Source organism: Schistocerca gregaria, chromosome X (genome assembly GCF_023897955.1).
Source record: "Schistocerca gregaria isolate iqSchGreg1 chromosome X, iqSchGreg1.2, whole genome shotgun sequence".
Lineage (NCBI taxonomy): Eukaryota > Metazoa > Arthropoda > Insecta > Orthoptera > Acrididae > Schistocerca > Schistocerca gregaria.
Genome location: NC_064931.1, coordinates 402,525,479 through 402,669,657, shown reverse-complemented (window position 1 = coordinate 402,669,657; position 144,179 = coordinate 402,525,479). Strand labels below are relative to the sequence as shown.

General features: G+C 41.9%; 1 pseudogene; it reads right to left on the bottom strand.

The window, feature by feature from the left end:
• Positions 1-87,546: 87,546 nt before the first annotated feature.
• LOC126299630 (5S ribosomal RNA) lies at positions 87,547-87,664 on the bottom strand (annotated as a pseudogene).
• Between the last annotated feature and the right edge of the window lie 56,515 nt (positions 87,665-144,179).

The following is a 144,179-nucleotide window of genomic DNA, read 5'->3' as shown; positions in this document are numbered from 1 at the left end:
CATTTGTTTTTGAGAAATAATATGAAACAGTCTTTTTCTATTTCCTTTTTTGTAAAGTAATTAGGTTAGTTTTATTAAACTGATTAAAATACGTTTTACGGACAGCATTATTCAAATGCGTTAAAATACTTGTACATTCAGCTTTAGGAACAAGATTCTTTAACTCATTTACTTAATATTGTTTCTTCACTGCATCTCTTACATCAATTGCATCATTTATATTCACAATTCTTGTACTTTTAAAAGTAATATACATTTTTGAATCTTCAAAAATTTTATTTAATTCTTTCTGAAATTGTTTAATTGCCTTATCTATTTTTGAATCTGCAGATGATTGAATAACTTTTAATTTTGTTTCAAATGACTATAATGTTAGTTATATAATTTTTTACTCTGATACTAATTCTTTCTGAATTTTTGAATGTATTGTTGCTGAATAATTATGATTTTTAACTGAAACTCTCTGATTTTTTATTGAAAACCTTCAAATTTGGAATTAATTCAATATTAACTTTAGGTTCTAATGATTGAAAATCTTTAATTTTCAGAATCGTTATTGAGTTTAGCAAATAACTTATTTCTTAAATGTCCATTTTAAACTTTAAAATATCATTAAACTTTTAATTCATATGTAATACTTTTAAAACAACTAAAAATGACCACAAAAAATTCGTTAAAATTTTGAATCCTTTCAGTGTTAAAAATTAATTTTTCCCTTTATAGTTTATATTTCTTTTGAAATATTTCATCCAAATGAATTAAAAATATATTTAAATTTTTATTCTGTTAATAACAAATCCAGCGAGTACCCACATGAACAGATGTATTAAAATTTACTATTTCACATTCTACATTTTTTACCTTTTCAGGTAATTCATCAATCATAATAACACCAAATATATATATATAATTTTTAATTGTTTAACTATTTCTTCTCAACCAAAATTAGTTAAAGGATTATTAAATTTTTTGATTATTTCTTTAAAATGTTTTTCTTCATAACTACATTCCCACCCATTGTTAAATTATATCTTTGTTGTTCTAATTCTTTATCAGTTTTTTTCTTGTTTAAGACTGCATTTTCAATTGGTACATATCCACAACTGAGTGAACCAATACTTGCTCGATGTGGTAATGCAGTGAATAATACTGGTAAAAATCCAACTTCGAGTTTTGTTTCTTTTCATTCATTAAATGTTCAACAATTTTTTCACAAGATGAATACCAAAGTAATAAAAAAGTTTCCACCATTTTTCCTATTCGTGAATCACTCAGAAATGGTCCAATAGCAAACAATTTTTTGGTATTGAACTTAACTTGTATTGTCTTACACCATTTTTAAGTTTAGTATAATCAGTTGTAAACTTATTCGTTTATATAGATTATGAAATAATGAAGAACGTTTTATGATCCCCATCCATTTTTATCAACATATATTCCCTTTCCTAATTTTCGTTTTCGATACATTTTTCCAATAACTGCACTTGCAGCGAATTTTACACCAACTGAAGGATCTTAAGCATGCTTTCTTTCTTTTGCACCAAACTGAAGTTTGTTATCAGCTTCAAGCCTTTCTTCTGATTTTTTACTGTCTCTATAAGAATTATCATGTATTTTACATTCTTCATCGAGTGGATTTATTCCTTTATCTCCTTGTGCTAATCATTCATTTTCTTCAGTAAAAGGTCCATAATAATCAAAAGCAGAGAGATGTGTCTCAGGCATTGATAAATTATTTAAAGACCAACTAACAATTCTTTTTCCATCTTTTTCACTTTTACAAAATCTATGTCATGTATTACTCAAAACTTTAATAAACTGTCCTATATTTTTTGGATCACTGACAATGAAGACACTGAATTCGTCACCATTTTTGTTATTTATACTTCTTCACTGAAATAATTTTTGCTAGCGATTTCTGCTTCATGAATAACTGTTAATCTATCAATCAGTGATGAGGATGTTTTACTGATTTCCAAAATAGCTTTGGTAAATTATTCAAAAATCATATAAGAAAGGTACACAATTTGTATGGCTGAAGACAGAGTCACAAAATATCTGTGAACATTAAGAGTTATTCCAACTTTTTGATTATTGTAACTTTTATTTCCAGCTAATTCTTCACTATAGATAATTGGCACTCTGTCAGCTAACTAACAAACATCAGCCATCACAAAATATTTAACTGGTTTTTTCTGAAACTTTTTTACTGAATTTTCACCAACATACTGAAATGGATCATTAAGATTTTTTTCTGAAAAATTAGGTAAATATTCTTCAATACTTTTCATCAACTTATTAGATTTATTTTAGTGACTTGACTTTATTTGGATTAGTATCAGAATATACAGTGTTTAAGCCGAATAAAATTCTAGTTAAATTTTTTTAATCAAAAGAATAAAATTCCTTAATTAAATAATCCACAGTAAAATGTCTTTCAGTTAAAAGATCCATAAATCCATCAGTACCGTCCCACTTTCTTTTGCTAATTTTCGTTTCAACAGCAAAACATTCAGCTGGATATTCATGTAGCAATAGGTCTTAATCCAAAAACAGTATCTTCACTATGACTGATAAATTTAAACATTGTTCAACTTATATTTATTTTTTAACATTCTTTAGTTGTTGCCTTTTTCAATTTTTTTCTGTTTCCTAATTCTCTAACAACTTATTGATTTCTGCTTCACTTGACATATAATCTCTTTTATCACTATCATATTGTATAACAGTTGGAATATCATTAAAGTTTTATGAACAATGTTGATAATAAGAAACCACTTTTTCAACTTTTCTGTTTTCATCAATAGCTCTCAAAACATGACATAAAATTCCAATTTCTTGTTTAACTTGTATAATTACATCGAAAAGTGGTTGGTGTCCTTTCTTAAATTTTTCTCTTACTCCTTCCTTTTCCATTTTTCAACTCTTGTTTTCAATTCTTCTTTTATCTTTTTCTTGTTTCATATAGCTTTCCTAACAATTTCTGGGTTATATTACAAAAACATTTATTAAGGATAAAACACAATATTCATTTTTTATTTTACATTCACCATTTATGTTCAACATTTTTATGTTAAATATATTTGTGTTTAAAGTTTAATGTTTAAAATTTCTTTAATCTTCTCTCTGTAATTCAAGTTATTAATTTTTCCTTTTTTATCTATTGTTATTAAACCAAATATAACTTTATTCCACATTCACTACTCCATTCTTTAAAATAGAAAAATTCAAATTATCCCTAAAATACCTATGATAAATATGAATTAAGTCTGTATCAGCTTGTGTGAAAAATGTGAAAAATTGACATTATCTCCAACTAATTGCCTTGGTATTTCTGAATAAGACTGAGCTAAATAAAAAGGATCAATTCCTTTATGTCCACATATAGTAAAATATTCTCTAACTACATCTTTATTCTTAAAAATGAAATCACCCAAAACTACAACTGCATTATTTTCACATTCATCTTACAGAATAATTTCACATTATTAACTACAAGGATAGCAATTTTTCGATAATTTTATCTTCAATTTTTTCACATTTTTTTACAATCCCTGATATTTGGTTGATCTACACTTTTAGGATAAACATACAAATGATTACTGAAACTAAAACATAACTGTGAATCATCAATGCTGTTTTCCATTATTGTACATCAAATAGAATATGGTAGAAGTTAACAGTGTTTATTTTTTTGGAATTATTTTTGTTCCCAATCTGTCATTTATTTACATAATTTTTATTAATATAAATGAGTACTAACACATCTATTCTTAAAAATATTAATAGTTGCAGTAAAACAAACTCATAGACATGTTTCACTAGTTGGTTGTTATTAACGAAAAAGTAATAAATTATATACCAGCTAAGAACTGGTAGAAATTTCTGTTGCTCAATACAGTTGAAAAATTTGAAAATATTTATTCAATCAAAAAACCCAAATATACAAATAAAAGAAAAAAACTCTGATCGACTTGTTACTGAAAGTGATATTACACTATTGGTGGTCAAAGAAGATTGTACTGGACAAATTTTAGGATTTAATAATTAAATCATTGAAGCCAATGAATAATGAATTGCTGATAATGTTCCTAAAATTATTCCATTTCAATTAATAAATAAAAATTTAACCTAGCTGACAGAATGTTTTTTTAAACATAGTGATCATTAGACAGAGATAAACTAATATTATTTCTTCATTTAAACCAAATGCTGGATTCGGAGGACCTATAATTTATGAACCACATTATTTTACAAATATCTCAATGTTTTACACTATTCAAAATTTTAGTTTTACTATCACTGGTGGCAATGATAATATAAGTGACTTTAACGGTGCATGTGTAACAGTATTTTAAAAAATGAATTAATAAATTTAATTTTTTACTTAATAAATGTTGAACAAGATCAAGGGTTGTCAATTATATTCACTTCCTGTAAATGAGAACACATAAAATAATTTAAATCTTCCTAACAGAGAAACAGAAATTAATATTAATATTAGTAATTGATGTATTAATCCTAATTGTTCACATCTTTATATCACATTTGATTTTATTGATGTAGATGGAATGAATTTTTTAGTACAGGATGCGAAATCAAATAATAGACTAATTGATAATTATGCATTAAAACTGTCTTATGTTATTATAGTTGAAAAATAAAATAACATTTTATCTAGAAATGAATATCCATTGATTTCTTCATGAACTCTTATTTGATTAACTGCAGCTCTATGAAATGAATTAACTATGTAAGGACAACTATAAAATTGAAAAATAAACAAAATAAAGTACTTTATCCATTATTTGGTGGATTTTTAAGAATTTTATAGAAATAATTTGGTAAGGATATTTAACACTAATTTTCACTTTAATTTCAAGAGATGATTAAAAAGATTCTATTCTTTGATGGACTACAAATAATGATAATAGTACATTTCCAAAAAAGTTAAAATTGTTGAAACGTTATGAAAATTCGTGTTCCTCTTGTTGAATATGAACCAGAATACTTGTTTGAACTCGAAGAAGAAACACTCGAAACTCCAAAAATTCGAATTTCTTTCTTTGAAATACAAGCAACTGAATTTGCAAGATCATTTTGAACTAGATGTTACTCATTATTATAGTTCTGCTAGATATGCCTTACTTGTTGTTTTCCAAACTGATTGAAAAAATTATGTCTATGATTATTCAATACTCAATCATGTTAAATTGCGAAATATAAATGTAAAAAATGGATGAAATGAACTTTTTACTCAAGAATTGTGGAATCTTGACCCAAGGAATAACTTATTAAAAGTTTAAGAACCTATTATAGGTTTTAAGAGAATAATACTGCAAATACCGATTTAATGCAAATCCTTTCCATTTTATTCAAAATTATCCTATCTATGTGATAAATACGTCTAGAAGAATATATAGTTTAACTACACAAAAACAACGATGAAATTATGTGCAGTTTTAAATAAATAATACAATATGATAACATTGGATATACAATTATGCATGGTGAAAAGAATTTAACTTATGATTCACAACATTTAATTACTTTAACTTACAGCAAGAAATAAAGACTAGAAAAAGTTATAGAAGTGTTAACATGATGTTTACGTATACTTATGGAATACTTCCAGGAAGATAGAGGAAAGAAAGTGAAAAATTTGGAAACATAACAATTTTAAAAAATAGTACTTTCAAATTTTTCACATTGAAAGTTAAAAAATTTTAAAATCTAAGTTTTTTCTATACAAATAAAAGCAAAATCAAATGAACATGAATGATAGTGTGGAAAATCTTGTAAGTGAACTTAAAATTTATAGTAATGGTTGTGCAGAAAAGTTAACAAAGATACCTGAGTTGAAGAGAAACTAATCTTACAATATTTCAAAAGTTTTATTTTTGGTAACTAAATATGGATAAAAAGTTTAATTACTCTTAGATGATAAATATAAAGTTACTTTTCCAGATGCATAAAAATAAAAGTTTTCAGACGATGATGATAAATTAGGCAAAATTACTAGATTACATTTTATTTATCCAGGTAAGGAACAAAATTAAAATAAATCACTTCATGTTATTTAACTTGAATAAATTTTAGAGTCATCAAGGATAAATATTTAAATGTGGAATACAGTAAAGCTAAAATCTTGGTTTTCAGTCTGGATTTTTTAAAGATATTCTCATTGAAACAAAATCGACATAAATAAATTGCTGTACCCTCTGAAATAAAATGTTCCTTCTTGTTATTTGGTTAGCAGGATCAGAAACTATCACTATAAATAAATTTTTTTGAATTATACTTGACTAATATGTACAGTAAAAGCTTACATGCACAAAATAGAATATATTCATGATAATAAAAATAACATCCTTATCAGAAACAGCACTACCAACAGCTCAGAGGTGACCTCTACAGGATGTTCCAAGCAAAATGGTGTATCAGCCATTCTCCTAATCATCAAAGCTAAGGGAAATAATCTCATCAATTACCAAAACACTTTTTTCAGCATTATGGGCTGCACACAGACACTTCCTTCCATGAAATCAAAGCGATCCAGGATGGTGTACAGCCGTCACAAAATTTCAGTTCCTACTTCTACCAAAAACGCTTTTGTTAGCTATCCTCTGTTAGAATATTGCTGCGTGCTGTGGGATCCTTACCAGGTGGGATTGGCGGAGATCTATTTACGAAATTTCAGTCACCAACATTCTCTTTCGAATGCAAAAATATTTTGTTAAGCCCAACCTACATAGGTAAGAATGATCATCAAAATAAAATAAGAGAAATCAGAGCTCGAACAGAAAGGTTTAGGTGTTCATTTTTCCCGCACACTGTTCGGGAGTGGAATGGTAGAGAGATAGTATAACTGTGCTCTGCCAAGCACTTAAATGTGAATTGCAGAGTAATCATGTAGATGTAGTTGTCACCCAAGGCACAGCATATAGAGACATTTGACTGACGTGGACAGGTTGATATCTGAGTACGATGTGTCTCTTTTCAATGCTTCACTGGCTGTATTTGTACATGGGCGCAGCAGACCACCAAACAGAACATTTGGCATCAACTGCTCTAGGCGCAGATAGCAGCATCTAAATGGCCCCTTTCTCAATACATATTAATTAATACCTCTGTCGTTTAAAAATTTACAATCTTCATAATTTTTATATTTAGAGTTAGTCTGCTTTAGTTACTGAAAAAGGTTTAGCTTAAATGCATCAAAACTTTGGCAGCTAGGATTTTTAGAATGGAACCAATATTGGATCACGAACACTGAACAGTGTAAAAATTCCTTATAATGATTGTTATTTATAATAAAGGCTTGAAACTTTGTACAACTGTTTCTATTTCATCAATTTAATCAAGTGCCGTAATTAGAATTTTCTGTAAGAAATGCAAGTGATACGTAATCTATTATGGATAGGTGTATTTTCATTCCAAATTTGGTTTTTAGTAAGTAACTCGAAAACAAATAGAGGTTGCTTATTGGTGTCACATACTTTTTTCATAACGAATTGAGGCTACATACGAATTTTTATCTCTCTGAATCTAATATTCAGCGTCTTAAATTTTTTGTAAATGTGCCGATTTGACCAAAATACTGCCCTGATTATGTTGAGATGTGTAACTTTTGATTGTGACATACATTTGCACATTCTGAACAACTTTTAGCTTTCTGGCTTCATTATTTAGTGCTCCTTTTTTCTTAAAATAATATATTTATCATAACTTATTCATCAGATTATTCTGAGATTTCACAATGTTGCCATATAAATACTCAAGCTTAAACTTAAAAAGGTATGGAAATTATTTTAATTTTTAATTTCACTTTTAGGTTAGGGTGCAATCCTTTGTATGGTACACACAGGTGTGTTACATGCCATGGTGCTAGAAGTAGTGAACTGGGTAAGTCCTGGCACACTTGCTCACCTCTGTATCTCTTACAATGTTACAGAGCTCGATTCGCCATGTCACCCTCCATTTACTTTTGTGAAAAAAATTATTTTTGACCAAAATTAAATATTAAAAACAAGTGATGTTTCTGTAGATGACTTGTTTCAAATGAAACTGATTTTAGATAACGTTTTCTTAATATTGCACACACAAGAGAGAGGGGGAGGGAGAGGAAGGGAGGGAGGGAGAGAGAGAGAGAGATAGAGAGAGAGAGAGAGAGAGAGAGAGAGAGAGAGAGAGAGAGAGAGAGAGACATAATGTACTGGATTTTACAAATTATGTTCATAAAATAACATAAAGCCATGAAAGAAAATTTTCGATTATCACAAAATTTATTTTATGATTTAGAATTTTAAATCTTAGCCTGAAAGAGGCACATACAAAAGCACCTTGCTTTTTAATACTTACTCAATTAATCATAGCCATAGGCACTGTTGTGCGTGTCCTTACGAACCGCTTTCCCTAACAGATTAAGGTAGAGTGGGAAGTCATGAAGTATGGCATTCTTCAAAATATGCTACTACAAAAACGGAAATTGGGTGGGGGGTGGGGGAGTCACTGAGGTAGATGTCATCCCTTCTTACTCCATAAGCTTGTAGGTTGCCTTTCATGAAGCCTCCATGTCCCTGAGGAATAGATAATATAGCCTAATAAGCTTCTCTTCTATGGGAGGACAAAACACATTCTATATTCTATTTTCTTTCTATAATTTAAATAAACAACTGAGAATTATCATAAAGAATTTTTCTTATTTAATTTATTATTTTGAAAACTGTTATTAACATTCTCAAAATGATTATTGTCAATCGGCACTTCACAAAATCGTGACATTACTCTAGGTCACTTCTACTAGTTACATCATTATTAAGATTGAGTCACAAACTTTGCAAAATACTTTTTTTATAAACCACGTGAACACAGGTTTTTAAATAGTCACATTTTGGGCTAGTTTGCAATTTATTTCATTGCCTGAGATGTCGATTTCCGTAGAATATCGAATAATCTCTGTAAGTTCTATCTTCATATGGCTCAGTTATCGTACCAATCACTATACTAATGGAGTCATTTGTTTGACAGCAGCTACTTTGGTTTGTTGTAGACATAATTAGAAAGCTGTTTTTGTTATAACTTGCCAAAAGTGTACAATTTGCATTCCTTAACACATTCGTTTATCTGTATTGTTATCTGTAATTATCGATATTTATCTGTTAAATGACCATCGGTCTTATGCAAGATTATGCAGTTCTCAACCTTTTTGTGAGATGTGAGGGAATTACTCACCAATTCTTCATCATTTTACCTTGTATTTCAGCCTACTGACTTCATTACTCCTGCTTTTTCCTATTTTCATTTATCCATATATTTCGACACTTACTCCTCCATTTTATCTTTGTGGGCCTACTGACCTCATTATTTATAAATATCTTTGGTGTGATTCTCACACCACTTCCACACACCTCCTTTAAGTAATATCAAAACGCTTTGGCCTGCCTCTAGTGCACAATATTATTAACCTCTACTACCTACAGGCAACCTTACTCCCAACATGAAAACTATTAATCTATACAGAATTTATACTTCCATAATTTAGAAATTTCCAGCCTTAGTTACTTGCATTAACACAAAGTATCTGTACCTTACTGTTATTAATCCTTTTGTGGATCTCATTTATTACTTGTTTACTTCAGCCATTATTTTTCTATCATTGGTGCTCACATGTGCCCATTGTTAATTCAGCATTTACGATTTACTACTGCAAACTATGTCTCAAATTCTCTTATAAGTCGTCATTTGGATAAAGTTTTTTTTGGGAATCATTCTTACTTACTAGGAAAATAATACAAACTAATAGCACATGTACTACATGAAGACATATATTTCTTACATACTATAGATAGAACAGAAGAAGAAAATAAAACTGGAAAGGGAAATAAAGTTTCATCAAGCTGGGACTACACTGTACGCCAAACTATGTATCTGCAAAAGAGTGGTAGGCTCTTTTCAGAATATGATTACTATCGGTTTTGAAAGGCTTGAAATCTACAGTGTTTCATAGATCTAGTTCTCTCTTACTTTTTTTGTATGTCAAACGATATGCTTTTGCATGCAGCTTACCTATTTCATAAAAGTGCATGGACTTCTTTGTTTCTGCTTAAATTTTTTTAGATTTTTCTAGAGTTTTGAATAACACTAGTTCACCAGTGTTAACACTAGTGAGGAAAGATTTTATGTCATGCCTCCGTTTTGTGTCCAAGGCTCTTTTATGGATGTTTCCTCTACCCTGTGCCTTCTTATCATCTATAGAGGGTTGAGATAGGACTGGAAAATCAGCCATGTTTGAAAGGATGTACTGGAGTTCTTCATTAAACATTAGTTTATGGGGAGCAAAGCCTGTTGCATGATGTTTAAGTTTATTGACGACTTCTCCAAAGCTTTTGATATGATCGGCCCAAGTTGAATTCTTTCTTCTATACAAACTGTTTATCTCAAACATGAACCTCTCACTCATATTTCCCTGTGGAAAATACACCGAGATCCTTATACGGTGAATTCCGGCCTTTTCTAGACATGCTTTAAAATTTCCAGTACCAACTGCCGCCATTATCCGATAAGAGACTCTTAGGCTCGCCAATCTTGACAAAATAGTCCTTTTCTAGCTCGTCTGCCAGCGTTTTGGCATCAGCTCTCTGTACTGGATGGTAGTTGACATACTTGCTAAAACCATCAGTCACCGCGAAAAACGTCGGTGCATCCTCCTTTCGATGTTGGAAGGGGGCCAAAAAGGTCAGCTGCACATAATTCTAAGAGTTCACTTTTTTCTACGTTGTGCACATCTCCCTGCATAATACTATTTACTGCACATACCTTCTGACACATGACACAGGACGCTAGCCTCCTAGTCACTCGACAACGCATGTTGTCGAAAATCACCTTCTATCATAATTTAGCAATATATTTCTTGGCCCACAATGGCTATATCGTAGACGCGCGTAATCTATCAGCAGATCCACATGTCATTCTCCTGAATCTAACTTCCTTCTTCGGAATAAAATTGTATGGAGGCTATAGTACTGCGCTACTTTTAGGTAATTAGGGACCCCTATATGGCTTTTGACTAACCTCAAGCAGCTGTTGTGGCAGAGCACCTGAAAGAAAATTTGGAAAATATTTCGAGTAGATTTGCCGACCATGTTATAGTTCTGGGTAGAGATTTAAATTTGCTGGATACAGACTGGGAGACTCAAACGTTTATAATGGTTGGCAGGGACAAAGAATCCAGTGAAATTTTTTAAAAGTGTATTGTCTGAAAACTACCTTCAGAAGTTAAACAGAGAACCGACTCGTGGCGATAACATATTAGACCTTCTGTTGTCAAACAGACCCGAAATATTTGAAACAATTAACGCAGAACAGCGAATCATAAAGCGGTTACTGCATCGATGATTTCATCCTTAAATAGAAATATTAAAAAAGGGAGGAAGATTTTTCTGTTTAGCAAAAGTGACAAAAAGCAGATTACACAGTACCTGACGGCTCACCACAAAATTTTTGTCTCAGGTACAGATAGTACAATGTGCATTAGATGAGTACGTGCCAAGCAGGATCGTAAGAGATGGAAAAGAGCCACCGTGGTACAACAACCGAGTTAGAAAACTGCTGCAGAAGCAAAGGGAACTTCACAGCAAACATATACTTAGCCAAAGCCTTGCAGGCAAACAGAAATTACGCGAAGCGGAATGTAGCGTGAGGAGAGTTATGCGAGAGGCATTCAATGAATTCGAAAGTAAAGTTCTATGTACTGACTTGGCAGAAAATCCGAAGAAATTTTGGTCTTATGTCAAAGCGGTCGGTGGATCAAAACAAAATGTCCAGACACTCTGTGACCAAAATGGTACTGAAACGATGACAGACTACAGACCGAAATACTAAATGTCTTTTCCCAAAGCTGTTTGAAAGAGGAAGAAAATGGTTCAAATGGCTCTGAGCACTATGGGACTCAACTGCTGTGGTCATTAGTCCCCTAGAACTTAGAACTACTTAAACCTAACTAACCTAAGGACATCACACACATCCATGCCCGAGGCAGAAAGAGGAAGACTGCACTGTAGTTCCTTCTCTAGATTGTCGCACAGATGACAAAATGGTAGATATCGAAATAGATGACAGAGGGATAGAAAAACAATTAAAATCGCTCAAATGCGGAAAGGCCGCTGGACCTGATGAGATACCAATTTCATTTTACACAGAGTACGCGAAGGAACTTGCCCCCCTTCTTGCAGCGGTGTACCGTAGGTCTCTAGAAGAGCGTAGCGTTCCAAAGGATTGGAAAAGGCACAGGTCATCCCCGTTTTCAAGAAGGGACGTCGAACAGATGTGCAGAAATACAGACTTATATCTCTAACGTCGATCAGTTGTAGAGTTTTGGAGCATGTATTGTGTTCTAGTATAATGACTTTTCCGGAGACTAGAAATCTACTCTGCAGGAATCAGCATGCGTTCCGAGACTCAGAGGGCCATAGATACGGGTTCCCAGGCAGGTTCCGTGTTTCTTGACTTCCGCAAGATGTTTGATACAGTTCCCCACAGTCGTTTAATGAACAAAGTAGGAGCATATGGACTATCAGACCAATTGTGTGATCGGATTGAAGAGTTCCTAGATAGCAGAACGCAGCACGTCATTCTCTATGGAGAGAAGTCTTCCGCAGTAAGAGTGATTTCAGGTGTTCCGCAGGGAGTGTCATAGGACCGTTGCTATTCACAATATACATAAATGACCTTGTGGATAACATCGGAATTTCACTGAGGCTTTTAGCGGATGATGCTGTAGTATATCGAGAGGTTGTAACAACGGAAAACTGTACTGAAATGCAGGAGGATCTGCAACAAATTGACGCATGGTGCAGGGAATGGCAATTGAATCTCAATGTAGACAAGTGTAATGTGCTGTGAATACATAGAAAGAAAGATCCTTTATCATTTAGCTACAATATAGCCGGTCAGCAACTGGAAGCAGTTAAATCCATAAATTATCTGGGAGTAGGCATTAGAAGTGATTTAAAATTGACTTACCATATCAAGTTGATTCATTGGAAGAATCCTAAGGAAATGCAGTCCGGAAGCAAAGAAAGTAGGTTACAGTACACTTGTTCGCCAACTGCTTGAGTACTGCTCACCGGTGTGGGATCCGTACCAGATAGGGTTGATAGAAGAGATAGAGAAGATCCAACATAGAGCAGCGCGCTTCGTTGCAGGATCATTTAATAATCGCGAAATGGTTACGGAGATGAGAGATAAACTTCAGTGGAAGACTCTGCAAGAGAGACACTCAGTAGCTCGTTAGTGGCTTTTGTTGAAGTTTCGAAAACATACCTGCACCGAGGATTGAAGCAGTATATTGCTCCCTCCTACGTATATCTTTCGAAGAGACCATGAGGATAAAATCAGATAGAATAGAGCCCACACAGATGCACACCGACAATCTTTCTTTCCACAAACAATACGAGACTGGAATAGAAGGGAAACCGATAGATGTACTCAAAGTACCCTCCGCCACACACCATCAGGTGGCTTGCGGAGTATGGATGTAGATGTAGATTATCAGCATTATGTTTACTTCTGTAGTTATTACATACTTTCCTCAAGGCACTTTCCTCCTTGAGCTCAAGTATGGCCAACATGCACACCTCATTCTTATCTGGTAAAGGAATTTCTTATTCCCCGAATAACTCAGCACTTCTTGATAGCCCGCCTGGTACCAGTTGTTATTCCCCTGTATGTATTTAATCTCGAGATTGAACTGCTGAAGATACATTGCCCACCTGGTTAGGTTTGGATATCTCAATTTGCAAGTTTTAAAAACGTAACTGCCGTGCAACCACTATATATTATCACCTTGTGACCTAACCAACAATAATCAAAGTTTTGCATACCAAACACGACAGCCAGTGCCTCTAATACCAAAATTCTATAATTTCGTTCAGCAGGTTTCAGTGAACGAGTCGATTGGTTTATGTACCTCGTGGTCACCTGTTTCCATCTGAAACACCACTACTGCAGTCCCATAACCACTTGCATCAACTATCATGCAAAAAGAGGTATGAAAAATCTAGATGGCGTAATAGAGGACCGCCCAGCAAATAGTTTTTTCTTCTTCAGAAGCGAACTGGCACTTCTCAGTACAAACCGATAAGGTACTATTCTTCAGAAAGTGTAGTAGACAACGTGCATTAAACAAGTGACTTTAACAAAACGGCGGTAGAATCCTAAAATGCACTGCACATTCACCTGAGCTGCTTTTTATTTGTGGGTGTTTCAAACTTTTCAGTGTCTGATAATTTGGAAGGATCATCTAATATACTTTCCCCGCTAATTTCATGGCCCAAGAAGACACTCAGTCTTCTCTAACTTTCATTTGACACCTCCTTTTCCTATAGCTTCTAGTACCCTGTCTCGTAGACTGATATGTTTTTCCCATGTGGGAGCTGCCAACAGTATATCGTCACCTGATGTAACAATTCCTGCCCCAATACATGAGGTATCACTCTTACAAAGGTACACACAGAAATATTTAATCCAAATGGGACTACTTTATTTTGGTAGCACACGCCTTCATACAAAAAAGCTGTATCTTTACATGATTCTTTTCCCAGGGGCAAATTTCAGTATTCACATGTTATGTCTAATGATGGAAGATACGTAATTCCTCGAAACTTTTGCATCAGTTCGTCCATATTTTGAAGACTGTTGCTGTCTCATATTACAATTTCATTTAGCCAGCGTGCGTCAAGTACTAATCTAACCCTTCTGTCACGCTTAGGCACAATAACAAGAGGGTTATGATATTCACTAATTGTTTGCTCAAAGACACCCCATGCCAACATACTTTGAATTTCTTTCTTAACAGCTTATTTTGTCGCAACATGTATGTGATAATGTTTCTTGAAAAATACCTGCGCAGGCTTTAAATTCAAACAGAATTCATAACCTTTAATTTCACCAAGCGTTTTTTAGAATACATTGCGATGAGTGGTTAATACCTTTACCATACCTAACACCTTTCTACCCTCTGTTTATCACAAATTTGAATTGTTGACTGCACCTTAGCCCCTATGTCTTCCAGGATATAGTTCTTTTCCTTATCAGCATCTTGCACATTATTCCCAAATTCAGTATCTTCCTGAAAGTATCCCTTATTCCTCACTACTGTAATTGGCAGCTCCCATGCTTCATTATTGCTGCCCACATAGCTTCCAAAAAGGCTCTGTAATTACTCGAAAATCAGGTAAAGTTAACACTAAGTGGCTCCGATTAAAGCCAATCTTCCCCTGATATCTCGTTAAAAGATTTGTACCAATTAAGATTTCAACACGTAAACCGAGCATGATTAAAAGAGGATGATATATTACTATGTTGCTATCTGTACCAATAGGTATCAAAGCTTCATACAAAACTTGTCTACAAACTTTTCCAGTAGCACCTATTATTCTTAAATCATTTACTTTCATGACAGTTAGCTCGTTCTTAATAGGAACAGAATCAAAGAAAGCTTGGGACAAAACACTTTCTTCGTCTCCACTGTCAAGAAGACAACGTACTTTTACTCCTGAGATGTTAGTTTCTTATAATAGGGTAAGACATGCTAGTCTGAAAACGTTCCTCATAAAAGTCTTCTAAATAATCCTTTCCAGTCTGTTTCGAGTTAAAGTATTTTTTTTCAGGTGCAAGTACATGTACACTGAGATTAACGTAGTCATCAACTTCTACATCTGCAGCTGCCTTTTCAAACCTGTCTATCAATTTTAAATTGAAGCCCTTGATGACTTCCTCTACTTTCATTTGTTGCACATCAGCGAGACTACTCTCTATTCCTGAGAAACTGCGTCCCTGCCCAACATTGCTATCTATAATACTGTGGTCTGCTTTTACAGATTTTGGCAAGTCATTAGAAATAATACGTTCCCTTACCTCACTGTTGTTGCTACCTCGTTCGTCCAACAACTCCTCATCTCCAAAAACTTGCAAAACTGACTATGCTTCCTCTACCGAAACTTAAGTCTTCAGATTTCCATTATTGTCGAAGATGTAAGCCTTTATTTCATCTTCGTCCTTATCTGAAGCAAACCCGTTAATTTGTTCTTCCCTATTATCTCTAACGTTTTCTTTCTCCTTCCTGGCCCATTTTTCTAATGTGTCCAAAATGCTGTCAGCTAGGTAATGAGAGTTGTTTAGCACATTACTGGTACTGCTTGTTTCTATTTCATCTTCCCTGTTATAAGTTTTCGTGTGCTGACTGACAGTGGTCTGTATTTTTGCTACTGGCTGTGTTTCTGATTCCGCCTGAACGGGTTGCATTCGGCTCTCCGCCTTGTCCCAGTGACACATTAGTTTCATTTCTGCCTTCGTCATAATAATTACTGCGAAAGCGCAGTGGCTATCTACCGCGCCTTCCTCTACCACAGCCCTGACGACGATAATTAGTTCATGTAATATGAATCTCCATAGTTCTAAAATTCACGTTTCCACTGTCATTATTTCGGTTGTTTGTATGACAGTTAGAGGACCTATTGTTATTCTGCACCTCCTCCTCAACAACAGCTACCCTTTCTACTCCTCCAGATATTCAGTGAATGGTGGATACGTAATGTTTATATGTGAAAGTGCTTTATTTCTGCCAATACCAAGGCAGCTTACCTTCTACTCCCAGGATAATCATTTCTGGTTTCACCCTTTCTGTCAGATGAGACAGCCGTGAAGTCCACCTTCTAGAAAACACTTTAACTTATTTACGACCAGGAGTAAACTTTTTACCACTGCAAAACTCTCTCAAAATATCGTTTTGTTTGTTGTGTGACCTGTACTCATTAAGAAATGCAGTTTTAAATTCAGAAAGAGATTTGCATCTAACCATTACGCCAGCTGACCACCACAAAGCATTTCTTGGCAAATGACTTCTTATGAATGAACTTTTCTCACGTTCTAACCATGCATTTGGCCAAACACCCTCAAAATCATTCCAGAACTCTAATGGGTGAATTTGTTTGTCTGGATCAAAACCTAAAAATTGATGACATCCGATGAAACCGGCGTCAACTGAAGCATCATGATGTACTTTAGTACTGCAAGAGCTACCAGAGGTTACTCTATTTTCTATGTTAGTAATACTAGTATTTATTTCTTCTACTTGGAGTTCTATTGCCTGCACTCTGTCAGAAAATTTTTTATCAACATCCTCACATAATTTCACACGCTAAGATTTCACTTTCTTAATATCCTTTTGGAAATGTGTGTGAAATGTTAGGGGACTTAACTGCTAAGGTCATCAGTCCCTAAGCTTACACACTACTTAACCTAAATTATCCTAAGGACAAACACACAAACCCATGCCCGACGGAGGAGTCGAACCTCCGCCGTGAGTTCTGAAAATGCTAAGCAATTTATTTAGCTGTTGGCCTACTTTGTTTTGCAGATGATGGTGGTTAGAATAAACGTTATAATTTAATCTATTCAGTTTTGAGGTCATTTCATCCTTTGGTTCTTTACTACTAACCTTCAAGTTTCTGCTACTAGATTCTATCTTACTATTCAGTTCTTTATGATGCGACTCAAGTTTAAAAAATTTTAATTGCATCCAGTTTGGTGCCTCTATCTTGCCACTTGCCATTTTCATCGTTTTCAAAGGAGTTTCTAGCATTCCCTGAGTTGCTGAACTTCAAAAATATTGAACTTAGTTTCATTGTCTGCTAAATCTATTAATTATACTTCTCCTTGTTTGACTTCAACTTCGATTACCTCATCATTAGCAACTGGTTCTACCTTCGCAGTAACATTGAAATTTACCTCCCATTCTACTTTGGACAGATCACCTTCAGATTTTGGATTTATTGCATTGACAGAACCATCCTAGTTAATTTCAGTGTTGAATTCTGAGGATTCGTCGTCAGAGACTGGTTCCGTCTTAACTTTCACATCATCTTTGTCATTACATTCCATTTTTATAGCCTATTAGAAGCTACTTTATATATTCTTGACTTAACTGCTTGACCTCGACGAGCAATGCCAGCGCAGTGTACCAGAAAAAAGTGATGTAACGCACTGCGATGTAATGTAGGCAGCAGCAGCAGCAGCATCAGCAGCTGTGGCAGTGAGGATGGTAACGGGTATCGCCTACTGCAGTAGCCCGAAGGGGAGGGGGAAACACTGGTATGTGCACGCAGTAGCTTGCAGATAACTTGCAGGTCCACGCAGCTCCGTGATGCACCGTCTTCTTCTAACTTTAGTAACGGTAACAGCTGCGATGCACTTTCCACTTCTAACCTCCTTCCCTACTTCTGGCATTACATATGGTTTTTTGTTGGTTTTAAAACATTAATATCTGGAGCTACATTATGAAACAGTGTTTAAATAAATGAACAATTAATTTTATTTAGATTTATTGTCATAATTCATTACTGTATCTGAATTTCTTCAGTTAATACATGGTCCTGGCGAATTCTGTATATCGCACCGAATTTGTCCTGAGAATAACTTTTTACCCACTCACATGATTTCTTCCATTTCCACGCCACTGAGAGTTTCGACATTTTGATTCAGAAACGAAGTTCACTATTACAAAACGCCTATTTATAAACACGAGACTGATGACCTCAGAAGTTAAGTCCCATAGTGGTCAGAGCCATTTGAAGCCATAAACACGAATGGGAAATTGTATTAAACGCTACTTATTGGCACTGAATGAAAGGCAAATATCGGAACGGCAATAACAGTGGCGTCAGGCGATAACAGAGTGCAGACAATAACAATGATTTAACAATGGGGAAACGATCGAATGTTTCCGTTCAGAACTGAATGCACCGGACTGCGCCCACTGATTTCATTCGGTTGCTCACACAAACTGATTAACTCAAAAGAATGAATGAATAGTCCACCTGACAAGTAAAGCCACAGAGGGCTGAACAGACTGTTTTCATTCGGTTGCTCCCAGAGACTGGTTTCGTTCAAAAGACTGAATGAAAAGTTCAGCCGATATGCAAAACTATAACCGAATGAGACGATTGTTTTCCAAAAACCGACTGACTCATTATTTTCACTCGGTCGTTCCCATCACTAACTGAGACGAATACGCTTTTACCCGAAGACGTCCGATTTTTTCCGATTTCTAGCAACTGAGGAATAGAGTGAAACTGTTTAAGCTAGACTCCCTGAAAGTACTTAATAGAATAATAAGCGAAATGGGGAAACATCCACATATAACACACATCTCATTGTACTTTTAATTTTTGTCAGCAACCTCTTAAATGATAGCTTTGAATCTTATTTTGCAAAATATGCATCGGATTTTGATGCCAAATATAGCAGGAATATCGACACTGCTGATCTAGTTCATGAAACAGATCTTTCAAATTCTAGTAAAAAAAACCTAATGAGCAACACAGTGATGAATTCCGGCGGTGGCCTTGGGAGGAGGGTTGGGGGGCGGAGGAGCGCCACGGAGATTCAGTTAAAAACTCCCCTCGGTAGAGAATTCATGTATATTTCTATATAAAATTGAAAGTCAAATAATGGGTGAATTTAAATTATCGTCTGGACTAATGCTTGTATTGTTATGACAAATTTCAACTGTGCCGGCAGCAACTTTTTACGAAATCTGCAATCAACAATAGACAAGTTGTGATAGCTCTGCATGCTCCCTTCATTCTTCGGTTTCGACATTTTTTTGACACAGAACAAGCAACTTTTTCAAATTCCTTAAGGCATTTATTAATGATTCTATCAGCAGCTACTGTATTTATATTAGGGGACTAGTTTCGAACCTCACTGGTTTATTTTCTAACTTGGCCTACTCATGATTTTAATAGTAAAAATCAAAGTGACAAAACATGGTGTATAAATGTTTGCAGAGTAAATGCCACGATCCAACATGTCTCTTACCAAGTCGAAATGAAATTGATACGAGCAAAAAGGATCTATCTAAATACGAAGGCGGCCGTATGTTACACACTATGACAATCAGCTTCAGTTGCTGTAGTATTTTAAGTGTTAGTCAGTCAACAGCTTACTATGGAAGAGTGATGTGATCATGCAAGGTGCGTGCGGTCTTCGTCAATTGTTCGTATAAAAAGAAGCGTTAATGCCGAATATGGCGACAAAAAAAATTCTTACGTTCCCAACAGAATTCAGCGTAATGCAGAAGTCATAGATGAGTATGAGTCTCTTAAAAGACATGCTAGTGAGCGTGATGATTGGCTTCTTGAATCTTCTGTTACTCTTCTTCAGTCTTCGGGCGAAATATGTAATACTACTTCTGATCCATCCTTAAGTCGTCATCTTAAACAAAGGGTAGAACACGAGATTCAGTACCAGAAAAAATGGGAGTTTAGATACAGTTAGTTCTACTTTGGCCGCTATCGGGATGGGGCTTATTGCAAAATATAGCACATGTTTTTTCAACTGCTCTCATCAACGTACAAATAAACACCCTATAATAAAATACACATTACATACTGTTAAGTATATTTATGAATTTTTTGATGGATTCTTCTAAACGAGGAAATGTATTGCATAAAATTCATCTTGCTTCTTGCTTTAGAACATCCTCTTTTAAAAATACCCGAAACTATTGGCTCCTCTGGGTGAGTACCTGTCTCACAGTTCATACTATATTTCTATGCTATATTTCCATTATGATGGCAAGTGAACATTTACACAAGGACGGAATGGATTTAGTAAGTTTGGCTGCAGGAACCTTTTTAGAAATTATGTGTTACAATTTCGTTGTAGGTTTAGCAATTTTGGAGGACACATTAAATGCCGCCTCAAACTTTACTAAAGGTCTGCAAAAATAATCGCTCAGAACTTCGCAGCTCCCCGCACTTGTTTCTGAAACACTGGAACACTTAACACACATCGACTTCCTTTGCTATTCCGATGAACATAGTGCGGAAAATGAAACACTGAATAAAATTAAAAAAAGCTACAAGTGGATTCAAGAGAAATTAACCGTGTGATATTCAGTCAGTACAAGAAACAAACTATGAAAACAAGAGGAAATTTGGAAAAGCATGATTAGTGAATTTGATTAACAGACCAATGACAAGGCTGTGAAACTGATAGAACTAAAATTTTGTATTTGTAGGGATCCAAAGCCACCAGATGCTTAATAAACGTAAATATGGTCCTTACTAGGCTGTAATGTGATAGTTATTTAATCGTGCGATTAAATAATTTCGACTAAGTGTCATTGTCTAGCACCTGTAAAACCATGATGGAAAAGTACTACATTGTCTGCATACATCGCCATGTGTAAGTAACACCTCACACAGCTCACATTAAGGTACAAAAAAAAAATGGTTCAAATGGCTCTGAGCACTATGGGACTTAATTAACCTTTGAGGCCATCAGTCCCCTAGAACTTAGAACTACTTAAACCTAACTAACCTAAGGACGTCACACACATCCATGCCCGAGGCAGGATTCGAACCTGCGACCGTAGCGGTCGAGCGATTCCAGACTGTAGCGCCTAGAACCGCTCGGCCACTCCGGCAGGCCATTAAGGTACAACATTACTGTATATATTTCTTACTCACATTTGTAACATCTGTATTTCATTTCATTTTCAAATCACTCTTAATTACAAGTAAAAAGTAGCCATATTCCGTCATGTTACGAAAGGGCTCACACTACAGTGACACCTTTTGAGAACGTATTCTGAACTTTTCTCTACGTTCAACAATATGGTAACTGACAGCAGCTGGTAATTTATTGTCAAAGATACATATTCTTACAAAGACTTTAAGACTCTCGACATCACATATCATAGGCACGTTACGTACATTATTGGCTTGCCAAACTTAACTGATGTCATGTATAAAAACAGTCAGCGACCAAAAGACACATTAAGGGTATACAGACGTACACAAAATATAGTATACACTACATGGCATATCACCAGACAAACTACATTATTTTAATCATCATATTAGCAAAATATATATGAGCTACATACAGAACTCCACAAACAGTTGAAACAGAAATGCCATCAATTGCTGTCCTGTCAGGTATAATGACTACCTTACATCGAAAGTCATCTTCGTCTGGAAGTTATTTCTAGACACACAGAAGCCAGACCTGAGTATTTGAACACAAAGATAAATGACAGATTTTTTTATTTTTAGTAACAACCAATATACCATGCGTGAAAGGGTGGGAGCTAAATGTCACTTATATTATAAAATATATCTACCAGTATTGAGAACATCAAGTACTTCATGACTTACAACGTATGACAGTATCATAACATAAAATACATTAAAAATTCATGGGAGCGGTTCAATGTGAAGAGAAATAAAGTGGGAAATAGCTATAAAAAGAGGATAAAAGAAGTCTCAAAACAAGAAGCCTTATGAGGCCATATGAGGTACGCATAACACTAAAATATAAAATGTGTAAAAATCAATGTCATACTCCTAAAGGAAGAACAGTTTGTTACAATATTTATTCAATATTTACTACATCATACATTATTGGACATGTAGAGATTACAATCATATACATGCCTCTAATGTTCAGCAAATACATGTTAACACATCACTTTCTTTGAGGAAAAATATCTGGTAACCAATAGCAGAATTAAGATAGGAGCAGGTATAAACTACTGTATGACGCACATCAAGTAAACAGATGAACTCACTACTTACTAAGAATAAAAAATGTCTCAACAACTGTAAAATGTAGGGAGGGGTTAGCAAAATAGTTTGCACTATGATTTGAAGGAGCCATTGCTCTGTACACAGTGCAATATAGACATAACAGGTATACTGTTATCTCGATGTAACATACGTTATAAGCTTATGCAACAACTATAAATATCTATAAAAAAACTTGGGAGCCGTTCAGTGTCAAAGACAGGAATTAAATGCATTATTTTAAAGCTTTGGAATAATTCAATAACTTAGTGATAACATTTGCAAAGAATAATGCATTAAGTTAAGACTTAAAAGTGGTGAAGCTGTTATAGCATGCCAAATTTAAAATCGCGCAAATTGCGTCCCTATGGAGTATCATCTCACTTGTACGACTGTATTCGTGAGTTCCGGTCAGAAAGCTCACATTTCGTAGTAACTGATGGAAAATGGAAATGAACGTTCGGTGTCATCGGACGCGAGGTCCTTTACAGGACGCCACATTGGGCGACCTGCGGGCCGGATGAGGATAAAATGATGATGAAGACAACACAACACCTAGTCCCTGAGCGGAGAAAGTCCACGACCCAACCGGGGATCGAACTCTGTCCCGTAGGACGGCAATCCATCATGATGACCACTCACCTATCAGGTCGGACGTAGTAACTGATGAAAAGTCATCGGAAAAAACTAAAGTATTATCTGGCATTCCCCAAGGAACTCTTATATGCCCTCTGGGCAGCCCTATTAGGCTCTTTGCTGACGACGCTGTCATTTACCGTCTAGTAAAGTCATCAGATGACCAAAACGAATTGCAAAACGATTTAGATAAGATATCTGTATGATGCGAAAATGGCAATTGACTCCAAATAATGAATAGTGTAAAGTCATCCACATGTGTACTAAAAGAAATCCTTTAAATTTCGGTTACACGACGAATCACACAAATCTAAAGGCTGTAAATTCAACTAAATACTTAGGGATTACAATTAGAAATCATTTAAATGGAACGGTCACATACATAATGATATGGGGAAGGGAAACCACAGACTGCATTTCACTAGCAGAATACTTAGAAGATGCAGCAGGTCTACTAAAAGAGGCTGCCTACACTACACTTGTCCGTTCTCTACCAGAGTATTATTACGCGGTCTGGGATGCATAGTAGATACGACTGATGGAGGACATCGAAAAAGTTCAAAGAATTGCATCTCACTTTCTGCTGTCGTGAAAGAGGGGAGAGCGTGCCACGGGCACGGTACGTGAATAGTGGTGGCAATCATTAAAACAAAAGCGTTTTTCTTTGCAGCACGACGATTTAGTGATATTTCAATCACCAATTTTCTCCTCCGATTGTGAAAATATTTTGTTGGCGCCCACCTACATGGGTAATAATGATGATTATAATAAAAGAAGAGAAGTCAGAGCTCGCGCGGAGGGAATGGTAGAGAAATAGCTTGAAGGTTGTTTGATGAACATCATGTAGATGTAGATATAAAAATCTCAGGAGGTTTGTCTTTTGCTGCTGCTTCCTTTGTCTTAAGGGCCGTCATCGGTTATGAAGCACTAAGGACACTCGCTGAATTTGTGCTGTGCATTCGCGTTTCCACTTTCAGTGTAGAAAGATCATTCAGCACAATGAACAGGATGTTGACAAACGTAAGAAGTAGGATGGGTCTGAATACACTTCATTTGAGCGAAGGTGTCAACACAAGGAGATGAGCAATCCACAGAAACTTTCATTGATGATGTCATCAACAGACATGCTTTAAAAAAGGCACGAGGCATTAGTTTGCTGTAAATTAAGTTACTGCATGCAATAATAATATTATTTTATTTATTCTCATAATTTTGTTCTCTAAGATAATTAATTTAGGGTATCTCTACTTTGTGCTTGCATAAAATTTAATTACATATCAGTGATTAAGGGCAATTTTTAAACATAAGTATCGTTGCTATTTTTTCAGTATTGTATCACTAAAATCCGAAGCCTGCAACATTCCCTCCCCTCCTCCCCCGACTAGATCAATACCCCTCCCCACCCTCCAAGGAGGAAAGCGGCAGTATTCATCACTGCTGACACAGCTTTCCATTAGGATACTTTGAAGCCTTTTTTCCCAAAGTATGGGTAACGAGCTGCTTATTGAACCATCGAAATAGCTTTCAGAAAATTTATGACCGTTCCAGTGATCTTGTCAACGCAGTTTCAACAAATTAAAGAAGATAAAATACTGCTTAAGGTCGAGACTGTCAGATTTAGGCATTTTGTCAACAGAATACACAGCTGCTAAATTTGACTTCAGTGACATTATCACTGGATTTGTTTCACTCAAAGCAAGGAAATGGAAAGCAAAATTATAATGGAAACACCATTTGTGGAAAGGAATGAGTTCTCAAAAATTAATCACAGACGTTTTTCTTTTAACTACAATTAATAATTTATGCACTATTAATAATATATGAACAGAAAAAAACTGTCTTTATTATATATCTTACTAAAATCAATGTACAGTAGCTGCCGTAATCAGTAAGACACAGGTTTTCCGTTTCTTTAGAAAATTTATACATTTTTCAGTTCTTTAGTAGACTGACACATTTAATTCGTTGTGTGAGATATTTCGCAACTACGAGTGCATAGCAAGTAATGTTATTCAGTAATCCGTCGTTTTGATTTAATTCAATTTATAAATTAAACCTGCGTACGAAATATTTTTCTAGGAGGAGGTTGAGGGGAATGGGAGGGAAGCAGCTCAAGCAGGTCCGTAAGGGGTGCAGTATCACCATGGTACGGTTCTGTGTGTTAGGCGCCATGTTGGACAGAGCCTTGTACTTAGAACTGACGCGCTGGGAGGAGTACTGAAAGCATCTAACATACAGTGTGGGACCATCCTTCAGAAACAAAATCAGGTGGATAAACAGACATTTAACCCTGAATTACACGCACCGTGCTCTGTGAGCAGGCGATTTTATCTTCCGGTCAACAATGAATTAATAAATCAAGACTTGCGTTACAGGCTTTCTCCACCTTCCCCCACCATCCTTAACGAATCACTGGCAACAGTTGTAGACAGTCATTATTGTCCGAAGCAGCAAACTGATGAGGTGTGGATTGTCAGCCCGCGTGCGTGCATTCTTGTGTCTTCTGTCGTCAGTTCTTCTAAAGTGTGTTGCAAGTAAGGAAGTTTTTTTCTGGTAATATTGAAAAATATAAATAATAACGTTTCTAAAAGTTGTATACTTATTCCTTTACTTAGAAAATGTAGTTGTCCTACTTGTGATATAGGTTTTTGCATTTAGGAAAAATCTGACACTTGTTTCATATAAGCCTAAGAAAGACAAGGTTCTTCTGACGCTATCTACTTTACATGATGATGACAGTATTGACACTGATTCGTAAAATTCCAAGCCAGAAATTATAACATTTTATAATGATACTAAATCCGATGCGGATAAGGTTGATAAAATTAAATGTACGTATTCTGTGACGAGAATTACCACAAGATGACCATTTATAATTTTTTCCTCTCTTCTGAATATTGCTAGAGTCAATGGATACGTAATTTACAAGAACCATGCAAACTCAACGGTTCCCAGGAACGACTGTCTGAAAGTTATTGCCAAAGAATTGTTGTATGATTATTTATCAATGATAAACCAACCAAATACTCCAAGAGCGCTATAAGCAACTATTCGAGGAAGGTGCAACTTCTGTGATAGGAAGAAAAACAGACCAACAAGATTTTGTTGGAAGCTGTGCGGAAAATTTGTGTGCCTGGAACATGTCGCAGCATACCTGTGCAGTGACTGCAGTGACAGTATCAACCATGGTGAATGGTTTGACTGAAATAGTGTGCCATGAAGTACTATTTTTCTGAAAAAATTGTGAGCTTTTTTCTGTAAACAACTGTTGCTTAGTATTTATTCATAAAAACAGTGGTAAAACAGTATGAACTATAATTTTAGTGATTATAGCAAATGTTATTTTAAGTTTAAAGGTAAATTACAACTCAACATTGTTTTTTTCAGTACTCGTAATTTTCTAATGGATAGGGGGTCATGTGACATATCAAACAGACAGAGAATTATGCGGGAAAAACAATGGTGCTTTTCATTTCAGCACAGCGTTACATCATTCTCAAGTTATTACTAATGTTTCTTTCTTACAAATGACGTGAAAGCTGATGTTAAGACAAGCTGAACGATCTGATACCAGGAGACGGGAGCACCCGTGTTATAGCAGAGGTTTTCAAGCCGTGTCACACAGACAGAACACCAACCGCTGTTACCCACAATGAGCTGGTGAGACTTCTCGCGAAATTTCGTGTCATTGTTTCTGTCGCAGCGAAACCGAAAACTGGAAGATTGAAAATGGCTACAGATGAAGCAACTCCAGCTGCTGTTCTGGCACCGTTCTGTGGCACTCGCCACATTTCACAGGAAACTGGGGACAGCCGTACATCATAATGAGAGTTTTCGCCACACATAAATAGAAACTTACAATGTGAGGTCGTGCGGTAGCGTTCTGGCTTCCCGCGTCCGGGTTCCCAGGTTCGATTCCCGGCGGGGTCAGGGATTTTCTCTGCCTCGTGATGGCTGGGTGTTGTGTGTTGTCCTTAGGTTAGTTAGGTTTAAGTAGTTTTACGTTCTAGGGGACTAATGACCATAGATGTTAAGTCCCATAGTGCTCAGAGCCATTTGAACCTTTTTTTTTTTCAATGTCAAAATGTTACTTATCGCCGAGGACGATCCAGATCGTCGGATTCCATTTGCAGAACGGGTGACACACAAGCCGGACGGAAACCGTCGTTTCACCTGTGACGTAATACTTACAAGAGAGGCATATTTCTGTGTGAACAGAGAGGTAAACAAAGAGAATCCTACTGGTCAGATATTAATCCTAACTGGATGGATCCATCGAAAGTATTTGGGGCATCGAAGGCAATTGTTTGGTGTGATGTGGGGTTCTCGTATTTTTACGCCTTTCTTCATTCTTCAGGGTACACTAACAGCAGCCTGTTACCTGTCGTTATTAGACGAAGATGTTCTGTCGTCGCTGTTGTCTGAAGCGAGACATGTGCAAGTTTCTTTTATCACGATGGTTCCCCATCTCGTTACAGGCTAACTGTCCAGGCGAACCTGGATATCCAGATTCGCCGGAGATGATAGGTCATAGAGGTTCCTTGGAGTTAAGTCCATTAGATTTGTATCTGTAGGAACATGTCAAGCCAATTTCGTATGCAGTGAAGGTCAGCAACTTTGCACATCGCAAGTAGTGTATTGTTGATGCTTGTGCTCGTATTCTGGTCTTATGTAATATCGCTAAGTGTGTAAGGTTTCCATACAGTCATTCGTTGGCCAGTCATATATGGCAGTTGAAGACAGTAAAACGAAAGCCGAAGTTTTAAATTTCGTGTTTAAGAAATCATTCACGCAGCAGAATCGTACGAACATAAGATCGTTTGACCACTGAACAGACATCCGTAAGCATCCCTGACGTAGAGAAACAACTGAAGAATTTGGAAAGAGATAAACTGCCAAGTCCGGATGAAATCCCAGATCGGTTTTACAAAGAGTACTCTACGGCACTGGCACCTTAATTAGCTTGCATTTATCACGAATCCCTCGCCCAGTGGAAAGTTTAAGTGAGTGGAATAAAGTGCACGTGACTCGTGTATATAGCCAGGATAAAAGAACGGACTTGCAAAATTACAGACCAGTATCCTTAACATCGCTTTTCTGAAGAATCCTTGAACATAGCCTCAGACCGAGCGAGGTGGCGCAGTGGTTAGCACACTGGACTCGCATTCGGAAGGACGACGGTTCAATCCCGTCTCCGGCCATCCTGATTTAGGTTTTCCGCGATTTCCCTAAATCGCTTCAGGCAAAGGCCGGTATGGTTCCTTTGAAAGGGCACGGCCGATTTGCTTCCCCATCCTTCCCTCACCCGAGCTTGCTCTCTGTCTCTAATGACCTCGTTGTCGACGGGACGTTTAACACTAATATCCTCCTCCTCCATAGCCTCAGTTCGCCTACAGTAAATTTCGTTGAGAAGAGAGGCTTATGTCGACGAATCAGTACGGTTTTAGAAAGCATCGCTCGTTCGAAACTCAGCTTGCCCTTTTTCTCACGTGATATACTGCGAGCAGTGGGTGAAGGGCAATAGGCAGATGCCATATTTCCAGATTTCCGAAGAGCATTTGTCACGGTGTTCCACTGCAGACTGTTAACGAAGGTACGAGCATATGGGATAGGTTCCCAGATATGTGAGTGACTCGAAGACTTTTTAAGTAATAGAACACAGTATGTTGTCCTCGATGGCGAATGTTCATCTGAGCAAAGGTGTCGTCAGAATTGTCTCAGGAAAATGTGATAGGACCGCTACTATTTGATGTGATGTACGGGAGCGTGTCGAAGTTGGGTAACTATGGAGGATATAAAATGATTTAGACAAAATTTGTAGTTGGTGTGATGAAAACATAGTTAATGTAGATGATGAAGAAAAACAAATCTGTAACATTCAGATAGAGCATTAGTAACGTCCTGCTTGACACAGCCATGTCGTTTAAATGGCTGGGCGTGACGCCGCAATGCGATATGAAATGGAAGGAGAATGTGAAGATCACAGTATGGAAGGGGAATGGCTGACTGCGGCTTGGGAGAATATTGGGAAAGCGCAGTTCATCTGTAAAGGAGACTGCATATAGGACATTAGTTCGACCTGTTCTTGAGTATTGCTCGAATGTTTGGGATCCGCACCTGTTCGGATTAAAGGAACACATCGAAGAAATTGAATTTGTCAGTGGTAGGTCCAAGCAACACTATAATTACGGAGCTGCTACGGGAACTGAAATGGAAATCTCAGAAGGGAAGGCGACGTTCCTTTCGAGGAACACTGCTGAGAAAATTTATAGAACTGACATTAGAAACTGACTGCAAAACAATTCTATTGCTGCCAACATACCTTTTGTGTAATGACCACGAAGATAAGCTACGAAAAATTAGCGCTCATATGGAGGCATATAGACAGTCGTTTATCCGCCACAGACTGTACAGTGGCTTGTAGAGTATGTAGATGTAGATTCTGGTACGTGTGTTGGTTAGTCATCGAGGAATGAATGAAGTGGATAGCAACAAGCTGGACAACATGTCGGGCACATCCTACAGCCTTCATGTGTTACCTCCAGCATTTGCTTTCTTCTGTACAAAATGTGGAGTAACGAGAGCATGAATAAGGCTATGATCAAATGAAATGCGTCAGTCTTTTTCTCGTGTAATTCTCCATCTGTTTGGTAAGTCATATGATCCCCATATAAGCGACCAGTGGTCTAGGGCAGCCGGCACGGTAACTCAGCGTGTTCGGTCAGAGGTTTAGCTGCCCTCTGTAATAAAAAAAAAGTGAGTTAATGGATCAACAACGAACTGAAACGGGTATCTTGCGACGTCCGCCCCGAGCAGATACAACGGACGAAAACGAACAAAATGAGATTAATAAAAATAAAAAAGAAAGAAAAATGGTAGCGTCTTCGATTCATAATCAAAACGTCTTCTGTCCCGGGTTCGATCCCCGCCACTGCCTAAATTTTAATAAATAATCAGCATTGGCGGCCGAAGGCTTCCGGAGGAGCGGATAGAGGTTCAGGGCACTCTCTTGTCCTAGGGGTGGGAAATTGCCCCTAAAGGCGGAAGAATCAGCAATGATCAACGACATGAGGATGGAGAAGGCAATGGAAACCACTGCATTAAAGACACGTAACGTCTATCCACAGGACATGTGGCCTGTAGTTGAAGAAGTGTCATGATGATCTGTCCATTGGCAAAAGATTCCGAAATAGTCTCCCATTCGGATCTACGGGAGGGGACTGCCAAGGGGGAGGTTACGATGAGAAAAAGATTGAATAATCAACGAAAGGATAATGTTCTACGAGTCGGGGCGTGGAATGTCAGAAGCTTGAACGTGGTAGGGAAACTAGAAAATCTGAAAAGGGAAATGCAAAGGCTCAATCTAGATATAGTAGGGGTCAGTGAAGTGAAGTGGAAGGAAGACAAGGATTTCTGGTTAGATGAGTATCGGGTAATATCAACAGCAGCAGAAAATGGTATAACAGGTGTAGGATTCGTTATGAATAGGAAGGTAGGGCAGAGGTTGTGTTACTGTGAACAGTTCAGTGACCGGGTTGTTCTAATCAGAATCGACAGCAGACCAACACCGACAACGATAGTTCAGGTATACATGCCGACGTTTCAAGCTGAAGATGAAGAGATAGAGAAAGTGTATGAGGATATTGAAAGGGTAATGCAGTGTGTAAAGGGGGACGAAAATCTAATAGTCATGGGCGACTGGAATGCAGTTGTAGGTGAAGGAGTAGAAGAAAAGGTTACAGGAGAATATGGGCTTGGGACAAGGAATGAAAGAGGAGAAAGACTAATTGAGTTCTGTAACAAGTTTCAGCTAGTAATAGCGAATACCCTGTTCAAGAATCACAAGAGGAGGAGGTATACTTGGAAAAGGCCGGGAGATACGGGAAGATGTCAATTAGATTACATCATGGTCAGACAGAGATTCCGAAATCAGATACTGGATTGTAAGGCGTACCCAGGAGCAGATATTGACTCAGATCACAATATAGTAGTGATGACGAGTAGGCTGAAGTTCAAGACATTAGTCAGGAAGAATCAATACGCTAAGAAGTGGGATACGGAAGCTCTAAGGAATGACGAGATACGTTTGAAGTTCTCTAACGTTATAGATACAGCAATAAGGAATAGCGCACTAGGCAACACAGTTGAAGAGGAATGGACGTCTCTAAAAAGGGCCATCACAGAAGTTGGGAAGGAAAACATAGGTACAAAGAAGGTAGCTGCGAAGAAACCATGGGTAACAGAAGAAATACTTCAGTTGATTGATGAAAGGAGGAAGTACAAACATGTTCCGGGAAAATCAGGAATACAGAAATACAAGTCGCTGAGGAATGAAATAAATAGGAAGTGCAGGGAAGCTAAGACGAAATGGCTGCAGGAAAAATGCGAAGACATCGAAAAAGATATGATTGTCGGAAGGACAGACTCAGCATACAGGAAAGTCAAAACAACCTTTGGTGACACTAAAAGCAACGGTGGTAACATTAAGAGTGCAACGGGAATTCCACTGATAAATGCAGAGGAGAGAGCAGATAGGTGGAAAGAATACATTGAAAGCCTCTATGAGGGTGAAGATTTGTCTGATGTGAGAGAAGAAGAAACAGGAGTCGATTTAGAAGAGATAGGGGATCCCGTATTAGAATCGGAATTTAAAAGAGCTTTGGAGGACTTACGGTCAAATAGGGCAGAAGGGATAGATAACATTCCATCAGAATTTCTAAAATCATTAGGGGAAGTGGCAACAAAACGACTATTCACGTTGGTGTGTAGAATATATGAGTCTGGCGACATACCATCTGACTTTCGGAAAAGCATCATCCACACAATTTCGAAGACGGCAAGAGCTGACAAGTGCGAGAATTATCGCACAATCAGCTTAACAGCTCATGCATCGAAGCTGCTTACAAGAATAATATACAGAAGAATGGAAAAGAAAATTGAGAATGCGCTAGGTGACGATCAGTTTGGCTTTAGGAAAAGTAAAGCCGCGAGAGAGGTAATTCTGACGTTACGGCTAATAATGGAAGCAAGGCTAAAGAAAAATCAAGACACATTCATAGGATATGTCGACCTGGAAAAAGCGTTCGACAATATAAAATGGTGCAAGCTGTTCAAGATTCTGCAAAAAGTAGGGGTAAGCTATAGGGAGAGACGGGTCATATACAATATGTACAACAACCAAGAGGGAATAATAAGAGTGGACGATCAAGAACGAAGTGCTCGTATTAAGAAGGGAGTAAGACAAGGCTGTAGCCTTTCACCCCTACTCTTCAATCTGTACATCGAGGAAGCAATGATGGAAATAAAAGAAAGGTTCAGGATTGGAATTAAAATACAAGGCGAAAGGATATCAATGATACGATTCGCTGATGACATTGCTATCCTGAGTGAAAGTGAAGAAGAATTAAATGATCTGTTGAACGGAATGAACAGTCTAATGAGTACACAGTATGGTTTGAGAGTAAATCGGAGAAACACGAAGGTAATGAGAAGTAGTAGAAATGAGAACAGCGAGAAACTTAACATCAGGATTGATGGTCACGACGTCAATGAAGTTAAGGAATTCTGCTACCTAGGCAGTAAAATAACCAATGACGGACGGAGCAAGGAGGACATCAAAAGCAGACTCGCTATGGCAAAAAAAAGCATTTCTGGCCAAGAGAAGTCTGCTAATATCAAATACCGGCCTTAATTTGAGGAAGAAATTTCTGAGGTTGTACGTCTGGAGTACAGCATTGTATGGTAGTGAAACATGGACTGTGGGAAAACCGGAACAGAGCAGAATCGAAGCATTTGAGATGTGGTGCTGTAGAGAAATATTGAAAATTAGGTGGACTGATAAGGTAAGGAATGAGGAAGTTCTACGCGGGATCGGAGAGGAAAGGAATATGTGGAAAACACTGATAAGGAGGAGGGACAGGATGATAGGACATCTGCTAAGACATGAGGGAATGACTTCCATGGTACTAGAGGGAGCTGTAGAGGGCAAAAACTGTAGAGGAAGACAGAGATTGGAATACGTCAAGCAAATAATTGAGGACGTAGGTTGCAAGTGCTACTCTGAGATGAAGAGGTTAGCACAGGAAAGGAATTCGTGGCGGGTCGCATCAAACCAGTCAGTAGACTGATGATGAAGAAAAAAGAATGATCCCCATTCTTTGTGAAAATTACGAGTAGCATTCAAGATGGCAACTTCCAAAATAGCCGTTATGTTGGTAACATGTCCCCACAGGTTTTGCCCTCTCCCATATTATACTAGTTGACTTCAAATTTGTGTTTATCACCTGCTTTTCTTTTTGAAGAGTGGTTCCACAACTGCAGACCACCCTGTATGGACACACAAACACACACACACACACACACACACACACACACACACACACACACACACACACACACACTAGCTCATTACACCCACACACCCCCTCCCCCTCGTGCGTTTTCAAATATCAGAATATATTTCTTTATAATCTATATCCATTATTTTGCGCCACTGGCTTTTACCTTGATGTCTGTAACTCATGGCCAAGGAGATAGAAAGCTATCACCGCAATCTGATGCAAGAAGTTATACAGTAGCCAAACAGACGTGACAGAAGGCTCCGCCCTGGCACTGGAACCGAGCTCTTTACCACATGTCCAGACTCGATGCTGCTGCCGCCGGGGATGCAACATCGTCGATAAAGCTAAGTACGGGGGTGGGCGGTGACGCAGGGGTAGCCGAGTCTGGCGCCGTGCTGCTTCCTTGGCCTATATAAAGAAGAATTATATCCTGATGCCTTCTCATAATAAGCCATACCAGTCATAACTGCCTAATCCAGTTATACAATATCTGTCACCGTCTGGAGCCAGCTCGAACAAGGTACTCAACAACAGCGACGCGTATCACCCAGCACACAGCTAAAAGTCCCTACTTCCATTAGATGTGGTACGACAGGCTTTGCTTGGTACTGATACTACCAGACGCTCAACTGGTGCCTCCCAGCTGGGGCTATTTGCCGATTGATATCTACTGAGATGAGGGTGGCTGTCCACGTGGCCATTGTTCGCATCTGGGACTAACTTGCTGGTGAGCTGCCCAGAGTGCATACACTCTGCTGCTGCAGGTTTGCCACTGTCGCTGCATCCTACGCTGTGGTTTATAGCTTGCCTCCATGCTGAAGTGTTTCCTGCACAGAGTCACACATCTGAACCATACGGTGTGACCGTCGTCGTTTGTTGGCCTCATACCTAGTACAGCACTAGAGTTGCCGAGGTGCTGACAATGTAAATTAGTCACCGCTGCCGCCTGACTGCTGTGGCGACTCTGGGGGCTGACTTCTAATACCTCTAGCAGGCGCACTTCCACGAAGCTCTCGCTAAGTTAAGTGATTAACTTTGAAATAAGAACTAATTGAGTTAATATTTCAATTTAGACTAGTGCATTTACTTCTTCGCTTTGCAATGGGTACTCCACAAATTACATTAGAAGTGCAACAGAGCCAAACACTCGGCGAAATAAGGAACCAGAAAAAGAAATGTCGGGTACGGCCTTTCTGCCATACATTCCCAGAGTGACGGACAGGATCGGCCGTATATTGCGCAAACATGGCGTAAAGACGATTTTCAAACCGAAAAGGAAGATCAAAGAGTGTCTTAGATCGGCGAAGGAGAAAAGAGACCCACTTGCAATATCGGGAATATACCGTATACCATACACATGCGGAGAAGTTTATGTCGGAATGACTGGACGATCAATTAACACCAGGATCAAAGACCATAAGCGACATTGCAGGTTGGGACAGGTGGAGAAATCGGCCGTGGCAGAGCACTCACTGAATGAGACCGACCATGTAATAAAATTCGCCGACACGTAAGTTCTGGCTGTAGAGAAGCACTATCACAGGCGCTTGTTCAGAGAAGCTGTAGAAATACAAAAACACGTGAACAGTTTCAACAAGAAAGAGGAAAGCCTTAAGGTAAACAGATCCTGGCTTCTCGTACTGCAGCGAACGTCCGTCGCAGGTATAGAGGAGAACCGCACCGGAAATGACCGCGGAGAAGTCCTCGGACGTTGGCGCGCCCGGTACATATAGCCTGCGGCCGCGAGCTCGGCTCCAGTTCACCACCGGCAATGGAGGGTGAAGCTTTGACAATGGCAGCCACTCGTGCTGGCGAAACGTCAGTAAAATCATTAGATGAACGTCGGCCGAAGAACCCGAGACAGAAGCCAATAGGCAGTTTGTCAACAAGTTGCCACGAAAGCCTTAACAATTTTGTAGTAATGAGATACTTAGTAAATCACAGTTTGGGTTTCAAAAATGCTGTTCCACTGAGATAGCAGTATACTTCTTTAAATAGTAAAATTTCACCAATTGGAATTTTCTGTGACTTATCCAAATCGTTTGACTGTGTGAACCATGACATTATGTTATAGGTAATTACAAATACTATGGTATAAATGGAACAGCATATGAGTGGTTTCAGTCATGTCTACAAAACAGGAAGCAAAAGGTTTCTTTTCATGTTTTAAGTGATTTAAGAAGTCTCCCACTTCATCTAACTGGAGTGAAATTACATTAGGAATTCCACAGGGTTCAATCATGTGTCCCCTTCTGTTCTCGATATATGTGAATGATCTTCCCTCTTATCTGAAACAACAAGGTAAACCGACATTGTTTGCTGATGATACAAGAATCATTATTAATCCAGTAAAAGGAACTCCAATCGAAAACGATACAAATAATGTCTCTGGAGAAGTTATTGCTGGTTTTCTGCGAATGGGCTTGCTCTGAAATTTGAAAAAAAAAAAACACAGTACATCCAATTTTATACTGCAGGGGGTACAGTTCCTTCAATAAATATAGCACATCAACAGAAGCCAGTAGTCATGGTACAGCATACTACGTTTCTGGGTGTACATATAGATGAGAATATTAATTGGAAAATTCATATTTTGAATTTCCTAAAGCGGTTAGGTTCAGCAACTTTTGCAATCAGAATAATTGTTAATTTTTGGGGTATAGAAATTAGCTAGCTAACACACGTAGCATATTTTCAACCTCTGATGTCATATGGAATAATATTTTGGGATAACTCAAAAGTATTCCCTCCTCAAAAGAAAATGGTTAGAATAATGTGTGGGGCTCATAGTCGCACATCTTGTAGGCATCTTTTTTAAAAAAAATGGTTCAAATGGCTCTGAGCACTATGGGACTCAACTGCTGTGGTCATCAGTCCCCTAGAACTTAGAACTACTTAAACCTAACTAACCTAAGGACATTACACACATCCATGCCCGAGGCAGGATTCGAACCTGCGACCGTAGCAGTCACACGGTTCCGGACTGCGCGCGTAGAACCGCGAGACCACAGCGGCCGGCCATCTTTTTAAAAGGTTAGGAATTCTTACAAGAGCGTCACAGTACATTTACTCAGTAACGAAATTTGTTCTCAACAATGTGGATCAGTTTAAAAACCACAGTGACATTCATGATTATAATAACAGATGAAAGAAAGATTTACACAATCCTTTACTTAACCTTTCTTTGGCACAGAAAGGGGTAAAATATGCTGCTGTAAAATTTTCGATAAATTACTAAATGGAATAAAATGTTTGACAGACAGCAGTAATAGTTTTAAAAATAAATTGAAATCCTATCTCTTCCACAAATCCTTCCATACCATAGATTAATCCTTGAATAGGAATAAATAAATCTATAGGTGTAATACAGGGTGTCCCAAAATAATGTATATACTCTTTGAAACAGAATATCTATTTAATTAATGGAGACAGAAATACAATTTTTATGGATAATAATTTAGAAGGCGATGAAAAACATAACAATGCTTTCTTCTGTGTCAGGATTGTCAGCAAACATGGCGTTATCGTTTGAAGAGCAGAAATAGGTGCTAAAGTGTTACTGGAAAACAGAGAATCTGAGTGTGGTACACCGACGTTGGAGACTTGAATTTGGAACACCACCATCGTCAAGAGTAACAATTACAAGAATAAGAGATAATTTTGAAATCGAAGGAACGGTGTACGATATGAGGAAGGGACATAGCGGACGAAAGAGAAGTTCAAAGGACAATGTGAGTATTGATGGAGTAATCCAGGCATACACACGATCCCCGAAGAAATCTGTGAGACAATGCTCTCGTGAGACTAGGATCTGCAGAAGCAATGTTCATAGAATTTTGCGGTCTCAGAACTTCAAGCCTTACATTCCATGACTTTTCTATGCTCTTAACGAGAATGATTCTGATAGGCGAAGCGAATTTTGTGATTGATTCATTAACAGATGTGAAAAAGAGCAACGTTTCCAAGATCAAATTCTTTGGTCAGATGAAGCAAAGTTTAAACTTGATGGAAGAATTAACCGCCGTAATTGTGTGTACTGGGCCAGGGAGAATCCATACGTAACCGAGCAAAGGCATGTTAATCTACCAGGAGTAACAGTCTGGTGTGGTCGGTCTTATAGAGGGTTAATCCGGCCGCGCTTCTTTGACAACACTGTCACGGGCGACTCGTACTTGGAAATGTTGGAAATGATGACTCTTGGTCTTAGCGTTGTATTTGGAAATGAAGATTAATACTTTCAGCAGGATGGGGTGAAACTCACTTTCACTTGGATATGAGGGCATTTCTCAATTGTACATTCCCTGCCAAGTGGATAGGATGAAGAGAGAGTGTGGAGTATCCTCGCACGATCTCTAGATTTAACTCCTCTAGACTTCTTTCTGTAGGGTACTCTCAAGAACACAGTTTACGCTGCGAGACCACACACACTGGATGATCTTAGAGAGCAAATTGAGCAAGCCTGTGATGCTATTCAGTTGGAAACAATAAAGTTGGCATGTCGCCAAAGACATGAAAAAGATGTTCAGTTTCAAAGAGGGTCTACATTATTTTGGGACACCCTGTATATGCATTCTGTACCATTTAAGGGAATGGGGTAGGTAATAAAAATATTAAGCTTAAAAAAAAGTACTTTGATTCATGTGTTCGTTTGTTACGCACATGACACGCTCCACAACATAACGGTTACCGTGAGATTGATCAATGAAACACGTAACTAACTAAGTAAAATCTCCCGTGGCTGCACACACTACCGTCCAGAGCCAGCCTGTGTCCTTGGTCCTGATTGCAGCTACACAACTTTTTGACTTCTGTACTGTACGCAATGAATAAATTAACTGTTGCCTTCTCACTGTTTCTACAACTTTACAGTGGCTATCCACGCGGCTCTTCGTACCTGCTGCCCCGCCAAATATCCTGCATAGTCATTGCGACCTGCAACAAAGTAATAACATGAAAGAAATACAGACACCTGCTACAATTAACCATCGGTTTTTCTTAATCAGTGAAACATGTTGACCAATTCTTAAGCACTCTTTTCTTCTAGTTTAACTGCAAGTATACAGTAGGTCTCTGGTGCACAATATATTTCAATTATCAAGTTTGTGCGGCTGGTCCCGGCGGAGGTTCGAGTCCTCCCTGGTGTGTGTTCGTCCTTAGGATAATTTAGGTTAAGTAGTGTGCAAGCTTAGGGACTGATGACCTTAGCAGTTGAGTCCCATAAGATTTCACACACATTTGAAAATTTTTTGAATTATCAAGTTATATTTTTTACTCTTTTTAGGGTTGGTATGGCATGGCTATACCCTGCTCATCTACATTCCAGTGGTTAACCTTGGTTAACCAATATACTTACTGACTGCTTGATTCACGACTGTAATCAGGATCAACTACAACGCTTACGAAGCTACACGTAACTGTATCTCTCTCTCTAGGCTCCACTTGTCACAGGAATTGGCGTTCGGTTCGCAAAATATGTGACACCAAATAATGTGAATTTTACGAGTGTGTGCTGAAAGATAATACCTCCGAATTTATGTAAAAAGTCTGAAGGCTCTAAACAAAACAAACGTTATTAATATTCTAAGTCTTTATTCTTCATGTCTACATATTTATTTCTCAACACAGTCACCCTGGCGGAGAACACATTTCTCCCAAAGAGCGATCAGTTTGCTGATGCCGTCACTGTAAAATGTTTGACTACGTTGACAGAGCCTCCCAACCCCACCTCTGCTTGCACTACTTCATCACTATCAAAGTGATGTCCTTGAGGATTTCTTTACCTTCTGAAAAAAGTTGAGGATCCGATGTGGCCAAATCGGGATTGTATGGAGGATGATCGATGGCACTGAACCCGATATACGTCGCTGCTCGCGTGTGAGGTCTAGCCTTGTCATGCTGAAGGAGAGGGTGCTCCATATGTGGACGACTTCATCGAATTCTCAATTCGGTTACAGCACGTTTCTCACGCAGTGATAAGTTACGTGACGCTCCGCCATGTTACACGCTACAATTCGGAGCCTCTAGCGGGAGAGAGCTATAATTATACAGATATGAAGAATAAAGGTGTATAATGTTAAAAATGTTTTTTTTATTGAAAAAGCTTTAAGTGTTTTCACATAAGAAATTCGGAGGCATTACTTGTCAGTACGCCGACGTATACCATTGTATCCCACATTCAATGCCCTTCTGAATACACAGACAGAGAATCTTCCGTTGGTAGTTCAGGATGCCGTTAATCTCCTCGTAGAGGACGGGTGATGCAGGCTTCACAATACTTTGCACCCGCCGACTCAGCGTTGCACCATCAAAAGTTTTGGCTGGTTTCGTTGTCTAGGGGCTAGGATACGTAGTTGCCGCATTACAGGCCAAATTCTGCTGAGTTTACAGTATACGATAAGATACACTTATGAATCGAATTGTCGAAGGTTTCTATCACTCGGCAGTTGCGAATTATGAAAGTAACATATAAATTTGTAAATGAAAGATTGAAATTAAATGAAATCTGCAGGTACTATCTTAACGACTCTAAATGTTGAGTACGATAGTAGAAGTACTTTTGAGAATGTGGTATTTTCCTGCAAAACACTTATTGGTGTCGATGGTCCACCAATTAAATAAAATAACTGTTGATGAACAGGGAAACAATAGATTCCTGTTGTTGTTGTCTTCAGTCCTGAGACTGGTTTGATGCAGCTCTCCATGCTACTCTATCCTGTGCAAGCTGCTTCATCTCCCAGTACCTACTGCAACCTACATCCTTCTGAATCTGCTTAGTGTACTCATCTCTCGGTCTCCCTCTACGATTTTTACCCTCCACGCTGCCCTCCAATGCTAAATTTGTGATCCCTTGATGCCTCAAAACATGTCCTACCAACCGATCCGTTCTTCTAGTCAAGTTGTACCACAAACTACTCTTCTCCCCAATCCTATTCAATACCTCCTCATTAGTTACGTGATCTATCCACCTTATCTCCAGTATTCTTCTGTAGCACCACATTTCGAAAGCTTCTATTCTCTTCTTGTCCAAACTAGTTATCGTCCATGTTTCACTTCCATACATGGCTACACTCCAAACAAAGACTTTCAGAAACGACTTCCTGATACATAAATCTATATTCGATGTTAACAAATTTCTCTTCTTCAGAAACGCTTTCCTTGCCATTACCAGTCTACATTTTATATCCTCTCTACTTCGACCATCATCAGTTATTTTACTTCCTAAATAGCAAAACGCCTTTACTACTTTAAGTGTCTCATTTCCTAATCTAATTCCCTCAGCATCACCCGATTTAATTTGACTACATTCCATTATCCTCGTTTTGCTTTTGTTAATGTTCATCTTATATCCTCCTTTCAAGACACTTTCCATTCCGTTCAACTGCTCTTCCAAGTCCTTTGCCGTCTCTGACAGAATTACAATGTCATCGGCGAACCTCAAAGTTTTTACTTCGTCTCTATGAATTTTAATACCTACTCCAAATTTTTCTTTTGTTTCCTTTACTGCTTGCTCAATATACAGATTGAATAACATCGGGGAGAGGCTACAACCCTGTCTCACTCCTTTCCCAACCACTGCTTTCCTTTCATGCCCCTCGACTCTTATGACTGCCATCTGGTTTCTGTACAAATTATAAATAGCCTTTCGCTCCCTGTATTTTACCCCTGCCACCTTTAGAATTTGAAAAAGAGTATTCCAGTCAACATTGTCAAAAGCTAACTCTAAGTCTACAAGTGCTAGAAACGTAGGTTTGCCTTTTCTTAATCTTTCTTCTAAGATAAGTCGTAAGGTCAGTATTACCTCACGTGTTCCAACATTTCGACGGAATCCAAACTGATCCTCCCCGAGGTCTGCATCTACCAGTTTTTCCATTCGTCTGTAAAGAATTCACGTTAGTATTTTGCAGCTGTGACTTATTAAACTGATAGTTCGGTAATTTTCACATCTGTCAGCACCTGCTGTCTTTGGGATTGGAATTATTATATTCTTCTTGAAGTCTGAGGGTATTTCGCCTGTCTCATGCATCTTGCTCACCAGCTGGTAGAGTTTTGTCATGACTGGCTCTCCCAAGGCCGTCAGTAGTTCTAATGGAATGTTGTCTACTCCGGGGGCCTTGTTTCGACTCAGGTCTTTCAGTGCTCTGTCAAACTCTTCACGCAGTATCGTATCTCCCATTTCATCTTCATCTACATCCTCTTCTATTTCCATAATATTGTCCTCAAGTACATCGCCCTTGTATAAACCTTCTATATACTCCTTCCACCTTTCTACCTTCCCTTCTTTGCTTAGAACTGGGCTGCCATCTGAGCTCTTGATATTCATACACGTGGTTCTCTTCTCTCCAAAGGTCTCTTTAATTTTCCTGTAGGCAGTATCTATCTTACCCCTAGTGAGATAAGCTTCTACATCCTTACATTTGTCGTCTAGCCATCCCTGTTTAGCCATTTTGCACTTCCTGTCGATCTCATTTTTGAGACGTTTGTATTCCTTTTTGCCTGCTTCTTTTACTGCATTTTTATATTTTCTCCTTTCATCAATTAAATTCAATATTTCTTCTGTTACCCAAGGATTTCTAGCAGCCCTCGTCTTTGTACCTACTTTATCCTCTGCTGCCTTCACTACTACATCCCTCAGAGCTACCCATTCTTCTTCTACTGTATTTCTTTCCCCTATTCCTGTCAATTGTTCCCTTATGCTCTCTCTGAAACTCTGTACAACCTCTGGTTCTTTCAGTTTATCCAGGTCCCATATCCTTAATTTCCCACATTTTTGCAGTTTCTTCAGTTTTAACCTACAGGTCATAACCAATAGATTGTGGTCAGAGTTCACATCTGCCCCTGGAAATGTCTTACAACAAAACCTGGTTCCTAAATCTCTGTCTTACCATTATATAATCTATCTGATACCTTTTAGTATCTCCAGGGTTCTTCCACGTATACAGCCTTCTTTCATGATTCTTAAACCAAGTGTTAGCTATGATTAGGTTGTGCTCTGTGCAAAATTCTACTAGGCGGCTTCCTCTTTCATTTCTTAGCCTCAATCCATATTCACCTACTATGTTTCCTTCTCTCCCTTTTCCTACACTCGAATTCCAGTCACCCATTACTATTAAATTTTCGTCTCCCTTCACTATCTGAATAATTTCTTTTATTTCATCGTACATTTCTTCAATTTCTTCATCATCTGCAGAGCTAGTTGGCATATAAACTTGTACTACTGTAGTAGGTGTGGGCTTCGTATCTATCTTGGCCACAATAATGCGTTCACTATGCTGTTTGTAGTAGCTTACCCGCATTCCTATTTTCCTATTCATTATTAAACCTACTCCTGCATTACCCCTATTTGATTTTGTGTTTATAACCCTGTAGTCACCTGACCAGAAGTTTTGTTCCTCCTGCCACCGAACTTCACTAATTCCCACTATATCTAACTTTAACCTATCCATTTCCCTTTTTAACTTTTCTAACCTACCTGCCCGATTAAGGGATCTGACATTCCACGCTCCGATCCGTAGAACGCCAGTTTTCTTTCTCCTGATAACGACATCCTCCTGAGTAGTCCCCGCCCGGAGATCCGAATGGGGGACTATTTTACCTCCGGAATATTTTACCCAAGAGGATGCCATCATCATTTAATCATACAGTAAAGCTGCATGTCCTCGGGAAAAATTACGGCTGTAGTTTCCCCTTGCTTTCAGCCGTTCGCAGTACCAGCACAGCAAGGCCGTTTTGGTTAATGTTGCAAGGCCAGATCAGTCAATCATCCAGACTGTTGCCCCTGCAACTACTGAAAAGGCTGCTGCCCCTCTTCAGGAACCACACGTTTGTCTGGCCTCTCAACAGATACCCCTCCGTTGTGGTTGCACCTAAGGTACGGCCATCTGTATCGCTGAGGCACGCAAGCCTCCCCACCAACGGCAAGGTCCATGGTTCATGGGGGGAAAAGATTCCTACTGCACGTAATTAGTTATGAACAACAACAAAGCTCGCGAGATATTCACTTCTAAGCGCACACTACGTCTTCACTGTAGAAACCACGGAAGTCTCACAAGTGCACAAGTCAGCACTACGAAACATTTCTATCTGCCGCGACCACGCGTAAACCGCTGCACACTCTCCAAGCTCCTCTCGCGACCGTGTGTCCGTCGCGTCCAGCACTTCCCGTGTCCTGTCCCGTACCCTCCAGCACTCCCGTACTGCCAACACTGCCCTCGTGTCCTCTCTCGAAACGATCCTCCTCCGCCACTTCTATACAGTCTCACCATTAACGAGCGCCGTGATTTCGCTAGAGCGCTCCTTCCGTGTCTCCAAGCGAACGTACACTCACAAACATATTTAAGCACATACGAAATACTGGATTTACATTTAAATACTTGAAATTAAATAAATATCCCTTCGGTTGGACCATAAACACGCTCTAACACACATTATTAGATACATAAACAAATTAAATAAATATGTATCAAAGTAATACAACAAAAGATAGGCCAGTAGCCTAATGTCTCTGTGGTCTCTAAAACACAGTAAATATTTAACCAGTTTCTTCATGAATAGTGTAGATCGGATGCAAACAAACATATAGATGAATAAATATATTTATAAGCATGCTACCACCGTTTTTTTTCCTGTAACTATGGAGTACTTATGGCCTGACACAATCGATAGTAATCGGCCACTTTGACCTCCAATAACTCATGCACTATTTAAGTTACATGTCTGTAATTCATACCAATTTAGGTTTACACTAATAGCTGTATAAAGACACGGCGATCGACAAAATCGGATGATGCGTTTATATTTTGGAAATTCGTTGCTTGGTTGTATAATTTACCGTCAGATACTAAACTTTAAACTAATAAAGATATTGAAAAACTGATTACACCATCAGAATCATCGTGCAAATAATAGTAATGTACATGTTTCTTTTTGAGGTATCATGATTCATCTGGCTACTATTAATTTCTATACAAACTGCGAAACGTCTGCCATTAAGGCTTCACAAAGTCCGCCACCTTTGGCACTCCCGGCGTGTCTCCTTAATCGATACACCGTTGCAATGGAATTCCCAGCCACGCGGCTGGACCATGCGCTGGGGCTACCCCTCTCGTCCAACTAACGTTCTCCATCACGTGTTTGCTGCCGGGCACCGCCTGCCCGAGCGGCCCGGGCGGCCACGCCAACTTAGAATATTACCTCACAAGTATACACCGAGATTCCTTCTGTCTATCGTAGAAAATACTGTCTGTGCACATAAAGAACTAACATTACGAAGAAATATAATAAAATATACACGCTGCGATTAGAATTATCAACAGTGTTCATTTTAAAAGCCATTATCCGAACTGCTCAACCACCTTATGAGCTGTACAGTCTAGTCACATTAATGTGACCTTCTGTCAAAAACCTGAGTAAACCACCTTTTGTAGCATGGACGTGCAGGAAGAGTCGCAGAGGTTCTGGAAGGTACCGGAAGGGGTGTGGAGCCATGCCATAGCCAGCTGCGCTCGGTTTCTCGGTAGAGTATCCGTGGAGTGAACACCCTGATCGAGATAGTCCCACATATTCTCGATTGGGTTTCAGTCCGTGGAGTTTGGTGACAAGGGGAATACGGTAAACTCGCCATAGTGCTCTTCGAACCACGCACGTACACTGCGAGGTGTCTGACACATCGCACCTCCCTGCTGGTAGATGATTTGATTTGATTTAATGCCGCGCGGGATTAGCCGAGCGGTCTCAGGCGCTGCAGTCATGGACTGTGTGGCTGATCCCGGCGGAGGTTATAGTCCTCCCTCGGGCATGGGTGTGTGTGTTTTTCCTTAGGATAATTTAAGTAGTGTGTAAGTTTAAGGACTGATGACCTTAACAGTTAAGTCCCATAAGATTTCACACACATTTGATTTTTGATTTGATTTAATTTATAGCTCATTTAGAGACCTGTAGCCTTACATTTTATAACAGGTCGTTCATTTTCCAGATTTTCATATAGATACAAAACATGTTCAGTATTGCAAACATCAATTTTCGTTTTCAGCTATTACAATGGAAGTCATAATAAATTCAAAATATATCAGAAATTGAAAGAGAAAAATACAAAAATATAGAAATTTCAAGAAGATATGATGATAGATGATAGGAAAGACTTGGATAGTAAAAGAGAGAGAGAGAGAACTGTCACTCCATTTGAGCCAGCCTGGTCTGAAAGCCTAACTACAGTTTCATTTACGTATTAGTATTTCTATACAAAATGGTTGAAATGGCTCTAAGCACTATGGGACTTAACAGCTGAGGTCATCAGTCCCCTAGACTTAGAACTACTTAAACCTAACTAACCTAATGACATCACACACGTCCACGCCCTAGGCAAGATTCGAACCTGCGAGCGTAGCAGCAGCTCGGTTCCGGACTGAGGCACCTAGAACCGCTCGGCCCCAGCGGGCGGCTATTTCTAAACACTATTTACGAAGACACTATAACTATTATGTACATTGTGGAAAGCGCAGTGGTGTGTGAGTGTAAAGTATGTTATTTCTTAGAGTTATTATTTAAACTTGAGTTCCTATATTATATTTCTTGAATTTTACTTGTTATGATGCTTATGTACTAAGTGTTCAGTTACAAATGTTACACCCCAACAGCAGTAAAATGACCGCAGGATGGATACGCCTGCTGTTGATATGATGATGCCTGCTGGTACATGACATCGTGTCGAGGAAAAAACAATCTGCTTGTATGGGTAGACATGGTCTCCACGGGTGCTCCCTGGCGCCGTTGGATAAGCAGCTGCCAGCAGAAAGTCGTATACTCCTAGCTCACTCATTTGTTACATAGTTTAATTCTTAATTTCTTTGCGTGTTTTTGGTACTTGAATTGTTTAATTCATAAATTTCGGGCGTATTATAGTATTTGAGAGTTGTAGCATCGCGTTTTAGTACCTCAATAGAGTAAAATCGCGTAGTCTCCTTCCGCCACCGAGCAGTGTGTCAGCAGTACGCAAGTAGCAGCATTACTGCATTTACTAGGCAATCTTGTATTTTAATAACCGTTTAAATTTTGTGTCGATTTCTTTGTGCTCTCTGTAGATTAGTTCAGACGTTCTTTGCACAACAGTTTTTAGCATGGATAGGGACTGCAACTGCTGTGTTCTGATGCAGGCTGAGTTGGCATCCCTTCGCTCCCAGCTTCAGGCAGTGTTGGCTTCGGTCACACAGCTTGAGGCTGTTGCCAATGGGCATCACTGTGGGGGTCTGGATGGGGGTTTGACGGGGACGGCCAGCTCGTCCCACGCATCCCCCGATCGGACTACGACTGTGGCTGCCTGCGATACTGCCCACATTGAGGCTGATCCCTCACCTGTGTTAGAGCGGGAGGTCGTCTCGAGGTGTGGCAGGTAGCGAAAGACATTCCGCAGGGCTGAACGGAAGGCCTCTCCAGTTTGTCTGACGAACCGGTTTCAGGCTCTGTCTCAGGCTGATACTGATCCTCAGCCGGACACGGCCGCTTGTGCTGTTCCAGAGGTTGCCCCTCAGTCTGCAAGATCCGGGCGGTCGCAGAGGGTGGGCTTACTGGTAGTTGGGAGCTCCAACGTCAGGCGCGTAATGGGGCTCCTTGGGGATATGGCAGCAAGAGAGGGGAAGAAAACCAATGTGCACTCCGTGTTCATACCGGGGGGAGTCATTCCAGATGTGGAAACGGTCCTTCCGGATGCCATGAAGGGTACAGGGTGCACCCATCTGCAGGTGGTCGCTCATGTCGGCACGAATGATGTGTCGCTATGGATCGGAGTAAATCCTCTCTGGCTTCCGGCGGCTATCTGATTTGGTGAAGACTGCCAGTCTCGCTAGTGGGATGAAAGCGGAGCTTACCATTTGCAGCATCGTCAACAGGACTGACTGTGGACCTTTGGTACAGAGCCGAGTGGAGGGTCTGAATCAGAGGCTGAGACGGTTGTGCGACATCGTGGACTGCAGATTTCTCGACTTGCGCCATAGGGTGGTGGGATTTCGTGTTCCGCTGGATGGGTCAGGAGTCCACTACACACAGCAGGCGGCTACACGGATAGCAGGGGCTGTGTGGCGTGGACTGGGCGGTTGTTTTTAGGTTAGATGGCCTCGGGCAAGTACAGAAAGGGCAACAGCCTCAAAGGGTGTGGGGCAAAGTCAGGACATGTGGGGACCAAGCAGCAATCGGTATTGTAATTCTAAAGTTTCGAAGCTGCGTTGATAAAGTACTGCAATTTCAAGCGCTCATAGAAAGCATCGCAGCTGAAATCGTTATAGGTACAGAAAGCTGGCTGAAGCCAGAGATAAATTCTGCCGAAATTTTTACAAAGGCACAGACGGTGTTTAGAAAGGATAGATTGCATGCAACCGGTGGTGCCGTGTTTGTCGCTGTTAGTAGTAGTTTATCCTGTAGTGAAGTAGAAGTGGATAGTTCCTGTGAATTATTATGGGTGGAGGTTACACTCAACAAGCGAGCTAGGTTAATAGTTAACTCCTTCTACCGACCTCCCGACTCAGCAGCATTAGTGGCAGAACAACTGAGAGAAAATTTGGAATACATTTCACATAAATTTTCTCAGCATGTTACAGTCTTAGGTGCCGATTTCAATTTACCAGATATAGACTGGGACACTCATATGTTTAGGACGGGTGGTAGGGACAGAGCATCGAGTGACATTATACTGAGTGCACTATCCGAAAATTACCTCGAGCAATTAAAAAGAGAACCGACTCGTGGATATAACATCTTGGACCTACTCATAACAAACAGACCCGAACTTTTCGACTCTGTATGTGCAGAACAGGGAATCAGTGATCATAAGGCCGTTGCAGCATCCCTTAATATGGAAGTTAATAGGAATATAAAAAAAGGGAGGAACGTTTATCTATTTAGCAAGAGTAATAGAAGGCAGATTTCGGACTACCTAACAGACCAAAACGAAAAATTCTGTTCCGACACTTACAATGTTGAGTGTTTATGGAAAAAGTTTAAGGCAATCGTAAAATGCGTTTTAGACAGATACGTGCCGAGTAAAACTGTGAGGGACGGGAAAAACCCACCGTGGATCAACAACAAAGTTAGGAAACTACTGCGAAAGCAAAGAGAGCTTCACTCCAAGTTTAAACGCAGCCAAAATCCCTCAGACAAACAGAAGTTAAACGATGTCCAAGTTAGCGTAAGGAGGGCTATGCGTGAAGCGTTCAGTGAATTCGAAAGTAAAATTCTATGTACCGACTTGACAGAAAATCTTAGGAAGTTCTGGTCTTACGTTAAATCAGTAAGTGGCTCGAAACAGCATATCCAGACACTCCGGGATGATGATGGCATTGAAACAGAGGATGACACGCGTAAAGCTGAAATACTAAACACCCTTTTCCAAAGCTGTTTCACAGAGGAAGGCCGCACTACAGTTCCTTCTCTAAATCCTCGCACAAACGAAAAAATGGCTGACATCGAAATAAGTGTCCAAGGAATAGAACAGCAACTGGAATCACTCAACAGAGGAAAGTCCACTGGACCTGCCGGGATACCAATTCGATTCTACACAGAGTACGCGAAAGAACTTGCCCCCCTTCTGACTGCCGTGTACCGCAAGTCTCTAGAGGAACTGAAGGTTCCAAATGATTGGAAAAGAGCACAGGTAGTCCCAGTCTTCAAGAAGAGTCGTCGAGCAGATGCGCAAAACTATAGACCTATATCTCTGACGTCAATCTGTTGTAGAATTTTAGAACATGTTTTTTGCTCGCGTATCATGTCGTTTTTGAAACCCAGAATCTACTCTGTTGGAATCAACATGGATTCCAGAAACAGCGATCGTGTGAGACCCAACTCGCTTTATTTATTCATTAGACCCGAAAATATTAGATACAGGCTCCCAGGTAGATGCCATTTTCCTTGACTTCCGGAAGACGTTCGATACAGTTCCGCACTGTCGCCTGATAAACAAAGTAACACCCTACGGAATATCAGACCAGCTGTGTGGCTGGATTGAAGAGTTTTTAGCAAACAGAACACAGCATGTTGTTTTCAAAGGAGAGGCGTCTACAGACGTTAAAGTAACCTCTGGCTTGCCACAGGGGAGTGTTATGGGACCATTGCTTTTCGCAATATATATAAATGACCTAGTAGATAGTGTCGGAAGTTCCATGCGGCTTTTCGCGGATGATGCTGTAGTATACAGAGAAGTTGCAGCATTAGAAAATTGTAGCGAAATGCAGGAAGATCTGCAGCGGATAGGCACTGACCCTTAACATAGACAAATGTAATGTATTGCGAATACGTAGAAAGAAGGATCCTTTATTGTATGATTATATGATAGCGGAACAAACACTGGTAGCAGTTACTTCTGTAAAATATCTGGGAGTATGCGGGCGGAACGATTTGAAGTGGAATGATCATATACAATTAATTGTTGGTAAGGCGGATGCCAGGTTGAGATTCATTAGGAGAGTCCCTAGAAAAAGTAGTCCATCAACAAAGGACGTTGGCTTACAAAACACTCGTTCAACCTATACTTGAGTATTGTTCGTCAGTGTGGGATCCGTACCAGATCGGGTTGACGGAGGAGATAGAGAAGATCCAAAGAAGAGCGGCGCGTTTCGTCACAGGGTTATTTGGTAACCGTGATAGCGTTACGGAGATGTTTAGCAAACTCAAGTGGCAGACTGCAGGAGAGGCGCTCTGCATTGCGGTGCAGCTTTCTCGCAAGGTTTCGAGAGGGTGCGTTTCTGTATGATCTCCCGAGGAGATCACGAATGTAAAATTAGAGAGAGGAATGCAAATTCCAGCTTTCGTCGCCTGTGAACAAGCAGTTTGCATGGCTGAATGAACCGAGCGCCTGCTGCGGAGACCTATACGCAAGAAGGTTCGCTGAACATTCATTGAGGAAGCACTGGCATTAGCCCCTTGGCTCAAGTGGGCTGTCGGTAGCTCAACAGTTGCACGTGTATTCTCCCGAGTACATCTCCGCAACCCAGCCGTCGTTCACCCCGTCATTTATGCCCCGTGGTGCAAAAAATTGCCTCGGCGCCAGTTTTTGATGGCGCCACTTTACTATGCACGATATACAGGGTGATTATAATTGAAGTTAAACTTTCAAAACAGCTGTACAAATAACATAACTGGTCATAATGACGTCAAATTGCAACGGAATATTGTCGGAGAAGAGGGAAACGTATGCCAGTAAAAAAATAAATAGTTACAAAATGTATCAATAGATGGTAGTGTAAGCATCATAATTGAATAGTGGTCGACTACAAATGACAAATGAATCATACAAAAATGTGTGAGGCGTACGTTTGACGCTAAACAACTGTACTACTTAGTGTGCATTGGTGTACAGGTGTGATACTGTTAGTTACGTTAAGCCCATCCACCACGGCAAGGTCATATCACATCAGATGGGAAAAATCGGTTTTTAATTGTCCTGAGGACAAAAACGGCATAAAAAGAACCACTCACATCGGTTTTTAATTGTCCTGGGGCCAAAAAACGCATAAGAAGCATCAATCAAATCGGGTTATTAATTTCCATGTGACTGGCGCAAAACATGTTCAATGTACTGTCCACCGTTTTCTTCAACAAGTTCAAATCGGGAAACAGCGTGTACTACAACTGATCGAAGTATTTTCGGGGTCACGTTCAGAATGTGTTGCGCAATGCGTGCCTTCAATGCAGCTAAGTCTGCTATCGGAACACTGAACACAACGTCCCTCAGATAGCCCCACAGCCATACGTGATCAGGTGATAGGGAAGGCCGGGCTATAGAGAAATGGCTGCTGATGATTCCAGCATTTCCGAAATGGTGCTTCAGCAGCTGCTTAACTGGATTTTCAAGGTGTGGAGGTGGGCCATCTCGCATAAAAAAGATCCCATCAACGCTGCTGGAGAGCTGGAATGACGTGGTTGCGCAAAAGACACACATAGAGCTTACCAGTGACGGTACAGGCAACATGACCGGAAGCACCTCTCTTCGAAAATACAGTACTGGCCACTAAAATTTCTACACCATGAATAAATGCAGATGATAAACGGGTATTCATTGGACAAATATATGATACTAGAACTGTCAAGTGATTACATTTTCACGCAATTTGGGTGCATAGATCCTGAGAAATAGGACCCAGAACAACCACCTTTGGCCGTAATAACGGCCTTGATACGCCAGGGCATTGAGTCAAACAGAGTTTGGATGGCGTGTACAGGTACAGCTGCCCATGCAGCTTCAACATGATACCACAGTTCATCAAGAGTAGTGACTGGCGTATTGTGACGAGCCAGTTGCTCGGCCACCATTGACCAGATGTTTACAGTTGGTGAGAGATCTGGGGAATGTGCTAGACAGGGCAGCAGTCGAACATTTTCTGTATTCAGAAAGGCCCGTACAGGACCTGCAACATGCGGTCGTGCATTATCTTGCTGAAATGTAGGGTTTCGCAGGGATCGAATGAAGGGTAGAGCCACGGATCGTATCACATCTGAAATGAAACGTCCACTGTTCAAAATGCCGTCAATGCAAACAAGAGGTGACCGAGACGTGTAACCAATGGCACCCCATACCATCACGCCGGGTGATACGCCAGTATGGCGATGATGAATACACGCTTCCAATGTGCGTATACCGCGATGTCGCCAAACACGGATGCGACCATCATGATGCTGTGAACACAACCTGGATTCATCCGAAAAAATGACGTTTTGCTAGTCGTGCACCCAGGTTCGTCGTTGAGTACACCATCGCAGGAGCTCCTGTCTGTGATGCAGCGTCAAGTGTAACCGCAGCCGTGGACTCCGAGCTGTTACTCCATGCTGCTGCAAACGTCGTCGAACTGTTCGTGCAGATGGTTGCTGTCTTGCAAACGTCCCCATCTGTTGACTCAGGGATGGAGACGTGGCTGCACGATCCGTTACAGCCATGCGGATAAGATGCCTGTCATCTCGACTCCTGGTGATACGAGGCCGTTGGGATCCAGCACGGCGTTCCGTATTACCCTCCTGAAGCCACCGATTCCATATTCTGCTAACAGTCATTGGATCTTGACCAACGCCAGCAGCAATGTCGCGATATGATAAACCGCAATCGCGATAGGCTACAATCCGACCTTTATCAAAGTCGGAAACGTAATGGTACGCATTTCTCCTCCTTACACGAGGCATCACAACAACGTTTCACCAGGCAACGCCGGTCAACTGCTGTTTGTGTATGAGAAATCGGTTGGAAACATTCCTCATGTCAGCACGTTGTAGGTGTCGCCACCGGCGCCAACCTTGTGTGAATGCTCTGAACAGCTAATCATTTGCATATCACAGCATCTTCTTCCTGTCGGTTAAATTTCGCGTCCGTAGCACGTCATCTTCGTGGTGTAGCAATTTTAATGTCCAGTAGTGTATATGGCCCTATGATAAATGATCCCGTAAACCCGCACCACGCAGTGACCTTTTTAGGACTGGTTGATTAGCGTGTGGGTTTTCCGTTGCCCATGTTCGAAAATTCTGTGTATTGACATATCCCGTCAGATGGAAGTGGACTTCGTCTGTCCACAAAATCTTCCACGGCCAATCATTGTCCACTTCCATACGAGCACGAAATTCTAAAGCAAAGGTCTCTCTTGCTGTCAGGTCAACAGAAAGCAACTCGTGCACATGGGTAATTTAAATGGATGCGAAAGAAGGCTGTTTCGTAGGATTTCAGGCACCGTTTTCACGGGTATATCCAATGTTCGGGCAGTTCTCTATATACTACACGTTTGCACACCACCACTCGTCTCGTCCTGCGCTGCTGTGGCCACTGCTTCCACTGACGACGAATCAAATCGTTCCCTCCCTCTACCAGGTTGCACACCAAAAGAACACCTCGTTTCGAATTTCCGAATCATTTTCTCCAGACCCACGGCAGTCAGCCGGCTGATTTGGACGAGCGGTTCTAGGCGGTTCAGTCCGGAACCCCGCTGCTGCTATGGTTGCACGTTCGAATCCTGCCTCTGGCATGGAAGTGTGTGATGTCCTTAGGTTAGTTAGGCTTAAGTAGTCCTAAGTCTAGGGGACTGATGATATCAGATGTTAAGTCCCATAGTGCTTAGAGCCATTTAGCTCACGGCAGTCATCGGACCAAAGCCTTTTTTCAGACCCTTTAGTGTCCGGAACTTCTGCAGAGCGACGTTTTCACAGTCATCACTCTTGCTATACAGGTTTACAAGCAGAGTGCGATCCTGTATTGAGGCAGTCATGGCGAATGTCGCAAACGCGAAAAGGGGAAAGGCCATGTATCCGGCCTGTTTATACCAACTTCAAATGAGTCGTACTCATGACAGGTATTTTCATTGACACATACAGGACATCTATTGATCAATTCTCACACTTTTATTCTTCTTGCATACGTTTTGCCCCTTCTCCGATAATATTCCGTTGCAATTTGACGTCTTTCTGACCTGTGAGGTTATTTCTACGGCGTTTTGAAACTTGAACTTTATTTATAATCACCCTTTAACCACGGTTGCACGCGAAAAGCTTACGAATTTAATCGTTTGGGAAATACTTCCACCATTGTCCCTGAAGCCTATGGTCATGTTTTTTTCGGACGTCAGATAAATCGCTACGCTTCCGCATTATGACAACCACTGCGCGGTTTTCCGCGTCCCCTGACATGCTTTATATATCCTCCACTGCTACTGCTGCCACCTGCCGTCTGCTAGTGGTTATCGCACGTTGACGTCGAACATAGGCGGTGGTCACATTATTATGACTGGACGATGTATAAAGACACTACAGGAGTCCCCAGAGGCTGCTACGGTCGCAGGTTCGAATCCTGCCTCGGGCATGGATGTGTGTGATGTCTTTAGGTTAGTTAGGTTTAAGTAGTTCTAAGTCTAGGGGACTGATGACCTCAGATGTTAAGTCGCATAGTACGTAGAGCCATTTTGAACTACAAGAGTCCGGCCGCCAACTCGTTGGCAATACTAAAACAATCTTCTTTAAACTATTTATTAGCAAATAAAGTAACATCACCATATTTTTAAATATTATACTCTTTTGGCTTCGAACGGCCTGGCGAATACGGACAATGCCAAAAACGATTATTCGCAGCAGACAACACATCCTGACCGTTCCTAAGTAACAATCATATGAGGTGTAAACGGTAACTGTTTAATTATAACACAGTGGTGCAAATAAAGTCGAGACCAATAATTTGAAAGGTACACTGTGATCCATCAAACCGGGAAACAGCATCAAATTTGCCTACAAAAGCCACCTAAGCTGCAACGCATGCATGCCGCGCGAGATTTTGGTGCAAATCATCCTCCTGAATATTAAAAACCACTTGCACTCACAAAAGTATGTAAAATTGACATATATGTAAATTGCATCTCAAAATAATGTGAATTTTAACAAAAAATGGCTCTTAGCACTATGAGACTTAACATCTGAGGTCATCAGTCCCCTAGAACTTAGAACTACTTAAACCTAACGAACCTAAGGACATCACACACATCCATGTCCGAGGCAGGAGTCAAACCTGCGACCGTAGCGGTCGCGCGGTTCCAGACTATATCGCCTAGAACCGCTCCGCCACTCCGGCCTGCGAATCTTAACAACATAAAATTAACAATTAAGTCGTTTTGTTTGTTTGGCTTTCTTACTACGAAACTAGGTGTTAAGTTTAGATCGAATTGTAAATGTAATTAGTCTATGCGTAAAGTTTACAAACTCTGAGCGAGGTGACACAGTGGTTTGCCCACTGGACTCGCACTCGGGAAGATGACGATCCAAATCCTCGTCCGACCATCCAGATTTAGGTTTCCCGAGATTTCCCTAAATGCCGCGAGGCAAATGCCAGAATGGTTCCTATAACAGAGCACGGCTAATTTCCTTCCCCACCTTTGAAACATTCCGTCTGTAATGACCTCGATGTCAACGGGATGTTAAATCCTCGTCTCCCTTCCTTCCATCGTTTACAAACGTTTTTCTTTTCTTTCGTTACCCACACGGGTGTGTTTAAATTAATAATGTTAACGAAATAGCCGACTAAGCCGGGGGATGTAAAAGAGGATCCTGAAAATCTGGTATAGCGCGCATGCGCTGTAGATTAGGTGGTTGTTGTAGGCCAATCTTAGGTTATTTACCGACTTGATAGAACGCAGGTGTCCTATTTCAGAATGTTCATCTCGACTTCGCCTACAGCACTACCGTACGTTATAAACAGTTGTCGTTTACGCCATGTACACGATGTTGCCACCACCTCGAAAGAGAAATTCAGAGGAGAGATTTCAATCAGCTTCAAGGTCAGTGACAGGCTCTCGCCTTTATTTTTCAGCTGAGCGCTGGAGAAAGGGATTCACTTGTGGCGCAAGGAAATGAGTATTAAAGGTGCCAAAAATGGGGTCAGATTAGGCCTTAGAAGCATGGCTCTCACAATAGCCTAGCTTTCGCAGTTGATGCGATCTCCTGCGATTTTCTAGAGACAGCCACAAAAAACTAAGAGCCCCCCGACCTCTTTTGACAAATTAAGCCAGCGCCCAACGAACTATATAGATGTAGACGAGGGAAAATCAGGTAGATACTTTGAAGGTGCGTTTATGATTGTACATCTTGCGCCTAGTCACATTGCCCGAGGGCTGCTATTTTACTAATACAGCCTCAAAATTTCTCCCTCCTCCCCTGTCCCATCTTATATTTCTTGACTTTAAATTCCTGTTTATCGACTTACTTTTGTTTTACAAGGGTGGTTCCACGCTTATGGACCACTCTGTGTAATGCTTGTGTGGCTATTCGCACAGGTGAACTACCATTTTTACTAGGACTGTAACTTCAATAGTGGCAACTACTTAGTTACACCTCGTACAAAATAGATACGTGTTTCAAAGTTTTACTGCCCTTCAAAGTAGTCACCAGCATTGTGTATAACCCGTTGCCAACGATGTGGAAGTCGTAGGATACTCTTAGCAGTGACAGTTCGAGCGGCGCGGTCTATTGCCCGCCGATTTGTAGCAGATCTGAAGCGAATGCCATGAAGTGTTTCCTTCAGTTTAGAAATCGAGTTGACCTTACGAAGGCTTAAGTCAGGAAAGTGCAGTAGGTGGTATAGCACTTACCAGCCCCATCAGTCAAACAAAGCAGTACAGCTTGCACTGTACGTGCTTGAGCCTTGTCCTGCAAAATGATGGTGCAGTTCATTTTTGGAACACAACCTACGACCAGGTTAGAGACAGAAGTGATGACACTTTCTGCAGGAACTGACCATCATTTTTCAGGGCAATGCTCAAGCACGTACAATGCAAGCTGTACTGCTTTGTTTGACTGATGGGGCTGGTAAGTGCTATACCACCTACTGCACTCCCCTGACTTAAGGCCCTCGTAGGTTCAACTCCATTTCTAAACTGAAGGAAACATTTCACGGCATTCGCTTCAGAACTGCTACAGATTCGTCGGGCAATAGACCGCACCGCTCGAACTGTCAACACAGCTGGCACTGCTAAGGGTATCCTACGACTTCCACATCACTGGCAACGGCTTATAGTACACAAAGCTGGTGACTACTTTGAAGGTAAAAAAAAAATGGTTCAAACGGCTCTGAGCACTGTGGGACCTAACGTCTGAGGTCATCAGTCCCCTAGAACTTAGAACTACTTAAACCTAACTAATCTAAGGACATCACATACATCCATGTCCGAGGCAGGATTCGAACCTGCGACGTAGCGGTCGCGCGGTTCCAGACTGTAGCGCCTAGAACCGCTCGGCCACTCCGGCCGGCCTTTGAAGGTCAGTAAAACGTTGAAACAATTATATATTTTGTACGAGCTTTAAATAAACAGTTGCCACTTTTACCCTTCCAACCCTCGTACTTTAAAAGTCGAGGTTGGTTGTCGTGGCACTGAGTGCCATAGCCATTCAGAGCGAGTAAAAAGCGAGCCTAATCGGCGCAGAGTCTCGATATGGTGGAAGAGCAATAAAATGATGACATTTGTGCTGGTAATTGCGGCTGGTGGATAAATAGTCTCCCATGTTTGATAGCAGAGAGTGCAACCAAGGTACGTGAGCTCATGATCATAGACTTATGGTTTCAAAATTTTCAAACGCTAATGTTACGAATAACCCACTACGCAAAATCACGACAGTCGTTCACCAGCAGTAAGCCAAGAGACTCGATCTTCAATCCTTACCCTGCATCGGCGCTCCCTGCAAACGCGTTGCCGCTATGGATCAGTCAGCGGTCTTGTCGGAAATGAGTTCGGCGCTGGCATTTCCTCAGGGCACTAAACCGATACACTCCATTACCGGCGTCCAATTGACTAGCTTAAGGTCGCTGTTCAGTACGTCCACCTCTACGTCGATACTCGGCAAACCAGTGCGGAGGGATTTAATACAGTCCCGCACTGTAGCTAACACAATATGAGATTATTGAGTAACGGACTAGATCTGCGATTGGATTCAAGGCTTTTTTGCAGATAGAACTCAAAATGTCACTCTTAACTGAACAAAATTGGCAGATTTAAAGGTAATATCATGAGTACCACAAGGAATTGTAACGGGAAAGTTACTGTTTACAATACCCAAGGTTGTCGGAAACAGTCTGAAAAGCTTGTAAGGGTGGTGAATGGTAGATTGTGCTGAGAAATTGCCGTTAAGAAAAAAGTTCGATACGTTTCACCATTTCCGTATTAATTGTCAAATTCAAGCGATCAGCCAGAGTCGGCGTCGCCAAACGTGTGTTTCGTTTGATTTTCTAAAACCCAACAAAGGAGAGAGACAATAACTGGACATGGGACGGTAGTAAGGATCGAACCCGAGCCAAAAGCTTAGCCGTCTCGTGCGCTCTACGCTATGCGAGAAACTGACACTGTATCTGGCAGCCCGTTCGTATTTTTTTCGCACAACGGCCTGATTGGCTAACTTCGACGCTAATTAACTCAGAAACAGCGCAAGGTAGCGAATTTTTTCTTAACATTTATTTCTGAGCACAGCCTACCCCGCAACACGCTTACAAGCTTTCCGGACTGTTTCTGACCACGCCGTATATAAATGATTTTGTGGGTAGCATCTAAAACTCTGCAGGACTTTTCACGGACGATGCAGTGTCAATATCCTCCAAAGACACAGAAGAAAAACTGCATTCCAAACAAACACTAAAGTATGCCGAAGACTTCTTCACAACTTAAAAATCAGTAACGATAAATTTTTATCCTCTGGAATATAGAAAATAATATGTAGTAAATGCCTGGCTCGATACACAGGTGAAACAGGCCACACCATATTCAAAGAACTCATCAACGCCTTCCGATACAAAACACCACACAAATCTGCAATAACCTCCCTTACAAAAGATACATGACTTGCATTTGACAATGTAGAAAGCAGCCTCGAAATACTACATACGCTGAACCTCTAAAGTGCCTTTTCCAAATAAAGCATTTTCATCACTAGCAAAAGACGCAAAATAGCCTAAAGGGCCCTTGGCCTAAACAGTTCTCCACCTGAGAATACACTGAAACGCGTAGTGGCAAAATAAACAAGTGACTGACGCAGCAACTGTTTTACTTGTATTGATCAACAGACGCAGCCCTCGTAATGCCGCCCCTTAAGGATGACGTATTCAATCGAAAAATACCTATGTCTAACCGTCCACAGCCATATAAACCAGAATGACCAAATAAATTGAATTGCAGGAAAATCAGATGCCAGGCTGTTATTCGTTGGAAGGATATTAAAGAAATCTAAATCATCCACGGAAAGAAGTGGATTACAAAACAGTTGTTTGAATGATTCTAGAGGATTGCTCATCACAATGAGACTCTTAACACGGCGAGTTAATAGACGAGATACATAAGGTCCAACAAAGAGCGGCGCGTTTCGTCACGGGAAAGTTTAGTCGACCCGACAGCATGATGGGGACGTTCAACAAACTGCAGTAGCAGACGTTGAACGAGAGGCGTTGTGGGCCACAGAAAAGTTCACCATTGTAATTCGGAGAGACAATACATCCCCGGAAGAGTCGGGCAATATATTCCATCCCCCCATATACGTCTCGCGAAATGACCACAACATCTACATTTACATCTACCACTACGTGATTACTCTGCTATTCACAATAAAGTGCCTGACAGAGGGTTCAATGAACCACCTTCAAGCTGTCTCTCCACCGTTCCACTCAAGAACGGCACGCGGGAAAAACTAGCACTTACATTTTGCTGTGCGAGCCCTGATTTCTCTTATTTTATCGTGATGATCATTTCTCCCTATGTAGGTGGGTGCCAACAGAATGTTTTCGCAATAGGAGGAGGAAACTGGTGATTGAAATTTCATGAGAAGATCCCGTCGCAACGAAAAACGCCTTTGTTTTAATGATTGCCACTCCAACTCACGTATTATGTCTGTGACACTATCTCCCCTATTTCGCGATAATACAAAACGAGCTGCCCTTCATTGTACTTTTTCGGTGTCATCCGTCAGTCCCACCTGATGCGGATCCAACAGCGCACAGCAATACTCCAGAATAGGGCGGACAAGCGTGGTGTAAGCAGTCTCTTTAGTAGACCTGTTGCACCTTCTAAGTGTTCCACCAAAGAGTCGCAGTCTTTTGTTTGCTCTACACACAATATCATCTATGTGATCGTTCCAATTTAGGTTATTTGTAGTTATAATCCCTAAGTATTTAGTTGAATTTACAGCCCTCAGATTTGTGTGACTTATTGCGTAATCGAAATTTAGCTGATTTCTTTTAGTACTCATGTGAATAACTTCGCACTTTTCCTTATCTAGAGTCAATTGCCACTTTTCGCACCGTACAGATATCTTATCTAAATCATTTTGCAAGTCGTTTTGATCATCTGATGACTTTACAAGACGGTAAATGACAGCATCATCTGCGAACAATCTAAGACGGCTACTCAGATTGTCTCCTACGTCGTTAATATATATCAGGAACAATAGAAGGCCTACAACACTTCCTTGGAGAACGCTGAATATTACGTCTGTTTTACTCGATGACTTTCCGTGTACTACTACGAACTGTGACCTTTCTGACGGGAAATCACGAATCCAGTCGCACAACTGCGGCGACACTCCGTAGGCACGCAGTTTGGTTAGAAGACGCGTGTGAGGAACGGTGTCGAAAGCCTCCTGGAAATCTAAAAATATGGAATCAATTTGACATTCCCTGTCGATAACACTTATTACTTCATGAGTGTAAAGAGCTAGTTGTGTTTCACAAGAACTATATTTTCTGAAACCGTGCTGACTATGTGTCAATAAATCGTTTTCTTCGAGGTACTTCATAATGTTCGAATACAATATATATTCCAAAACCCTACTGCAAATCGACGTTATTGATGTACGCCTGTGATTCAGCGGATTACTCCTACTTCCCTTTTTGGGTATTGGTGTGACTTGAGCAATTTTCCAGTCTTTAGGTACGGATCTTTCTGTGAGCGAGTGGTTGTATATAATTGCTAAATATGGAGCTATTTTATCAGCATACTCTGAGAGGAACCTGACTGGATACAATCTGGACCGGAGGCCTTGCCTTTATTAAGTGATTTAAGCTGCTTTGTTACTCCGAGAATATCTATCAACGAAAAAATCGGAGAAATTAGAGCTAATACGGACGTTCACCAGCAACCAGTCTGTCCACACGCCATTCGTAGATGGTACAGGGAAAGTGATTCAGATAGTAGTACCAGAATTACCCTCCTCCACACACAGTAAGATGGCTTGCGGACTACAGAGGTAGATGTAGAAGTGCCTGGCGCAATTTGTTTCCCATTGTGCCACGTTTAGGGTTCCTCTCTTTCCGTTCATGTTTGGGGCGTAGAAAGAACGAGAATGCCTCTGTAAGTGGTCTGATCTTTGTCTTCGCGGTCTCTGAGGGAGCGACACGTTGGAGGTCGTAGCATATTCCTAGATACTTCACTTATTACTTGTTGATGAAACTTCTTGAACCGCTGGCAACTACATTCCATAGACCGGCTGGGCAATGAACGGGACTGGGCTTGTGTGACAGATACGGGTACGTCACCCCATGCTGCTACATCTCTGTGCTTCAGTTCATTAACCGTAACGGCTCGTGAGTGGTGGCCCGCCAGTGTGTCGATAACCGGAGAGCAGATGTTTTCAGTGGCGGACAGATGTCGAATAAGAGCTGGGTTGAGCAACAATCGAAAATCATCTGTGTCGAGGTAGGTCAGAACAGAACGGACAATATGCAGTCTTACGTTACCTTGTTTAAAAATAAAGGTGGAGATCTAGAAGGCAGAGCACATCCACCAGTCTTAACACGTCAGAAGTGTAACGGACGCTGTCCAGATAACCAGTTACTGGCACCAGAGGCGATCGTGTTGAGTACTCAGTGCCACTGCATGTCACCACGCCAGGGGCTGTGGCCTTATACACTGATCAGCCAGCAAACATATACAACCGCTCACTTGACGAAAGGTCTGTTCCTAAAGACTTGAAAGTAGCATAGATAACACCAATATTCAAAAAAGGAAATTGCAGTAACCCATTGAATTACACGCGTATATCACTTGCGGCGGGGCGAGATTTGTCTTTTTTTTCGTTACGTCGTTGTCACTGTGCAGGCTGCAAATTAAAATTCACCTACCTCAGAATGGCGTCTGCTCGATGTCCCTTCACTCGGCAACGTAGATACTTACAAGATGATGTAAAAGTAGAGTTGATAAAAAACACCATGTAATTTCTACAATTACTGAGGCCGCGCAACTCTAGTTATAAAAGAAAATTCTGCAGAAAAACTGTCATTCAATTTTATCGCACAGTAAGGAAATGGATTGGCTTATGGAAAATAATGTCCGAAATTTTCACACAAAAATGTTTATTTTGTCCTTGATAGCCAAAAGAAGGTACTATTCAGTTCATATTTTAACTATTGGCTATTTTCTTCCAATTCACAACTCATACTCACATTTCACACGCACAGCAGCCAGAAATCTGTCCAAACCCGACCCGAACTAAACAACGTTTTCACAGTCATTAATTTCACTACTAATTTGAGTTATTACATTCGGTCCTTCTTGAGGATTTCTAAAAAAGACATTGCTCGCCAAAAATACTCAGTAGTTGAATACTTTAACATCCCATGCGGATTCTGTGAAGGCCAATATTTCACACGCGAATATCTGTTCAACAGATTTAGTCAAAATCTCTGAAATTTCGCCAAGCAGTCCTCAACAGCAACTGCTATCTACTTAGCTCACTAACATCTCAAACATTAAAAAATTCTTCATCTTACACATTATTTTGACTGGCACTAGAAACATGGCCATCCGCATTCAAAGCTAGCGAGTGACTTCCTTCTTCCAGCCTCACTCCCAGTATAACTATCAGGTAACGAGCGGGAAATGTCTCAATTCTGTTTGGCTGATCATATTCGCAGCCAATCAGAATGCTCGCTCGTGCTCATACTCGCACCAAAACTGGCCTGCACCAATTCTTATACACAGACGCATTTGCATCAACCTGACAGCAAAAATTAAACTACTGTTTAATAAACGAAAACGAAAAGACAATAATTCTGAAGATACCGATTTTACTCCAGCTGACTTTCTAGCTGCTCTGTTATAACAGCAATCACACCCAGACATACGTCATCAGTAAGGTGGGTAAATTCCCTAGGATCATTTTCCCACGACAGGCTTGTGTAACTCCTGCAGGTTACTTAAGTGGTATATAATGCAACATTGAAATTAAACGGATGTCCCACATACGCATTCTCATTTACTCGCATCTACTCCCACAGCAATATTAAGACACAAATAATAATTTTGTCTGATTTTTATATCACGAAAACGAAAAATAATTAAACTTTTAATATGAAAATTTCAATTAATTAATTCTGCACACTGAGAGTTCGGTTTATGTTTTCCAATTATACCAAGAGATAAACTATCATATGTCCTAACTGAATTTAGTTCCCTAAGTGTCGGTTTTCTACCTTTTAGTAATCTTTTATCTCCGAAACTATGATAGTTACAATCTTGAAATTTTTATACAATCTTCTCGTGAATAACAAAAGGTAGTGTACCGATTTTGAAAATGATTGAATAATATTTCATAAGGTACGAGCACATGGGATTGGTTTCCAAGTATGTGAGTGGCTCGAAGACTTCTTAAGTAATAGAACCCAGTACGTTGTCCTCGATGGTAAGTGTACATCGGAGGTGAGGGTGTCTTCTGGAGTGCCCCAGGGAAGTGTGGTAGGTTCGCTGTTGTTTTCTACCTACATAAATGATCTTTTGGATAGGGTGGCTGTTTGCGGCTGTTTGCTGATGATGCTATGGTGTACGGGAAGGTGTCGTCGTTGAGTGACTGTAGTAGGATACAAGATGACTTGGACAGGATGTGTGATTGGTGTAAAGAATGGCAGCTAACTCTAAATATAGATAAATGTAAATTAATGCAGATGAATAGGAAAAAGAATCCTGTAATGTTTGAATACACCATTAGTAGTGTAGCGCTTGACACAGTCACGTCGATTAAATATTTGAGCGTAACATTGCAGAGCGATATGAAGTGGGACAAGCATGTAATGGCAGTTGTGGAGAAGGCGGATAGTCGTCTTCGGTTCATTGGTAGAATTTTGGGAAGATGTGGTTCATCTGTAAAGGAGACCGCTTATAAAACACTAATACGACCTACTCTTGAGTACTGCTCGAGCTTTTGGGATCCCTATCAGGTCGGATTGAGGTAGGACATAGAAGCAATTCAGAGGCGGGCTGCTAGATTTGTTACTGGTAGGTTTAATCATCATGCGAGTGTTACGGAAATGCTTCAGGAGCTCGGCTGAGAGTCTTTGGAAGAAAGGAGGCGTTCTTTTCGTGAATCGCTACTGAGGAAATGTAGAGAACCAGCATTTGAGGGTGACTGTAGTACAATTTTACTGCCGCCAACTTACATTTCGCGGAAAGACCACAAAGATAAAATAATAGAGATTAGGTTCTTTTTATTTATTTATTGTGATTTCATTCCCCTGCCCCATATGGGCAGGGGAGGGCTGGCAGCGGCACGAGCCGCCGCTCTTCAGCCGAGTGACACGACAACTAAAACAAGAATAAAATGATACATAAATAAGGAGATAAAAAGGGGAACATAAAACAGAGTAAGGGGAGAAAATGGAGGTAAAAATACACTGACATGGAGACGTTCATGAGCGACAGTTAAAAAAGTCACCAGAAAGTTAAAAAACCAGTTGGCGATTCTTAAAACACAGAGAAGACTCTGAATGCGCATGCAAAGTTTAAAAGTCGGCCATAGTATTAAAAACACTCCGGAACAACACACTTAAAACCCACTTGGAACACACACGACGAAGAATAAAACTGCCAGGTGTGATCTGCCGAGGGAAAGGTCAGAGAGGATGGGAAAAGAGGGGAGAGCATGGGGCAGCTGGGGAAGCGGCGGGATGAAGAGAGGAGGGGCATCGGTGGGCTCATTAAGAGGCAAGAGACACGTGGGGCGGGAGAGAAAGAGGGAAGACAGGGCAGGAGGTAGTGCAGAGACACTGAAGGGAGACACAAGAGATATAGGGGGAGTAGGAGGGGGAAGTCGCTCAGGATGAGGGAGGGGGAGGAGAGGAAGCCCTGAGGAGGAGGCAGGAAGATGGGGTTAGAGTTGGTAGGAAGGGTAGATGTCAGGGCGAAGCTCATCATCCGGGAGGGGTAGACGGTGGAAGTTGTGTTGGGAAAGGAGATGGAGAGAGGGTGGGACACAATGGTAAAGGCATGGCAACTGGTTGGGGATGTAGGGGAAGGGAGACACCAGGGGTGAGGGGGACCAAGGCGGCGGAAAATATATAGTGTGCGGATGTGTTCAAGGAAAAGCAGAAGGTGGGGGAAGGGGATGAGGTCATAGAGGATGCGCGTGGGGGACGGAAGGCGGATGCGGAAGGCGAGGCGGAGCACATGGCATTTGAGGATTTGGAGGGCTTTATAGAACTGGGGAGGGCGGAAATCCAAGTGACGCTGCATAACAGAGGATGGGGTGGAACAAGGATTTGTAGGTGTGAAGGATGGTGGAAGGATGCAGACCCCACGTCCGGCCGGACAGGAGTTTCAGGAGGTGGAGGCAGTTGTGAGCTTTGTTTTGGGTGGTAAGTCCAGGTGAGGTGGCGGTCGAGTGTGAAGCCAAGGTATTTGAGGGTAGGAGTGAGGTGGATAGGACGGCCATAAACGGTCAGGTAGAAATCATGGAGGCGGAAGGAGCGGATGGTGCGGCCTACGATGATCGCCTGGATCTTGGAGGGATTAACACGGAGGAACCACTGGCTGAACCAAGCAGTGAATTGGTCAAGGTGGGTTTGGAGGGTGCATTGGGACCGTTGAAGGGTAGGATAAAGGGCTAGGAAGGTGGTGTCATCAGCGAACTGGAGAAGATGAACAGCAGGGGGAGGTTTGGGCATATCAGCAGTGTACAGGAGATAGAGGAGAGGGGAAAGGACAGAACCTTGGGGCACGCTGGTAGAGGGGTAGAAAGTACGGGAGTTGGAATTGTGGATAGTCACATAGGAGGGACGATGGGAGAGGTAGGAAGCAATGAGACGGACGAAGTTGATGGGGAGAGCATAGGTCTGGAGTTTGAAGAGGATCGCAGGATGCCAGACACGATCATAGGCATTCTGGAGATCAAGGGAAACAAAGATAGTGGAGCGATGGGAGTTAAGTTGGAGGGAAAGAAGATTGGTAAGCTTAAGGAGCTGGTCGTCAGCGGAGAAGGAATGCTCGAAGCCACATTGAGTAAGAGGAAGGTGCTGGTGCTGGTTATGGTGGCGGTGAATACAGCAAGAGAGGATGGCCTCGAAGACCTTACTGAACACGGAGGTAAGGCAGATTGGACTATAGGAAGAGGTATCAGAGAGGGTTTGTTAGGTTTAGGGAACAGCAGGACACGGGAAGTCTTCCACAGGTCGGGGTAAAATCCAGTGGAGAGGGGGAAATTGCACAGGGTAGCAAGGACAGACAGGAAGGATGGAGGGGATTCCTTGAGGTGACGGTAGGTGATGCCATCATGACCAGCGGTGGTGTTGCGTTTGGAGTGGAAGACGAGTGTGATGTCTTGTGTGGTGATGGAAGTGTTGATGTCTGAGGGGAGTAACCAATCCAAGTACTGGAAGCTAGGGGCGAGCGGGAGGACCGAGGTGTCAGTGCGGTCAAGGACGGTGGAGAAGAAGGAGTAATCAAAATGGGAATCGTCAGGAATGGAGAAGACCTCGGATAGGTGGGAAGTAAAATGGTTAGCCTTACTGAGGTTGTCAGGAAAGGGTCTATCGTCATGGAGGATGGGGTAATGTGGGGTGGGATGGCTACCAGTAAGGCGGTGGAAGGCTGACCAGTACTTGGAAGAATTGACAGGGAGGGTGGAGTTGAGGCATGTGCATTTCTGGCGCCAGTCCCGGCGTTTCTTTGCTGTAAGGAGGTTCCGGATATGTCGCTGTAATTGCCAGTGGCAGGTGAGAGTATCCTGGTCACGAGTGCGAAGGAGGAGTGGTAGAGCCTCCGGGATTCACGCAGAAGAAGGACGGCATGTGGAGGAGGCGTAGGGTGGTGAGGGTGGATGGGTTTGGTAGGGACATGAGCCTCCACAGCGTCAGTGATGGGCTTCTGAAGGAAGGAAGAGGCATGGGTGATGTCATCAGAGTGGTGAAAGGTGAGGGGGTGGCTTTCGAGCTGTAAGGCAATGGATTCCCGGTAGGCATCCTAATTGGCACAGTGGTAATCATTACTTTCAGGACGGGCGTGCTGTGGGAGAGGAACAAGGTCACCATGGAGGGTGGCAAGGAACTGATGCCACTGCTGAAGGGTGGCAGGGTCATGGCTGTAAATGTTGAGGTCAGCGACGATCACATAGACGGAGAAGGTACGGTTAACATGGGAAATGAAGTCAAAGAGGAGAGGAGCCGCAGGGCGGATATAGATAGTGGCACAGGTGACGGTGAGGGAGGGAAAAAATAGGCTGACGAGAAGGTGTTGCAGTCGGATCATTGAGGAGGGGTTGTGGCTGGACAGGGAGATGCCTGAGGTGGCCTATAGCGACCCCACCTCAGGCTAGGGGAAGGGGATTGTCAGTGCGGTGAAGGAGATAAGAGGAGGTGCGGACAACATGGTGGGGTTGAAGGAAGGTTTCATTAAGGATGAAGGAGTCGACCTTGTGCTGGGAGAGGGTATGCATGAAGAAGTATTTGTTTGCAGGGAGGGAGTGAATGTTGAGGTAGAGGAGACGATACTGTTGATGCGCCAGGAAGTTGGAGGTGGGAAGGGTGCGGGAAGGGGAGAGAGGGGCTTAAACGAGGGTGTCTAGGCGGGTGAAGGTAAAGTGGGCCTTGTTGTGGGAGTAGGTGTTTAAGTGGAAAACAGAGCGAGCAGCAAGGGAAATCTGCTAGAGTGTGTGGGGGCGCTGGAAGGGGTGGATGTTCTGCAGGACGATGGTGAAGACCTGGATGATGTCTTCTGCTGTAGAGGGAGGGCGGAGGGAATTGTTAGAGTGGATGGGTGGGTCAATGGTTCGAACGGGGACAGTGAGTTCAGGGTTGGTGGGAGGGGGCTTGGCCTTGCATTTGGAGGAATAGGTGAGATGAGGTTCATTGCAGGTGTTGCAGGACGGGGGGAGGCGAGGTTGGGACACTATTTAAGGAAGTGGGAGGCTTTACAATGGGGGCAGGTGGGTGGGTTCTTGCAGTTTTGGGTGAGGTGGTCGTTGTACAGAAGACAGCGCTGGCAGCGGTAGGATTGAAGAGAGGAACGGGACGGGTCAACAGGGTGGCAGCGGTTGAAAATCAGGGCTCCCTGCGTGAGGAGGTGTTCGATGGAGGAGGCAGACTCTGTAAATATACGCATGAGGAAAGTAGAGCCAGAGGAGTTGTAAATACGGCGGGCGGAGCGGACTTCCAGGGCAGGGTATGCATTCAGTTCCGCCAACACCTCAGCCTCCGTGACCACAGGGCTGAGTTTTGTGACGCCAGCGGTGAGGGTCGGCGGACGATGAGGCGGTTGGGGCTGACAAGGAGAGGAGGATGTAAGGAATGGTGTGAGGGATGCATGGGGCCCAAAGGTGATGCGGGGAAGGCGCTGGAGGAGATCAGTATGGAGGATGCAGAAGGAGACTTGATGAGAACAGAGTCTCTGCGAGGGATAAGTTGGGTGACAGGTGCACTGGGGATGTACTTCCGGATTTCAAGTGTGAGGTTGCGGGCATCCAGGAATTTCGGATCACAGTTGGCTAGGACAAAGGTATACAGGCAGGGGGCTGGAGAGGAGGGAGGTGTGGTGGTGTCCATAGCAGGGTCAGAGGGAGGTGGGGCGGGCAGTGGCTTTTTGGATGAGGGAGTAGAGGAGAGGTCGCCACTGGGCCGTTTGGAAGATTTTTTGGCAGGTGTTGCCTGGGAGGAGGGATGAGGGACTGGATGGATGGGGAGGTGGTGGGAGGCAGGGCCCTCCTGTGAGGCAGTAGCACCGGATGAGAGCGTAGAGCGCTCTGTGGCGGCGACTGTGGTGCGGTGGGCGGTGACTCAGGCAGGGGAAGCAGTGGTAGTTGTAGGGAGAGAGGGGGAAAGTCGTCTCGGTGGGCAACAGGAGCGGGAAGGGGGATGGTAGCAGGGGCAGAGGCAGGAGCAGGAGCAGCAGTAGGTGCAGTAGCAGGGGTAGGAGCAGGAGTGACGTACAGGTGGGGATACAGTGATGGAGAGGAGATAGATGGAGAGGAGAACCGAGAGGAAGCACTCCATGACGTTACAGTGGCGGCAGGTGAAGGGGAGGTGTAGCTGATGGTGGTAGTTGGGGCGTCCATGGTTGCAGGCATCAGCGAACACCGAGAGACGGCGGCAGGGGCGGCGGCAGAAGCGGCGAGCACCGAGAGACGGCGGCGGCGGCGGTGGCTGTGGCGGAAAGCACCGGGGGGCGGCGGCGGCGGTAGCGGCGGCGGCGGCAAGCACCAGGCGACGGCGACCAGACGGCGGCGGCGGAGGCGGGCAGCAGTGACGGCGTGCAGACGGGCAACAACACGACAGGCACGGTTGGGGCTCTTCCACGTCGAAGATACACCCTGAGAGTAGCCCAGGCAGTGCGAGTCCTCGATGAGGAAGTGAGGGAATCCAACCGTCGAATGGTGAGAGATTAGGGCTCGTACGGAGGCATATAGGCAGTCATTTTTCCCTCGTACTGTTTGGGAGTGGAACAGAGAGAGAAGACGCTAGTTGCGCATCGAGGTACTCTCTACCACGCCCCGTATGGTGGATTGCGGATTATGTATGTAGATGTAGATATATTTAGGTTCTTATAGGTGGTGAATGTACTCGTCCGGTAAGGGACCTTGAATGGCTTCCCATCGCAGGCAGTGGCAGATGCTCGTGTGTCTCTCGGTTAGGCCGCTACATGTCAGCCCCCGAAGTTACATGCAGCAAGCTATCCTAAAAACAAACATTAGCTCCGTACAACTTGCGACGCTACACACTGGCCTCAGTTTGCTGTAGGATTTTGGAGCATATGCTGTACTCGAACATTATGAATCACCTTGAAGAAAAGACTTATTGATACATAACCAACAGGGATTCAGAAAATATCGTTCCTGTGCAAGAGACCTAGCTCTTTATTCCCACGAAGTAATGAGTACTGTCGACAAGGGATCTCAGATCGATTCCATATTCCCAGATTTCCAGAAGGTTTTTGATACCGTTCCTCACAAGCGACTATTAATCAAATTGCGTGCATATGCAGTATCGTTTCATTTGTGTGACTGGATTCGTGATTTCCTCTCAGAGAGGTCACAGATCGTAGTGACTGACGGTAAATCATCGAGTAGAACAGAAGTTATATCTGACGTTCCATAAGGTAGTGTCATAGGCCCTCTGCTGTTCCTGATTTACGTAAAAGATCTAGATGATAATCTGAGCAGCCCTCTTAGATTGTTTGCAGATGACTCTGTAATTTACCGTCTAGTAAAATCATCAGACGGTCAACTCCAATTACAAAATAATGTTGAGAGAATTTCTCTATGGTGCGAAAAGTGGCAATTGGCATTAAACAAAGAAAATTGCGAGGTCATCCACATGGGTACTAAAAGAAATCCGATACGTTTTGGGTATACGATAAATGGCATAAATCTAACGGCTGTCAATTCGACTAAATACCTAGAAATTGCAATTATGAGCAACTTAAACTGGAAAGACCACAGAAATAATAGTGTGGGGAAGGCAAAACAAAGACTGCGCTTCGTTGGCAGAACGCTTAGAAGATGCGACAAACCCACGAAAGAAACAGCCTACATTACACTTGTCCGTCCTCTGCTGGAATACTGCTGCGCGGTATGGGATCCTTACCAGGTAGGATTGCCGAGGTCATCGAAAAAGTGCAAAGAAGGGCAGCTTGTTTCGTGCTATCGCGCAATAAGGGTGAGAGTGTCAGTCATATGATACGCGAGTTGGGGTGGTAGTCACTGAAACAAAGGCGGTTTTCTATGCGGCGAAATCTATTTACCAAATTTGAATCACCAACTTTCTCTTCTGAATGCGAAAATATTTTGTTGACACCCACCTTTGTAGGGAGAAATGATCATCATAATAAAATAAGAGAAATCAGAACTCGAACGGAAAGATTTGTGTGTTCCTTTTTCCCAAGCGCCATTCGAGAGTGGAATGGTAGAGAAGTAGTATGAAAATGGTGCGATGAACCCTCTGCCAGGGACTTAAGCGTGAATTGCAGAGTAACCATGTAGATGTAGATGTAGAATATTATGACCACCTATCTAATAGCCGATATGTCTACATTTAGCACGGATAACAGCGACGACGAATCGTGGCATGGAAACAACGAGACCTTGGTAGCTTGCTAGAGGGAGTTGGTACCACGTCTGCGCACACACAATACACCTAATTCCCGTCAGTTCCAGCCGGCCACTGTGGCCGAGCGGTTCTGTGAGCTTCAGTCCAGAACCGCGCTGCCGCTACGGTCGCAGGTTAGAATCCTGCCTCGGGCATGGATGTGTGTGATGTCGCTAGGTTTAACTAGCTATAAGTCAAGGGGACTGACGAAGCCAGATGTTAAGTCCCACAGTGCTTAGAGCCATTTGAACCATTTGAACCGTCAGTTCCGAGGAGGGGGGCGACGAGCTCTGACGTCACGTTCAATCACATCCCAGATGAGTTCGATAGGATTCGGATCTGGTGAGTTGGGGGACCAGCACATCAATAGGAACTCGCCGCTGTGATCCTCGAATTCTTGACATGGCGCATTTTCTTGTTGAAGGAGGCCACAGACGGAGGGAAACACGATCTTCATGAAGGGTTGTACGTGATCTGCGTACGATACTCCTTCACCCTCATGGTTCCTCGAACGAGCTCCAGTGGATCCACTGGACGCCCACGTGAATGTTCCTCAGATCATAATGAAGCCGCCGCCAGCTTGTCTCGATCCCACAGTAAAGATATCAAAGAGGGGTTCCCCTGGGAGATGAGGGATTCGCGCCCTCCCATCGGGAGTCATCACACCATGCGAACGTCCAATCCTGATGGTCACTTGCCCGTTTCATTCGTAGTTGCCGATGTCGTGGTGTTAACATAGGCATATGCATGGGTCGCCAGCTGAGGAGGCCAATCGTTAGGAGTGTTAGAGGTGTTACGAGGAATTCTTTGGCTTACTTTGTTGTTTGTTTGGTATACAGTTCTTATTTCGTGTCGCTTGAAGGTATGGGCAATACTTTGAGAGATGTTACCGAGGATGGGGATGCATGTTGTTAGTGTACTTCCTTGATTCTTAGTAGTTATCTTGTTCATTTTTTTCATTGTTTTAACTGAATTGTCTATTATTGTGGGTTTATAACTATTAGCTACAGCTATTTGTTTTATAATTTTTATTTCATTCTGGAGGCTCTCATCACTCAGTGGGATTTTTAGAGTTGCATGGATCATTGAGTGGTAAGATGCCAGTCTGTGCAAGTTTGGGTGGCAGGAGGAATCATGTATGTTTATGTCAGTAGTGATTTGTTCCCTGAAATCTGGAAGATATATTTTTTAAACTGGTTTGTATTCCTCAACCGTCTAGAACCACTGTGTGTTCAGACACACTTGTACTCGGCCCAGCATTAAAGTCTGATGTTTGTTCCGCCATGTCGGTCGGAGTGGCCGAGCGGTTCTAAGGGCTTCAGTCTGGAACCGCGCGACCGCTACGGTCGCAGGTTCGAATCCTGCCTCGGGCATGGATGTGTGTGATGTGCTTAGGTTAGTTAGGTTTAAGTAGTTCTAAGTTCTAGGGGACTGATGACCTCAGATGTTAAGTCCCATAGCGCTCAGAGACGTTTGAACCATTTTTGAGTTCCGCCACAGTTTGCGGCCTGTCCTGTTTTACCAGTCTGCCCAACCTACGACGTCCGACATCACTAATGAGGGGTGGCCGCTCAAACCCCAAACGTCTGGACGTGGTTTCACCATGGTTTCGTCACGTGTTGAAGACACTCACCACAGTATTCCTCAAACACCCGACAACCGCAGTTTCGGAAATACTCGTGCCGAGCCTCCGGATCATCACAATCTACCCTCCGTCAAACTCAATCGCGCGCCTTCCCCATTCTACACACGGACAGCACGCTCAGTAATACTACATGCAATTTGCATGTGTGTGACTAGCAGTCGTTCCTCGCCCAGGCGACGCTGCTGTCGTCTGGAAGGGTTTATATCGATAGTAGGTCAGCGGTCATAATGTTCCGGCTGATCAGTGTAACTATGACGAACGCAATCTGGCAACGTTCGTTTCTGTCGGAGCCTCCACACACGGATATGTACATCACGATACTGCAGGCAGGATCGGGACTCATTGGATAAGACGACGTCGTACTCCTCTCGTGTGCAGTGTCCTTGGATGCACCACTGCGAATGCGCAGGCCGTAGCTGTCGAATTCCGACACAAGAAATTAGTCGTTTCTCCTTCTTACATGAGAGATAACACGATCATCTCATGGACAACCAACGTTGAAATGCAATTCCTGGTTAAGAAACACGCTGCACAATCTTTGCTTCTATAGATGTTTGAGGGCTGGTTTTTTTTTTTTTTTTTTTTTTTTAGGTCGATCGATAGCGAAATGGAAACAACGGTGAAAAGCAAAAATGTTTTATTTTCATCTTTTAGCTACAACTTACACCTACGAGGGGCGTTCAATAAGTAACGCAACTCACTTTTTACGGCCAGTTTCTGTTGAAAAAATAGGGAATTTGTAATGGGACATCTCGGAATATCCCCGCTTCAGTTGCAGTAGTGTCATGAAATTCCGATATGTGGCGGCGCTACCCATAGCCTTCAAAATGTATCTGAAGAGAACTGACACTGAGTTTCTTTTGGCGGAAAACCAGAGCATCGTAGACTTTAATAGGGCTTGTGAAATGTCTAAGAATGCCTGTCAGGTTACAAAACCACGGTGAGCTGTTGGGCTACGCGTCTTATCATCTTTGCAAAAAGGTCTCGCAAACTTGTCTGATCTCTGGCGTGCCGGGCGGTCGCACACGGCTGTGACGCCTACAATGTTGGGATGTGCAGATACTTTCATTCTAAGTGATCGACGAATCACAGTCAAACACCTCGCTGCTCTACTCGACGTCTCTGTTGGTAATGCTGGCACACTCGTCCACCAGTTCGGGTACTCAAAGGTGCGTGCCCGCTAGATTTCTCTCCGACTAACAGAAGTTCGTAAAGATCAACGAAGAACCATCTGTGCGGAATTGCTAAGCGTTATGAGGCTGATCGCAGGGCGATGAAACATGGGTCCATCACTTCGAACTGAAAATAAAACGACAATCCATGGAGTGGCGCCGCACCACCTCTCCTCCAAAGAAAAAGTTCAAAATCACACCCTAAGTCTGTAAAATCATGGCGACATCTACATCTACATCCATACTCCGCAAGCCACCTGACGGTGTGTGGCGGAGGGTACCCTGAGTACCTCTATCGGTTCTCCCTTCTATTCCAGTCTCGTATTGTACGTGGGAAGAAGGACTGTCGGTATGCTTCTGTGTGGGCTCTAATCTCTCTGATTTTATCCTCATGGTCTCCTCGCGAGATATACGTAGGAGGGAGCAATATACTGCTTGACTCTTCGGTGAAGGTATGTTCTCGGAACTTTAACAAAAGCCCGTACCGAGCTACTGAGCGTCTCTCCTGCAGAGTCTTCTACTGGAGTTTATCTATCATCTCCGTAACGCTTTCGCGATTACTAAATGATCCTGTAACGAAGCGCGCTGCTCTCCGTTGGATCTTCTCTGTCTCTTCTATCAACCCTATCTGGTGCGGATTCCACACTGCTGAGCAGTATTCAAGCAGTGGGCGAACAAGCGTACTGTAACCTACTTCCTTTGGTGTCGGATTGCATTTCCTTAGGATTCTTCCAATGAATCTCAGTCTGGCATCTGCTTTACCGACGATCAACTTTATATGATCATTCCATTTTAAATCACTCCTAATGCGTACTCCCAGATAATTTATGGAATTAACAGCTTCCAGTTGCTGACCTGCTATTTTGTAGCTAAATGATAAGGGACCTATCTTTCTATGTATTCGCATCACATTACACTTGTCTACATTGAGATTCAATTGCCATTCCTTGCACCATGCGTCAATTCGCTGCAGATCCTCCTACATTTCAGTACAATTTTCGATTGTTGCAACCTCTCGATACACCACAGCATCATCTGCAAAAAGCCTCAGTGAACTTCCGATGTCATCCACAGTCTCACTGGACACTGAAGGCGTTGTCGTTGAGCCGTATTGGGGCTCGCGTTGGTACTGCTTGTAGGTTTTCTCTGTTGGAGGCCAGACCGTATCGTTTATCTGACATGGTTGCTGTTGTTTGTCGCCTTCTCGTGTTGATTGGCGCCACTTGGTTTCGCAAGCGTTGCCTGTCCGCTAGTGGCAGCAGCGGAAGTTATCGATGTCTAGTAACTGTGACCCGACCTTTGGGGCGACGTCGTTGTCCTTGTGGGTCGTGTCAGTGTGGAGTTCGGTTGGGGCCTCAGGAGGAGGCACGTCCGCAAGGTGCGCGAACACGCCGGGACCACTGGCGGTGTGCATGGACTGCCGGATCGAAGGCCTGTGGTCGCGAGGATGGACCACCCCGTCGTAAACCGGAAGCTTTAAGTTCGGTGCATTTGGATTCAAGTAGAGAAACCTCCACCACTGTGAGACCTTGTGATTCTCCTGTGGCTTGGGTTCACGTTGCTGATCGTAGTGTTGCTTAACAGCGAGTGGAGTGCGTGGGGAAAGCGGATCTGATTAGCTTTCCTGGACTTCTAGTTACCATTTATTGCATTCAGTTTGTAACTATTGGTTAAGTTCAACCAGCGGTATTTTTCCTGCCTCGTAGCCGTAGGGTTAGTGTATGTAACAGCAGTGTACGTTTCCTCGCCTTGCTACTGCTGTCCAGTGAGGCGTGTAGTTTTACAGCTTTCTTCATTGTAGGTTGGTTGGCGGTTCTTCTACTCTGGTGGTAGCGACTTCTTTCTCGTTCCTTGCGCTCTAAGCACAGTATTCTGGGGGCGGAGTCCAGACCGCCGGTTCCGGCTTTGGCGTATTTTTACATCGTTGCATTTGGTTTCTTCAGGTAGCCTCAACAAGATTATCATTACTCATTCTTTAGACTGCCACTAGTCTGAGTTTCCATCTTGTGAAGTGAATGCAACTTTTGGCTGCCTATCTCATCGCTCACGAAAGTGTTTCTTTGCCAGATCTACTCAGAGGTCGATTCCTGGTGCACCGTCTGTGACAGGCCCTTGTGTTTTATTGTTGTATTTGCTGTTTAATTGTATGTTTCTAAGTTTTTTATATAATTGCCATTCTTGGCGTTACCGCAGGTTTACCATCATTTTGTCTCACCTGTTTAGTGATCAGTTGCTTGTCCTTTCAAATTTACCTTCGCTGCTGCATTCGCTGTTTTATTGTATGTTTTCTTAAATTTTTTATATAATAGCCATCCTTGGCGTTACAGCAGGTTTAAATGGTTGTGCTACCAAGTTTTTTTTATCGTTTTGTCCCACCAGTTTGGTGATCAGTTACCTGTCTTTTTAAATTAACCTTCGCTGTTGAATTGCGTTTTACAGTATGTTTGTTAAATTTTTTTATAAATGCCGTTCTTGTCGTTAAAGGCCTTCACCCGTGACTGTGGTTACTTGCCTTAAAATTTTAATTGGGATCACATTGGCTTGTTTTAGAACATTATTTGCTGTGTCTGTATTTTATGCTCATTTGGTAAACTGTAACGCACTGAAAGCATTATTAATTACACAGTTGTTTATTCTTACATTAATAACGTGTGATATCTTGATTTATTGCTGAGTCTGGAATTACCGTGTTAAAATAAACCTGTTTAATTGCAAAGGGAACGAATAGTAACTGATTACGGCCCAGTCCACAATCGTAACCGAATCCTGCCTTCCTTGACGACCAGGTTACAATTGTGCTTGGTGTTCTCTCTCATGGTGCAACGATAAACTCTGAAGTGTACTGTGCTGCCCTCAGGAAATGGAAGAAACTACTTCAGCATGTTCGTCACCATAAAAATGGTTCTCCATGAAAAGACCTCACACAAGTTTACGCACCCGAGAGGAGCGCACAAAACTTCACTGGACTGTTCTTCCTCATCCACCCCACAGCTCGGATCTCGCATCTTCCAACGTCCATCTATCTGGCCCAATGAATGATTACTCTGTGGGAAGCAGTACGGGGATGATGGAGAGGTTATCGATGCAGCAAGACATTGGCTCACCAGAAGTCGACCAGTAGGCAGGTACCATGCGCAAATACAGGCCCTCCGAGTAAGACGGCGTAACGCCGTCGCATTCAAAGGAGACTATGTTGAAAACAGAATTTTGTAACCAAAACAGTGGGAAATGATATGTCGTATTACAATCCCGAATAAAACCAACCAGTTTGCGGGATAAAATATGTTGAATTATTTATCGAACATCCCCTCTCACTTTTCTACAAAGCCGCCACTGCGACTTAGATATTTGTCATAGGCTGGTACCAACTTTCCAAAGCCCTCGTCGTCGAAGGCAGCCAGCCACCTGTACTTTCCGCCAATTCTCTACCCTGTTTTTCAGATTGTTGTGCGAAAATGCTGTCCTCAGGGCCAGCTTTTTATGTGAGCAAAGAGATAAAAACCAGAGAGATCCAAGTCCATGCTGTATGGTGGGTCATGAAACGCTACCCATCGAACATGTTGTAGGAATGTCTTTGCCGCATCTGCACTGTGCGGCCATACATTTTCATGAAGAAGGACAATGATTGATGTCAACATTCCTCCTCATTTGTTGTGAACTGCCCTTCGTGGACGCTTTTCTCGAAGCGCCTGATTCACTCGCTGAACAAGATCTTTCGTTGACTCGCTTCAATCCCTGTCCGCTTGCATCATGAACATCTGTACATCCTGCGCAGCACTTTGCTACATAGTTACGTTATGTGGGCTGCATAGAAATCAGGCGGAACCCCTCAGCACGAAGAAGAAATCGAATGATAACTCGCACTTCACACTTAGTGAGGAAGCGTTATTTTTATAGGCATCCTTACACGCTCACTGTGCGCTCATAACTGGAAAGCGCGACGTGACACGATTTACGGACATATTAGGGACCCTGCACAACGCATATGCGCAAAGTTTCATCTAGTTTTCACTGTGGTTTTAATTTCGCTACCAGTCGAACTTTTAAAGCAAAATATCACTCGTAGATAGCTTTACTCCTACTTACTTAACATGTGAGCGTTGATATGTTAACCATTCAGATATCCATGGCTACAGTACATTCGTGCAAATTTGACATTTTTTGTACGGTGTCTACATGGTGTTGCAATTTTAATTTCAAGTAGTGTATCATTCTCTTTCCGAAAATTGTGACTTTTTTTACGAAAACAATCAACTGAAATGGAACCATTTCGGATACTCCAATGCTCTAAAATGAAGCGATATCTCTGAAACACCCAGACCATATCTATAATAAAAACGTAACACGAAAATCGGCAGCAATGTTGGAGGAAATGGACTCTTGTACGGCGAAACTGACGGAAGAGGCAACTCTGTCTTTTCCAGGAGCGCCTGCCTCATATTGAGCGGCCCCCTGGCAGGCGTCTCTCCACCACTTGCGGTGCTGCCTTTGCCTGTACATCTTATCTTCAGAAGTAGGAGGTGGTCGCAGTCGGCACAGGCTAATCACCAATAATAATCGGTATGTTTAAGAAGGTTTTATGTAATCAAAATACTCATGGGGGAAATTCCCACCGTGCCCAAGAGTAAGGTAAATGAGACCGTATAGAGGATGCTAGTGCAACCTATTCTTGAGTACTGCTCGAGTGTTTGGGATACGTACCAGGTCAGATTAGAGGAAGACATTAAAGCAGGTCAGAAGCGGGCTGCTATATTTGTTACTGGTAGACTCAAACAACACGCTAGTGTTACAGATATGTTTCAGGAAACTAAATAGGAATCCCTGGATGGAAAATGACGTTCTTCTCGAGGAACGCTATTGAGAAAGTTTAGAAATCGGCATTTGAAACTGAATGCAGAAGGACCACGAAGATAAGATACGAGAAATTAGGGCTGATACGGAGGCATATAGATAGTCGTTTTCCCTCCTTCTGTTTGCAAGTGGAATAGGAAAGGAAATGACTTGTAGTGGTACGGGGTACACTCGGCCACGCGCCGTAAGGTAGATAGCGGACTATCGATGCAGATGTAAATGTAAGGTGTCAAGTGGCCACTCGGATTTTGGAGGACCCCGCCATAATGTTTTGAATGCATCGTAGCACCCAGGAGATAACACAAGAAAAAATTACCATCGATTTTAAACGTCCAGTCACTCATTCAACCTGGAAAGTTGCAAAACAATAACTGGTTTCTTAAAAAACAAAAACATTTCTTAGAAAACAAGAGCATGATGTTTACAGCTGTGCAGGAAATCAGTTAATTGGACTGTGAACATTTGGAATCAAATGGATACAGAATCAATATGAGAAAATCCAAGAGCAAGTTCTTTAAGGACTCACCAATTTTCGGCAGTAGTTTCATCGTTTCCAATAAGATATTGATTGAACAGTGAAATTCGACTTCATTCATGAAAGGTTATCTTCTCTACCATTTAGAACAACAAATAAAGCGTATAACACTTGAAGCGTTCATGCTCCAGCTAATAATAACCAGAAGAAAACCAGACGTAAGGTACACAAATACTGGGAGAAAACAAATAATTACCTGAGTAATATTACTATTCAATTATTGGGGGATTTTAAGGCGCGAACTGGAAAAAAGAAAAAAAATGTAGGAAGATAGTAGATATACACTTCGCACACACGCATACCAAAAGAAACGAATAGAGGCTGACAGAATTACGTGCTAATCATTACATAGTAATAAATTCGCTGCCTTCTAGAGAAAAGCAAAGGAGCTAACGACATGGGTGTCACCGAACCCGATATATAGGAAGAACACCTCGACCACTCAACAATATGCAGAAAGCAATCAAAAGAAATAATGAATGTTACAATTATAAAGTCTCCAAGTATCGAATCATCCCACTGCACAGGGTCATTTTTTCCACCGTGTGCAAACTCTTTGGAGGATACAGAACAAAAAGGTCTAACGAACTTATGTCCAGAAATACATGGTTTCCATGCTAGGGACCATTTATTCAATCATACATTGTTACAAGGATTACGGTCTAATACGCGCTGTGCCATGCAGCCACAGTTACAGTATGAGTTGAAAATGGTTTCCATGTACCTCAACGCATGTGTGTACCGCCGTAGCATGTTCTGTCTCACACGTTCACATCGGCCAGGCTGCATGCGAAAAGTGTCAAAGGCAGCATGAATACGTTGCTGCAGAGTCTCCACATCTGGAGTGGGCCCTGCATACACGATATTTTTGAGATGGCCCCATAACCAGAAATCGCACGAGTTGAGATTCCGTGAACTAACAGGCCATGCAACTGGCGTCTCGTCCGATCCATCGATCACGTAAGGCACCATTGAGATCCGTCCATATGTTAGCTGTGAAGTGGGCTGGAGCATCATCATGTAGCAACCACTTAACCCTTCGAATCAGCGAGGGAGGCAAAGTGGCCGGCAAGAAACGCTGATAGTTCCGGCCTGTTAGGCGACATGGAAGGAAGACTGGTCCCAAAATACGGTAGCCAATTATCCCGGCCCACACATTCCTGCTGCACCAATGCTGATGATTCGATGTCACCATACCACAGATGACAGTTACGGAATTTGAAGATTCCACTCCGCATAAAGGTGGCCTCATCTGTGAATAGGATGCATGACACAAATCCCCAATAGTGATTGCCTGGTGAGGAAACCGGTGACAAAACTGCTCCCGATGCGGAAAGTCTTCCGCGTGTAAGCCCCGCACACGCTATAAGTGATAAGGGTAGCTAAAGTTGTCGTGGAGAATGTTCCATGCGGTCTCTGCCTTACCCTGTACTGGCGGACCAGCCGCATGTTACTGACACGGCGATCGCCTTTCGCAGTGTTAACCACGTTTTCCTCCATGTATGGCGTCCGAACATTTCGGGTGCGACCTTGATGATTCCCTGCTTTCTGAAATTACCCTGTCTCAACCAAACGGCGAAACACTGTTGCAGCCGGCCGAGCGGTTCTAGGCGCTACAGTCTGGAACCGCGCGACCGCTACAGTCGCAGATTCGAATCCTGCCTCGGGCATGGATGTGTGTGATGTCCTTAGGTTAGTTAGGTTTAAGTAGTTCTAAGTTCTAGGGGACTGATGACCTCAGCAGTTAAGTCCCATTGTACTCAGAGCCAAACACTGTTGCAAACATTGAATGCTATGGTTGTCGTCGGCGGGGATAGGTCTCCTGATACAACCTTGCTCCGCTCTGCCCGTTGCCATTTGCCATTCCGTAAGTAAACACAATGTTGGCAAGCTACGATTCGAAAACGGAATCATTGTCTACAACGCTGCACCACATCCACTACAAGCTGAGTCAGCAAGAGAAGTGAATCAGACACAACATTATCAATTACTGTGGCAGGAGAGGGCGCTAGGGCATGACATATGAGGAACAGCACCACCCTCAAGGAGAAAACCATATGGTACAACGTGTATTACACCACGGTCTCTGTAGCAAAATATGACTGAATAAAGGTCTCTGGCATGGAAACCGTGCATTTCCGGACATAAGTTAATTGCAACTTTTTGTTCCGTATTCTCTTACCGATCAGTCAATAGGGTGTGTACACGGTGGAAAAAATCAACCTGTACATCAGTACCTAAACTTAAGACCAAACCTGAAGCACGTAGAAAGCACACGAGACTAATAAAAATACCGATATGTGACAGAAATAAGCTGGAGTTGAGAAAATTAAAACCAGAACTACAAAACCAGGTATTTCAAACATGGAAAGACCTTAAAAACAGCATCATCAAATCAGCAATCAAAACGGCACCACCAACTAGAACGAAAAACGCAGATATCATGGAATGGTCAATGCGACAAGACCACACACGAGAAATAGAAGGCTTGGGAAAAATGAAATGCAAACAAAAGTCATAAAAACGAGAATAACATCCCAGAAAGAAAAATAAAAGCAAATAGAACCTTTAAAAGAGAGAGATAGTTATTCATCAGGTATGAATAACACCAGGAAGATTTTAAAAAGCATAAAATGAGAAACCATCTGCAACTGTTTAAGACAACTCACTAAATTTATGCCGCCCTCTTTACAATTTGTAAACTAGAAAATAAACCAGATGGCTCACTCTAAACTGGAAGGTTTACACAGCTATCACGAACCTCAATCAGAATTTACCTTTAGCAGAAGTTGTTCTCAAAACGACTACTCCATACACCGAGATTTATATGAAACTAGCTGAGCACCAAGCATTTCCCGGGCATGTATTTGTTCCAGTATTCTTTAGTTCATCACATCTACATCTACATTTATACTCCGCAAGCCACCCAACGGTGTGTGGTGGAGAGTACTTTACGTGCCATTGTTATTACCTCCCTTTCCTGTTCCAGTCGCGTATGGTTCGCGGGAAGAACGATTGCCAGAAAGCCTCCGTGCGCGCTCGAATGTCTCTAATTTTACATTCATTATCTCCTCGGGAGGTATAAGTAGGGGGAAGCAAAATATTCGATACCTCATCCAGAAAAGCACCCTCTCGAAACCTGGACAGCAAGCTACACCGCGATGCAGAGCGCCTCTCTTGCAGAGTTTGCCACTTGAGTTTGTTAAACATCTCCGTAACGCTATCACGGTTACCAAATAACCCTGTGACGAAACGCGCCCTATCTCCTCCGTCAACCCGACCTGGTATGGATCCCACACTGATGAGCAATACTCAAGTATAGGTCGAACAAGTGTTTTGTGAGCCACCTCCTTTGTTGATGGACTACATTTTCTAAGGACTCTCCCAATGAATCTCAACCTGGTACCCGCCTTACCAGCAATTAATTTTATATGATCATTCCACTTCAAATCGTTCCGCACGCATACTCCCAGATATTTTACAGAAGTAACTGCTACCAGTGTTTCTTCCGTTATCATATAATCATACAATAAAGTCTATGTATTCGCAATACATTACATTTGTCTATGTTAAGGGTCAGTTGCCACTCCCTGCACCAAGTGCCTATCCGCTGCAGATCTTCCTGCATTTCTCTACAATTTTCTAATGCTGCAACTTCTCTGTATACTACAGCACCATCCGCGAAAAGCCGCATGGAACTTCCGACACTATCTACAAGGTCATTTATATATATTGTGAAAAGCAATGGGACCATAACACTCCCCTGCGGCACACCAGAGGTTACTTCAACGTCTGTAGACGTCTCTCCATTGGGAACAACATGCTGTATTCTGTTTGCTAAAAACTCTTCAATCCTACCTCACAGCTGGTCTGATATTCCGTAGGTTCTTACTTTATTTATCAGGCGACAGTGCGGAACTGTATCGAGCGCCTTCCGGAAGTCAAGGAAAATCGCATCTACCTGGGAGCCTGTATCTAATATTTCCTAGGTCTCATGAACAAATAAAGTGAGTTGGTTCTCACACGCTCGCTGTTTCCGCAATCCATGTTGATTCCTACAGAGTAGGTTCTGGGTTTCCAGAAACTACATTATACGCGAGCAAAAAACATGTTCTAAAATTCTACAACAGATTGACTTCAGAAGTATAGGTCTATAGTTTTGCGCATCTGCTCGCGACCCTTCTTGAAGACTGGGACTACCTGTGCTCTTTTGCAATCATTTGGAACCTTCCCCTCTGTCCATCTCCTCCTCTCCCCACACTCTACCCATCCCCTCCTGCCCTTCCCCTGTCCATCTGTTTCTCCCCCTTCTCACTCACCATTTACTCTTCCCCCTGTCTCTGCCCATCACCTCCTTGCCGCCTCTAAATCCATCTCCTCTTCCCCTCTCTAAGTTCATCTCCTCACTCTCCTAAGTCAATCTTCTCCTCCCCCTGTCTGTGTTCATCTCAGAGTCTTCCCTATTTCTGCCCATTTCCTCCTCCCCATCTCTTTGTCCGTATCCTCTTCGGTCGAGCGAGGTAGCGCAGTAGTTAGCACACTGGGCTCTCATTTGAGAGGACGACAGTCCAAAACCGTGTCCAGTCATCCAGATTTACCTTTCCCGTGACTTCCCTAAATCGCTCCAGGCAAATGCTGGGATGGTTCCTTTGAAAAAGGCACGGCCGATTTCCTTCCCCATCTTTGACACAAGAATTTCCTTCCACATCCTTGACGCAATCTGAGATTGTGCTCCGTCTCTAATAACCTCGATGTCGACGGGGTGTTAAATTCAATTTTCCTTCTTCCTTCCTTCTCCTCCTCCCACGTATCTGTATCCATCCATCTTGTCCTCCCCCTCGCTGTCCACCTTGTCTTCCCCACTTTTTCCCGAAATCACAAGGTTGTCACCACCACCATTATAGCAGGCTGGTGGTTCTTAAACCCATAGTATTTCTCTCCAGATAGCAAGTAATATGTGTGCCTAGTTTCGTTCAAATCGCTCCAGGGGTTCAGGGGAGCCTTCCTCCCGAGACTTTCTCGAAGTACGCACATATCAAATATATTTCACATATATTTAACATGTGCCACACATATTCGTACATATGCATTAACGTGAAAAAAATCACAACACCAAAAAATAATTAATGTAGAGTAATGAAATTTTGGGAATACATTTCTCTAGATAACACATTTAAGTGATTAACACGGCAAGATCACAGCTTAGAGTAAGAGAGATTTAGCAAAAATGCAATGCTGGTACATTAGTAAGCGGTGTGACAGCCATAACGTCGAATGTAAGCATACAAACGCGTATGCATTACGTTGTAGAAGTGCCGGATATCAATTTGTGGGATGGAGTTCCACGCCTGTTGCGCTTGTTTGGCCAACACAGGAATAGTTAATGCTGTCTGTGGATAATGCTGTAGTTCTCTTCCGATGACGTCCCATATGTTCTCGATTGGAGACAGATCTGGTGATGGAGTAGGCCAATGCAATATATCGACACTCTGTAGAACAGAAAAGGGGGGGGGGGGGGGAGGGGCGGGGGAGGGCTACAGGAGCGGTATGTGGCCAAGCGTCTGTTGGAAACCACCTCCTTAAATACCTTTAATGAATGGCAACACAACATGCCTAATCATCTGACTGACGTACAATATTGCAGTATGAGTACATGGAATAACCACTACAGTGCTACTGCTGTCATACGAATTTGCAGCCCAGACCATAACTCCAGGTGTAGGACCAGTGTGTCGCGGAAGCAGACAGGTTGATTGGAGGCCCTCAAATGGCCTCCTTCTAACAACATACGGCCATAACTGGCGCTGAAGCAAAACCAAGTTTCATCATAAAACGCAACAGTCCCCCACCCTGCCCTCCAATGAGGTCTCGCTTGACACCACTGAAGTCGCTTTTGGCGGTGGTCAGTGGAATGCACCCTACAGGGCGTATGACTCGGAGTTGTCCTTGAAGTAACTGATTTTTAACTGTTCTTTGTGTCACTGTGGTACCAACTGCTCCTTAAATTATTGCTGCAGATGAAGTACGATGCACCAGAACCATACGCCGAACATGTTGGTAGTGACACGTAGCCGCCCGGAGTCCGCTATGCCCGCGACAGTAAATTCTCGTGATCATCGCTGCAAGCGATCATGAACACTGGTTACTTTTAGTGCTACGCCTTTCTGCAGAATCACAGAAGGAACTTAAAGCTTGTCGTAGCTGTATTACAAGACCTCGTTCAAACTCAGTGAGATGTTGATAATGACGCGTTTGTCGCCTCAAAGGCATACTTAACTAACATCAGCTCACCATTTCCAATCTCGACGGTAACTAACGCTCACGACCGTTACAGAGCGTACTTAAAGCAAACCTCATTGCATCCTCACAGTGACGCTGCTAACGCTCGACAATAACATCCCTGTAATGGGCTGAGCTGCACAGAGTCGTGATCTGAATCCTATAGAACACCTTTGGGATGTCTTGGATCGCCGACTTCTTACCGGGCCTCACCAGAGGACATTGATACCTCTCCTCAGCGCAGCACTCCTTAAAAAATGGACTGCCATTCCCCCAGAAACCTTCAACACCTTATTGAAAGTGTGCCTGTGAGAGTGGAAGCTTTCATGAAGGCTAACGGTGGGCCAACACCATATTGAATTCCAGCATTACTGATGGAGGGTGCCATGAACATGTAAGTCAGTTTCAGAAAGGTGTATGGATATTTTGGATCACATAGTGTATCAATAACAGTGAAGGTTCAGTTTTTGGATTAAGAACTGTCAGTATATTTAAATTTGTTGGCAAATTATCAGTAAAATTTAATGGTGGTAAATTAACATTTGGTGGTAAAAAATATGGAGAAACAGATAGATTAATGAATCTATCAACTAATAAATAAATTACTATAGATGATATAAATAAAATATTTTGTCCAGTTGATTTATCGAATTATGCAGCTATATTATATCATTTATGTGCATTATGTTCTGATAACAACCCAAATAAAATAAAATCAAATAAATGTAATGAATATAAATATTTGATAAAACCATTGATGTTTTTTTTTAAATTATCAGTAAAGTTAGATTCAAGTGAAGATTAAATTATTGGTGAATGGTTCATTATGAAATAAATGAAAAAACAAATTGTATATATTTAGATGAATGATATTGGAGATTTAATTGATAGATTAACAATCATTCATGGAGAATAACTAACTGGGATAAATATTATTATAATGAAAATGTTGGAATAACAAAAATGTTTACAAATATATTTAGTGGTTTTATTATTAATGATCCAAAAGGAATACCTGATTTAATTAGATTAGTGAATAATTTGCCTCACACATTTTGGAAATCAGAACAGTATGGATAAATATTAGTTAAAATTTCGATTAACAAACTGCTTTCTGAAATGCATATTCCTGGTTATAATTGTTGTGGCCCAGGAACAAAATTAGAAGAAATATAAGCTAGATGTGAGAAAGGAACAAATCCATTAGATGAAACTTGTTAGAAATATGATATTGCATATAGAGTTGATAAACATTTAGAAAAAAGATATGAAGCAGATAAAGAAATGCAATTAATGGGAAAAGAAAGAATGTATGCAGTAGATGCTTTATTTTGTGAAAAATTAGTGGCAACACAGTTAGAGGAATAATGTATCAAAAACGAAAATGAGGAATAGGCCTCGATGATAATGGTTGGGGTTATAAACTAAACTCCTCCCGAACAGGTCGTGAAGGCCCAACAGTACCGACCAGCTGCCATGCCATCCTCAGGTCATAAGCCTCACTGGATGTGGATATAGAGGGGCATGCAGTGAGCACACCACTCTTCCAGCCATATGTCAGTTTCCAAGAGTGGAGCCGCTATGTCTCAATGCAATAGCTCCTCAGTTTACCTCACAAGGGCTTAGTGCACGCCCCTCCCCCCTTGCCAACAGTGCTCGGTATACCAGATGGTCACCCAGGCAAGTGCTAGCCCAGCCCAACAGTGTTTAACTTTGGTGATCTGATGAGAACTAGTGTTACCACTGCGGCATGGCCACTGGCGTGGTTGTAGCTTATTAATTTTTTAATAAGAAGTTTTATTAATATTTTATGAATTTTTATAAAATTTTTATAAAATTTTTATCTATGTAAATGAACGAAGTTGAGTGCTATCGGGTTTATTCCTTTATTCTTAATGAAAAAAGTAAAAACAATACAAAAATAACTAATAGAAATATCGAAATTAATATAAATATGGAAGATGGTTGGGTTATTCCAAATCATACTCAATTGTATATGAATTTTAAAATCTTTCAAACTGATGGACGAGTTTACCCTATATATGATAGAAATCTAACAAAAAGTTAATTGATAATTATGTTGCAGAATTGTTTGATCTGTAACTATAAAAACAGGAAATATTTTATCAATAATAGAACATCCTTTTATTTCCTCATCAGTTTTATTAAATCTAATTTATCATTTTGTAATACAATTTATATGGAAAGACATATATTTAATAATGGTAAAATAGAAACCAAAGAAAATGAAGTACTTTATCTATAAGAAATGTTTGGCAGTTTTCTTAAAGACTATAAAGACATTATGTGGGAAAGAAATTTAGCTGTTATTTACACTTTAAGTTCTAGTGCTGGAGATGCAGTTCTTAGATGGTCTGATAAAAATGATGCTGGAGTAAAAATAAAGATACACCCCCAAATCAAGGAAAAATCGCTATCAAAAATATGAAAATTACAATGCCTATTGTTAAATATGATCCCAGTTATGGACTTGAACAAGAAAGATTAAAAAATCCAGATATGCCATTATCTTTCTTTGAATTACAGCCTATGTAAATCTGAACATTGAGTAATAAAAAAATTTTGAGATAGATATAAGAAATAATCGTAATTCAGTATAATTTCATATGCCTCATTTTATTTTTGTTGTTTTTTACAGAAAAAGTAAAATAATCAGTTGTTTGATTCTTCATTATTTGATAATGTGAAATTATAGAATGTTTATCTACAAAATGGGAGGACCTGTCCCTCATTTTTTTAAATAATTAATTTCATTTTGTGATATTAAATGTGTAACACAATTAAAGGGAGATATGGACATATATCCACATAATTTCGTTAGAAATTATCACATTTATGTTTCAAATATGACTCAAAAATATTACGCCAAATCAAAAGAACAACTATGAAATTATGTGCTACTTTTAATGATAAAGTTCCCAATGATAGTTTTGCTTATACAATTTTTATGGAAAAAGAATTTAACTTACTGTGTCAGCATAGAATTTTAATAGAAAATTTTAAAAAATATTTATATTCTTTCAGTTATTAAAGGAGACTATTTTAAAAACAATACAGAAAAAATATAATCTTGTAACGTTTTTGGTAAATATTTCATCAAAATAAAATAATATTTTTCGTCAATATATGTATTTACATAATAGTTCACAATTTTTTTAAGTTATATAAAAAGGAAGAGAGTGATTTTTCAGTTTCTCCCTATATTTCTAACAATTTTTATTATAACTCTAGAATTCAAATTCATGTGTATCTTCACCATAAAGTTATTTAAAATTTTCAGTACATCATTAAGTTCCCTACTTTTCAAACATTCTCTAATTAAAAGTGATTTAAAATAGTCGCAGATATGACATTTAACTTGTTTCCCTCTTGGCTTATTATTTTCCACCAAAAATATTTTTTTTAATTTATGTTCCCATCTTTTAGTCATATTTTTATTTCTTATAATTTATAAGATTTTTAAAAATGAATAAGGTATCAGACATTTAAAAATCAAAATAAAAAATTATTAGTTTTCAAGAAATGTGAAATAAATAATACATGACATTCTTGTATAACAAGCATAATTTTCCTCCACTTTTCCGACAATGTAAAATTTGCTCACATCAAGTTTTTCCACACAGCGCTATGAAAGAGATTTCCCACCTGAAGTCTGTGACCTACCAGCTGGTATGATATAAATGTTAACAACGAAGTAACATGGATTCGTGAATGTGCACTACGGATATGGTCATCTTCAAATGCGGTATGTATTTGTAGCAAGCAACATTAAATTAATTAAGGCTGTTGTAATACAACGCAATGACGAGAAGAAAAACTTTTAGTAAACATTTGTGATTGTGTCTCATAACGCATTTAAATGTAAGTGCAATTGCAGTTATTAATCAATTAACGTCCGCTCAAACAGACAACAATACATTTCGTCAGGCAATTACAGCGTCAAAACGTTGGGTGGCAGCAGTCTGAGACACGGAATAGTCGACACGAAATGTTTCTAATGGTGCCGACTTTTAACGATCAGTACTTGGTGGCCGGCGGCCAGCTTTTCGCACCCTTGCTACAGCAACTCTACAAGGAGCTCAAAATACACTAAGATTTGTAGACTACCAATTAATAACAACATCGGTACAAATATGGTCCTAGATGCCACCCCATAAAATCGGTTCAAAAAAAATCGTTCAAATGGCTCCGAGCACTATGGGACTTAACTTCTGAGGTCATCAGTCCCCTAGAACTTAGAACTACTTAAACCTAACTAACCTAACGACATCACACACATCCATGCCCGAGGCAGTATTCGAACCTGCGACCGTAGCGGTCGCGCGGTTCCAGACTGTAGCGCCTAGAAACCCTCGGCCACTCCGGCCGGCTCATAAAGTCGGTACTGGCTCTTAAGAAAAGATGTCTGACGACCACTGTCGCTTGGGTCTGTACCGCGGAAATACGTTTGTTTCGTAGGCCCAGTATCATCCTTGACCACCGTCACTCTTTGTGTTAGTTATCAATTATGGCGAACGCCAATATTCAGCCGTATTATGATTGCGGAATTGCAATTAAAAAAGGGGGGAACCAAGATTTGGGTGTAACGTCCCGTCGACAACGAGGTCATTAGAGATCGAACACAAGCTCGGAACGATTCAAGGATGAGGAAGAAAATCGGTAGTTTCCTTTTAGAGGAGCCATCCCAGCATTTGCCTGGAGCAATTTATGGAATCACGTAAAATCTTAATCTGGATGGCAGAAAGCGGATTTGAACCGTCGTGCTCCCTAATCCGAGTCCAGGGTGCTAAAATTGCAATTAGTTGGAACTGTATATGAATCGTAATTTGTTTAGCGACTGCTGGTAATCCAACATGTGTTGAGATCCATGTGAACATCCTCATTTCTTGTACTTTTTTTTTTAAACATCTTGTACTTTCTCTCGATGTGTTTTCTCAGTGCATTTTGTAACCACAGCTGACGTGTAACTTGGTGTATCTTAGTATCATGTTGTCAAACGCTGTGTGCCTTCAGCTACTGGCGGAGTGTACATGTATTAGCATCTGTAATTTGAATCCCCATTGATTTTGATAATTTTGCTCTCAATATAGAGATTTACATTACTTTTTAGTGGCTTCTTCAACCCTAAAACAATAATTATCTGCATATTGCTTTCCATGGCATCCCAAGGTAGTAATTACAAACGTTTGCAACAGTTAACGCTACGCATACCACAAGCAGCAATACGAACATATTTTATTTCATTTTATGAAGGAAGTTCTTTGTTGTAAGAGCTCAAGAGATGCCAGAGAGGTATACATAATATCCATTACGTATAACCACAGGGCTAACTTAAAAGATATCAATTTCAGAGCATAATTCTCAGTCAGTTTATTCATATTAAGGCTGGAGTTTAGCCCTTATCAAGAAATAAACTCAGTGTGTTTAGATAACGTCTGGTTGTAGTCACATCAGATTCTGCCCTACCAACATTCTCTTAAATTCATAATTCAAGTTCAAAAACAAAACGCTCACGACGATGTTTACTTCAGCATTCTCTGTGAACAAGTGTTGCTGTTTCATCTAGATTTTCATGATTAGTGTGTTGTGGATACTTCTGTTTTCCAAGATGACAATAGCTGTTTTCACTTGTCTGACCAACCATCGGGCATCTTCTCACATCGCTACTGGTGAGCTAAATTACTGTATCCTGACCCCCATATCAAATGTGTAGGACTATTTGGTAGTGCGTATGAAACATAGCAGTCAGTATCCCTGAAATCTGATAGCTCTGCTGGATCTAATCAACGAAGGAAAGAAGGGAAATTAGAATCTGATGTGGCTTCAGCTGGATATGTTGTACCTGAGGGAAGTTGTTGACACATCCTCGACAAACTGAGGTCATTATCAAGTCTACAGGCGATATTTTGACGACATTAGTGCGGTGTCTCCTGCAAGGCTGTTAACTTTTTGGCCTGTGTACTTAATATATTGCACAAATTAACTCCAACTTGTATGGTTAACTTCCTGTTTGAAAGAAAATTCAATAACATAACTAAAACTGGGCGGCGTTGATTTCCATGATTATTTTAAGATGAACAGAGCCCAGTTCACTCTTCGCTGTTTGTGACGCCACTACCAAGGACAGCGAGCCAGCTCTGCGCACAATGTTGTTTACAGTAGAGTGTCGCACTTTCTGCATCAGCCACTATCCACTACTTGCTTCTGGTTTTGGGTCACTGATTGGACTGCTTACTGACTCTCACTCTGGAAGGACTGACTATGCCGAGAACGTGACATTGCAACATTTGCTACGATCACCCAGCTAAGTCTTTGACTTCTCTCAGATAATGTGTCCTCGAAGCATAAGGAACTGGAGATCATGGCAACACACTGCCGTAGCTTGGGATAAAGCGACAATGAAACGGAGCGCTGTGAGGAAAGAAAGTGTGTTCAAAAGTTCAAATGTGTGTGAATTCCTAAGGGACCAAACTGCTTAGGTCATCGGTCCCTACACTTACACACTACTTAAACTGACTTAACTAAGAACAACACACACATCCATGCCCGAGGGAGGACTCGAACGTCCTGCGGGAGGGGCCGCACAGTCCGTGACATGACGCCTCAAACCGGCCCGCCACTCTGCGTGCCTAAGACAATATGAATGAGGATTCCGGGCTCTGAGCCAGACAGACATCACCTCATCTGATCGTCTCACAGTGAATCACAAAGTACAATACGCAATCGTTGCAGTGATTAGAGACTGAGACAATGTCATCTGGCTAGGAGCTGGCACAGCCTGAGAGGAGTAATAACAGACATACATTTTAACGCACCTCACGTGTAGGAGGCATGGTTAAAAAGACATAGAAACTTGGTAAAACAGTACTAGAAAATAAAGAGCAAAGAGTGTTTATATTGTCATAAACATATACAACACAGCATAGGCAACATAATTATATTTAAATAGATTTTGATTATACTGTATTTTTAATTTAGTTGTAATATGCACGCTAACACCAAAAAGATGCACCACGAAGGAATTATCCACATGGGGCGGAAATATGTAGATGTGATATACCTGTACAGACAAAACATGACTAAAATTTCAGAAAGATTGGACGATTTGTTCAAGACAAAGTGCTTCACAAATTGAGCAAGTCAATAATGCGTTGGTCCACCTCTGGACCTTATGCAAGCAGTTATTCGGGTTGGCACTGGTTGACAGATGGTTCAAACGGCTCTGAGCACTATGGAACTCAACTGCTGTGATCATCAGTCCCCTATAACTTAGAACTACTTAAACCTAACTAACCTAAGGACATCACACACATCCATGCCCGAGGCAGGATTCGAACCTGCGACCGTAGCAGTCGCACGGTTCCGGACTGCGCGCCTAGAACCGCGAGACCACCGCGGCCGGCTGGTTGACAGAGACAGGGATATCGTGCCAAATTCTGTCCAACTGGCGCGTAAGATCGTCAACATCATGAGCTGGTTAAAGTGCCCCGCTCAAATGCTTCAAACATTTCATTTGGGGAGAGATCTGACGAAATTGTTGGTCAAGGTAGTGATTGGCAAGCATGAAACTCTCACCGTGTGTGGCTGGCATTGCCTTGCTGAAATATAAGCCCAGGTTGTAATCCCTGACACAGTACTCGTTAAAGCCTGTGCTATGGTAAGTGAGCGGGATTCACCTTATGAGAAAGGATTTTCGCATAGATATCGACCGCGTGTACCTGAATGGTGGCAAATCAGACTTACATCCACTCGGTAATAACAATGATACGTCAAGTAAGTTCGAAATGCAATCACATGTCTCGAGGGATCAAAAACAAACCAGAAGATGCTACAAATGTGACAATAATACGGTCGCCAGCCTAATTAGGCATTAACTGAGTTTCTTCCCTGTACAAGTTGGTATATATTCATGCAAAACAACAAGTTGTAACACTGCATAATATAGTTTAATTCTATAAAGAGAAAATCTATTGAACTGATAGTATCACGTTCTGTACTGATATAGAAAATCATGAATGCACAACATTACACTATAATGTTTACTACAAAACTTTATACTGTCTATTAATCTATTGGGCATAGGTTACCCTAGAAATTGTACTTTCATGCCACACATATAATGTCAATTTTGATAAAGATAAAACACTGATAAATTTTGACTTTTATATTGACTTTAACCTTTGCTGGTCAAACCAATTTAGAACACTTCAGAATTCTAATGGATGGGGGGGGGGGGGGGGGGGAGTGGGATCCTGAAACTATTATGATCGCTGTATCAAAAAAAATGATTACTGAATTTATTATTCAGTCAAGATTTCCAGTATATAAGTTTCTACTCTTTTTCATCTTATTTACCGCTCATTTAAATGCCTTTAAATCTGTCTCCAAATAATAAACTTCATTACTATATCAATACTAATGTTATCTTTCGACTTCGTTAGACCTTCGCTATTCATTTACTGGTTCATTAACAAAACATCTCTTTAAACACCATTCTAATATAGCTGGTTCTGCAAATAATTATTATTAACACAATTTTTAAATTTCATGTCTACATCTACATCTACATCCATACTCCACAAGCCACCTGACGGTGTGTGGCATAGGGTACCCTGAGTACTTCTATCGGTTCTCCCTTCTATTCCAGTCTCGTATTGTTCGTGGAAAGAAGGATTGTCGGTATGCTTCTGTGTGGGCTCTAATCTCTCTAATTTTATCCTCATGGTCTCTTCGCGAGATATACGTAGGAGGGAGTATATACTGCTTGACTCTTCGGTGAAGGTATGTTCTCGAAACTTTAACAAAAGCCCGTACCGAGCTACTAAGCGTCTCTCCTGCAGAATCTTCCAATGGAGTTTCTCTATCATCTCCGTACCTACGGTACACCGCTGCAAGAAGGGGGGCAAGTTCCTTCGCGTACTCTGTGTAAAATCGAACTGGTATCCCATCAGGTCCAGCGGCCTTTCCTCTTTTGAGCGATTTTAATTGTTTCTCTATCCCTCTGTCGTCTATTTCGATATCTACCATTTTGTCATCTGTCCGACAATCTAGAGAGGGAACTACAGTGCAGTCTTCCTCTGTGAAACAGCTTTGGAAAAAGACATTTAGTATTTCGGCCTTTAGTCTGTCATCGTTTCAGTACCATTTTGGTCACAGAGTGTCTGGACATTTTGTTTTGATCCACCTACCGCTTTGACATAAGACCAAAATTTCTTACGATTTTCTGCCAAGTGAGTACATAGAACTTTACTTTCGAATTCATTGAACGCCTGTCGCATAGCCCTCCTCACACTACATTTCGCTACGCATAATTCTTGTTTGTCTGCAAGGCTTTGGCTATGTTTATGTTTGCTGTGAAGTTCCCTTTGCTTCCGCAGCACATGTCTAACTCGGTTGTTGTACCACGGTGGCTCTTTTCCATCTCTTACGATCTTGTTTGGCAAATACTCATCTAACGCATATTGTACGATGGTTTTGAACTTTGTCCACTGATCCTCAACACTATCTGTACTTGAGACAAAAATTTTGTGTTGAGCCGTCAGGTACTGTGTAATCTGCTTTTTGTCACTTTTCCTATACAGAAAAATCTTCCTACCTTTTTTAATATTTCTATTTACGGCTGAAATCATCGATGCCGTAACCGCTTTATGATCGCTGATTCCCTGTTCTGCGTTAACTGTTTCAAATAGTTCGGGTCTGTTTGTCACCAGAAGGTCTAATATGTTATCGCCACGAGTCGGTTCTCTGTTTAACTTGGATTGCACAACGTTTGGAAAGGACCCTGTCTAGGTTAGTTGGGAGGATAATTAAATGATGGAAAATTTCTGGTAAAATTTAGGTTATTATTGCACCAAACAAACACAGCTCACTCTCTGATCCATACGAATACAGTACTAAAAGTTTCAACCTGTTAGTATCGGTGTGGCAGTTGGCGGGCGGCAAGATGGCGAGGCAAAGAGCACATATACAACCACAGCAATGGCTCTTGATGTATCGGCACTTTAATTCTTCTTAGCGTCGCAATACTTTTCCATTTAGTGCCTATGGAATTTTGCTATGCTGTGTGGGCGTTGAAACGGCATACCCGAGGCTCATTGAAGCTATGTCTTCCAGTAGAGCCTCCTCGCTGCAGAAGGTGCTGCTCAAACCAGTGCCAAACTCCAACTACTACTGTGCCCGTTGTGCCGTGCAGTGCCCGCGCGCATTTTCCCGCGCTCGCCTTCCATCCACCTTTTACCGCTCGCTCCCTGACAGGCCGGGTATTCACACGAGGTTTTGCATTCTACGTATCCTAACACATTGACTACGTATGGATCAGACGCACAGTTACAATTTTAAACATATTACAACAGTTTCAACATTTGTTACATTTCAATTCTATTACAATATTACTTGACATTTGACATAAACATTAATATTCACATTGAAACTTATTTACAGCTTTCTTAACATAATGTCATGAAACAAAAAGAAATGAAAACAGAACATCAATTACACAAGTTCATCGTAAAATCAGATGAAAAGAATTACTTATATGTACAATAGTACAGAGTCGTTGTTGTTGCACCTGCCCCTGTTTCCAGTAAATTTCACTAAGTGCAAATTTGATGGGAACACTAAACTTTATTTTTATGTAGGGGTTCTGAATCTTAGTGTGAATGTACCATCATAAAATTTTATAACACAAAACTTCCTTTCACTCACACTATATATATATATATATCAAGAAAATTTACCTATCATTTACTTAAGTGCCTTTGGCACAGTCCAACCTCCTATCACAACATGATTTAAGTAGCAAATTACTTATTATTATTAAATTTCTCACATAAATAAAATCAAAATTTGGGATGTAACACTTAACTACAAAGGATATACAAATACCTATATACACTATAAAACAATTTGTTGCTGCTTGCATTGAATGGCAATCCATTTCCTTATTTACTATTAAACACACAATACTATTTAGAAAAATCACTACATATATCTGTTGCCTGTTATTCAGATTTGGGCAGTCCATTTCGCATCATTTTATCACATCACCTGTACCACACTTACCATTCTCCTTTGACTGTTTATTTGCCCTCTTTGGTCTTTGGCAGTCCTTTATATCACGACTCACGTACTGCCCACTTTGATTTTTGTCAGTCCCATATTTTATTTAGCTTGCAGCATTTGCTTTTTCTTTTCAGACCTTTTTTACATACACCTTTTCATTTATAGTACATTTGATAATCTGAAACTTACGTAAGTATATTAGCATACTGACACTGATATACATACATTTACAAAGATTTGTTACATTTAGAATAAAATAGTTTACCACGAGAGGGCAACAAAGCGGCGCATAGGATATCGACGCCGTGCCGCAGTGCTGTGAGGGTGCCGCTGATATTAACCAAAGGGGCCTTGCTCTGAAATAAAATGGCAACCCAGACCATCACTCCAGGTTGTCGGGCCATATGCCAGACGACAGTTAGACTGGTATCCCACCGATGCCCAGGGTGTCTCCAGACACGTCTTCGGCCTGGAATCTCATTAATTCGTGAAGAATTGTCGTTAAAGATGAGTTCCGCTTCGAATTAAGCCCCGATGAACAACGAAGACGTGCCTGAAGACGTCACGGAGAGCGATAGGATACCAACCTGACTGTCGCCCGCCATACAGCCCAACAACCACGAGTGATGGTCTGGGCTGCCATTTCATTTCATACCTGGACCATTTTTGTTGTTATTCGCGGCACCCTCACAGCACAACGATACGTCGACGATATTCTATGCTCCGTTTTGCTGCTCTTCATGACAATCCACCCTGGGCTTACATTTCAGCAAGAGAATGCCCATCAGCACACGGCGAGAGTTTCTACTGCTTGTCTTCGTGCTTGCCAAACCCTATATTGGCCAACAAAGTCGCCGGATCTCTCTCCAAGAGAGAACGTTTGGAGCAGTATGGGCAGGGCCCTCCAATCATCTCGGAATTTTGACGATCTAAAGCGCCAATCGGACAGAATTTGGCACAATATCCCTCAGGAGGACATCCAGCAACTCTGTCAATCAAACTCAAGCCGAATAACTGCATGCATTGGGGCCAGAGGTCGACCAACGCGTTATTGACAAGCTCAATTTGTATAGCTCATTCTCCCGAACAAAACATACTATTTTTCTGAAATTATAATCATTTGCTTGTCTGTATGATCACATCACATCTAATGGTTTCCGTCAAGACAGTTCCATCGTGGTGCAAAAAATGGTTCAAATGGCTCTGAGCACCATGGGACTTAACATTTGATGTCATCAGTCCCCTAGACTTAGAACTACTTAAACCTAACTAACCTAAGGACATCACACACATCCATGCCCGAGGCAGGATTCGAAGCTGCGACCGTAGCGGTCTCGCGGTTCCAGAATGCAGCGCCTAGAACCGCACGGCCACTGCAGCCGGCTAGTGGATACACCGGTTCCCGTCATATCACCGAAGTTAAGCGCTGTCGGGCGTGGCCAGTACTGGGCCGCCATGTGCTGTTGCCATTTCTCGAAGTGCACTCAGCCTTGTGATGCCAATTGCGGAGTTACTCAACCGAATAGCGAAGGCTCCGGTCAAAGGCAACCATCATAACGACTGGGAGAGCGGTGTGCTGGCCACACGCCTCTCCTATCCGCCTCCTCCACTGTGGATGACACGGCGGTCGGATGGTCCCAACGGGCCACTTGTGCCCTGAAGACGGATTGCTTTCTTTATGAAATGGTGACAGTCACGCATATAACACCAAATCCTAGGAGTAAGACATCTCATAGCTTTTGAGATACATGTAAATTCAGCCAGTTTCGACCATGAGGTTTGTCAGGGCTAGATTTAGTCTCCTTCACATCGCCTCTTATGAGCATTTTCGACGACAGTATCTATTATGGACGACAGAGATTGATCGCTGTCAAGGAAATAAATGCGTACCTGTTCACCACAATGGTTGCAGAAATCAGCGCTCCACGTGTATTTTGCTCTTAACTGTTTTTAATTCCTCTTGACCCATATACCTGTGGGGTGACTTGTCGGCTACACTAGTCTTCAGACAAATGGGTTTACAATACTTCCTCGTTTCGGTAACGTTTATACCACTTAAATGGGTTTAAAATGCACAGACTAAAAAAATTCTAACACCAAGAAGAGATAGTGTGACATAGACGTAAATTGGTAAGCGTGTTTCCACATTTGAAAGATGACGTCTATTCAAATTTCGCGCCAGTAACATACGAGTTGCGTTTGTAGCGCCACTGTGAGAATGTAAATTAGGTTTGCTTTAACTACGCGCTGTAACGGTTGTGAGCGTCAATTACCTTTGAGATTGCTCGTGGTGAGTTGACGTTAGTCGAGAATGTCTCTAAGGCGACAAAGAAGTCATTATCAGCACCTCACTGAATTTGAAAGAGGTCGTGTAATAAGGCTACGATAAGCTGTGTGTTTCTTCTGCGATATTTCAGACAGAATTTTCAGGAATGTAGCCACTGTACATAACTGATGGCAGCGGTAGTCAGGGGTTATGCACGGTCACAAGAAGACCGGGCTCCGTAGGGCCAAGTGACACTACCGAGAGCGTAGATCATCGTGTTCGGCGTATGGACCTGGCGCATCGTACTGCATCTACAGCAGCTATCTGAGCAACAGTTGGTACCACAGTGACACAAAAAACTGTTACAAATCGATTACTTCAAGGACAGCTCAGAGCCAGATGGCCTGTAGCCTGCACTCCATTGATACCAAACCAACTCCATTTGAGAATGCAGTGGTGTCAAGCGAGAGCTCATTGGGGGGCAGGGTGGAGGTCTGTTGTGTTTTCTAATGAAGACTGGTTCTGCCTCGGTACCAGTGATGACCGTGTGTTAGGAGGACGCCAATTGAGGGCCTGCAACCAACCTTTCTGCTTGGTAGACACAATGGATTTCTGGTCTGTGGTGCGATTTCATGTGACACCTGAACACTCTCGTGGTTATCCCACGCACACCGACTACAAATGTGTACGTCAATCTGTTGAAACAACATTCTGTGCTGCCAATCACGACCAGCATTGGTTCAAATGGCTCTGAGCACTATCGGAATAAATAGAGAATAGAAGCTTTAGAAATGTGGTTCAAAATGTTTCAAATGGCTCCGAACACTATGGGACTTAACTTCTGAGGTCATCAGTCCCCTAGACTTTGAACTACTTAAACCTATCTAACCTAAGGACATCACACACATCCATGCCCGAGGCAAGATTCGAACCAGCGACCGCAGCAGCAGCGCGGTTCCGGACTGAAGTGCCTAGAACCGCTCGGCCACAACGGCCGGCCCACGACCAGCTTTCCAGGGATTCTTTCTGCAACAGTATAACGCTCGCCCACATTCCGCTCTTGTAACCCAACATGCTCCACAGAATGTCGACATATTGGATTGGCCTGCTTGATCGCCGGATCTGCCTCCAATCGATCACGTACGGGACATTACTGGTCAATTCCAGCTTTATCCACAACCAGCATTCACTGTCCCTGTATTGACCGACCAAGTGCAAGAGGCGTCGAACTCAATTCCACAAACTGGCCTCCCATACCTGTACAACAAAATGCATGCAAGTTTCCATGCTTGTTTTTAATGTTCTGGCGGTTACACCGGTTATTAATACATTAATTATTTTTTGGTGCTGCGATTTTGTTTCCATCAGTGTACATAAAATTGAAATAATATTCAGAAAACGCAAGTCATTTACATTTATTTTCAAAATTATTAAAAAGATCATTTTCACTGAAGATACTAACAAATAAAGCATTGCCTTATTTCGTCTACAAAAAATACACATAAATTAATTGAAAATAAGAAGATGACGTAGGAAAGTGAAAACCTTCGAATGGCTCACTGCACTTTCTACATCTACATATACATGATTACTCTGTAATTCACACTGAAGTGATTGGTAGAGATTTCATACAATCACTATGAGCATATTTCTCTGTTGTTTCACACTCTAACAGCAAGTGGGAAAATAGTATACCTAAATATTACCATGCGAGCTCTGCTTTCTAGTATTTTATCACGATAGTCATTTGCCGCTTTGTATGTAGGAGTTAGCAAAATATCTAGGAATGTGGAGAGAAAGTTAATGATTGAAATTTGGCGAAAAGATTTCGCCGCAACGAAAAACGTGTATTTTTATATTTTCTGTAATAACTTGTATTTATTTAATCGTATGGCTAGGGCTCCCCGTCGGACAGGCCGTTCGCCGGCTGCCGGTCTTTCAATTTGACGCCACTTCGGCGGCCTGCAGTTGATGAGGATGGCTGGTTGGCTCTGAGCACTATGGGACTTAACATCTATGGTCATCAGTCCCCTAGAACTTAGAACTACTCAAACCTAACTAACCTAAGGACATCACACAACACCCAGCCATCACGAGGCAGAGAAAATCCCTGACCCTGCCAGGAATCGAACCCGGGCCCAGAGGATTGACCATCCGTCACGCTGACCATTCAACTACCGAGGGCGAACTCTGTAATGACTGACATGCACATACGTTTATCGTATCCGTGACACTGTTTCCCCCATTTCGCGATAATGCAAAACGAGTTGTCCTTCCTTAAACATTTTCGACGTCCTTCGTCAATCCTACACTATGTGATCAAAAGCACCCGGACACCCCTCTGTAACACGGAAGCGATCGCTAGATGGCACGAGCGGAGGGTTCGCTAGTTTAAAGAACGTGTGAAGTATTGCCTTCCTAGTAGCATCAAAATATCTGAAGTTCAAGGCCCATGTTACCAACGACCTACATAAACAACATAGAGTGGCCAAGCTAATTGAAAACATAGCCACCATCTTTTGTAACGTCTTGTTAAGTGATGTAATCGTCTGCTAGCAAAGAATCATGTGGTTTCGTTTGTCATACTACTACTAATAAACGTGATTTTTCTTTCGAGAAATCCCCAAATATGATGTGCACTTTTCGAGCACTATGACAGTCTCAAGCGTAACGTTTGCGAGGTGTGAGCTGCTGCGTTATTCTGGTTACTTTAATATAAACACGTGCGTTTCTGTAATTACCGATATATCTTACCCAAGAGATGCTGACGAATTTCGGTACGACACTCACAGTTATTATATCTTTGACTTGGTTGACGTTTAGCGTGTTTGACACTAGGAAGTTCTGTCTCCCACATACATAAAAAAATAGATTTATATAATTCGTTGGTATTTATAGAGGAAGCAGACTATAGTAGTTTTAAACAAACATTTTAATACGCTGTTCGAAGGCTTAAATATCGCTCTCGTCGACAAAAATTTCAGAGATGTGGACTAGAGTTTTTTGTTCTAGCGTCATGTTTTTTGTGTGGCTTCCAGCAGCTCTGATGGAAGACAGGACTGTCATGTTTCATCTAACATTGCGTTACGATTTTTGTTTCTCGGTAACGAGCATTTATCAGAAGCTCTAAGATGAGAAGAGCGTACGTAACAATATTGAGTAGGCCGCCACTTGGTTCCGCCTTATTTTGTTTATCCAGTATTGTATTAGCTCGTTGTTTTTCAAAGGAGTTCTGCATAAAAAATGAAGAATAGCTTAGAGTTTATATGCATGCATAACCCATATTCCTGTTGTAGTTATTGTTTAAAACGTAATTTTAATCTACAAAAACAGGTATATTTTCGATACATCAAGACACACTAAATGCAGTAGGGAGGGGGGGGGGGGGAGAGGGGGATGTACTTCAATCAAGTCAGTTGCCTGTCGTTCCAAATGATCATAAAGATCCAGCAATACGATTTAGAAACTTGGCAAATACAACAGTTACGTTTCAGGAATATTACATGAGAAAATATGCTTGTACCTAGCTAAAGTTCGACATTCCAGCAATATTATTATTACGATTAATACAGTTGTACACTGCACATACACTGGACTTGTTTTATGATCAACAAAATACTTTTAATTCATATTTCTATCACGGAAACATATGATTTTCCGGATCTGTTGCATCTGTTCAGCTGACATGTTCGGTTTGCCTGACGTTACAAAATATGGCGGCCAGTGTTGCTTGTTGCTGCCATCCAGAGCCCCGTAACGCAGAGACAACCTCTCCATGTTGATTATGTATGCCTCTTTGCATATTACAAGGCGGAAACACAGACCAATAGTAGCACTCCTAGTCGCCTGGCAATGAACTTCGAATTCGGGAAAATAGAGCGTGATAATCTGCATTCTGGCTTTCCAAAATAAGAGTACTAAATGATAATATTTTTCATTTATATTTTGCAGGTGGGTCTGGTATCTGGGTGGAAAGTGTAGTGATTTGTAGAACTGAATATTGAAATTTCAACCGCGTGGTTGTTATCAAGTAAAAATTATGTTCCAGATCTACGACCTTCTTGTGAGTACCGCACTCTTTGAATTGCATTGTATACATGTCGCTCGCATTCTGCTTAATTTTTCCTGTCAATCGTAATATTCGTTGGGATAAACTATTCTATATTTGTTTCCTGTTCCATATGAAACACAAGGTGGTTTCGTCGCAAGGTCTTCTTTGGACTCATGTCTGTTTGTTACTGCTTAAGAATACGTGTGTGAACCACTCGATTTAAATGCATTGTAAGTATATCGCTCCTATTCGACGTTATTTTTGTTCACATCCGTTTTACGTACTCTCACATTTAATGCAAGCCACGAAAATTTTCCTGACTTCTGCTAAAATTTACTGCTCGTAAAACCTGTTAATAACGCGTGAAAACATTTGCGTAAATACTGTCGCATTTTTAGCATCTGCAAAGAAGAATGCTCTAGCCACCAAGACTAAAAAGCATACTCATCTACTACATCCATACTCTGCAAGCCACTGTGAAATGGCAAGAAGCAACAGTATTCAAAGCAGGATTACATACTCGTTCCGTGACAAAAAGTAGTAAAGTTCAATACCAAAATTGTCAAAACCTACTAACAGGGAGTTCGCCATTAACTGCAAGAAAGTATGGAGAATGGATGGCCGGCCGGTGTGGCCGTGGGGTTCTAGACGCTTCAGTCTGGAACCACGTGACCGCTACGGTCGCAGGTTCGAATCCTGCCTCGGGCATGGATGTGTGTGATGTCCTTAAGTTAGTTAGGTTTAAGTTGTTCTAAGTTCTAGGGGACTGATGACCACAGATGTTAAGTCTCATAGTACTCAGAGCCATTTGAGCTATTTGATTTGAGAATGGATGCAAACAAATATAAAGTAAAATAAAAACAGTATACTTAACATGCAGCTAAATCGTGCAGTTTACACAGTGATTCGTAAGCAGCAACAAATACACAAAATTCCACAAAACGCCATGTGATGAAACTAGCTTCTATTTACGTGAAACAAAACCAAATATGGGATCATTTACTCCGCCCAGTATTACGGATGCGAGCAGAACTCAAATCAGAATACGAGCATAACATTCACAAAGCAAATCAAAGAGTGCAATATACACGAGAAGTGATAATCAGAAGCACAATGTGGTGAAACTAGCTCCAACTGTCCTGATAGTGAACCAACGTCGTGTTATCGGAAGTCCCTATACGAGCTTCACGCCCGTGGGTAGCAGCGAAGCTCTAACAGCGGAATGGGTCGGCCAGGAGAGCAGTGACTTCAGACGAGGGCTGGTCATTGGATGTCAAGTCAGTAACAAATCCTTTAGGGACATTTCAACCTTTCGAAAGACGTTAATTTTAATTTTAATTTTAATAACCTACAGCCTCAGTTCCACCGTTTACCTAGAATTTACCTAGGTTTCAGTAGGGATAACCCAACCTTCTTCAGAATAAAAGTAACTACCGTTTGTCCGTAGCGGATATCGTCAAGCTAAAACTAAAAATCCACAAATTATCGTCAGACTGTAAAAACTTATCTGAAGGTGCTGCGGCGATGCGGCAGCTACGAGTGCTATACTGGAACTCATCAACTGAGGCTGTTGGTTATTAAAATTAATATTTATACATGTTGAAAATATTTAATTCTAAAGACGCCCAAGTCGATTGTTAGAGATGTGATTGTGAAGTGGCAACGCAAAGGAACAACCACAGCCAAAGCAACCCTTCATGTACTGAACAGATAGGAACCGTCGAGTGTTGCGAAGGATGGTTGTCAAAAACTGGATGAAATCAGCAAAAAGAATAGCTTGTGATTTCAAAGGTGTTACCAGCAGTCAAGATACTGACTGTACATACGGAGCTAAAAAGAATGGGATACAATGATCGAACAGCTGATCATAAGCCACACGTTTCTGTAATCAGTGCTAAACAACACTTGAGATGGTGTAAAGAGCGACACCACTGGACAGTGTATGACTAGAAATGAATGATTTAGAGTGATGAATCGGGATATACCCTGTGGGAATCCTATGGTAGCGTTTGGGTTTGGCAGATGACTGGAGAACATTACCTGTCATCGAGTGCAGTGCCAACAGTGAAGTATAGAGGAGATGGTGTTATGTTACGGGGATATTTTTCGTGGTTAGTGTGTGGTCCCCCTTAGTGGGCCTAAGAAAACGCGAAATGCTGAGAGATATGAACACATTTTACAGCACTGCTTACTGCCTACAATAGAGAAATAGTTCAGATATGATTGATTATATCATCATGACAGTGTATCCTGTCACAAAGCAGCATCCGTGAGGGAATCGTTTATGGGCAATAACATTCCAAATATGGACTGACCAGTCCTTAGTCCCAACCTGACCCAATGAACAACGTTTGAGGTGACTTCGCTCAATACTCTAGCGTCCAACACTACTACTTTATCCAGTTTCGGCTCTTGAAGAAAAGTGGGCTTCCATTACTCGACAGACATTCAGAAACCTCATTGAGAGTGTCCCCAGGACATCTGAAGTCATCACAAAGGCGAAGGGTGGATACATCTCACATTAATGTCCACTAATACGTTTCTGGATACTTCTGGTCAGATAACGTATCTGGTAAGGATCCAACACCGTAGCAGTAGGTCTACTCCTGAAGAGAGTGGACATGCTTAGTATAGGCGGTCTCTTTAGCAGATCTGTTGCACCTTTTAAGTCCTTCACCAATAATATGCAGTATTTCGTTCGCTTTACCCACGTCATAGTTCCCATTTAAGTTGTTTATGATTGAAATCCCTATATATTTATTGCAATTATCGTTTAAAAGTTAAGTACGTTAGAGGACCTACATTGGAAAGAATAGAGGGTATGTGCGGTCATTGGGGATGGGTATAAACAAACTGATCCAGCGGGCTGCAACTGTGGAGACGAAAGGAGGTTAGTGTCATGGGTGTGGATGGTGGGAGACACAAATGGAGTAAGGAAAAGGGGTTCCAGTTAGGACATGGCGTGAAGAGAAAAGGTGTCAGTGTCGCCCTAACCGCCGTCTGCTTCACGTCTGCTGTGCAGCGAGCTACCTTAATTTAAGTATTATCTGTATTTTTCTTACTTGTCACTTCTTCTTCTGCGTGTTTTTGCTTTTAGGAAGCTTTAATAGTAGAGTGCTATTAAGTGTTCCATAGATCTCGTGTGTGTTTCGAATACAGTCAGAGAGTCCCTTTAGTCAGCCATAGTGCTCGTAGTGCTAGTGTTTGTTTTCAATACCGTCCAGAGACAGGTAGTGCTATTTTCCTTGTTTCTACAAGAAGTGGTTAGCAATCACAGTTTAGTCAATAATCAACCGCCTTTAGTGAATTAGCAGTCTAGTTAAAAGCTGATTAACACTCTATAGTAAATTGATTTCTTAGGATGGCTAGGATGTGTGGCTGCTGTGTACGGACGCAGGAGGAGCTGGCCACTCTTCGCGAACAGCTGAGCGTGTTGATGGCCGCGGTCAGCCGTCTTCAGGCTGCTGCCTCGGAGTGTAGCGGCAGTGGGGAGTCTGGTGCGTCGCATGGTGCACCCCAGGTGTTAGATGCTTCACCCACTGTCCCTGCTGTCGAGACATCTTCGCGGGTACCGGGCGCGGTTGGGCCACCCTCTCCCCAAGGGGAGTGGCGGGTTCAGTGGCGTTCGCGGCGGACGAGGCGGAGGGTCAATGTGGAGGCTGGCCGTGTGGCATCGCCCGCTCTGCCTGTGAGTGGACATGTGGCTGCTCCTTCAGCAAGGTCCGAGCAGGCACACGGGGGGAGGGGTTTATTAGTTATTGGGAGCTCCAACGTTAGGCGGGTGATGGAGCCCCTTAGGGAAATAGCGGAAAGGTCGGGGAAGAAGGCCAGTGTTCACTCTGTCTGCTTGCCGGGGGGTCTCATCCGAGATGTGGAGGAGGCCCTACCGGCGGCGATAGAGAGCACTTGGTGCACCCGACTGCAAATTGTTGCTCATGTCGGCACCAATGACTCTTGCCGTCTGGGTTCAGAGGTCATCCTCAGTTCGTACAGGCGGTTGGCGGAGTTGGTGAAGGTGGAAAGCCTCGCTCGCGGGGTGGAATCAGAGCTAACTATTTGTAGTATCGTTCCGAGAACCGATCGCGGTCCTCTGGTTTGGAGCCGAGTGGAAGGCTTAAACCAGAGGCTCAGACGATTCTGCGGAGAGCTGGGGTGCAAATTTCTCGACCTCCGCTATCGGGTGGAGAAATGTAGGGTTCCCCTGAATAGGTCAGGCGTGCACTACACGCCGGAAGCGGCTACGAGGGTAGCGGAGTACGTGTGGAGTGCACATGGGGTTTTTTTAGGTTAGAGAATTCCCTCCCTAGGCCCGACAAGACGCCTCCTGAGACGCGGCAAGGCAGGAGTAGGCAAAATGCAACAAGGAATAACAATATTAATGTGCTAATAGTAAACTGCAGAAGCGTCTATAGAAAGGTCCCAGAACTGCTCTCATTAATAAACGGTCACAACGCCCATATAGTACTAGGAACAGAAAGTTGGCTGAAACCAGACGTAAACAGTAATGAAATCCTAAACTCTGATTGGAATGTATACTGCAGAGATAGGCTGGACAGTGAAGGGGGAGGCGTGTTTATAGCGATAAGAAGTGCAATAGTATCGAAGGAAATTGACGGAGATTCGAATTGTGAAATGATTTGGGTGAAGGTCACGGTTAAAGCAGGCTCAGACATGGTAATTGGATGTCTCTATAGGCCCCCGGGCTCAGCAGCTGTTGTGGCTCAGCACCTGAAGAATAATTTGGAAAATATTTCGAGTAGATTTCCCCACCATGTTATAGTTCTGGGTGGAGATTTTAATTTGCCGGATATAGACTGGGAGACTCAAACGTTCATAACGGGTGGCAGGGACAAAGAATCCAGTGAAATATTTTTAAGTGCTTTATCTGAAAACTACCTTGAGCAGTTAAACAGAAAACCGAGTCGTGGCGATAATATATTAGACCTTCTGGTGACAAACAGACCCGAACTATTTGAATCAGTTAATGCAGAACAGGGAATCAGCGATCATAAAGCGGTTACTGCGTCGATGATTTCAGCCGTAAATAGAAATATTAAAAAAGGTAGGAAGATTTTTCTGTTTAGCAAAAGTGACAAAAAGCAGATTACAGAGTACCTGACGGCTCAACACAAAAGTTTTGTCTCAAGTGCAGATAGTGTTGAGGATCAGTGGACAAAGTTCAAAACCATGGTACAATATGCGTTAGATGAGTATGTGCCAAGCAAGATCGTAAGAGATGGAAAAGAGCCACCGTGGTACAACTACCGAGTTAGAAAACTGCTGCGGAAGCAAAGGGAACTTCACAGCAAACATAAACATAGCCAAAGCCTTGCAGACAAACAAAAATTAAGCGAAGCGAAATGTAGTGTGAGGAGGGCTATGCGAGAGGCTTTCAATGAATTCGAAAGTAACGTTCTATGTACTGACTTGGCAGAAAATCCTAAGAAATTTTGGTCCTATGTCAAAGCGGTAGGTGGATCAAAACAAAATGTCCAGACACTATGTGACCAAAATGGTACTGAAACAGAGGATGACAGACTAAAGGCCGAAATACTAAATGTCTTCTTCCAAAGCTGTTTCACAGAGGAAGACTGCACTGTGCTTCCTTCTCTAGATTGTCGCACAGTTGACAAAATGGTAGATATCGAAGTAGACGACAGAGGGATAGAGAAACAATTAAAATCGCTCAAAAGAGGAAAGGCCGCTGGTCCTGATGGGATACCAGTTCGATTTTACACAGAGTACGCGAAGGAACTTGCCCCCCTTCTTGCAGCGGTGTACCGTAGGTCTCTAGAAGAGCGAAGCATTCCAAAGGATTGGAAAAGGGCACAGGTCATCCCCGTTCTCAAGAAGGGACGTCGAACAGATGTGCAGAACTATAGACCTATATCTCTAACGTCGATCAGTTGTAGAATTTTGGAACACGTATTATGTTCGAGTATAATGTCTTTTCTGGAGACTAGAAATCTACTCTGTAGGAATCAGCATGGGTTTCGAAAAAGACGATCGTGTGAAACCCAGCTCGCGCTATTCGTCCACGAGACTCAGAGGGCCTTAGACACGGGTTCACAGGTAGATGCCGTGTTTCTTGACTTCCGCAAGGCGTTTGACACAGTTCCCCATAGTCGTTTAATAAACAAAGTAAGAGCATACGGACTATCAGATCAATTGTGTGATTGGATTGAGGATTTCCTAGATAACAGAACGCAGCACGTCATTCTCAATGGAGAGAAGTCTTCCGAAGTAAGAGTGATTTCAGGTGTGCCGCAGGGGAGTGTCATAGGACCGTTGCTATTCACAATATACATAAATGACCTGGTGGATGACATCGGAAGTTCACTGAGGCTTTTTGCAGATGATGCTGTGGTGTATCGAGAGGTTGCAACAATGGAAAATTGTACTGAAATGCAGGAGGATCTGCAGCGAATTGACGCATGGTGCACGGAATGGCAATTGAATCTCAATGTAGCGAAGTGTAATGTGATGCGAATACATAGAAAGAAAGGTCCCTTATCATTTAGCTACAAAATAGCAGGTCAGCAACTGGAAGCAGTTAATTCCATAAATTATCTGGGAGTACGCATTAGGAGTGATTTAAAATGGAATGATCATATAAAGTTGATCGTCGGTAAAGCAGATGCCAGACTGAGATTCATTGGAAGAATCCTAAGGAAATGCAATCCGACAACAAAGGAAGTAGGTTACAGTACGCTTGTTCGCCCAATGCTTGAATACTGCTCAGCAGTGTGGGATCCGCACCAGGTAGGGTTGATAGAAGAGATAGAGAAGATCCAACGGAGAGCAGCGCGCTTCGTTACAGGATCATTTAGTAATTGCGAAAGCGTTACGGAGATGATAGATAAACTCCAGTGGAAGACTCTGCAGGAGAGACGCTCAGTAGCTCGGTACGGGCTTTTGTTGAAGTTTCGAGAACATACCTTCACCGAAGAGTCAAGCAGTATATTGCTCCCTCCTACGTATATCTCGCGAAGAGACCATGAGGATAAAATCAGAGAGATTAGAGCCCACACAGAAGCATACCGACAATCCTTCTTTCCACGTACAATACGAGACTGGAATAGAAGGGAGAACCGATAGAGGTACTCAGGGTACCCTCCGCCACACACCGTCAGGTGGCTTGCGGAGTACGGATGTAGATGTAGATGTAGGTGCAGAAAAACGTGGTGAGGGGTTGGGGTCCTCTGATGTGAGGTGGGACAGGGAAGAAAGAGCTGAAATTTACAGGATATAGAAGGGTTTGTCTGAAGTTTTGTTGGGAGACGATATGGAGTGATTGTAGGTGTAGAGTTGGTGGGATGTATCGATGTAGAGGCAGTAGCATAGCAGTGTTAGAAATTACAGGGGAAACAGTGGACAGTTAGGATGTTGGAGAAGAATTTCCTGTCTGTGTGAGTATTCAGCGTGAGCCAGGAGGGATGGGATTATGTTGACAGGATAAAGAATGGAGGAAAACAATGCGCAGTGCGTGGCATTCGAGGGGGAGTGACAGAAATTTGGCTGAGCATATATCTGGGCAACATCAGCTTAGGAGATCAAAGTTATGCATGTGTATAAGATACAGAGGGATGAATTCTGAATATTAGTAGTTTTGGTCTGTTGTGAATTTTCTGTACGATGATTAGTAGTTCAAGTTTTCAAGTTAGATGCAGCATATCCATACCCCCAACCCCACCCCATTCCGCCCCCCCCCCCCCAAGAGATACACACCAATTTATCCATTTCGTTTGAACATAGATTCAGAGGCGAAGTGTCTCTTCCGAATGTTTCGTTCAAGACTTAAAAAAGTCAGTATGGATAGTGTACTGTAAAGTAGCATCGCATGTGCTTCTGTAAATAAATAAAACCGCAGAAGTACACGCATGCGTGAATTTATGGCTTTGGCGCGTAATGAGCGACATCATGAGGGGAAGACGTCTTTGCATGCTGAGTACGGCCGTGGCCGTAATTATCCCTCAGCTTTGTCTGCACGGGCGAACGGCTGCAGAAGCGGACTGCAGTCCGACAGCCGGCGAATGCTTATTACTCACAAAGAGCCGCCAGCTGTGCTCGTTTGACGGGTTCGTTATTGCTTCGTAGTCCTCGTTATTCTTTCAGCTTTTTCGCTTGCAATACAACTTCATTTGCTTGCGTTGTTTATTGCAGTTATATATATCTTTGACGTCTCCCCCTTCTGTCACAGTATTATTAAGGAAGACTAATAAAAGTATACTAGAAACAGAGATGCAAGCATCTCATGAAGAAAATAGCAGCGCCCGTTCGTTCCGTTGTTCACACGGGCTAATAGTTTCACTTCTTTTCGACAGTTTACGCTCTAGCAGTTTAACGTTAGTTTCATTCCGCTTGCATTCTCCTGTATGACACGCTACTTGAGCGGATAATACATACGAAACAATACTCCTTGTGTAAGAAAATCAGAAAATTATTCACTTATCTGAGCTCGAGGTTACATTCTCTTCACTATCTGAACCACACTTTTACATATTCTCTCTCTCTCTCTCTCTCTCTCTCTCTCTATCACGCCTAGGGTTGCTAGGAGTCCAGCTTTAGCTAGACATGTCCGGAATTCTACGGTCGTGTCCGGCCAAATATATAAAAGGCGGTCTGTTCGACCGCAAGCGCGAAGAATACGTATATGGAAGAATGAAGAATTTTATTCGGAATGACCGAAACTGGCAGAAAATTACTTTGTAACTCCAGGCCACAATCTCAACGTTGAAATGGTGTTTTCTTTTATGAACCCCAAAGGAACGCATTAAATTGCAAACTGACACAAGCACATAAGATGATACTGTTTTTGTACAATTTAAAATTATCCTGTCAAGAGTTTCACAAAATTATTTCCAAGAAACATAACATTCTTGAAAAAGTGGGCTCAAAGGAGAAATATTGATACTAAACCACAGAGTACTGTTATTGGATTGTAAGTCTAATTCAAATGACAAAAGTTATTGAATATTTTTTACTTTTCCGATTCAGAAGAATATATAAGAGTTTACTTTGTTTGATGAATTTTTAATCAATGTATATTGACACAAGATTATATTACAAACAAGACAGGAATAAAGAGGACTAAACACATAATTTCTATCATAATTGCCAGATTATAAGGCTGTTTCCTGACTCTTTACTTTAAACACTTTTAAGGTTGAGTTCGCAAAAACTGACTTTAACTGAGTATTAACAAAGAACTGACAATATCCAGTGGACTATTTCTTTTTTCAATAGGTAGTCCTGCTCTTGCTAAATATAATGCCGAATCCGGCTTTTCAATTTTTGGACACGGCAACTCGTACCACTCCACTCCTCTCTCAACAATACTCCAGCGCTGAGAGAGTGTAACATAAAAACTAAATAACATAAAAAGATATTCTCAAAACATATCGATCTCAGAGGAACTTTAATACACTAATTTACATAATTACTGAAGACAAAGATTTACACTTTGAGTTGCCAATTGCAGTGTTTCACATAGGGGTAAATAATCAAACTTCCTTTTATGCACATAAATTAGCAGTTTGCGTTGATAAAGTCTGACTGTCACGGTTTGGTTCGAGAATCCCAGTGGTGAGTTCCAATTGATGTGCTGGCCCCACAGCTCGCCAGATCTGAACCCCATCGAACACACCTGGGATGTGATTGAACGTGGCGTTAGACATATGATGATGGCGTCAGATCTCATCCCCACACTCCCTGTGATTGACGTGAATTACGTTACTTCTGTCTGCAGGTGTGGTGCCAACACTCTAGCTACCCATCAAGGCCTCATTGCTTCCATGCCACGACGCGTCGCCGCTATTATCTGTGCCAAAGATGAACATACCACCTGTTAGTAGGTGTTCATAATGTTCTCGCTGATCAATCTATGGATTCACACTTTAACACCGCACTATGCTTAAAAATGACAAAATGTCGAAACTGCATCCTCAACTAATATTTTCAACAGTCGTAAATAGAACGTCTACATACAGTGATGTAGGTTATGTTGGTGAAACACACAAACGGGAGGAAGCTTAAGGAACTGCGAGCTTTATAAATTGCTTCTTTCTTCTTTGCCACTATTTTCTAAGTACGTTACTTTTAGTCAATGAATTAGGCACAACGTAGTTAAAAAAGTCTGTGGAATTGTGCACTGATCTCTTTGTAATACGTCCCGGTAAAAGTGTGTGCAAAGAAATGTGTCACAGAAAACAGAAGGGATTTCATCCGAAGAATTCAGCCACTGAATTAAATGTAACTGACAACAAAACGCTATGCTTTTATGGCCTCATCTCTTGTAATAACCGGCCGCTGTGGCCGAGTGGTTCTAGGAGCTTCATCCCGGAACCGCGCTGCTGCTGCGGTCGCAGGTTCGAATCCTGCCTCGGGCATGGATGTATCTGATGTCCTTAGGTCAGCTAGGTTTAAGTAGTTCTAAGTCTAGGGGACTGATGACCTCAAATGTTAAGTCCCATACCAAAAAATTTAAAAGAGCAAAAATTATCGCTATCAAAAAGCCACGGAAAGAGGGAACAGCTGCAGAGCACTTCCGCCCAATATCTCTCCTTAGCTGTGCTTACAAGCTATTGGAAAGAATGATTCTAAACCGAATCCAAGATCAAATTAATGCTATGATACCACCTGATCAAGCTAGATTCAGACCTTATAGAATATGCTGTGAACAAGTGCTCTCCTTGACTACTCACATAGAATCTGGATACCAAAAGAAACTTAAAACTGGAGTGGTGTTCATTGACCTGTCAGTAGCTTATGACATGGTGTGGCGTGAGGGCCTATTATTCAAATTTTTGAGAGCAATACCTTGCAAAACTCTACGCAACGTCTTAAGTAACATGTTAAGCAACAGGCGGTTTAAAGTACATCAAGGAGAAGAGAAAATCATATGGCATGTACTCAATGATGAATTACCTCAGGGATCTGCCCTTGTTCCAGTGTTATTCAACCTCTGACCTGCCGAATTTGACCTGCTGAAAATTTCAATATGCAGATGACCTGGCAATTTCATATCAGAGTGAAGACCTTTCTGAATGTGAAGAACACATAACTAGCAGCCTTACTAAACTTTATGAGTATTTTGAGACATGGCGACTGAGACCAAATGTTTCTAAAACCGAGGTAAGCCTATTCCACCTCTCTAATTGCCTTTCATCAGCAAAGATCAGCCCACAGCTAGGCCCTCTTGCCACAGTCAGATACAACGAAAGCCCAAAATACCTGGGAGTCACTCTGGACAGAACTTTAACATACAAAAAACACCTTTCCAACCTGGCCAAGAAGATACAAACACGGGTGAACCTTGTGAGAAAGCTGGCAGGCAGTACATGCGGAGCTACCACATCAATCCTCCGAGGAGCATCGCCCGCATCTCGTGGTCGTGCGGTAGCGTTCTCACTTCCCACGCCCGGGTTCCCGGGTTTGATTCCCGGGGGAGTCAGGGATTTTCTCTGCCTCGTGATGGCTGGGTGTTGTGTGATGTCCTTAGGTTAGTTAGGTTTAAGTAGTTCTAAGTTATAGAGGACTGATGACCTCAGATGTTAAGTCCCATAGTGCTCAGAGCCATTTGAACCATTTGACCCGAGGAGCATGCCTTGCACTGGTATACTCTGCAGCAGAATACTGTGCACCAGTTTGGCTCCGAAGCACCATCGTAGTGTCAGTAAACGCCCAACTGAACTCAGTTATGACAGTAATTAGTTGTACAGTCCGGTGTACACGTACTTGCTGGCTACCAGTGCTTTCAAACATCTGTCCACCAGACCTCCGTCGAAAGGCTGCTCTTTACAACCTCTGCCAGCAAGTTTCTGAAAGCAACTAGAGCCCTCTTCCTGATGATTTGCTATCACTGCCCAGGAAACGCCTCACATCTAGAAGACCAGCATATGAAATTGGAGTCCAAATGCTATCCATAGGATTCGACCAGGACGCAGAAAATGGTTCAAATGGCTCTGAGCATTATGGGACTCAACTGCTGTGGTCATCAGTCCCCTAGAACTTAGAACTACTTAAACCTAACTAACCTAAGGACATCACACACATCCATGCCCGAGGCAGGATTCGAACCTGCGACCGTAGCAGTCGTACGGTTCCGGACTGCGCGCCTAGAACCGCGAGACCACCGCGGCCGGCGACCTGGACGCAGAGTGAAAACGTGAGTGATAAGCTACAAGAACCCGAAACCACGAACTTGTAGACAATCCAACAGTTCCAGACTTCGACCAACCAAGGGAGGTGTGGGTGCAGTTAAACAGATATCGGACTGAAGAGGGTAGGTGCAAATAAAACATGCACAAGAGGGGCTTTTGAAGTGACGGTGTGTATGACTGTCGTGACACCCAAACAATGAGCCACATTGTGAATGAATGTCCAATCAGACGCTTCCTTGGTGCCATTGAGAAACTCCATCAAGCATCCCACGAGGCACTCCGCTGGATCGAGTCCATCAATATTCGAGTGTAACCTGAGCCGTTTTAAAACTTGTGTACTGTATATAATTTCACATGTCCATTTTTATATATATATATTTGTTTTGATAAATGTGTATTACTGTAATTGATGCATACGATAATAATAATAAAGTCCCATAGTGCTTAGAGCCATTTAAACTATTTCTTGTAACACTGGTATGAGATTTGCGAATGACTAAATTATTTCAAGCAGAATAATATCGACGGAATACTCCAGGATAGTGAATGGTGAAGTTAATCTGAAAAGGGGAGACCTGATAAATATAAACATATTAATGAAGCAAAAGTTTCAAAATTGGTTTACTCTTACTGACGAAAATGATTTGGTACTTCAAGAATACCAAAGATTCTGTAGAATTTCGTGATGGTTTAGTCTCATACAATTCTTAGTACTGAGAACAGCTATGGCGACCAGACACATGCTTAAGTCATGATTGGGCAGTCACGTCATAATCACAGTCACACGTAAATCCGAAAACAGGGTCGTCAGTGAAGTACAATACTTACCACTGAAAGCACTTTTATTGATACCAACGTTCAAACACAACATTATTACCTCCTGGAAGAAGAGTTCTATTACTTACACAAACATCGAATATTATGATATATGTAAACATTACGAACATAAATTTCTAGAACCTTCTAGAAATGATTAATTCTTAATTATAAATATTTGGCGATCAACGCCACCCGCACCACGCCAGCCAGCGACTTTCCGATTAAAGTTGATATTTCAGTGAGTCGAGTGGTAGGGGCGTCAGTCACTCGCGGCTGTTTCTCGGGCTCCACGTGTGCGCTGTGTTGCGTGTTCTTTGGACATAAGGCTTGCCAGGCGACGTGGACGCGCTTACAAGGGCTTGGAGGGGTCCAGAACGGACAAGCAGGAAGCGCGGGAGGGGAGGGAAAAGACCGCCATACACCAGTAATTTTCGCGTTGCGCCACTACACATGGTGATTCAGTTGCCCCTACCGATGTCGTTTTATGCAACCCGCAATGTTATACCTGGCCTTCAAAAACCATGCGCTCGCTACACGCAAACTATTAGTCCCGCAGAAAAAAAATGAAGAGGGCCTATTTGTAGGGAATTTAATGTAGTTACATAGTTACATTTCGTGTTTGGATACATGTTCGCTAGACATCAAGAGTTATTCAAGAAAAACACACTAAAGTGACCTTTAAATGCACCCCCACTGCCACACTCAGTCCCCACCAATCGGGATTTCCAGAATGTTCCTCATGGCACTCCCTCTAGTCACTGTACAAAAATTTGCGACTGCACGAATTACTTACTACATTCGACCTTTTTTATTTTTCGTTGACAGGCCTTATTACACCACCGGCTTAGGTGAGAACTCAAAAATTGTAAGACTGACCTTTGGGTAAATTTTACTTAACAATTTTGTGAATTTTAACGTCATAAAATTAAAAAAATTACATCGTTGTATTCGTCAGGTCTTGTGACTACGAAACTACTGCGCTTGTAGGACAGGTCGAATTGTCAACGCAATTAGTATTAGCGAACGTTTACAAAAGTCATTTTTCTCTCGTTACCCCCACGGAATTTAAATTAGTAATGTTAGCGAAAAAGCCGACTACACTCGTTCCGTAACAGCCCAGTCAGTAGAGAGCAGTAACAGTTGAATATCGGGAATAGTTCGTGCAGTCTGAAAGTTTGTACAGTAGTAGGAGGGAATGCCACGAACAACATAGTAGAGATCCTTACTGGTGATGGATGAGCGTGGGGTAGGAGATGCTACTGAATGTCACTTTTGTACTTTTTTCTTTTCTTTTACAACGGTAGGGGCTGCCTATCGCCCTGTATATATATACCTGCTGCTGAAATTAGACTTTGGTAAACGTTTTAGTTTGTATACAGAAGTATAGAAAAGAAAAGCGACCAATTCACGATCTTTATCACACGACCATAAATAAACTATATTGTTAAAAACTTCAGTTCCTGAAGTCTCTGTGCATAAATTGCCTTTAGGGGTCATAGTTATTATTATGTTTTGCAATTAAGAAAACTTGGATTTGAAGAAAGCATCCATAAAGATTGGAGACTTCTGAGCCGCCTAAGCAATTATCTAAGACCACTGCACATCATAGTATAACTGCCAAGTAGAGTTGCGCTCTACCAAAACTACACTTTGGTAGTTCTGTTACAGTAGATAAGGTACGTAGTAAATGGTAGGAATCCTAGTAGATTTGGTAGCACTGGCAGGGAAAGAAACGTAAATGAATGTGTGAAGACAAACTGGAAGTCGACGACGATTCTTTGTTTTTTATTTGTTTGTCTGTCTGTCTGTTTCACATATAATTAGAACAGCACATCGTTATGTGGTAGTCCACTGTGTATTTGGTATTTTTTCAAAATATAAATAGCAATTTATAAGTAACCAAAATTAGTTGACCGAGTAACTTCTGCCTTTTTATGTAACCAAAGCAATTACTTTTGATGCAAGTACAGTTTACATGCAACAGGGCGACAATTATTGAACCACTGGTATATGAAATAAAATCGTCATAACTTCTGAATGATTTGCTTTAGGACGCTCAAACTTCACGGCTGGCCACGGGGAGTGCTGGGAATTAGTATCCATATGCGCACGCGCCTTGTTGTTGTCGGCCATTTGCACGTGAAAACGTCACGGTACAGCGTGCCTGAGCGTACAGCGCTTGTGGAGGCATACTAGGCGAGCAATAACAGCCCAACTGCGTTTGCAATCGGGTTCAAGCTGAAGACAACCGCTCCAAGTCTGCTAACAACCAAGAATTTCATTCGCAAGTTTGAGAGAACGGGCAGTGTTTGTGAGGACAGTGTTGGCAATTTTGGTCGTGCAAAAAGGGTGAAAACGCCTGAAAACATCGAGAAGACACGCGCTGTATTTCAAACCAGCCCCAGGGAATCTATCAGACGAGCTGCACAACAGGTGGGAATCATCCAGCCGGCTGCGGTGGTCTAGTGGTTCAGGCGCTCAGTCCGGAACCGCGCGACTGCTACGGTCGCAGGTTCGAATCCTGCCTCGGGCCTGGATGTGTGTGATGTCCTTAGGTTAGTTAGGTTTAATTTGTTCTAAGTTCTAGGGGACTGATGACCACAGATGTTAAGTCCCATAGTGCTCAGAACCATTTGAACCATTTTGGAATCATCCAGGAGACATTTAGACAAATTGTTGTTGAAAACCTGCATCTCTTCCCATACAACACTCAAACCCATCAGCCATTAAGCCCCAGGGCCATGGAAGAGTGGTTTTGTTTCGCCAATACTATTGTCCGCAGAACTGAAGAATAGCACCTTGATGTGAATATGGTTTGGTTTAGTGACGAAGCCCACTTTCATTTGGGAGGCTTTGTCAATAAGCAAACTTGGCGCGTCTGGAGGACTGAGAATCCGCATTTTGCGATCGGGAAGTCTCTTCACCCATAAAGGGTGACTGTGTGGAGTGCAATGTCCCGTCACCGAATAATCGGTGGGATATTCATTTATGGCGCCGTGACTACCGAACGCTACGTGAAGGTTTTGTAAGATGATTTCATCCCCATTATCCAATGTGACCCTGATTCCCACAAGATGGAGCTCGACCCCATCAAAGCAGGAGAGTGTTAGATGTCCTGGAGAAGCAGTTTGGGGACCTCATTCTGGTGCTGAGGTACCCAGAGGCCACTGGCATGGGCCTCGATTGGTCGTCGTATTCTCCGTATCTGAACACATGCGACTCCTTTTTGTAGGGCTGTATTAAAGACAAGGTTTGTAGCAATAACCTCGAAACGACTGCTGAGCTGGAAACAACCATTCAGGAGGTCATCGACAGCATCGATGTTCCGAGACTTCAGCAGATCATACAGAATGTCGATATTCGTCTGCGTAACATCATCACCAATGTTGGCAGACATATCGAACATGTGATAGCCTAAATCCAAATATCTGTAGTGACGTTTACATGTTGAATAAAGTGTGTGCACGCCATAGTTTGGAACTAATTTCTGTTTATTTCATATAGTTTAGTCCGCAGCTCGTGGCCGTGCGGTAGCGTTCTCACGTCCCACACCCGGGTTCGATTCCCGGCGGGGTCAGGGATTTTCTGTGCCTCGTGATGACTGGGTGTTGTGTGATGTCCTTAGGTTAGTTAGGTTTCAGTAGTTCTAGGAGACTGATGACCGTAGCTGTTAAGTCCCATAGTGCTCAGCGCCATTTGAACCATACAGTTTAATAATTGTCACCCTGTAATTACTGTTATTTTGTCCTCAAAAGAACATTTCCTATTATTGTTGATAAGTGAGCAAATTGTTTGAGAGTAACAGAATCTTGTTCCATATATTATCGACGAAGTGCGGAAGAGATGTTTGATGTATTTTTGTTTCGCGTTCTTATTTTTCTTTTTTTACCTTTTTCTGAGGAAACTATTTTCTAGTGCTGTATAATAAACCTGTATTGTTTTTTTATTATTACTACATCCCTGTGTTTCACGTTAAAAATCAATAATTTTCGATTAAAGTCTGAATGAAACATTGACAGTTTCAATTTTGCTATATATACTGTTATTTTTTATTAACAGGCAAGAGGATAACTATGTAGAAGAAAAATGTTCCGTTGGTTATGTGGGACTTCATATACATACTCACTTAGGTTCTAGACGGTTCACTGCTTCCAGTTCTTTACAACATCGATGGTACTTGTAACCATCGCTGAAACAGCTGAGTTGCAACGCAAGTCGATACCACAGACATTAGCGAGGGCTCCCTGCAATCAGCAACGCTGTATGGGAGGCGCTCCGAAACATCACGCCTCTCTCCGCAACATCAGCACCCTCACGTTGAGGTCAATATAGTGTTGAGCATGCCAGAGCTCAGCCCAGTTCGTGACCTCATCTGAAGGAACCAACGACATAGCATAGGACTTTTCCAATTCAACGTGGAACTTTGTACCGCAACAGAACAGTTTGTCGAATTGTGCACCAAGTGATGCTGCAATAATCAATAACAGTTGCAATTTCCTGTGACAAAGGCCTGTGTCGAAGGTAAGTAAATCTTTTATTCATTTATGTAATAAAGTGAACAAATATTTTATGAGCCTTCTCCCACAGCAGTCAATGAAGTCATAATTGTGGCTGGATGAAAGTAGTTTCGCTTGGTCAAAACACACAATTTTGTTACCTTACTGTTAATTTCTGTAAGAAAACTACGTTCTCGTAGTAATGCGGCCATAAAATAAAAATCTCTGATTTTAATTATTATTTCTACTTTCAATAAAGTAATAAACTTTTGTCATTTTATTTCTACGCCCATGAAAGTAAAAAGCTGAGTATTTATATAAACCATTATTCCTTGGTTTTAAATGTTGATCGGTGTATTAAAATGCGCTGGAGATATCTCAGCTAAAGGCATACGGAACTGGAATCTGTGAATCGTTCTGTATCTCTTGTTGATATTATAGAGCCATCACAAACTTGAGCAAACAATAAGTTCCAGAAAACAGGAAATTACCGATTTGCTACAAAAATAAAAAAAATCCCGTACCAGACGACCATAGAAAGGCTGAATTACTGGATCACGTGACTGAGAACAAACCGAATTTACTTCTATATGTTATATATGACTGGCAAAAGAAATATGGCCGTAGGTCCTCTGACTATCATGACATCAGTGCCATTTCTATTCCACTCAACTCATACGGGCTCAAGTTAAGGGTTATATGACAAAGGAATAACAACTAAACTACACTAGCACAGATGGAAAGATTGACAAAAGATGCTATAAACCAGACTTCGTCGTCAGATTTGAATAATGTAGTAAGACACAAGAAAGAAATAATAATGAAATCATGGGAAATGAATGCTTAGTGGAAAATAACATAAAACGAAATATTTCAATGAACTGTGACAGCAGTTCTAGTAACTAGACAGACGATAGTTGATAAAAATGTTTGGTCTGTGGGCACTCAACTGCGCGCTCTTCATCGCCCGTACAAAGTCACAATTTTTTCACAGTCCATTCTTTTACGCAGCCCAATCTAGCCACTATCACGAATAATGATGATGATAACAACACGAACACCCAGTCCCCGGGAAGAGAAAATCCCCAAGCCGGCCGGGAATCGAACCCGGGACCCCGTGATCCAGAAATAGCACCGCGAGGCACTTTTTTTCCCTTATTTTGTTCGGTATTGTTCGTTGCGTTTGGTCTGGGCGGACGTCACAAGACATCCGTTCAAGCTGATCGTTGCGTCCTCTGCTCAGTTTTTTATTACAGAGGGCGAGCAGCCCTCTGACCAAACAGGCTGAGCTACCGTGCCGGCTACTACAACACCACGAGCTGCGGACACAGACGATAGTGAAAGTGGTTCAGATATAACTGGCGTGCATCCGTTATTGGTATAGTGTGTTACGAACAATTCAGTTGCGCTCACCCCTTGCGTATGACTGAATGCTCGTCTCGCTGCCGTTATTAATCTACAACCTGTGATTACGGTATTGACAGGCCGCGGCTCTCTCGCTCGCTCAGCCCAGCAGACAAACTGCGCTTCTAATCCTGTTAACTCGAAACTAAGTATTTACGTACAAACGAGAATTGCAACTTCTACTGGAATCAGCTACTATGGAGTCTTACTCATTACGACCACTGTAAAGGCCGTGCGGAGTGGCCGCGCGGTTAGAGGCGCCGTGTCACGGAATGAGCGGCCCCTTCCCGCAGGAGGTTCGAGTCCTCCCTCGGGCATGGGTGTGTGTGTGTGTGTGTGTGTGTGTGTGTGTGTGTGTGTGTGTGTGTGTGTGTGTGTGTTGTTCGTAGCATAAGCTTCCCAAACATTTGATTTTTTTTTCTTAACACTACGACGAAATACACAACTTTTCTGTACGCTGTAATTTATGCTCGACATAAATGGTATAACGGCTTTTTTACAGCATTCAGTCCTTCTGCTTGACAATCCTCATTTTATGCAAGATGTAGTGTCTCATTCAACTAATGATCATTTTGGCATGCTTTTAGTTTTATTGTACCTAGTATAACTATAACAAATTACCAGTAGTCCATAGATATGCGGTTGTTGTAGTACGCCGGCCGTGGTGGCCGAGCAGTTCTAGGCGCTTCTGTCTGGAACCGCGCGACCACTACGGTCGCAAGTTCGAAGCCTGCCTTGGGCATGGATGTGTGTGATGTCCTTTGGTTGATTAAGTTTAAGTAGTTCTAAGTTCTAGGGGACTGAGGACCTCAGATGTTAAGTCCCATAGTGCTCAGAGCCATTTTTGTTGTAGTACAAGCAGTCAGTAAGACACTATAATAGCGACTTCCAGTAGAATATGCAATTCTGGTTTTACGTAAATACGCATTTACAAGTTAAGGGGTTTAGAAACGCAGTTCCTCTGCTGAACTGAGCGAGTGAGCGAACTCAGGCCTAGCCTCACAACGTATGCGCCGCAGCCTGTCTTTCTTGCACAGCCGTACCCACAGAAGCAGTCTCGTCCCCACTACTGCCCTCCGCACTGCCTTTTGGATAGCTGACGTCTGTCAGTTGGCGATTCAGTGCTGCCACAACGACTACCGCTCGGTTAAAGGCAACACGTAAGCATGGCGAAATACTTCAGAAGCGCTGAAATGGTGTTCATGTAATGCGGAGCGATGCTGATAGCTGCTGACATCACGTTTGGTGGGAACGCGAGATGCTCTGTCCACAGCTGATTTTAAATGCCCCATGACAGAACTGCGGCAGACAACGCGTTTTCTAGCCCTGAATTTACACACGTGTCCTAACCTAGCCACAAACTCTTGATGGGTAATGCGTACGAGGAAACGGCGGTCAGCGACCTGTGGCAGTTCTATTAATCACGCTCGCTTTGTTCACGGCGATTAAAGCTTATCTATACAAGCAAACTCAAGACAGAGAAAATTCAGTTTCAGCGTAAAAAGTGAACTCTAACTTCTCGCTCTTGCTAGGCGAACTGACGCGATACCGATCGATGAGCAGTCCCAGTTGAATCTCATATACAGACTATAGGCGACACAAGCAGATTCCAAAAGAAAAAGGAACGATAGGAAAAAAATAAGAGAAAATAAAGCCAATATGATGATGAAAACGATGCGACAGAAGATTAAAAATAAAAACTGCTTTGAAATCAATTAATTGAAAATAATAGTAATCACTGTCATTTTGCTAAAGCTTTAAAAATAAAAAAAATATCACGTTACAGGATTCGAACCCACGACCTTCTGCATTTCAAGCTGTTACTGTACCACTACGCTGCATTCAAAAAATTTGGTTTCGTATCATATTGTATGAAGTTTACCTTCTGTGTCTCTGTTATGATACTGATTGAATATAAGATGAAGCCGAATCGCGTCTTGTGCGAAGGAATTCAGTAGTCTTTGGCTAGTGCTGTGTACAAAATGTGCGTTATTTCGTAGCCATCGTTTTGTGTGTGTTGTTTTGGGTGTGTTTATCAAGTGTGATGAAATCCGAAATATAAGTGCCGGACCTAGGATTCGGGATCCAAAAACAACAAGAAAAAGAAAAGGAGCTGGAAGTGAACTGACCACTTGCTGTGGCAAACAGTTCCGGCGTGACGCTGAGCGCTGTGATTGGTCGAAGACACCTCCAACAAGTGAACTGCCAACTATAAAGTAATTTTAATCAGACTAAAGTCAGTTATTCTGTCCCTAAGTAATACCTGGCAGCCAATAATTCACGTTTAGTTTTTACGATTTCCCTACATTCGGAATTAATTTGACTGGTCCCTTTTCTAATAAATACAACATTTTAGTTGAATATTTGTTCATTACTCTATGTAATAATGACAATGACAGTTTGTTACTCTAACTATGGCCGACTGTCATGAATGAACTGCTTGACGTAAGTGAATTACAACTTAAATGAAACAAGGGCTACAGAGAATATTACAAGTTGAATAAAGCGTGTATATATACTGTTAGAACTGATTCGACCGCTAGGCAGCTCTCAAATGGTCCGTAATCAGTTGCTCTTAACATTTTCATGTGGCTCAAAGGTCTGGTGCAAGTCTTTCACCTGAACGCCACTACGGCGATTTGGGTGTCTCTAACATACCATAGTTATCACACTGGCAAAATGCGACCTACAGTTAAAGTGGAATCTGAACCACGTGTCGTTTCTGGCGAACCTTCACACCATTGAGAGATTAAGGCTAGGTTAAATGCACACTGGAAAAATCCTTGGTGTGTCCGGAGTTCAATCCCGCGCCCGTTCAGTTTGCAAGCCCCCTCTGTATCGCTAGACGACGAGTGCGACTATACATAATATGTTGCATAACAACTCGTCATAATAAGTTTCAGTAAAATGTATATACAAACAAACGTATACATTGTACGTCAGTGAGTAGTCGGAATTGTAACTGCAATTACTTCGTTGAAGCTAGAAGGAGGGAAAAGAGGTGGGGTGAATAAAAGCAGAACTCCAGCAGAAGAGAGGAAACGGACTAAACAGTTACTGAGTAACATTTTTAAAAATCCTCAAAACTACGTTTTGAAAACAAGTGGTAATTTTAAAAAAAATGTTTAAATATGTGTGAAATCTTATGGGACTTAACTGCTACGGTCATCAGTCCCTATGCTTACACACTACCTAACCTAAATTATCCTAAGGACAAACACACACACCCATGCCAGAGGGAGGACTCGAACCTCCGCCGGGACCAGCAGCACAGTCCACGACTGCAGCGCCTGAGACCGCTCTGCTAATCCCGCGCTGCGTGGTAATTCAGATAGTAGTAAAACGTAAACGTTCATGGCCGGAAACGTCAAGCTTACTGAAATAATCTAGGCCATTATGCGGTGATCGAATGAATTTTATAATTAATTGGAAGTTGGTAGTTTCAAATGAAGACCAGAACGCCATACTTGGTCAAATGGCTAGTGATTATTTTGACCATTTCTTTATCTGGTAAAGAACATCACTCCGACTTATACTCAACTCACCTCCAGTAGCGGCGGATATGTTTAATGTGACACTGAAGAGCCAAAGAAACTGGTACACCTACGTAATATCGTGTAGGGCCCCCGCGAGCACGCAAAAGTGCCGCATCACGACGTGGCATGGACTCGACTAATGTCTGAAGTAGTGTTGGAGGGATCTGACACCATGAATCCTGCAGGGCTGTCGATAAACCCGTAAGAGTAAGAGGGGGCAGGGGGTGGGAATTTCTTCTGAAAAGCACGTTGCAAGGCATTCCAGATATGCTCATTAATGTTCATGTCTGGGGTGTTTGGTGACCAGCAGAAGAGTGTTCCTGGAGCCACTCTGTAGCAGTTCTGAACGTGTGGGGTGTCACACTGTCCTTCTGGATTGCCAAAGTCAACAGAATGCACAACGGATATGAGTGAATGCAGGTGATCAGACAGGATGATTACGTTCGTGTCATCTGTCAGAGTCGTATCTAGACGTATCAGGGGGGCCACATCACTTCAACTGCACACGCCCCGCACCATTACAGAGCTTCCACCAGCTTAAACACTCTCCTTCTGACATGCAGGATCCATGGATTGATGAGCTTATCTCCAAATTCGTACATGTCCGTTCGCTCGATACAATTTGTAACGAACTCGTCCGACCAAGCAACATGTTTCCAGTTATCAACAGCCCAGTATCGGTGTTGACGGGCCCAGGCGAGGCGTAAAGCTTTATGTCGTGCAGTCATCAAGGGTACACGAGTGGGCCTTCGTCTCCGAAAACCTATATCGATGATGTTTAGTTGAATGGTTCGCAAGCTGACACTTGTTGATGGCCCAGCATTGAAAACTGCAGCAATTTGCGGAAGAGTTGCACTATCTTTTTCCGGCCGTAGCGATGTCGGAGATTTGATGTTTTACCGGATTCCTGGTATTCACGATACACTCGTGAAATGGTCGTATGGGAAAATGCCCACTTCATCGCTACCTCGGAGAGGCTATGACCCACCGCTCGTGCGCCGACTGTTACACTTCATTCAAACTCACTTAAATCTCAATAACCAGATGTACCAAACGCGCCAGACACTTTTTGTCTCTGCCTATTTACGTATCGCTGTATTTGAATACGCATGCCTACACCACTTTCTCTGGCGCTTCAGTGTACACAAGTAGTTCGACATTAAAATATTGTTTTCTACTGACATACTTGGGTGTCAAATCGTCGATTTATTCTCTGATGAAGGGCGAGTGGAAATAAAATGGTTTTTTGACATCATAATTCATGAAATATAACCTAACGTACGTACAGGTTCAAAATGGTTCAAATGGCTCTGAGCACTGTGGGACTTAACATCTGAGGTCATCAGTCCCCTAGAACTTAGAACTACTTAAACCTAACTAACCTAAGGACATCACACACATCCATCTCCGAGGCAGGATTCGAACCTGCGACCGTGGCGGTAGCGCGGTTCCAGACTGTAGCCCCTAGAACCGCTCCGCCACACAGGCCGGCAATGTACGGGTGCTAAGGTTATGTAAACGCTTACTTGCAATCCGTACCACTACCATGTAGTTAATGGAAGGATTAAAAAGTTTCTTTTTCAACTATAATACTTATTTACTTATTTTATAGTGATAGAAAGGATGTACTAGCATTTGAATCTTGCTAGTTTGTTTTGTTTAAAAAGCTTTACGAGTTTTCATATAAAAATCAGGAGGCATTACTTTTCAGCACGTCCTCGTATTAATGCACTTTGATTTGGTAATCTTATACGTATTTCAATGTCCAACAAGCCCTAAAAATCGTAACGATTCGGGAGAGCGCTGTACTCGAATCTGATGAGAAGGGAGCTAAATTCTAGCACAGCTATGTGTAGAACGGACCTTAGGTTCTAGAGATCCGTTATCTCGCGTCTCAGGAGACGCCAGGGAGGAAATTAGAAAAAAGCAGCGAGCACTAAGCTTTTCTGAATGAAATCTAGCCCAATGTAACTGGCTTCATCGGAGTGTGGATTAATTTCTTCTCCACGGGAAAATTAGATTTCACGTTGCATTGCTCTGTGCTGAAGTGCTGAGCATAGTCTTTGCTTAAGAGCGTCGAGGATATTCATTCTGCAGTCAACAGCCGGACACATGAAGGCTTTAACTTTCTTCCCCCTTGTCAACTTCCAGGACCTTGGCGATTTGAGAAATTAGATTCCTGTAAACAGGTAAATATTCCTATTAAGGGTTCAGATTTCCACACTTAGATTACTCAATAATTTCACCTAGTTATACTGGGTAGTACTATTTTGATCAGCTAGAACATTATGACTACCTACCTAATAGCCTGTATGTCGACATTTGGCACGGATAACAGCGGCGACGCGTCATGACATGGAAGCAGTGAGGCCTTGAGAGTTCGCTGGAGGGATCTGACACCAAATCTGCATACACAAATCACATAACACTAGTCAATTCCGGACAGGGGGGCGATGAGCACATTCAATCGCATCCAAGATGCGTTCGGTCGGGTACAGATCTGGCGAGCTGGATGGTCAGAATATGAATTGGAACTCCCCACTGTGCTCCTCGAACCAGTCCATCACACGCCTGGCACATTATCTTGTTGAAAATGCCACTGCCGTCGGGGAACATGATGGTCATTAAGGGGTGTACGTGGTCTGCAACTCCTTGGCCGTCATGGTGCCTTCCATGAGCTCCACTGCACCCGTGGGTGCTCACTTGAATGTTCCCCAGGCCAGAATGGAGCCGCCGCCAGCTTGTCTCCATCCAACAGTAGCGGTGTCAAGGAGCTGTTCTCCTGGAAGACGACGGGTTCGCGCCCTCCCATCGGCATGATGAGGAAGGTATGGGGATTCGTCAGACCATGCAACGCTCTACCACTGTATCAATATCCATTACCGATGGTTACGTGCCCATATCAGTTGTAGTTGCCGATGTCGTGGTGTTAACAATGGCACATGCATGGGTCGTCGACTGCGGAGACCAATCGTTAGGAGTGTTCGGTGCACTGTGCGTTCAGACACACTTGTGCTCTGCCCAGTATTACATTCTGGTGTCAATTCCGTCACAGTTCGCCGCCTGTCCTTTTTTACCAATCTGCCTAGCTACGATGTCCGACATCTGTGATGAGGGGTGGTTGCCCAGCCCCTAAACGACTGGACGTGGTTTCACCTTGGTTTCGCCAAGTGTTGAAAACACACACTACAGCACTACTGTAATACCAGACAAGTCGTGCAGTTTGCGAAATGGTCGTGCCGAGTCTCCAGACCATCACAGTATGCCCTCGGTCAAACTCAGATACATAGCGCGCCTTCCCCATTCTACACACGGACAGCACGCCCAATGATACCACATGCACCTTGCGTATGTCTGACCAGCGGTCATTCTTCGCCTGATATCGCTGTTACCGCCTGCACGGGTTTATATCGATAACAGGTCGTTGGTCATAACGTTCTGGGTGATCAGTGCATATAACAATATCAACTTCGATGTAATGAAGTGAATGAATCGCTGGGGATGTAGTCAGTGCCAATACAATCGTCTCAATGACATCCGGTCATTAATGGTGAACCAGAGTTCTTGTAAATATGTTATGACCAATCAATATTTATGCCGGACTGGGACATAAATCCAGATTTAAGGCTTTTCGTGAGCACTACCTTCACCATTAGGCCACCCGAGCAGTCCTCCAGGCCTAAAAAAAGCCAGTGGGAGAAAAAGAACAGACTTTTTACAACTCTACCGCCCTCAAAAGAAGCGAAATAACCTATACAGCCCTTAGTCTGCTACTGCGAAAAGACGTCTGTACTCTTCACCAACAATAGCCATGTAAATAAAAAATTCACAGCCTGAAAGTGATGGCGTGAACCATCGAAACGCGTAGTTACAAAATGTTTTATTTGTATTTACCAACACTCACAGGTGCAGCGCTCATTATGTCGTCGCTTGCGGACAAAGTATTCTGAACAAAGTCCATTGAGAAGACTACACTTACTCTATCACAAGTGTTATAAGGTAGGTGTATCAAAAAGGACTAGTCTTAAATAAAACTCAATGCTCGTAACACTGAACGAATGAGCGATACCTGGAACGTGGCAGCCCTCATTGAACATTCTACTAATAGGCATTCAACAGCACTAGTAACGCGTTTCAACTGCCATTCGTTTCCTTCCATTTCGTGTTGTTGCTTTTGAGTGCTACGTTTGACCAGCTATTAAAAGTATGACTCTTTCAAATATTTGGAATAATTTGTACGTAACCCTACTATTTATTATACATCCCTGGAAAGTTCGTTCACTCGATATTAGAACTGCAACTAAATCTGCGAAACTATTGGTGTTGTGGAGGTACTGAACAACTAAACGAGGAAAAGTAGGAGATATCTAATAAGGCCCAGATGGACCTTGTGTAATTCATTTGTTGTAATATTAAGAGTAGATAGTTTTCTTTACTGAGACTTAGATACCTTAGATACTCTACTGTGCTAAATTAATTGTGGTTTCTGTGAGAATAGCCATCTTGAACACTTCTAACGAGGAGGTTAATACTAGCAGCAGAGTTGAAATTTTAATTTACGTTGGTAAAATAAATAAGCTTTTATAAACCTCTGATCCAACTCGTGATACTACGTTACTGAATATAATGAGAATTACAAACACGAAAGAATTGTGTTTTACCTACACACCCTATTTTTTCATGTAATCTGCATCCCGTTCTATGGCCTTCCTCCAGCGCGAAACAATGGCGTGTATGTTCTGTCGGTACCAATCCTTGTCCCGGTGGCGGAGCCAGTGCTTCACTGTGTGAACTTCCTTTGCTGACTGATAGATGCAGCGCCAACTGCCGAGTCGTAATGTGTCTGTCCTCGCCAATGACAACATCAGCTGGCTGCAACATGTCGGGTGTGACAGCCGTGCATGGTATCCCCGACTGCTGCAAATCGTGGAGCTCCACCGAACCGCCTTCTGATGACCTCACCCTGTACTTCCGTCCGCAGCAGATGCCCATAGATTTTTCACAAGCGTTTATAAATGTTCCCCACAGTTGCTTTTCCTACAGTGCGAAATTCAATGACGGCACGTTGCTTGTGACGTACATCACCTGCAGACCGTGAAACGTCCCCTTAGAAAAATTTATACAAGACTGTGCTTAAACTGACACACAATATTTTTTTAGCGCATCGCAATCTGACTTTCAAAAATCCCTACAGAAGAATGGCCCTGACTAACATTAATCTATACCTTTCACAAATCACTTACCTCACAAAAATCTTCGTTACTCGAACTACTGCAATACAGCGAGCGCCACTACTGCTAGCTAAATAAAAGATTCAAACTACGGAAGGCACTAACTACTGATAGGTATAGTTAGCAAATGAAAGATTTTAATAGAGAACAAACAGTGTATTTACCTTAATAGTCAAAATATATATGGTAGTTCATGACATCCAGTCTTACAAATTACAAAACTCCATCTCTCTCCCCAGGTCCACCACTGCTGGCGGCTCACTTCCAACTGCGCAACGCTACCCGCTGTTAGCATCCAGCTGCCGCTGCCCAACACTACAATGGCAGACAACAATGCAAACCAGCCATAGACTGCACACGGCACAGCCAGTGATTTTTCATACAGAGCGCTACGTGGTGTTGGCGTTACCAATAAAAATACTTAAACAGCCTACTTACAACCGCATTTTGAAACTGCCCTACAGCTACACTATCTGTCGGAAGCGACGGAAACTTGGCACGAACACTCCGACGCTTCAAATACACTACTGGCCATTAAAATTGCTACACCACGAAGATGACGAGCTAGAGACGCAAAATTTAACCGACAGGAAGAAGATGCTGTGATATGCAAATGATTAGCTTTGCAGAGCATTCACACAAGATTCGCTCCGGTGGCGACACCTACAACGTGCTCCCATGACGAAAGTTTCCAACCGATTTCTCGTTCACAAACAGCAGCTGACCGCCGTTGCCTGGTGAAACGTTGTTGTGATGCCTCTTGTAAGAAGGAGAAATGCGTACCATCACGTTTCCGACTTTGATAAAGGTCGGATTGTAGCCTATCGCGATTGGGGTTTATCATATCGCGACATTGCTGCTCGCGTTGGTCGAGATCCAATGACTGTTCGCAGAATATGGAATCGGAGGGTTCAAGAGCGTAATACGGAACGCCGTGCTGGATCCCAACGACCTCGTATCACTAGCAGTCGAGATGACAGGCATCTTATCCGCATGACTGTAACGGATCGTGCAGCCACGTCTCGATCCCTGAGCCAACAGATGGGGAAGTTTTCAAGACAACAACCATCTGCACGAACAGTTCGACGACGTTTGCAGCAGCATGGACTATCAGTTCGGAGTCCACGGCTGCGGTTACCCTTGACGCTGCATCACAGACAGGAGCACCTGCGATGGTGTACTCAACGACGAACCAGGGTGCACGACTAGCAAGACGTAATTTTTCGGATAAATCCAGGTTCTGTTTACAGCATCATGATAGTCGTATCCGTGTTTGGCGACATCGTGGTGAACGCACATTGGAAGCGTGTATTCGTCATGGCCATACTGGCGTATCACCCGGTGTGATGGTATGGGGTCCCATTGGTTACACGTCTCGGTCACCTCTTGTTCGTATTGACGGCACTTTGAATAGTGGACGTTACATTTCAGATGTGTTACGACCTGTGGCTCTACCCCTCACTCGATCCCTGAGAAACCCTACATTTCAGCAGGATAATGCACGACTGCATGTTGCAGGTCCTGTATGGGCCTTTCTGGATACAGAAAATGTTCGTCTGCTGCCCAGGCCAGCACATTCTCCACATCTCTTACCAATTGAAAACGTCTGGTCAATGGTGGCCGAGCAACTGACTCGTCTCAATACGCCAGTCACTACTCCTGATTAACTGTGTTATCGTGTTGAAGCTGCATGGGCAGCTGTACCTGTACACGCCATCCAAGCTGTTTGACTCAATGCCAGGCGTATCAAGGACGTTATTATGGCCAGAGGTGGTTGTTCTGGGTACTGATTTCTCAGGATCTATGCACCCAAATTGCGTGAAAATGTAATCACATGTCAGTTCTAGTATAATATATCTGTTCAATGCATACCCGTTTATCATCTGCATTTCTTCTTGGTGTTGCAATTTTAATGGCCAGTAGTGTACTATATACATAACGTTCGCATTCGTAGCACTGTTTTCGGCTGAGAAAAAATGTCACGCATTATTTTCCGGACAACTCTCGTATGTGGCTGTGACACATAGACTGTCCGAAAGCAGGACTTTCATAAAGTCACCGTATTTACGAAATAAGTCTTGCGGAAGATCTTTGGTACGATGTTGGACTCAAAAATGGGTGACTGGAGGCTAAGACACAACCATGCTCCAGATGAACTGTATCGAGATGCCAATTAGCAGGAATCATCAGAAGCAAGCCAGGCGCTAAAGACGTTATCGTCCTCATCATCAGAAGCAAGTGACTACACTGGGTTGGACACGCAGCTCGTACGGAAGACGACAGATGGCCATGGAATCTCCAGATTTCATCCCCACAGTTACGAGACTTCTAGGAAGGCCAAGGCGGACATGGAGGGATTGGCCTCCAAGAAGACCTGCAATAGTTGGCGATACATGTGGACTGATGGCAGATTGCAGCGATGAATAGAAGACTGTGAGGAAGGAAATTTCTAGCAGCATGCGGTCCGTTGGGCCTGATTGCGTTAAGTAAAACAAACAAGCCACAGTTAACGAACATTTGTTCCGCCTTTAAGGAAAAAAATTGTGGATGATATGAAAAAAGTCAACACGCGAGGCGAGTAGTCACACGAGATTTTCGGGAGAGTGTTAGATGCAATTGCTGATGGAATGAGTGTGAGAACAGCTGCTAGGGAAATTCGAATCGTTCGTTCAACGCTGCGCATTCGCAAAGTGAACGAAAAATGTATAGATGCACCATTTTAATTTCGGAACAAGAAGACGAACTTTGCTGCAGAATATTTGGACTGACTGACGTATGTGTGCCCGTGATAAGTCAACTTTTACAAAGATTGGTGTTTAGTTTTTGCCAAATGAATAATATTAAAACACCGTTCTATAAGACAAATAAGTTAAAACGTAGCTCAGCCCATTTCTTCAGCATCATCCTGCTGTTGCAATAAGGCAGGATAAACAATGAATTTAGGCAGAACATCCACATTAAACAAATTAATCGTTTCAGATTACTTTGAAAAAGGTACTTTGCGTAAGGTAATAACTGATAACGACTTAATGGGAGCCGAGTGGTTCTTGGCGCTTCAGTCTGGAACCGCGCGAGCGCTACGGTCGCAGGTTTCGAATCCTGCCTCGGGCGTGGATGTGTGTGATGTCCTTATGTTAGTTAGGTTTAATTAGTTCTAAGTTCTAATGGGAAAACCCCACTTTATAGGAAAAAGGGAGTATTTTCACAGAATGGAGCGAAAATATTTCATATTATTGCTCCTCAGCATGCTGAGAATGCAACAATAGTTGGATGTGGAGGGGTGGCAGTTTACCTACCGGTGCTTTTTTTGAGATGACTATAAGGGATTCGGTGACTAGTTTGTACATTGCGTTGAGCATTTTCCTAAACATCAGAGCTGTGGTAAAAACCCTCCTCGTTTTGACGAAGCTAAATCACATTTGGACATTAATATTGTTGATGCTACTGAAGAAAATAACATAGCCTTCTTCTGCCTAGTAATCAATTGTACGCTATAACTCTAGCCACTTGAAAAGAGTGCTTTCAAACCATTTAAAGATTTTTGGGATGACGTTTCTTAAATCACTGGACAGTTACCGCAATGAAGAGTGGCACATGTATGAATTCAAGTGCCCGGCTGAGAGAAGTGACGCCAGCTAACTTGATTGCTGGTTTCAAAAGAAGATTGTAAATCGTGGTCTGGAGAGTCAAGTGCCTAGTAAGTAGATAAAGGATGGAAAAGACCCATCATGGTTTAACAAAGAAATTCGGAAAGCCTGGAAAGATCTGAGATATTTAGAGAGTCGTGGAACGTTCCTCACAGACAGATTAGAGGACATAAGAGGAGAAGTGTTCATTGCAGTTGACAAAAATATTGTCTCTAGTGAGGTCGAGGTTGAGTGTGACAGTCAAGTTATCAGGTCGCGAATAGCACGTAAAGGTGAAACCAAGTTAATTCTACGGGCCATCTGATTCTTCTGTGACAATTCTAGAGTCATTCAAAGAAAGTCTAGAGTCAATAGCGCGTAAATACACGGATCATGCAATACGAGTTGGAGGGAGTTTAACCTACCGAGTATAGACTGGGATGGCTATGGATTCATTGCGGGGGTTACAGACAGACAGCGAAGAGAAATGCTTTTGAACACATCTTCTGAAAAATGTCTTCAGCAGCTAGATCGGTAGCTCACACTCAATGGAAGTATCTTAGACCTTGTAGCTACAAATACGACGGACCTTATCGGCAATGACAGTATAGATCAGGGATTAGCGATCATGATGTCAACAATGACTACGAAAGTTAATAAAGCAGTCAAGAAGGCTAGGAGAGTGTTTCTGCTAGGTCGAGCAGATAAGCAGTTATTAACATCTCACTTAGACAGTGGATTGGCATCACTTAGTTCAGTAAGATGGATGTAGAGGAATCATGGGCAAAGTTTAAGCAGACTGTAAATCGTTGTCTGGAGAGTTTTGTGCCAAGTAAGTGGATAAAGAATGGAAAAGATACACCATGGTTTAATAACGAAATTCAGAGGATACTAAGGAAGCACAGGCTGCTGCACTCTCGGTTCAAAAGGAAACGCACAAATGACGACACGTGAAGATTAGTATAGATTAGGGCGTCTGTGAAAAGATCTATGAGTGAAACATACAACAACTACCATCGTCGCACCCCAGCTAAAGACCTGGCAGAGAACCCGAGGAAATGCTGGTCTTATAAAATCGCTAAGCGGAACTAAGGCTTCCATTCAGTCCCTTGTCGTCCCAGTCTGGTGTGACAGTTGAAGATAGCAAAACGAAAGTCAAAGTTTTAAATTTCACGTTCAAGTAATCGTTCACACAGGAGAACCGTAAAAAACATACCGTAATTTGACCATCGGAGATACTCCCATATGGACGACATAGTAATAACCATCCCCGGCATAGAGAAACAACTGAAAGATTTCAATGTAAATGAATCACCAGGTCCGGATGGAATCCCAGTTAGATTTTACAAAAAGTAATCTACGGCATTGGCTACTTACCTAGATTGCATTTATCATGAATCTCTCGCCCAGCGCAAAGTCCCAAGCGACTGGAAAAAGGCGCCATTGACTCCAGTACATAAGAAGGGTAAAAGAACGGACCTGCAAAATTAAGGACCAATATCCCTAACTTCTGTTTGTTGCAGAATCCTTGAAAATAACCTCAATTCCAATATAATAAACTTTCTCAAGGCTGAGAAGCTTATACCGACAAATCAACTTGGTTTTAGAAACCATCGCTCGTACGAAAGACAGCTTGCCCTTCTCTCCCATAATATACTGAGAACTACACTACTGGCCATTAAAATTGCAACACCAAGAAGAAATGCAGATGATAAACGGGTATTCATTGGAAAAATATATTATATTAGAATTGACATGTCATTACATTTTCAAGCAATTTGGGTGCGTAGATCCTAAGAAATCAGTACCCAAAACAACCACCTGTGGCCGTAATAACGGCCTTGATACGCCTGGGCATTGAGTCAAACAGAGCTTGGGTGGGATGTACAGGTACAGCTGCCCATGCAGCTTCAACACGATACCACAGTTCATCAAGAGCCGTGACTGGCGTATTGTGGCGAGGCAGTTGCTCGGCCACCATTGACCAGACGTTTTCAATTGGTGAGAGATCTGGAGAATATACTGGTCAGGGCAGCAGTCGAACATTTTCTGTATCCAGAAAGGCCCCTGCAGCCAAAAAACCAACGGGTGTGCCAAGGATAAAAACAAAATATCTCTACCTAAAACGGCATGCAGCCTGCTAAACCAACAAGTACCTAGTAGTATCCAAAAGATAAAAGAGTTATAGCTATTATAGTACTGTAAAGTCTGTCGTAAGAAACGGGTTGTAGATATGCGGCTACATATAGCATCATGGACTGTGCGGCTGGTCAAGGCGGAGGTTCGAGTCCTCCCTCGGACATGGGTGTGTGTGATTGTCCTTAGGATAGTTTAGGTTAAGTAGTGTGTAAGCTTAGGGACTGACGAACTTAGCAGTTAAGTCCCATAAGATTTCACACACATTTGAACATTTTTTAATTTTTTTTTTTTTTTTTTTTTTTTTTTTTTTTTTTTTGCATATAGCATCCAGGGAATGCGATCATGACGAATGTGTGGATTTACTTTCTGAAGACATTCAACTTTTTATTTGGCCTGATTGTGAGGACGATCACTGGAATCTGCGAACTTCATTTTCCATTTGTTCTCTCCCTTAAATATTTCCATTTGTACAATCACGATAGTTGTTTACAACATACGACAGTGGTGTAAAAGAAGTCGGGAAGAACAGTTGTATACAGGACACTTGTGGCCTATCAAGTCGAGAACTACTGTCCTTCAAATGCCACCTATGTTACAGAGCCTGCACGCGATTTTCGATATTCCCTCGCTCTATATGCTGGATCTATTAGTCCTAGTGAAAAAAACTGATAGGACCTTTTTTTATAGAAAATTTAATGTAGTTTAATTTTACTCGGGATTTGTTTTCGCTGGAGGCCACAGATAAAGAGATATTCAAGGGAAACACATGTAAGTGTGGCCTTGTGACGCTTTTCCAAACTCACGCCCTACCGGTCAGGGTTTTTAGTATGTTGTTGATGGCATTCCCTGATAATAGAGAAAAAATCAATGATGACTCTAATGTATCACAAAATAACAATACAAAACAACAGATATTTACACATTGGAGATTTCGATATTTTGTCAGAAATGGACATGGTGAAACCGTGGCACTGTAAAACTCACGTTAATACTTACAATAAAGTTAAAACAGTAACCAGACGCTGTTAATAATGCTGTTTATTAATAACTAATAGCGGCCGGCCACGGTGGTCTAGCGGTTCTAGGCGCTCAGTCCGGAACCGCGCGACTGCTACGGTCGCAGGTTCGAATCCTGCCTCGGACATGGATGTGTGTGATGTCCTTAGGTTAGTTAGGTTTAAGTAGTTATAAGTTCTAGGGGACTGATGACCACAGATGTTAAGTTCCATAGTGCTCAGAGCCATTTGAACTATTTTAAGAACTAATAGCACTGTTAGCATCAGTCGTCTGTTCACATTTATAATTACATATAGCTTATGTTTTACTTGTGATGATGATTGATGTGGCGAATGCTCCTTGGCTTTCCTCCCGCCCCCCGCCCCCTCTTCCTGTAGGGCACCGCTACACATAGAAACTCGTAGTAAATGTTTTTGGCCGCTATATGCCCTTTTAAACTTTGTTCATGAAGACGGCGTTGCACTGTTGAGATAGAGATTGGAGCAGCTCTCATACTGTTCACTTTCTCGCAAATTGCAGGCGCAGTACGAGTTCTCTGATGTTTACTCTGTACCCACATGAACTGATCTTCCCAAAATGATGTTACTTGGGTCTTCTCGATTGCGAAACACTTGCATTGACAACAATTTACTTGGACCACTACATTGTATACGTCACTTAGTTTGGACTACACCAATTTCTCTTGCTATTGTCCTACTGGAATAGCCCTCCGTATGCAGAGCTACAATTACAGCTCATTTTTCCATTCTGTTCTCCTCCTTGCATCTCATTACGAGGTGATATGGTACGAACCTGATCAAGTATGCAAACACACTGCTAGATGTTAACAATGTACTGTAAACGAATGGGAACTGGTTGCTACACAAAGCTGAAGGAATGAGGCCCAATTTGAATCAAATCGTGTCACGTAAGGGAACGTAACTGTTGTTCTGACTACTACTCAAACACCCCCCCCCCCCCTTTATGCTAACAACCAGTCAAATACACAACATGTTTATCCTTGTTTTATTATCAGAACTGAGATATGAAAGAATATTCAAAACTAAATCCCTGTTTTAACTACAAACCCATAGTTTTGATAGCTGATCTAAAACATTTGCCTGGTGGGCTAAAACCGGGGTCACACTTTCTCATGAACCCCCATTAAAAAGTAACTAAAAGGAGGGCAGGTTCTCGACATACTCAGTGAATTTACAGTTTAGTGTTTAATATTGACAACCATATCGCAGAATTTAGTTTCACTTCGACCAAGTTTTTTGACCACATTTGAAAGCATGGTGTGAGTAGTTCTCCTCAGTAAGTCGGTATTGTCTGTTCCTTCGACCCGCAGTCACACGTGGAAGATCAAACCTAGCGACTTTCGTCGTTGGGACTTGAATAAGAAGGGCGTTCTGGAGTGGATATTCATTCCAGCGTTCTTCTGTAACTCAGACTGACCCAACGTGGGTTGCGTGACTTCAGACGCATAGCCTGGAGGGGAAATATTGGATAGAACAGGCAGCCACTGAATGGAAGTAGACCTCACATTCTCAGTTACAGTGCTCATGGCCTCATCTAGACATACATCCATATTAGTAGTATCTGCGCTGTTTTCACAGAGTAGGGGCATAGTATCCAGCTCACTACACGAGTAAAATTTCATAATTCTGTAGCCTATCTGCATTTTCTCCCCAGCTGCTAGCGTCTATTTTGTGCAGTAGATTTACTTTCAAACCAATCTTCTTTCACAAGTTCGTTCAGTGCAGTATAGCAGTGCTACACCTTGTAAGTCAAATAGCATTACCAGCTTATGTTGAGAACTGAGCCCTTATGATAACAAATGACAAACAATAACTTATTTGTACGGAAACGAAGTTTAAGACAAACAACTGGCTACATCTAGAAAAAGAAATTCTCGTGCAGTCCACTGATCCACCTGAAGGTGACGGTGTAAGTTCTCACAACGCGGTTTGGAAGAAACTAAAAGTGAGTGACACAGAAAATTGTTTTAATTTATATCATAAATGGTCGCTGTTACCGAAACATGGACACATGAGTTAGTATGATATTAGGTTTGGAATTAACTAGACCTTCATGTTTGCTAGTTGTCATTATATTTAATTGTTTCATTAACCTGGCACATCTAATATCGCCGTAAAATAGCCTGTAGATGAATAATCATGCAACTAATTTCTCAACCCAGTGACAGAGTTATTAAACAATACAAACAGACACACATCAGTGTGTCACCAACATTGAGCTTTATTCACGCCAAGCGAAAGAGGACGTGAAGTACTATTCCACAGAGTGGACTGCCCGCGGCATTCGTATCTGGACTGAGTATCTTAGTTGTGGCTTACTAAGGAAAACTGGTAGCTACGGCGCAAAAAGTTTCTCTCTCAACAGCCGACGCGTAACTTGCGAGCCGTTACCTCGACAAAGCGAACGCTGCAACTTTTAATTCGAGTGAACGAGCAGAGAACTCACGGCGAGCTGAATCGATGTGTAACAACCAAGCCAAACTACCCCAATGAAAGCAAGAAGCACTTAGAAGGCTTTCTGTTAGTTACGATATTACTCTGACTGAACACAGAGATTCGCTGAGAGACGGCGGATGATAAATTAAGGCTGGCGTAGTTTCCTCTACTTCGTCCTCTTTTTGAATGTCGTTTCTCAGCCCTGTATTACGTTCACTGCTGGATAAGGAACTCCTGTAAAATTCTCCATTTATAACGGCGACTTGCTTTAAGCATCAAAGGTTTCACTTCACACTTCTTGTTGTCGCTCACCTGTATTCAATTATGACGTGATCCAGTGTCTGTCATCCAACAGTTCTCCGGAAACGTGCTTCTTCCGTCTTCCCTGGAAGTTTTTAACATTCACATTGATGCCCCCACTCTTGTCATGTCTGTCACATTGCTGACACATGAGAGTAAAATGTTTGAGCGACAAGAATCATAGCGAATGGGCAGACATTGCCGTGTATGGGCCCGTTCTGACAGGATTGCGGTCTTGCACATGTATACTGTCCGCTAAAAAAAGCTGGTCATCAGAAGGGGAGGAGAAAACGAAATAAAACTATACCGGTCGAGAGCATATGCACCGTTATTGCAGTGATTATTAAGTCGAGTCAAATTTACAAACAACCTGACCGCATGAAGAATACTTATGTGTGACGTTGCAGGCTGTAGTGACACTAAACATTCAGTCGTATCATTACTGGTCTGTACAGTAGCAACGACATATGGTAAGTTGAATTCATACATTAATGTAATTGTGGCTCACAATTTTATGTAATTTCTACTGTTTGCCTGTTACCACAAAAAGTGTTTTTCCTTTTGTTCCATGTGCGGCGCAGCAAGAAATTGGCAATGACGGCAGTCTTCACATCCGAGAGCAGTTAACGGCCCCGGACATACTCGACATCAAGTAGGCGGCCAGAGGGATCAAGAAGATGTCAAGAGTGTCAAGTTCTTGCTACGCCTATTTTTGTCAACAATGTAAAAAGAATGAAAGACATAATTTGTACTAGAAAAACTTTCAGTTGATCTTGAGATCTTGAAATATCAAGAACTGTAAAGTGATGTTGTTTAAAGTTATTACGTTACGTTTGCACTGCGTATCAATAAAACTTTTGTGAAGTTGTTGGAACTAACCTGAATATACTGGTGTTCTGATTTACTTTGAAAAGTTTGTGAAGGGAAACTTCGAAGAATTTCTACTGAAAATAGTAACGGCATTTTACGAGAATACATAATTAAGGGCATGATTTAAATTGACGCTGATGAAAAGATAAATGTTATCTTTAGATTCTAAAAACACTTACTCAAGTGGGAAAATGAAGTTTTTAAATCTAATTGGTGATAGAAAATCAGTTAAAACCGACGACTGACACGGAAATTTTCTCTAGTTATAACTATCTAAACAGTTCAATGGAGAGAGTGCTGAAATTTAAACGCGGTTTGCATTTAATTTGAAAGTAGGATATAACTTATTAGGGACTATATCATTCAAGTGCGTCGTAGTGACCCTTGGTGAAAATAAATTACGCGAATTATCAATAAAATGTGCAAATGTTTAAAATTTCATCATGTTACAGGCCCACACCTCTCCTATAAGTGAATAGTATTTCAAATCAGAGAGACAGTGTTTACATAGAAATTAACGATATGCTAATTAAGTGTTTCTAGATACCAGAGATATTGTAACTAACCGAGCTGACGGATCGTAACGAATACTGCGGTTAAACGTGATCTCTGGGTCGGTATAACAACGGGATAATCAACTAGTCCGATTACGACTGATTTCAGGATTCGTTTCGACAAATAACAGTTTTTCTTCGTACATTACAGGACTAATGCCCATGTTCACAACGCGAAAGCGTACAAGAACCCGTCAGTATTATATTATCATTGGATGTATGTAGGGTGTGATCTTCGGGGGTGTAACTAGCGATCTGGCGAAGAGTAGATACTCGTACGTTGCCTTAGATGGGTACTACAGGCTGCATAACGAGATTATGCCTTTAAGAATGTCTCACCACTAAAGCATGTAGCGACCGTAAGAAAGCACGAGGAGTGAGGGCATAAAGTACCAGGATAAAAGCACTTTGAAAAAGATAATTTCTCCCGGAAAAAAGAAGACGATCGGAGGAATCAAGAGGTAAGTGAGAAGCTGAAGAACAAGATTCATAAGAACGCTCAAGGACAGAAGAAGTGGTCGTTGGGGGCCATTGGGAATTTATTTGTGCAAGTGGAGATGTAACAGCGGCTCGGGGAGTCCTTCAGCTGCGATCAGCACTCCGAGTCGGCAATGTAGCAGTTCGCGGTACAGAAATCAAGGGGCAGTAGTGGCACGAAGAAAGGCACCTGTCTCTAATAGCCAGCGCTTTCCTGCCAGCCTAAACGTCGTCTGCAGATGGAACCACACTTTGGTTTACAACAGTACGGGTGAATTAGATCGAATGGTGATACTTTTGTTTTAAAATAAAAACTCTGCGAAAGTAAAAGTGACTAGTGTTGACAAGAATTATATATATTTGAGAAATAGTAATAAGAAGAATAGTTAGTGACACGATAAAGAAGATTATATGAAGTGGTATTCTTTAATTCACTATTTGCAAGTACTTGTTTTAGAGTAAAGATAAAATCCATATTTATCAGGGTTATTCGGAAAGTAAGGAACGATCGGTAGCGAAATGGATAATACAATGAAAATCTGATGAAGCTTTGCACAGATGGGCTGGGCACTGTGTCTAGTACGCCCCTCGATCGCATGATGTCGCTCTTTTCAGTTCTGAGCTCTCAGTGAGAACGTAAAGATGGCTAGAAATTAGGGTATCCCGCCAGGTATGAGGGCCTGGTGAAAGATTTCGCCTAAGGCTATGCAATCCACATAACTTTCATGCAGTTCGTTCTACACAACACTCCTCGGCAACACTCTGCAGGGGCAATGAAGATGCTCCTGCACCGTTTCCGATGGGACGTGTTTGATCACCCACAATACAGCCCTTAACATAGACAAATGTAATGTATTGCGAATACATAGAAAGAAGGATCCCTTATTGTATGATTATATGATAGCGGAACAAACATTGGTAGCAGTTACTTCTGTAAAATATCTGGGAGTATGCGTGCGGAACGATTTGAAGTGGAATGATCATATAAAATTAATTGCTGGTAAGGCGGGTACCAGGTTGAGATTCATTGGGAGAGTCCTTAGAAAATGTAGTCCATCAACAAAGGAGGTGGCTAACAAAACACTCGTTCGACCTATACTTGAGTATTGCTCATCAGTGTGGGATCCGTACCAGATCGGGTTGACGGAGGAGATAGAGAAGATCCAAAGAAGAGCGGCGCGTTTCGTCACAGGGTTATTTGGTAACCGTGATAGCGTTACGGAGATGTTTAACAAACTCAAGTGGCAAACTCTGCAAGAGAGGCGCTCTGCATCGCGGTGTAGTTTGCTCGCCAGGTTTCGAGAGGGTGCGTTTCTGGATGAGGTATCGAATATATTGCTTCCCCCTACTTATACCTCCCGAGGAGATCACGAATGTAAAATTAGAGAGATTAGAGCGCGCACGGAGGCTTTCAGACAGTCGTTCTTCCCGCGAACCATACGAGACTGGAACAGGAAAGAGAGGTAATGACAGTGGCACGTAAAGTGCCCTCCGCCCCACACCGTTGGGTGGCTTGCGGAGTATAAATGTAGATGTAGAAGTAGAATTGGCTACCCCTGAGGTTAATCTCTGCTCAGATGAACCACTGGCTATGAAGACAATATTTTGACACAGACAACGAGCTGCAGTCCAGAGTAGAAAGCTGTCGTAAAGTGCTATAACGAGGGAACTGAAAAGTTGGTACAACGCAACGACAAATGTCTAAGTCTGAGCGGCGACTGTGTAGAGAAGTAGCTGGAAGGTGTGGCTGACCGTTGCAAATAAAACAGTTTTGATTTTCACTGTGGTTTCC